Here is a 144,179-nt window from a genome sequence, read left to right on the forward strand (position 1 = left end):
TTGCTTTAATGGCCTTTAAGGTGCTTACATGGAATGTTGGGGGTATCCATTCACCAGTAAAATGAGAAAAGATTCTGCAGGTTTTGAGTAAATGACTCTCAATAGCTTTCTTACAAGAGACACATTTGGATGTAATAGAGCAAACTCCGCTGATGGTGGGCGAGAGCCTATTTTGAATCTTCTGCATGGGCGAAGAAGGCAGGAGTGATCAAATTACTTAAAAAGGGTATCCATATAATCATTTACAAAGTGATCCACAATGAGGAGGAAAGATTTGTCATTGCTCATGTAACACAGGATAGAGAACAATTAGTATTGTGTAATATATATGCTCCTAACTTTTGATAACTGCTTTTAGGCCCGTATATTACAGATATTACACAATTTTGAGAACACACCAGTTCTGATGGGAGGAGTCGTCAATGAGGCCTCTGATCCTTCCCTAGGCAGTTCTCTTGTGAGAAATGTTAACTACCTCAATAGATGCTTCATCTGATTCTGTACCACTTCAACCATCTGCCCAAGATTTAGCAGATATCTTTTTTTAATAAGGTTGTTCAAGTTTGACTGGATCTGTCACACTTGCCTTCCTCCTGTACTGCTTTAGCTCTTGATTTTCACTCAAGCTCTGATCAACCATACCAGATTTGGGATGCTATTTCTTCTTTGCTAATTAAATGCTCTCACTCTCAATGTATTCTTGACATCTTTCCAGTCTCTCGATTGTTGACAACCCCCTCAAACCCTTATACACTGGCTGACATCTGAAGTGAACATGTTGTTGTCTTCAGGCTCATTGCCATTTGATGTGGGCTAAATTGTTCTTACACCAATACCCAAAGGATCTAATCCAGTTATCGCCTTGTGGCAAGTATACCTATCGTTACAAAACTGACTGACATTAGTCAGTTATTTAGAGACTATCTGGATAAATATTCTTATCTACATCATTCATAGTTTGATTCAGATTATTTCACAGCACTGAGACTTTTCTACTTGTACGCACTTAAAATGTAAAGGAGGTGCTGAGTGCTGGCGGTCAGATGATATTACTTACATTCAATATTTCCACGGCATTTGAAGCGGTGGACCAAACTCTTTTGTTATCTAGGCTGGGAGAGATTTGAATTACCAGTGTATAAAATGTTTGTACGTTTGGGTAGCTTGTCAGGTGCCCTTGACCTGGATTGGCCGCTGTCGGGGACAGGATGCTGGGCTCGATGGACCTTTGGTCTTTTCCCAGTATGGCATTACTTATGTACTTATGTATAGTGCTAAACTGGTTTTGGGAATTTCTGTTTAATTGTAGTTATTGTGTGCAACAAAATAAAATACTTTCTAAATTTTGGTTTCCAGGTTGCAGCATTCCCCAGAGTTCATCTTTGTCCTCGGTGCTTTTGAACTTCTTCATGGCCTCATTGGAAATGATCCTGGTGAACTGTTGCTATCATATGCTGATCATTTCTTTTTGTACTTTTAACAGTTTCCTCTAATATTTTAGATTTATCTAGTGTTGTTTCTTTTGGATTAGATGGCATTCAGTTAAAGTTGAATCCAAGTAAAACAAAAAGTTTATGGTTTAGGAATCCAGATATTTAAGTGATTTCTTTGCTAACATTGACCAACAAGGTGTAAGCTGTTGAGGCTGAATCTAGGGTGATAGGGGATCATCCTTGATGCCTCTCTGACTTATGTTCCCCAGATTATCCAGCTCTGGAAGAAGAGCATTTGTAAGATGAGACAATCACGTTTAAAACAATCATTCTTCTATTCAGAAGCATTTGTGCTCTTGGTTCAGATGCTGATACTTCCACACCTGGACTGTTGCAGTGTTCTTTACCTAGAGCTAAACTCAAGATATTTGAGGAAACTCCGACTTATCCATAACACTGCAGTAACATTAATTTTTAGGGAGCATGAGTTTCAGGCTATATGACTAAGCTATATTGACTATTGGTTAACAAACATATTCTTTTTAAGGCAGCCTGTTTATTGTTCCAAATCATTCATGGCTTGACCTTGCAGCTCAACTGATATGGAGGGGCATAATCGAATGTCGCCGGCCATCTCCATGGCCGGCTCTGCAAGTGGGCGGAGCCAACCATATTTTCGAAAAGGATGGCCAGCCATCTCTTTTTTTCGGTAATACGGTTGTGGCCAGCCAAATGTCAGAGATGGCTGGGTTTGAGATGGCCGGCATCGGTTTTTGCCCATAATGAAAACCGAAGCCGGTGATCTCAAATCTGGCCAAATCCAAAGCATTTGGTCATGGGAGGGGCCAGGATTCGTAGTGCACTGGTCCCCCTCACATGCCAGGACACCAACCGGGCACCCTATGGGGCACTTCTAAAAAGTTAAAAAAAAAATTAAAATAGCTCCCAGGTGCATACCTCCCTTACCTTGGGTGCTGAGCCCCCCAACCCCCCCCCAAAACCCACTCCCCACAACTAAACACCATTACCATAGCCCTAAGGGGTGAAGGGAGGCACCTACATGTGGGTACAGTGGGTTTCGGGTGGGTTTTGGAGGGTTCCCATTTTCCACCACAAATGTAACAGGTAGGGGGGGGGTGATGGGCCTGGGTCTGCCTGCCTGAAGTCTACTGCACCCACTAAAACTGCTCCAGAGACCTGTATAATGCTGCAATGGACCTAAGTATGACATTTGAGGCTGGCATAGAGGCTGACAAAAAAAGTTTTTAAAGTTGCTTTTTTGAGGGTGGGAGGGGGGTTAGTGACCACTGGGGGAGTCAGGGGAGGTGATCCCCGATTCCCATTGGTCATCTGGTCAGTTCGGGCACTTTTTTGGGACTTGGACCTGAAAAAAAGGGTCCAAATTCTCGTGAAGACCGGCTTTCTTCTTTCCATTATCGGGCAAAGCCAGCCATCTCAATGCACCCCCCCCCCCCCGTCCCGCCTTCGCTACTGTGCCGACACGCCCCTTGAACTTTTGCTGGCCCCGTGACGGAAAGCAGTTGGAGCCGGCCAAAATCGGCTTTCAATTATGCCAATTTGGCCGGATTCAGGAGATTGCCGGCCATCTCCCGATTTGTGTTGGAAGATGGCTGGCGATCTCTTTCGAAAATAAGCTGGATGGTCTCAAAATCAATGTCTGGTCACTGGCTTTGCTTTAGTGATCAACTAATTTGTTGTTCCTCCTGTCTTTTAAGAAAATACACTTTTCTAAGATAGTCAATACCATTTTTTCTTTTCTGTTTCTGCTGTATTCTTATGGAACTCCTTCCCATTATATATTAGGGTTGACTGAAACTATCTAACATTAAAAAAAAAAATAAAAACTTACTTGTTTGGATGATCTGAAATGTAAATTTATAGCTGGAAATAATATTTTTGTACACTGAGTTGAACCTATTTTAGGGATAACAGTGGTTTAGAAATACTATATTGACACTGACATCTCACCCCTCAGGACGGGAGCTATTGAGAACCTCAGGGGGAGTATCACTGTGATGTGCCTCATTGGGCATGGTGGACATGTGGAGGACCCCAAATCCTTCTGAGGGGGATTATACTCATCTCTATAGGGCACACTCCACTATGTCTACAATTGATTATATAGTACTGTCCCAAGATATTTTCACTGCAGTTGTCAATACATAGGCACTATTGAACTACTGCGCAATGCAGAATTTGCGCAGAATTCCCAGCCTCCACAGAATTTTGTGTAGTTTGCTTCTGCACAGATGCCTTGTTTCTGGCTGTCTCCCTCCCTCCCTGCACACACACCAACTTCAGCATGGTAAGAGGAAGAGCTACCCAGCTGCACACTGGGCTGCTTCCATCTCCTCTGCTGCTTTTGTGCCTGGTGGCTTCTCCTTGCACTGGAATGGTGTTTATGCTGGGGGGGGGGGGGGGGGGAGCAGATGGATGGGGTGACCTGTGCCAAGGGAGGGGGAAGGATGGAGTTTGGAGAGAAGTGGATGTGGCATGCATGCGTCATAGGTGGTGGTGGGGGGTCTGAAGAAAATTGGAAGGAATGTGTGTCACATGGGTGGGGGGGGGGGGCTGAAGAAAGGTGGATAGTGTCATGGGTGGGGGGTTGGAGGAAGGTGCATAGTATCTGACTCCTCAACCCCCCCCCCCCAGCTACCACTGTATCTTTCCCTATGGCCAGCCTTCATCTTGCAGCTCCTACCCCTATGGCACATTCACCCCTTTACTCTGCCCTCAACCCCTCCCATGATACATGAGTCACCCTTACCTCCACCTTTAATCCCCAACTGCACACTCACCTTTTCTCTGACCCCTTCTCATTTTCAGCCATGGCAGCTTGTCAGCTCGCTCTCGCTCTCTCTTCCCCTCCCCCGCTGAGCTCCCCTGGCGAGGAAGTGAACCGTAGCACAGCGAGTTACTTCCTCCTTCTGTGCCAACTTAGACCCAACTGTTCACATAAAGTCAGGTCTAAGCTAGCACAGGGGGAGAAAGTGACCCGCTGTGCAGCGGTTCACTTTCTCCGTTTCTTGCTGCGCAAGCTTAGTGCTAGAGGGGAAGAGAGTGAGCTGAGCCGCTGCTGCCTGTGCCTGCCCTGAATTCTGCCACAATGGGAGGTAGGAGTCGAGGAGAACTGAGCCAGAGCTGCTTGCTCCCTTGTGATAGTCCAGCAAAACCCAGGCGCCGAGCCCGATTTTTCAGTCACCATGGCAACCTTGCGCTTAAGTTTTGTTGAGCCCTGCATTAGTTACATTATACCCCTCATTCTGTAATCTTGTCTGCACAATTTTACACTAAAATAATTGTTAATAAACTGGTTAAATGTATGCAACAATTAATTCATATTGACCAACCTGGTTTCATGATGTGTTTTCAATTAATGCAAACTGCAAAAAATGCAGTCATCGGCCTTCTCCATATCCCTCAATGTGGAGAAGGCCTTTGAGAGAGTTGAATGGAATTATATGTTTACAATACTGGAACGGTTTGGCTTTGGGCCTAAAGTTTGTCATATGATTAAAACTTTATATAGTCAACCCACTTCTAGGTTATATATATCAATAACATTTTAACACCTTGTCTGAAACTACAGAGAAGCATCAGATAAGGATGTCCCTTTCACCATTACTTTTTGATCTGGCTTTGGAGCCCCTGCTCCTAGCTATACATCAAAACGAAAACATTCATGGCAACATATATAAGAAATACTTGGTTCAAATCAGCCTCTTTCTAACCAAGCAATAATCTTTAATGTCTTTGAAAACAATTTAGCATTCAATGAGGATAATATAAGACTAATATCAATACTAACTACTATTACATTACAAAACATCCTCTCTTCATAGAAAAATGCAATAGATTTAAATATGAATTACTGGTGGCATGTACAGATGTGAAGCAAATATAGCCAAGGGACACAATAATGAATCACGCTTCAAACTTATCTGGCACCCTATATGGAAATTTGTGGATAACTGACATTCATTCACTCTTCAATTTAAACCTTTTTTCATACCAATGGTAATATTTAAGACATGAAGATTCCTGATATACTGTCAGTCTGTTGTTTGTTCTGTTATTATAAGAGGGGTAGATGTTAGATACAGCAAAATGATTATAACATCATATATAACATCATATACTTACTGGACATGTAAGTTTAACATTCTTTATCTTTGTACTTTGTAGAACATAATTATAAAATGGCTTTATATTTTGTAAATTGAACTAAAATTAATACAACATTTGAACTTACAAAAAAAAAAAAAATCAAATCTCGCCCTTAAAATGATCTTTATTGTTTTTACCCTGATTTTCAAAGATCTATTTTTTTGAAATATAAACATCATGCAAAGGAAAAATCTTTGAATTATAGGCAGAGTTTGGCTTTTCCAGTCCTTCTTTGTTCCATAGGAAGGATTTTCTATTTGATGGCTACTATTATTTGTAGTAAAATAATAGTTTTGCCTAGCAGGCACTCACTATACTGCATTTTGCTTGTAAGCCCTCAGAAGGAATCAGATAATAGTCAAGCACTGGTGAAGTACTAAGCAGAAGAAACTTAATTTACAAAGCTGTCATAGAAGGGGATCACCAAGTTCTTTAAACGTAGTTGTAACCTCATCTGACAGATGCTGTTAAGTATAGTGGGGTGCAGAAGAATCCAAGACCTTCTGAGTAAGGCTTTGGTTGGTAGAGTTGTGGCATGAAGAGGTCTAGGGAATAAAAATTAAACACTTGTATGTTATTTTGGTGTTGGTTTTGTATTCTTTATGGCTTAGTGGACACCATCAGCATTGAGATTCCTGGGGTCTCATCTAGGACGTAGCATTTCATTTTAGTCTTCTTCAGATACCTTCATAGAATGACTTTCCACATCCTTATCTGGCTGTTCCTAAGAAAATATAAAAGACAAGAGGAAACGTCTGAAAAGAAATACAGATCATGTAGTTGTTTATATGCTTTGTCAGTAGCTAAAGTTTCAGAAAATGAATGGCTGAGATGGATTTCTTTTTTTGTGACTAGTACCTTGATCCATAGGTAGATAAAAATTCATAAACAAATTCTGAGGCATCACAGAAACACAACCTCTTCCAGAAAAACAAACACAGGCAACAAAACAGAGGCTACAATATATGAATCAATACAAGCCCAAAGACATGCAAACATGAATAATCATATGCCACAAACACACCTATCGACAGATAACAAAAAGGTGCATATTTTAAGCATATTTTATAAAGCAACAGGGGAGCCTATGGTGCTCATTTTCAAAACACACAGACTGATAAAGTTACATGAAGGGGCATTTTCGATAGTGCATCTAAGTCAGACTTTGGACATTTTATACTAAATGTCCAAAATCTGAATAGGAAATATACCCATTTTTGAAAAAAAGAAAGTCTTTAGTTTTTTTTTTAAATGCTGTTTCGAACAAGGGTTTATGCTTTGTGTGTTTAAAAAAACGCACAAAATCACGCCATTGAGATGTAAGAGGGAGCCAGCATTTTTAGCAGACGGGTCCCCAGACCCCCCAGGAGAGCAAAGGGGCACTGCTGTGGATGTAACATAAATGCTCCCAGGTACACATCTCACTGTTGCTCCCTTATCTGCTGAGCCCCCCAACACCCCCCCAACACCCTCTACCCCCAAATGAACACCACTAAAATAGCCCTTATGAGTGAAGGGGGCACCTATATGTGAGTACAGTGGGTTTGTGATGAGTTTTGGAGGGCTCACAGTTTTCACTACAAGTGCAACAGGTAGGGGGAGGTATGGTCCTGGGTCCATCTGTTTGCAGTTCACTGCACCCACCACTAGACTACTCCAGGGACCTGCATACTGCTCTAACGGACCTGAGCATTACATCTGAGGCTGGAATAGAGGATGGTAAGTAATATTTTTAATCACTTTCTGTCCAGTGGTCATCTGGTCATTTACGGTACCATTTTTATGCCTTATTCGTTATAAAAATAGGTCTAGCTCAAAACGTCTTAGTTTTAGTCTTGAATGGTTTTGTTTGGTTCCATTATGGCTGAAAAACATCCATCTGTATTTACATATCTAACTGAAAGCACAAGCACTTATGCCGGCTGAATGGCTGGTGTAAATGCTTGTGTCTAATTGTAGGCAGTTAGGCATGCACCCTATAACCCACGCGTGTATAACTGCCTGACATGCCCATGACCTGCCCATACTCCTCCCAGGTCCACACCTTCTTGAAGTTGCACACTCTGGAATTTGAGTGCACAAATTATAGAATAGTGATTAAGGGCAGTTATACATGTAAATTATAACTGCTACCAATTAGCATCAATTAAGTCCAATCATAGCTAATAATTGGCAGTTAAATTAAGCTACTTGTGCAACTAACCTTAATCTATAAATTGTGCACTCAAACTTGCATGCAGTTGGAAATTTTAACATACAAGTTTAGAGAATTAGGGGTCTGTGTGAACCCACATATTTTAGAGAAAATAAATTTATCACTATTCCATACAAAACTAAGGGGCCCTTTTAGTAAGCCACAGTCCAAAGTGGCCTGTGCTAGTTTTGGCGGTGAAATTGGCATGCGCTGGGCCATTTTTTTACAATGGCGGGAAAAAGTCTTTTTTTTTTTAAACACAGGTCAGTAAATGGTTGTGCGGTAATATTAAAATTATTGCACGGCTATTTATCGCCTGAACCCTTACTGCCACCTATTTAGAAGGTGTAAGGACTCACGTGCTACTCGTGCGGTAATTGGGCAGTGCGCGGCAATGTGGCTACGCTGCCGATTACCACCGAGAATGCCCCATGCGGTAGAAACTGCGCTCATCAACTTCCTAATTACTGCCGGGTGCCTGTGCTATCCTGGTGGTAGGGTCGATTTGGCGCATTCTCAGTAGCCCTATCACGGCTTAGTAAAAGGGTGCCTAAGTTCCTGGGAACACTTAAGTACATGTGATCTTGCAGACGTATGTACACAAACACGTGTAAATGGTTGCACAATTTTATAAAAAGCCCTTTACATGCATAAAACGAGCTTTATGTAAGGAAAATCCTTTCTAAAACCATTCCCATAGGGTCAGATTCTATATAAGGCCTAAGCATATTCTATAAGCGGCACCTAGATTTAGGCACGGTATATAGAATACGTTTAGTTGATATCCTAGCGCCTGAACTATTCGCATCCATTTAAACCAAAGGAAATGTGGCATTAATAACGCTGCATAGATTTAGGCGCGGAGGGCTATATTCTATAAATTTTGGAATGCTCACAAAATGCCCATTTCCCAGCCCATAACCATACTCCCTTTTGGCTCCACACATCAGAATTTAGGCACTGTGCATTACAGAATACGCTTAGCGAGTTACGTGTGCAAATTCTAATTATTGCCAATTAGTGCATATTATTGCTTGTTAAGCCAATTAAGTTACGCGCGTTGTTATAGAATATGCTTGGATTTCAGCTCAGAACGCTAGGCACGATATACAGAAACCTGGGGATATGTACCTCAAATACACACTGAAAGATATATGTACTGTAATCCTTTAGGTCTAGAAAGGGTGGTAGCTAGTAGCTAGTGTGATGAGCAAGGTAGACCATTGTGTGTGTGTGTGTGGGGAGGAGATCTTTGGGAAAAGGTGCCCAAAAGCCACACATCTCCCAGAAGACTTGAGGGACTACAACTCCCAGTTTCCTCGTGGTAGTATCACATGAATCCTTTAGGGAGGTTAGCCCTCACTACAAGTCCCAAGATCCCTGGGGCAAGTCAGGGAGGATAATATTGACTACACTTCCCAAGTTCCTGAGGGTGGGTCTCATGACCCATTTAGGCAGGCTAAAACAAAAAAAGGGGTTATAATTTTGCTCTGTTTTTTACATCTATATATATTCATTTGGTTTTAACTCCTATATATGTTTTGAGATGTTCATTTAGTATATACGTACACTGATATATTTATTTTGTATGCAGTATTTATGTATTATTTCTGTCAATATATTTGTTTTTATAGACTCCTGAGGAAGGCGCTACGGCGCCGAAACACGGCTGTGTTGAGTCACCTATTCACAATAAAAATCATTGTTTTAACTAATTTATACATCTGCCCCATTGTTTGAATAGAGCCTATTTTCCCCACCCCTTTTTTTGTCCTGTGGGATCAAGTGCACCTCCACACTCCGTGTGGTTTTTCTCTGACCCATTTAGGCAGGCTATCATAAGGATTATCAGCTGCAGGAGAAGGGAAAAAGGGAGGAACCGATGGAGTGGTTGCCCATAGAAAAGGTTTCAGTGGTTCAAGGGGAGGAAAGAACACTTGAGCCAGAGCCCATGGACATTTGTGCTCTGGCAGAGGTGAAAGGAGAGAAGCCTAAGAACCTGATAACAAACTTGCTTGCATATTTCCTCCAAAGGTGGAGGAAGGATCCCCAGGGAGGAAGCTTTGAAGGTATGGACGCTGGAACCTAACCTTTAGAATGACTGCAAGCATTTGAACTTGTTTCCTTTTGAAGTATATTGGGAACTTGCTACTGCATTCAAGCCTGATCTATGTGGGTGGATACTAGATGTTAAGTTGCTGGTATGTTTAAGGGAGGGGGTCCCCTGGGCCTCAGAACGTTAACTGAGGAGAGGGTACCAAAGGCTTGAGTTTGCTGGAAGTAATTGTGATATATGAACTTTTTCAAATGAATGAATTTTGTTTAAAAGATAGTATTGAACTTTGTGACAGACTGGAGCTATAAGGACTCTGGTGTGGCCAGCGGGTGCAACCGGTGGAAAGGGGGGGGGGCTTTATTTGGTCACCCTTATAAGCAAAATCCCTGAGTGGGCACCTTACATGAACTTAGCTGTTATATGATGTGAACCAGGAGAAGAAGGACCCCATGACAATAGAATTTTATGTTTAACTATTATGAATTCAAATAATTAAAAACAAAGTTATATAGAAAACCCGCAAGGGAATCGTGGACCTGGACTTACAAGTTACTAATTACACTAGAGAGGCATCACAGTGTGACACACACATGCTGCTCATTATCATGAAGACATTCAAAATATAGCTATGAAAAGGGAAGTACTACAATAGGTGATTTTGATATGCCAGGTGTTGAACTGAGGTATCCCTATTGCAGGGTCTTCTAGAAGTGGGGAGAGCCTGGATTTTCTACAGGAGGAACTGTTTCAGCAGTTGATAATGGAACCCATGTGGGATGGGGCCATACTGGACTTATTACTTACCAGTGCTTCTGATGTTATAGTGGGTGATAATTTGACATCCAATGCAGATGGTGTGTTTAAAATTAAGTGGAGGAAGAAAGGGTAATGTACACATATAGGAACAAACAAAAAAAAAAACACCAAGGAGTCCTTTATTAGCAGACCCGACATGGGCCGTGTTCTGGTGTCAATACGCCTGCGTCAGGGGTCAAAGTAAACTGGACTCCTGAGAGATATGAAATAGGTGAAACACTTAAGCCAGCAATCAGTGTTATGAAGTGAATCTACAGCCTGTTAAACAGCGTCCTTGCATAGACGCCAAAATATTAAGACAGGTGTAGGGAGGGTTCATTCAAAAGTGAAGCTTCTAGAGGTCGAAAAAACTAACTTTGTGCAGTTGGGGGATTATTTTAAGGAGTTGTCTGGATGGGAACATCTGGAAGAAGTAGGAAAGCAGTTGACATAACTGAAAGGAGCTGGGAAGGGCAACAAACCTTTTTGTAACAAAAATAAATAAAAGTAAGATTGTATGTGATCATAGGCGCCCCGTATAGGAGGCTTGGGGAGGCTAAGCCTCCCCAGCCCAATCGTGGGCTTCCAATTTCCCTGCTGCCCTCACAAGCGCAGCGGTTTTGTGAGGCAGCTCTGGCTCTCCCTCCTTCCTTCCTTGGTTCCCGCTCTGTGGCTCCCCGAATCGATCGGCAGCCCCCCCCCCGTGCGCGTTTTAACCTTTACTTTCCGATGTGGCAGCGACGTCAATCAAAGAAGAAGAAGGGCACAACAGGCTTCCTCGCTTCCACATAGTGTCCCGCCTTCGCGGAAACAGGAAATGCATCATCACTGATGCTGAAGGCGGGACACTGTGTGAAGAGAGAAGCTGGAAGGGAGGGAGCCTGTTGTGCCCTTCTTCTTCTTTGATTGACGTCGCTGCCACATCGGAAAGTAAAGGTTAAAACGCGCGGGGGGGTGGGGGGTGGCTGCCGATCGATTCGGGGAGCCACAGAGCGGGAACCAAGGAAGGAAGGAGGGAGAGCCAGAGCTGCCTCGCAAAACCGCTGCCACGGAGAGGAGAGCCGTTGGGGAGCTGAGGGAGGCAGGGAGAATCGCTGGATGTGGAGAGAAGGCGAGTTCAAGGGGAGAGAACAGACTGCTGTAGAGGAGGGGAGGGCAGGGTAGAGGAGAATTACTGGACTTGGATGGTTGGAGGGGAGGGCATGGGGAGAGAAGAAATCGCTGGACAGGAGGGCAGGGGAGAGGAGAATTGTTGGACATGGATGGAGGGGATGGCAGGGGAGAAAGGAGAATTGCTGGGCATAGATGGAGGTGACAGGGGAGAGAGCAAATTTTCTGGAGATGGATGGAGGAGAGGGCAGGGGAGAATGGAGAGTTCCTGGACATGGATGGATGGATGGAGCGGAGGGCAAGGGAGAGAGGAGAATTGCTGGACATGGATGGATGAATGGGGACAGGGGAGAGAGGAAATTTGCAGGATATGGGTGGATGGAGGAGATGGCAGGGGAGAATGGAGAGGTCCTGGACATGGATGAAGGGGAGGGCAGGGGAGAGAGGAGAATTGCTGGACAACATGGATGTGGATGGAGGAGGCAGGGGTGAAAGGAAATTTGTTGGACATGGATGGATGGATGGAGGGGAAGGAAGTCAGGAAGGAGATGCACATGGATGGAGGTGAGGGAAGATAGGAGAAATGCTGGACATAGATGGAGGGCAGGGAAGAGAGGAGAAATCTTGGACAAGGATGGAGGGAAGGAAAGATAGATAAAGGAAGGAGATGCACACGGATAGAGTGGAAGGAAGAGAGGAGAAATGCTAGACATGGATGGAGGGGAGAGAAGACAGAGGAAGTAGATGCACATGGATGGAGGGGAGGGGAGTGAGGAGAAATGCTTTATATGGATGGAGGGAAAATTGCTGAATTTAAGGGCTGGATTGGAACACTTTGAGGGCAGATGTTGAAACTGGAGAAAGGATAGGGTCAGGGCTACAGATGGTAGACAGGACGCATAAGGACACAGAAGGATGGTGGACATGGTGAGAGAAAAAAATATCAGATGGAAAGAAGACACTGGGACCAAAGCTAATAGAAAAACTAAATTCTCAGACAGCAAAGGTAGAAAACATTTTTTATTCAGAATTTATTAATTGGAATATGTCAGCTTTTGGAAATGTACATCTGTGATATTTTGCATGTAAGTTTCAATTTTTCTAGTATTGCTGCATGCTGAGTCTGACTTCTTGAGGTAACTTTCCAGTTCAGTATTTTGCCTTCATATCTGTTGTGTCGTGTGTTTTTCATGTGTGATCAAGATGCAGTATTCTGCTAGCATGTAGTATTTGCAGCCCTTTTTTGTTTTGTTTTTGTTTCACTAGGTTGTGTACTGGTGTTTTAGAGCCCATGTAATTATAGTCCTGCCTTTCCACACATAAAGGTTGTAGCTCGTCCTGTCCTTGGAATTAGTGCTGTTATGGTTTGGTAAGGCTATGAGTGTGTTTTTGCACAAGTGTGTGTATAGTGTTTTGCAGTGGAGAGATTGTGTGTTGGGCTTACTGAGGTGGCACCAAAACATCAGAAAGGGTGTACAGCGTAAATCATGACACACTACCTCTTGAAGGATCTACATATGGTCGTTAATAAAAGGAGCTCATTGTGAACACTATCCACCCTAAAAGGGTGTTTTGTGGCTCTAAATGAGAATTGTGATATGATCCCTTGTATCATATTGTTGACGGTCTGCATTTTCCCTATGGGTGGTATATTGGTGTATTAGGGTCTGCCCAGTGTAATATTTATGGTACAGTAAGGTTCTGAGTGTGTTTTTGCACAAAGTTGTGCATAGTGTTTTGCAGTTGAGCAATTGTGGTTAGTATATGCTTTGAGCAACCACTTTATTCTTTGACATCTAATATCTAAATGTAATAAAAGGTATTAACTGTGACTATTTTATTTTTACTTATTTTTTTTCTGTGTTGTCAGACAATTATGGAGGTAAGCTCTGCCCCTGGCCCCACTAACAAACAGTTGGGCCACCGACCGCCTATGTATGTGATGATCTTAAGATGGCCAAACAGGTAGAAAAGTCAACAATGAAAGCTAGAAGGATATTTGGTTGCATAGGGGGAGGAATGGCCAGTAAGAAAAAGGAGGTGATGATGCCCCTGTATAAGACTCTGGTGACACCCCATTTAGAATACTGTGTACAATTCTGGAGACCACACTTTCAAAAAGATATAAACAGGATGAAGTCAGTCCAGAGGGTGGCTACTAAAATGGTCAGTCATCTTCATCATATGGAGACAGACTTAAAGATCTTAATATGAATATTTTGGAAGAAATGTGGGAGGGGGATATATGATAGAAGCGTTTAAATACCTCCATGGCATAAATGCACAGGAAATGGGTCTCTTTCAATTGAAAGGAAGCTCTGGAACTAGGGGGCATAGGATGAAAGTGAAAGAGGATACACTCCGAAGTAACCTGAAGAAATACTTCTTCACGGAAAGGGTGGTGAATTTGTGGAACAGCCTCCCAGTGGCGGTATTGAAGACAAACTGTATCTGAATTCAAGAAAGCTTTGGACAAGTACATAGGATCTCTAAGAAACAGGAAGGGATAGTAGATGGCATGGATGGGCAGACTGGATAGGCCATATGGTCTTCATCTGCTTTAACTTTTCTATATTTCTATGCCTTAAAAACTTTATTGTATGCAAATTGATTTAATAAATGTTAACCCACCAATTAACAAGTATGCAATCGATTTGCATATGTTAAAAAATTCTACTGCACATTTAAAAATTGTTAAAACAGATGTGTGAAATGAATACAAAACAACACTTAAATATCAGACAGAAAAGCCAAACAACTGAAAAGCTTTTGAGCTGTGCATTCCTAGTCCTAGCATTATCCCTTCATTGTGCACAATAATGGTCTGATCTGACTGTGAGACTAGCCATCTTGTGTGGGCTTCCAGAATGATCTAGAAGGGAAGTGAGTAGCAGCAGGTGAGAGCATGCTTGGCTTCCTGCAAATCTGGTTTTCTTTACTCCCTCAAGGGTGAGGATTTTCTCCTGAGTTAAAAGCATTTTTACTTTACTTCTGTAGCCTATGCTGAAGAATTCACTACAAAGAGAAAACGTCATATAAAATTAATAGGACGGTAACCAAAGAAATCCCAATTTTTCTGAGTCCTGGTAGCTTCAGAGTATGTGCTCAGCGAAATAGACTGTATTTAATTTGCTTATAATCTCTTTGTGTTTCCATTGTTCTATTGTTTTTCTAGAACTTTCATGCTTTAGATTGATCTTAATTCCAGAATCTCTGTTTAAGCAGGGTCATTTTAAGGAATGGGACACTGGAGCCTTGACTGAGGGCCCTGCATCTGTAAAAGATAATAGATTATTCCACTCCCCCCCACCCCACCCCGATCTCAAAAGAATTAGAGGGGGCCATCAAAGGTTTTGGCTCTATGGCCCCATTAAACATTAGAATGGCAGTGAACCTGAGGTCTTGGGAAAGTTGTTAATATGTGTCAGGAGAAGTTTGCTTTGGTGAGATGACTGATAATAGTTTGTCATGCCTACTGGGTTCTGACTCCCCCGAACTTAAAATACCCTTAATCCCACAGTACTTCATCTCTGAAGATTAACTCACTGAGCAATCAAAACTAAGACAGATTTTGTGCTTTGGACTTTACCTTGTGATTCATTTAAGTCGAGGTGTAATTTCTGCTTGAAGAATTGATACTACAAGCGACGGCTGGCTTTGCTGGTTTTTCATTTGCTTTACCAGTAAATAAACCCTTTGCTACCCTCTTTTATGCATTTTGGGTATTTCAAGAGCACAGACAGCGAGGTTGCTCTGAGACGCGTTTATTAATTTGATCATCCACATGTGTTCTAAGCCTGTATCTGGTATCTAGTCAAAGAGAAGCCCCCAGTACTTCCTTAACTGCTCTGGGGGGAACCACCTGCTGTATAAACACACACAAACTGCATGACATATAGAGACATGCATGAGTATACACTCTACAGATATAAATGTACAGTGCGTGCCATATATCCAGCTATAGAGAAATAGCATATGCACAAGACAGACACACATAACACAGAGACACGTAGCCAAGCTCTAAGATTCACAGAAACACAAGAATGGAAAAACTCCCAGATAAAGAGACAGCGACACACTACAGGGAGAAATTACAAAGTCCCTTGTGACTATTCTTTTCTAGGAAGCCAGCATTACAGTTAAACACCAACTCACAGTTATGACTCCGTCAAAGGGAGAATTCTGCGGTTTTTTTGGTTTTTTTTTTCTTGTTCTGTTTTAGGAGGAAGATTTCAGTGGAAAGCACAATATGACAATAAATTAAAACAAGTGAGAGAGAAAGTCTGACAGCTACAGCAAGGGTACTGTCTCCCATTAATCATCCAATATCTTTGGTTCTCGGCAACATAAAAGACATGGTTAAGGAAACAAGGTTCTACCACAGGAAATAGCTGATAGGAACTGGAGAGATGAAGAGCCATGCACAAAAGCCGTTAAAAAAGGACCCCCTTCCCCCTCCCCCCCACCTGCCCTGGTAAAAGTTGGATCACTAATATGTGTCCTCGCTTCAATTTTATGATTTTTATAAAGAAACAAAAGTGTATACTGTAAGATTTTACTTTTTAGAGATTCCCTTTAGCCCTCTACCCATTCACTCCATGCATCAGTGTTGTGCTGGGTGGTATAACTGCAATAGGGCTCAGCTATTTCTAGACAGGTCTCTGTAGGCTGGCCATCTTTTTTTTTAGGTCATTGTGAACAATAGCACAGGATTTTCTATGTGAGTTTTTTTTGGGTTTTTTTTAAATTTAATACAACAACAAAAGCCAATGAACTAGGAGGCTGAAACAGCAGGATGGACTGTTCTGCTCCTCAGACCTTGCATACAGGGAGGGTCAGCTCAGTTTATTTATATATTTATTTATGAGGAATTATTTAACACCTTTTTAAAGAAATTCAACCAAGGCGGTTTACATGGGCAATAAGCAAGTTATTTTTAAAGCAGCAGTTTTTATATAGCAAGAATGCACTATGCAGAGCCCAGAAATGCACAGAAGGATGTAGGGAAGAATATGTGAGATCCACCTTGGACCATCAAGCTGACTGATAACCTTTTTGTAACAATACACTATGGTGCTGGTGCAAATAGAATTGTGATCTTACAGCTCCATGAGGACACTAGTAGTCATCAGGATGCAAGCCAATTTTAAAGGAAAACTCTCTTGCAGATTTTTAAAAAGGGAAAATATATGGGAGTTTTCCTTTCAAACTCTAAAATTTGCCCCCTCCCCGAATAAAACACACATGCCGCGGCTCACTCCCAACCCCCCTCTACTGTTAAAAAAAAGAGCCTTGTGGTCTAGTGGACCCTCGGCCTCCCTAAGGCCTTAAAAAAACACCCTATCCACCCCAACACAAGGCCTCTCTGGCACCTCTTCCTATAAGGATGCCCACCAGCTCCTGCTACAGACACTGCCATTAGCAAAATGACGGTGCCGCACCCAGTGAATCCTGGGAAGCACTGGTTAGGGCCTGTGTATCATATAAGGGAGTTTCTCTTTTATACAGTAGACAGGCCCTGCCCAGTGCTTCCAAGGATGCACCAAGCAGGGTGGTGCACTGCCATTTTGTCAATGGCGGCGCCCGGAAGCAGGCATCACTCCTGCTTCTTTCCAGGTACAGGGGCTGGGATGAGCCTTGGGTTGGGGAGTTTTTTGGGGCTTGGGGTCCATTAGTCATCAGGCTCTTTTTTTAACAGTAGAAGGGGGTTGGGAGTGAGCCGCAGCATGTGTGTGTCATGTTTGTTTTTTTAAATGTCAACTTTCCTGTCAATGCCTGAGGCTCAGGCATTGACAGGAAAGTTGACATCCTATGCTACGCTGCAGATTACTGCCGCAATTTTAATGTGGCAGTAATTTGCATGCTCATTAGTTTCAGCATGCTGCAGCTACTGTTTTGCACCAGGTTTGCAGTACAGTAAGGACTCTACCCTGTGTGTTCAGAAAGTAAAACCTTGTGATAAAAGTTGCCTTGCTCCAGTCCAGGAATGCCTTACCTGAGATGTTTTCTTCTGTACCATGAGCTTAGGCTGTTATGGAAACACAGACATACATATTCACACAAATATATACACTCAAATCAATCTTATTTAAAGATAAAACATTCCAAAATAGACATAATAAGGTGTTTTTTTGCTGAAAATTTAAAGCCACAATACTATTACCATTCCTCCAAATACTAACCACCACCTCTTTGATCTTACACCTAGATCTTCTTTCTTAATGGCACAAAATACACTACTTAGCATTTTTGTATGTTTTTTATAAAATTAAATGTAATTTCATGAGGGTAAAATTCAAATGACTGCATAGTTGCAAATTATGGGGGTACTTACCCTCTAATTCTATAAGTATGCATCTGCACTTATGCATCCCTAGTACATATACATCCCTTTCAAACAAGACATCAAAGAAATCTACAACGAAATCAATCAAAGTCTACACATCATGAACACATGGGCAGATGCATTTCATCTGAAATTAAATGCAGAAAAAACTCAATGTCTGATACTCACCTCCCAATACAACACGAATGAATTTACCGCTATAAACACACCAAAATTAAACCTTCCAATCTCAGAAACGCTAAAAATCCTTGGAGTCACCATCGACCGCCACTTAACACTCGAAACTCATGCAAACAATACAACCAAAAAGATGTTCTTCTGCATGTGGAAACTGAAAAGAATAAGACCATTCTTCCCAAGATCCGTCTTTCGCTGCCTAGTGCAATCCCTCGTACTAAGCCATCTGGATTACTGCAACTCACTATACGCAGGTTGCAAAGAGCAAATACTGAGGAAACTTCAAACAGCCCAGAATACAGCAGTCAGACTCATCTTCGGAAAACCAAAATATGAAAGTGCAAAACCCTTACGAGAGAAGCTACACTGGCTTCCACTCAAGGAACGCATTACTTTTAAAGTATGCACATTAATCCACAAAATCATTCACGGCGAAGCTCTAGCCTACATGTCTGAGTTAATAGACTTACCACCCAGAAACGCCAAAAGATCATCCGAACTTTCCTCAACCTCCACTTCCCTAATTGCAAGGGCGTAAAATACAAGACGCTACACGCGTCAACCTTTTCTCACGTGGGCACGCAGTTCTGGAACGCACTGCCGCGCAACCTGAAAACGATCTACGAGCAAACCTCCTTCCGCAAATTATTGATGACCCATCTTTTTGAAAAAATTTACGGAAAGAACCAAAACACATAAAGTCCACACTCACTATTCACTAATGCATCAATACATCCACTTCTGAACTCTCATCCCCCGTAATCTCACCTCACTCATACCTTTACTCACAGAAATATGTATACCATACATAATGCCCTTTTAGCGATTCGCAGTCTCCTTCCAATGTTTCAAGGTTTTGTTCCATTGTTATATTCCTTAACAATACTTTGATTGTCTCGCATAACTCTTCACAATGTAATCCATAACCAAGTTGTAACAAATTGTATTTCCATCATTCATATCGTATTGTAAGCCACACTGAGCCCGCAAAAAGGTGGGAAAATGTGGGATACAAATGCAATAAATAAATAAATAAAAATATACAGAACACTAGCACTTTCATGAGGAGTGGCCTAGTGGTTAGGGTGGTGGACTTTGGTCCTGGGGAACTGAGTTCGATTCCCACTTCAGGCACAGGCAGCTCCTTGTGACTCTGGGCAAGTCACTTAACCCTCCATTGCCCCCATGTAAGCCACATTGAGCCTGCCATGAGTGGGAAAGTGCGGGGTACAAATGTAAAAAAAAAAATATATATATACTTATGTACGTCCTAGAAGGGTGTCTAAGCGTGTGTAAGTAGCATAGTGCATAAATGCAAGGGGGAGTGGAAGGCGGGGGGGAGGACTGCTGCTGCTGCTGGATCTAGGGCTGAGGATGGAAGAGAGAGGATGAACGGCCAGGGGTATTCTTTCCACTCTGTTGTCTGTTGTACCTGTCTGGTGCTCTTGGTGCTACTGAGTGCCACTTATCCTACCTGGAGAAGAACCACTGAACATCAGGGCCACAGATTGTAAGCGTTCCGGAGACAGGAAAATACCTACTGCAAGAATGTAATTCACTTTCAGCTTCTACTGCTAAATCCCTTTCTCCTTCCCCTTCCTCTTCCCCTCTATGCTCTTCCTACACATATGGCTTCCACTTCCCTGCCTCCCTAGCTAGCAACACTGACAAATTTTGAAAGCTAAGCAAGCAGTAAGTACTTCTTTCTCTATTTTTGCCCCTTTCAGTCACATTATTGCTCCTCTGAGAAAATAAGATGTTTCTCTCATAAACTTGCAAAGAGCACAGTTTTTTCACTTTGTAACTGATATGCTTGTACTATGTTCTCTCTAGCAAGTTTGGTTTTTGTCTGCTTCTAAACTTCAGAAAAAGTTTTTCTTTACAGAATTACTGGAGCAAACTGCCAAGAAATTCTCGCTTTCTATTGAAAGCTTTGCAGAAATGGCTGTGTCTTGCAACCCAGCTGTGACATGATTGGCGGAAGTGCCTTGTGCTTCTGGCTTATCACCCACACCATCTCATTCCCCCCTTCCCAGAGTGGCACCAGTGCGTCTGGGCACATCCATGCCCATAGGTGGTCGGTGGCCCAACTGTTTGGGGAGGCTAAAGGGGGCGGGGTTAGGGGTGGAGCCAGGGGCGGAGCTTATATACATAATTGTCTGATAACACAGAGAAAAAATAAATAAATAAAAATAAAATAATCACAATTAATACCTTTTATTAAATTTAGATTTTAGATATGTATCATATGTCAAAGAATAAAGTGGTTGCTCAAAGCATATTCTAAGCACAATCGTTCAACTGCAAAACACTATGCACAACTTTGTGCAAAAACACACTCAGAACCTTACTGTACCATAAATATTACACTGGGCAGAACCTAATACACCAATATACCACCCATACGGAAAATGCAGACCATCAACAAAAAGAAACAAGGGATCATATCATCACAATTCTCATGTAGAGCCACAAAACACCCTAATTCATGTTTAATGTGGGATAAAATGCCATAAATAAGTAAATAAATATAAACTTTTAATGTTGAGCACCTGATTCTCAAAGTGGACATATTCCAAACACTATAATGAAAATAAAATGATCTTTTCTACCTTTTTGTCTGGTGAGTTTTTCTGATCATGCTGGCCTAGTATGATTCTGCTGCTATCTGTCCTCAGTGCAGGTCAGGAAGTCATCCTCATTAAATATCTCCCTGGCAACCCAGGACACCTCCAGCCAACCCCCCCTCCCCCGCTCTCCCAGCAGTAAGGTAAACAAACCATAAACCAATTTCTACAACTGGACAAGGCTAGAGGGCTTTCACTGCAGCTCCTGCTGTGAGGATGGAGGTAAATCAACAATTTGAACCCCTCAGAGCACAGCAGGGGAGGCTTAGCCTGTCCAAGCCTCTTATACCGAGCGCCTATGTCCATGCCTATGATGAGAACGACTGAGACAAACAATGGTTCATGCAAACCGTAGTTTTATGCACTTGGTTAGCTGGTGGCACAGCTAATCGAAAATGCTACATTCATTGCAATTTACCATTAGTCAAAAAATGAAAGCACGTCCTTAACTGTCATTATATACATCCTTAGCTGTGCAGTATACTGTTATCCAAATACTTTGTATGTTGACACCTTGTTGCTAAAAGTTGGCTGGATGGGGGTCATGTGGTGCACTGAGCTGAGGAACAGCATTTTCTCTCAGCTCCCCAATCCATCCTTAAACTACCATCCCCAGAAGCTAGCATCATGGTGTTTTGCCTTCCTATCTGAGCTAGAACCTGTTGGTTTCTGCTGTATGGACACATTTCTAAATAAAAAAACACAGGATACATCAGCAAAACTGGGGAAATGAGATAAAGAAAGCTGCAGCCTTTGGGTCCTATGGAGTCTAAGATGGCGGCCAGTGAGTCAGACCCCAGTGAAGTGAATGGCATTTTGCTTTCCCAAATAAAAACCACTGTATTGGAAGCGCTTGACACAAGGCTGATCCCAATTACTGAGTAGATGGGTAGACGTGAATCGTTTGTTTACTCTTTCCAAAAATACTAGGACTAGGGGGCATGCGATGAAGCAACAAAGTAGTAAATTTTAAAACGAATCAGTGAAAATTTTTCTTTACTCAATGTGTAATTAAACTGGAATTCGTTGCCAGAGAATGTGGTAAAGGCGGTTAGCTTATCAGGGTTTAAAAAAGGTTTGGATGGCTTCCTAAAGGAAAAGTCCATAGACCATTATTAAAATGACTTGGGGAAAATCCACTGCTATTTCTGGGATAAGCAGCATAAAATGTATTGAACTTTTTGGGATCTCCAGGTATTTGTGACCTGGATTGGCCACTGTTGGAAACAGGATGCTGGGCTTGATGGACCTTTGGTCTGTCCCAGTGTGGCAATACTTATGTACTTATGGCTTGCTCAGTCGGTCTCTGGTTTTAATGGACGAGTGACTGAAGTGGAGACTCGGGTTGCTAAAGTGGAGGATGCAGTGAATATGGTCCAAGGAAAGCTGAAGCGGTTGCGTAAACTGGTCACAAGTGAGGGAAGCAACTGCTTGCCCTGGGCTTGGTAGCATGGAATGTTGCTACTAATTGGATTTCTGCCAGGTACTTGAGACCTGGATTGACCACTATTGGAAGCAGGATACTGGGTTAGATGGACCATTGGTCTGACCCAGTTGGCTATTCTTAAGTTCTTAAGCTATGAATCTAAACTTGATGTCCTCGAGAACAGATCCTGAAGAAACAACCTTCTGTTTGTGGGCCTACCTGAATCTGTGAAAGATGAATAACTCCTTGGTTTCCTTGAAAAATGGCTTGCAACAGAACTGTTCCAAGATACTGATTTTGGGCCCCATCGGCTTGGAATGTGCTGGCTGTCGGCAGCTGACTGAGAGTTGTGATTGTCTCTATCCTGAATTTTGCCCATGAGGATTGTATCCTGCGGTGATACAGGCAACAGAAAGATCTCAAATATGGGAACCACTGGATCTTAATACTTCAAGACTATTCTATGCCAGTTGTGGAAAAAAGAAGAGCTTTTAACCCTGTTTGCAAGTTCTTGGTGGAAGCAACTCCGTTTTATGTTTTACACTGTAGTATCCTGCATGTTTAAGAGTGGTTCACAAAGGAGGATCCAAGACGGCGCCGGAATAGGAGGACGTGTTGCTAGTCCCTCCAGACTCATGTAATAAAATAAATAAAAATAAAAGTGGGGTCCGACCACACTTACCTCCCTGAGAGCTGGGTGATGGTGGATGCAGTGGTGAGGGATCGGGAGATGTGGAGTTGAAAAAGCTGGCAGCGGGGAGCGGTGAGGTTCGAGACAGAGGTACTGCGCCAGCAAGTGGCGGGAGCAGTGAGCACGAAAGTGTGCAGCGGCAGGCGCAGACAGGTGGGCGCGGCGAACTCCAAACGGCAAGAACAGAGAGTCGGCGAGGGGGAAGCCAGCCGCAGCGGAGATCAAGAGGAGAAATGTGAGGTGCTTGCGGAGGGCAGTGGCAGGTGCGGGCGACTGACTGGGGCCCGGTGGTGTTGTTTGCTCACTAAGGGGAGAAAGTGAAACACAGTCTGGGCCGCAGAGCAGAGGGAAGAGAAGAATCGCCGTTTCTGTGCAGTGAGAGGCCAAGGCACTACAGGGAGAGGAGTTTTGGAGTGCTCAGGGCAGTGAGCTGCTCCTTAAAGGACAACAGTGAAAATAATTCCACCTGTTGTAGAGTTCAGTTGTGGGGTTGAGCGGAGTGAGCATATCCCATAGAAGTAAGTGGCATCCTGAGCTGTGTATTGCAGGGGAAGGGTCCCTGAGGGATGCCACCAAAGAAGGGACTGGAGCGTTTCTGTTTTTCAACAGAACATGGGAGAAAAACCCCAGTGATGTCGAAGGGGACTGAGTGGAGCGAAGGAAAGATAGTGCAAGTTCAGCTGCGGCCGAGGAGGAACATGCTGTGGAGAGCCCAGAGCCTGGCGAAGCCGTGAAAAGGGAAATGGTGACTTGGTTTCAAGAACTGAAGGCTGACTTGGCAGGGATTAGCCTGGATATACAAAATGCCCTCAGAGAAATTAGGGTTGACATTCGCAATTTGGGAATGCGGGTTGGTGAGATGGAGGAAGAGATGGAAAATTACAAGCAGGATTTGGGGAAACTGCATAAAGTGGTGAATGAGGAGAAACGGGAATTGCAACAACTCAGGGAGCAGGTGGAGGACCTGGAGAATAGGTCATGCCGCAATAACCTGCGGTTTAAGGGAGTTCCTGAGTTGGAGGGGTTCGGCAATTGTACAGCAGTATTTCAAGAACTGTGTGGGTTCATTTTGAAATCTGAAGGTAGAAGTCAATTGCTGGACTTTCGTATCCAGAGAGCACATAGAGTGGCTGGCCTGCAGCGGGAACCTCGTCAGAGAGACATTGTGGTATGTTTTGCGGATTTCCCCTTGAAGGAGAGAATTTTGGCCAAAGCCAAGCAGCAAAAAGCGATTGTTTGGAAAAATTGTAAAATTTAAGTATTTCAGGATTTGGCCTGGTCTGCATTGAAAAAGTGTCTCTCCTTCCAAGAAGCCACAAAATTTATGAGATCAAAAGGGATTAGGTATAAGTGGCTCTTCCCGTTTGGGATGTGGTTAACAGTGGATGCCAAATCGCGTAAAAGTTCAGACTCCAGATGAGGCATGGTCAGCATTGTGCTCTCTGGGGTGCAGAGATGTCCCAGCTCAAACGGAGAGACGGGAGATTGCTGGTGAGCCTAGAACAAATTCGGCATGGCAGAAAGTGGGGAATCGAGGGAAGACTTCTGACTCCTTTGCTGTTACTTGCTTCTCTTTTCTTCATTGATTTTGATTGTTAGCTGCATTGATGTATGTTTTTTGCAGACTGATGTAAACCACATTGAGCCTGCCCATGGGTGGGAAAATAAATAAAAAATAAATAATTGGATCATCATTGGTGTGCAGCCCTATGGTGTGCCTTTTGGGCTTACACAAGAGGGAAACTTGGGAGGAGCAGAAATGGCTGCACTGGGGGTTGGCGGCAGCGAAGTGCCTCATCACACAGTATTGGAAGAGGGTGGATTCCCCGACATTGAGTGATTGGAAATGTAAATTGGGTCAGTTAATGCAAATGGAGAGATTAACGGTCTACTGCAGGGAGGGGGCAAGGAGATATGAAGGAAGATGGGCTCGCTTACAATAGCGATTGACAAGTATTTGTACAGCGCTGCATATGCCTTGTAGCACTATAGAAATGATAAATAGTAGTAGTAGTATTTAAGTTAATGAAGTTGTATAGGAGGGGGTTTGGGAGGGAGAGAGAGTACCAAAGAATCATGGGGTGATTTCATGCTGAGTAGGGGTGAGGGTTGGTTAGAGTGAATGGGTGGGGGATATATTTTAGGGGTATAAGGTTGAGTTGGGCGGTGGTTGGTGTCTTTGTTATGATTTTGTTATTAGTTATTTGTTGCAGTGGGTGCAGTGGGGAGTTGGTTTCAGAAGTAGTAGAATAATAGTTTAATACATATGGCCCCTGCGTGGGTAAATGTGAGCGAGATGTGCTCTTGTTATGGAGTAGTTATGCAAAATAAAAATATTTTAAAGTGAAAAAAAAAGAGTGGTTCACAAAGGGCAAGCGACTGTGTCTGATTCCCCGGAGTAGGTAGAGGAGTGTGGTAGCCGTGTTAGTCCACTCTTAAGGTTATCAATAGAAATCAAACAAAATAAAACATGGAAAAGAAAATAAGATGATACCTTTTTTATTGGACATAACTTAATACATTTCTTGATTAGCTTTCGAAGGTTGCCCTTCTTCGTCAGATCGGAAATAAGCAAATGTGCTAGCTGACAGTGTATAAAAGTGAAAACATTCAAGCATTACTATGACAGTCTGACAGGGTGGGAGGATGGGGGTAGGTCAGAGGTATGCATGTGGACATCAAAGCATATCATTGATATTCTAACAGGATGGGTGTGGGTAGGTGAGGGGTGGGGTGATCAACAGAGACATACAGCTTTATAGTTTATAATGGGCTAGGAACCCCAGGTCCTTGTTAAGTCCTTTCTGTTGGGTGTTAAAATATTCAATCATTCTGACTTCAAAGGTCTTATGTTCTTGTATGGTTTTAAAGTTACCTTTCAGTATTCTCACTGTGAAATCACTGGTACAGTGTCCTGGTTCTGTGAAGTGCTGTCCCACCGGGGTGGGGGCCCTAATGGCTGTATTGTTCATGTGATGTCTATGCAAATTGAATCTTGTCTTAAGCATCTGGCCTGTTTCTCCAATATAGCATCCTTCCTTACATTTTTTACACTGAATGATGTATACCACATTGGAAGGGCAACCTTCGAAAGCTAATCAAGAAATGTATTAAGTTATGTCCAATAAAAAAGGTATCATCTTATTTTCTTTTCCATGTTTTATTTTGTTTGATTTCTATTGATAACCCGGAGTAGGTGAAATCTGCATTGCAGGCTTGGTTTGCAGTAGAGCCTAAGAATTCTGCACAAGAATTCTGACACAAATCGTTAAGGAGTGTCAACAAACCAGGGTTAATGTTCCAGTCTGGCTAGTGAGTTTGTACTGATAGATTTCATCATATTGGATATAGTGCTATGGCCTACAAAAAGGCATGAAGTGATTAATAATGCATATGCCTGTCACATTAGCTCTATAAGACAGCAATTTAACTGATGGGTATAAATGCATTTAAAAAGCTGGATGTTCTACATTTGAAAAGTCTTGAAGGTGTGAGAGGAGCTTCAGCACTTTTGACTGTCTCTACCGGGGAGGCTACCCTACCACTTGCTTCTTTGTCATCTGACGTTTGGGATTGCTTTAATACTATGTATGGTTTAGAGGCTCAACTATCCATTCCTTTGAAATATTACCAGACTATGACTTTGCATGACTGACTCAGAAATGGTCTGGGGAGTTGGCAGTGGACCTTCAGGATCAGCAATTAAAGACTTGCCTCAAGCATGTGCATAGTTTTACTGAAAATGCCACCTTGTGGGAGCTACAATATAAATTTCTATTTCTTCTATATATTTCTCCCCACCGAGCAACTTTGAGGGAGGATGATACCTGTCCTAGGTGCTCGGCTGAGGGTGTCCCACCTGGGTCATTGAAATCAGTGCTGCAGGTCCAATAATGCATCAGAATGAGGTTCACAGAAATCCAGGACTGATCAAAAAGTCTCACTCCTGGAACGGGTAACTTGGCAGCTCTGGATCCTATTGTCACAACCCCTCATGGAGTTGAAACATCTATGCAAAAAAGGAAACAAGGACACTGGATGAGAAGAGTTGTGGACAAAGATGTGCAGCAAGGAAAATGTCCTAAATAGCTTGGAACAAAGGCCTGGGAGTGTCTTTTGGCCCAGAAGCAAAAGGTTGTCCTACTCTGTATTTAAAACTGATGGACCTAAAAAAGAATAGTGCTGAAATCTTTCGAGGGGTATAACGAATGTGGCTGGATCACATTTAACAATAAATGTAGCTGCTGTTTTGAAGCATCATCTGTGTTTCTTGAGAGAGTTTTATGGTGATGTATTTTTGTGGCTGGTAACATAAGGCAGCATAGAAACATAGTAAATGACAGAGGATAAGACCAGGGAAAAGGAACCTGGACTACTGAGCCCCTTGCAATTTATGGGACTGCCAAGTGGGAAGGAAGGTGGAAAGAAGCAACCTTCAGATACACTTGTCATAGTAGGAAATGCCACTAATGTTTGAGGTCCTGAAGAACAGCGAAGCACTGCAGGAGCATGGGATCCTCAAATTTATTTACTTATAACACTACAGCATCCTGAAGTGGGACATGTTAAGTTACTATGTCGGACTTTGAAACAAAACGATTGCTGAACACTTTGGGCCCTAGTAAATCTCTGGAATTAATTATTCACAGATCTATGATGCTTGATAATATTTTGCTTTTCACTTGAACTCTTAACAACTGCGTGATTTACCTGTACTAACATCTCCGGCCATTCTTCCCTCCTTCCAGGAAGAGAACAGTTCTCTTTTTAGCTGGCACCTGCAAGTCTCTCCCTTCCACACAGGCTGACCAGGCTTTGAAACGGTCAAAACCCAGCTCTTCCCTTTCCTGCATGTTCCTGTCAGTTTAACCACATGGCTAGCTATGCCAGCAGATGGCTCACCACAGCTACAATTGTGCAGCTGGTGGGGGCCTCCACCGTTAGCATCTTCCTCTGAAATCAGATGGCTGTGTGTAGAAACCAAGGATCGACAAGAGAATACGAAAGGATCTGAGGGATCTGCTCTCATTACACATACTACTCAGATTTCTACACAGCATGAAGTAGAGGAGTGTGGTAGCCGTGTTAGTCCACTCTTAATGTTATCAATAGAAATCAAACAAAATAAAACATGGAAAAGAAAATAAGATGATACCTTTTTTATTGGACATAACTTAATACATTTCTTGATTAGCTTTCGAAGAAGGGCAACCTTCGAAAGCTAATCAAGAAATGTATTAAGTTATGTCCAATAAAAAAGGTATCATCTTATTTTCTTTTCCATGTTTTATTTTGTTTGATTTCTATTGATACACAGCATGAAGAAATTATTCCTAAGCTGTGGGAAATGTGGGAAATACTATATACTTAGAGAAGGAATGTGCCATGTTTGTATCCATCCAAGTGATAGTGGTGAATAAATGCTTGCAGCTCCTCAGTTCCAGCAGCAACCTCTGTATGAACTGGCAGAAAGAGGATCATCTTCCTCTCATGCAACATGATGCAGTACTTACTCAGAAACAGATTACAGTTCATGCAGTTCAGTCTGCAAACACAAGAGGTAATTCTATAACTTGGGGTCTTGACATAGGTGCCCCAATGGTGTGTGCTGGGCACACCTAAGCTTTTTGTCGTCCCCCTTCTCCTCCACTGCTAACTCCAGGTTTCGTTCCTTTTCTCTTGTGGCACCTTATGCCTGGAATAAACTTCCTGAGCCTGTACGTCTAGCTCCATCTCTACCTGTTTTCAAATCTATGCTGAAAACCCACCTTTTCACTGCTGCTTTTGGCTCCTAGCCACTACTCATTTGCCTCCCCCCTTGTTCCTTCTCACCCAGTACTTCCCTCGCCCTTAATTGTCTTGTCTGTCTGTATTATTTTAGATTGTAAGCTCTATTTAGCAGGGACTGTCTCTCTGTGTCAGATGTTCAGCGCTGCGTGCGTCTGGTAGTGCTATACAAATGCTAATAATAATAATATAGAATACTAGTGTAAAGCTGTTGTGATGTGTCAAAATTTCAGCATGCCCAATTACACCAGGACAATGTCTGGCACAAGTTGGAGCATCTCAGGGCACCATGCAATGCGTGTAACTGATAGTAGGTGTGTGCGTCACTTGGCAACACGCCCATGGCCTGCCCATTCTCCATCTCTGTGTACGCTCCTTTGCAGTTATGTGCTATAGCATTTAGGCTCTACCTGATAGAATAGTGCCTAGCGCACATATGTAACATAGTAACATAACATAGTAGATGACGGCAGAAAAAGACCTGCACGGTCCATCCAGTCTGCCCAACAAGATAAACTCATATGTGCTACTTTTTGTGTATACCTTACCTTGATTTGTACCTGTCTTTTTCAGGGCACAGACCATATAAGTCTGCCCAGCACTATCCCCACCTCCCAACCACCAGTCCCGCCTCCCACCACCGGCTCTGGCACAGACAGTATAAGTCTGCCCAGCACCATCCCCACCTCCCGCCACCGGCGCCTGTTTATAGAATTGCCCTGACAGACCTTTCATAGAAACATAGAAAAATGTAGGCAGATAGAGCCTATACGGCCTATCCAGTTTGTCCGTCCATGCCATCTACTCTCCCTATCACTCCCTTAAGAGATCTTATGTACTTGTCCTGGGACTGTCTTTCTTCTATGTTTGTGCAGCGCTGCGTACGCCTTGTAGCGCTATAGAAATGCTAAATAGTAGTAGTAGTAGTAGTAATTCAGATACTGTTTTCGTCTCCACCACTTCCACCAGGAGATCGTTCCACAAATTCACCACCCTTTCCGTGAAGTATTTCCTCAGGTTACTTCTGCGTCTATCCCCTTTCACCTTCATCCTGTGCACCCTCGTTCTAAAGTTTACTTTCAACTAAAAGAGACTTGTCTCCTGTGCATTTATGACACATAGGTATTTAAATGTCTCTATCATATCTCCCCTCTCCTGCCTTACTTCCAAAGTATACATATTGAGATCTAGTCTGTCCCCATACCCTTTATGATGAAGACCATTGACCATTTTAGTAGCCGCCCTCTGAACCGACTCCATCCTGTTTATATATTTTTGAAACTGAATCACACACAATATTCTAAATGAGGTCTCACCAGAGTCTTATTCAGGGGCATCATCACCTCCTCCTTCCTACTGGCTGTTCCTCTTCCTGTGCACCCAAGCATCCTTCTAGCTTTTGCCATTGCCTTTCCTACCTGTTTGGCCACCTTAAGATCATCATATACAATCACACCCAAGTCCTGCTCCTCTTTTGTACCCAAAAGTTCTTCACGCCCCTAAACTGTACCATTTCCTCGGGTTTTTGCAGCCCAAATTCTTGACCCTACATTTTTTAGCATTAAATCAAAGCTGCCAAATTCCAGACCATTCCTCTAGTTTTGCTAAGTCCTTCCTGCAGAATTTGATTATTGCCATGGAATTTCTTTCTTGCTACATATATTTGTTTTGTAACATTTTTATATTCAACTAAGGGTGATAAACAGGGGAGGATCAAGGCATAGGCAAACTGAGCACATGCTCAGGGCCCAAATGTTCAGAAGGTACCATCTCAGACATTGATATTCAAAGCTTCCAAGACAAGTTTGTGCCCTGGTAAATCAGCTGCTGGAAGAAAGAAGAGTGGGGGAGGGGAAAGGACCAGAGCCACCACTGCTTACACTGGAGCCTGTGCAGGAAGCCACACAGTAGAGCCACTGATCGCATGGCTTCTACCATGAACTTTACGCAAAAAAACAGATGGAAAGTATGGGCACATGCTTGGACCAGGTGGGTCATTGTGAGGCGATGGCTTCAGAGGCATAGCGGGTGGTGGCGGATTTTCAAGGGGAGCATCGACTTGTATAACTCGAGGACCTGGAGAACCACACGCGCTAAAATAACATCCAGGTCCTGAAGCTCCTGAGTATAAGGATTTGATTCACATTGTCCAGCAACTATATTGCTGGCAGAGGGTTCGTTTGTTTATCTGGGAGCTCTCTTGTCTGTAAACACCAATTGACTATATAAACTCTACTTCCATAGGTTAATGACACAATCTAAAGCACAGCTGAGAATTTGGTGGGACCTTCCTCTCTCTCTTTCAGGTAGGATAGCCTTAATTCAAATGATAATTTTCCCCATATTGTGCTATACTATGCAAACTCTCCCTCTAGCATTTGTAGGCCAGAATTTTATGTCTTTGCGGAGGGATTTGGGGCATTTTTGCTAGAAGAGGGGAAAACCTCAGCTCCGATATAACATTTGGTTGGCAATTGGTTGTGTGGAGGCCTGGGTATCCCAGATTTCAGACTTTATAACTGGGCCTACTTGATGAGACATTAGGTGATTGGCTTAGGGGAACAGAAGTGTTTACTTCCTATCAGACGTCGAAGAAATATTTTGCACCTTTACATCTAAACTTTTTGCTCCATGCACCTTTGGCGGATTTGCCTCCTTGGGTTAAGCATAGGGTTGTATCAGCTCCTCTCCAGAGACTTTGGTTGGCTATCACATCACTCGTAGGCCAAGATCCTCATAGCTCCCTTTTTTTACCCCTTTGTGGGAATTTTTTATTTTTTTTATTTTTTTTATTTGCATTTATAATTTTATACAAGACAACTTGCTTTAGTAACACGAAAGAAAAAAACATCATTTACATTGGATAAAATTCCAATAAGTAAAAAGAAAAAAATGTAAGAACATAGTACGTAATACTTCTTAGACCACAATATTATAGAAGGGGAAGGAGAAACAGAATCAGAGGAGATATCTAAATAATATGTCTTTTTAAAAGTAAATAGGCCTGTCCAGAAATTCCATATTCTCTATATCTTAATCAGTTATTCCTTCATTAACAATTTACCATCTAGTTAACTATTCGTTTTGCAATCAAAAAATTTTTTAATTGGTCAGGATCAAAAAATATATATTTGTTTCCTAAATATTTAACACAACACTTACAAGGATAAGCAAGCAAAAATTTAGCTCCAATATTTTTAACTTCTTCTCTAAAAGTTAGAAATTTTTTCCTCCTATCCTGTGTTGTTTTTACCACGTCAGGGAATATCCATATCTTTTGACCACAAAAGGGTTTAGTAGAATTTTTGAAATATAATCTCATTAAAGCATTCAAGTCCTGTTCAAATATGAAGGATACAATTAAAGTTCTTCTTATTTCAATCTCCGACAAAGATTCCTCCAATAAAGCAGATAGATCTTGTATCCCATCAGAAGGTAACTTCGGTAAATTCTCTGATATCATATTTGTCGTTTTCGAAGGCGGTAAATAGTAAACTTTATTTAAAGGAGGAATTGCTTCCTGAGGGTATCTAAGTATTTCAGTAAGATATTTCTTTAGAAAATCCAACGGGGTTATCCCCGTTGCTACAGGAAAATTTAACACCCTCAGATTTAATCGGCGGTTATGATTTTCTATCTGCTCAATTCTCCTCGAAACCATTAATTTATCCTTTATAAGAGTTTCTGTTGTCGTTTTTATATTTACCACCTCTGTTTGTAACTGTGTTACTTTTAAGTCAGTTTCCTGTTTCAAAGTTTCCAATGATGATGCAATAATTTCTACTTTACTTACTAAAGAAGAAGTATCTTGTGCTGTTTTAGCTAGTGTTGTTGACATTTCTTGTATTAGTTCCCAGATGGATTGTAGTGACGCCAGCTTGGGAGACGCCATAGCCGTCTCTTGAGTCTTATCTCCTGCCGCTTCTTGTTGGGGAGAACCACCGTCAGGGTTACCCGGTTCTCCGCCTTCCGGTTGCCGAGTATCTCCAATTCCTCCGCGAAGCGCAGCAGGACAAGATGGCGGATTAAAACTTGGCGGTGATAAAGATGTTTCGTGCCCCAGTAGATCTGCTGCTCCTCCAGCCGAGCTAACAGCAGGGCTCCCGCCGGTATATAATGGAGTGCTTGTCGCATATCTGAGGATCGTCTGTTGAGTCGGGGTAGGTATTTGAGTTGGCGGTGGAAAACTGCTTACCGACCCCTTCCTCTTTGTATGCGGCATTTGGTAACCCCTTTGTGGGAATTTGTGCATTTTAGTCCTGGCCAGGATAATGTAGTATTTTTGAGGTGCAATCATGTGGGGCTGCAATTGCTAGAACATTGTGTACAGGACACTGGACAACTTTGTTCATTGGAGCAGCTGAGGTAAAAACTGGGAAACTATTCAGGTGATCAGTATGCATATTCCCAATTAGGCTACTGTTTTGCTTCTCTCAACCTTCAGTTGTGATCGACTGCTGTTAATGGTTAAATTGACAGCGCTTTTTAATATCCAGATTGAAGACTCTCCATCTATTTCTACCTTGCACAAGACTCTTCAGATGTGGGGACCCCTAAAAGTTACTCCCTGTTCCAGGGCAGAGGGAGCAGGGAACCAACGGAACCGACTCTCCCCCTCCAGCGGCGTGCACACGGCAGGCAAGAATGTACTTGGGGGGGGGGGGGGTTGGGTGATGCGCCGAGGTGGGGGGGTGTGATGTGCCGGGGGGGCTCCTGATCGCCGCGGCCTGGCTGCTGCCGCCCACCCTACTCTTTCCCAGGCTGTACAGAGCACCGAGCCGGCTGGACACGGGACGTCATGCGCCCCACCCACTCCCAGGACAGCCCCACCCCCCAGCGGTGTGGCCACAATGGCTACGGTGATGTCAGCCTGAGCTACGGAGCCTAGCAGACCAACTCCGAAGAAGCCATGGACACAGGAAGCAAGACGCATAGAATGTTGGAGGTGAGAATTATTATATAGGATAAGTAGTGGTCATCTTTGGGATTCTGGAATCTTGTTACTCTTTGGGATTCTGGAATCTTGCTATTCTTTGGGATTCTCCACAGAATGTTGCTACTCTTTTTGTCCTTATCCCTTATTTGTCCTAATTAGATTGTAAGCTGTGTTCAGCAGGGACTGTCTCTTCATGTTCAAGTGTACAGCACTACATACGTCTAGTAGCACTATAGAAATGGTAAGCAGTAGTAGCAGCATAATAGGTTATTATTTTTCTGGACTTTTTCTTAAGCAAACTGTGGCTGAGAACACTGGAAAACTATTTGCATGGTAAATGTCCACAAATGAAAACACTGTCAGACTTTATCAGCTTTATGCAGTGGCATACCTAGAGTACACCCGGGGCCAACCTTTTTTAAACCCCCCCGCCCCAATGAAAAAATTATTAATAGCAATAATCATGAAATTAGATAAATGGTCAGAAAAGAAACACACAGTGAACATTTTCTTTTATTGAACTTGCATATGTAATCATCGTGCCAGACCTTTCCATCTAGAGTCTGCCCCTTTCCATCCAGCTGCGCAGATCTGCTCTCTCCCTTCCATCTAGCGTGTGCCCCCTCTCTCTCTGCCCCATTCCATCCAGCATCTGCAGCCTCTCTCTGCTCCTTTCCATCCAGTGTCTGCCCCTCTATCTGCCCCTGGCCCTTTTCTTCCAGCATCTGCCCCCTCTCTCTGCTTCTTTCCATCCAGCTGTGCGTGCGTCTACCCTTTCTCTCCCTTACATCCAGCTCCCTTTCTCTTTCTCTCTCTCTCTTCATCCAGTGTCTGCCCCTGACCCTTTTCATCCAGCCGTGCGTGCATCTGTCCTTTCTCTCCCTTCCATCAGGGCCATCCGGCCCTAAGTCTGTACCTTCCATCCATCCAGCATGCCCTCTTTCTCTCCCAAGAAAGCAAAGGGGCAGACGGTCTGCAAACTCGAAGACGGAAAATCAGCAAGCAGATCGTGATGAAAAAAATGTAATTTATTAATAGATAAAAATTATATACAATACAGCCCGACACAGGCCGTGTTTCGCCCAGCAGGGCTGTTTCAGGGGCTACACAATGATCCTCTACTGTCAAAATATGGTAGATTTGATGAAACCAAATGTACTGAAGACCGCAGTTGTGAATCTTCTAGAATATATGTTGAAAAAAACAGCTCAACCAAATAAACCAGAAAAGTTTGCTTGGTTGAGCTGTTTTTTTTCAACATATATACTAGAAGATTCACAAGTGTGGTCTTCAGAACATTTGGTTTCATCAAATCTACCATATTTTGACAGTAGAGGATCATTGTGTAGCCCCTGAAACAGCCCTGCTGGGCGAAACACGGCCTGTGTCGGGCTGTATTGTATATAATTTTTAATATATCTATTAATAAATTACATTTTTTCATCACTATCTGCTTCGTTGATTTTCCCACTTTCTCTCCCATCCAATGTTCTTGGCCCCCCCCCCTCAGTCCTTTCACATTTTGTAACCCCCCCACCCCATGGCTCCAACCAAACTAGTAGCAGCAGCAAGCAAATGCAATAATATGTGTAAAAAAAAGTGCCTAAGCAGCACAGTGACAATTTAAATAAATAAATATTAACATCGCACCGCGAGGCCTAATCTGCTAGTCCTGGAATGCAAGTTGAACGAATTAGAAGGTTCAAAGGGGAGGGGGTCGGCACAAACCTTGGGGCAGAGACAGGTTGACAATGCGACGATGGGCGATCCAATATATATCCACACCAAAAGATCCACTGTTTGATGCTGCATGCCACTAACGCTACCAGTGGCCCGGCAGAGGTGGAGTGCGGCCTGGAAGTGAAAGACACGCGAGGAGACGTCACTCAGCCTCTACCTGATTTCTGGGGGTCAGCTTCTGAGCTGGCCTCTGCCTATCCTTTCTGGGGTAGTTCTGTCTTTGGGAAGATCTGTTTCGGTTTCCTATCTCTGGACGCCGTCATCTGGGTTGGATCAATGGCGGCAGCCATCTTGGATGGCTCAAGAGTCATAGCCATCTTGGATAGCTCAAGGGGTACAGCCATCTTGGATAGATCATATGATAGGAAGCCATCTTGGAGTAACGAGGACAGGAAGGAAGCCCTTATTTGGTCCTTAGAGATCTCCTGTGGGAACAGCCTCCATTGTTACTCAGAGTTGCTGCAGCTGCACCTCAGGTGTGGATGGGCTTTATTAATCAACTAGAGACTGCAGTCAGTTGCCTTTGCATTGCGTCTTAGGCCCTGGTATGTGGGTGCTGGTGCACTTCTGCCTGAGAGACTTTGTCTGGACCTGATTCTGCTTTTGCTGGTTTCCTGTCTTTTGAACCTTTGCCTGGACCTGGTCTTTGCTTTGTTTGCCGCCTGCCTATTGAATCACGACCACAGATGTGACAATTCAGTACCTTCTGCAGGCTTTAGGCCAATTTTCATTAATGAAAAATGTTTGGTTTATTTTAGCAGACTGCATAACGCATTATTTCAATATATGATTATAAAACGTCAACATTATCGAATGGTGTACATTGCAAGCATAAAAATGGTTTCTCTACCATGATAACTTTATTGTAAAGTCTAACCTGGAACATATATTTAGTTTTGCTGGTGAAATGGGTTACAGTTACCTCTAGCAATGCACAGGTTTGAAGCCTAAATAGGAGACAGTACGAGTACGCAGTAACGTACCTAGGGTAGTTGACACCCAGGGCCGATCATTTTTAACGCCCCCCTCCAAAATCCAGTACTAGGCATACTGAGAATACAAAACACTCAGGACCCATACAGCAATTCTACCATACCATAAGCAGTAATTTCTTCGAGTCACAGAAGGGTGTACCTAGGAAAAGGAAGCACCTTAAACATTGCAGTGAGCATTAGAACATCAATTCACCTATTGTAAAACTAAACCAACCAGAATAGCACAGATTGTCAATCCTGCATAGTCAGTGCCAACAGAAAGCCATGTCTTTTTCACAGACACAGATACACCCTAATCCACTATAGAATAAGTAACCACAAACTAAAAATAGAAATATTTAAACAGAAAAATTAAACTGAACCCCCAAGAAGCCAGATTCTGCATACAATGCAACACTACAGAAACAGTGATAGTGATGTATGTCCCCTAGTACTGTGCAAAATGTAAAGACAGCAGATGAAAATTAAAAAAAAAACCTAACAAATACCAATCACCACTTTACAAATTAACAAACAGTAATAAAACAAATAGAGAAAATAAGATAACACTATTTTATTGGACTAATACATTTAGCTTTCAGAGGCCAAAACCTCCTTCCTCAGGTCAATACAGTATAGTGCTGTTACAGTATCCTATCCTGACCTGAGGAAGGGGGTTTTGGTCTCCGAAAGTTAGTCAAAATGTATTAAAATTAGTCCAATAAAAACATTACCTTATTTCCATTTTCTGTTTATAAACATTTATTAATACAGCTGCAATACTACTTTATCCTAAAGCAAAAAAAAAAGAAGAAATATTTAGTTTGTTGTCTCTGGTTTCTGCTTTACTCATCTTCTCTTCACTCTCTCCCTTATCCCACCTACTCTCCTTTTCAGCCCCCAGTTGGTCCTCTTCATCCACCTGCCCTACATTACAAACCCCCTTTTCAGCCCCCGAGTTCCAGTCCTAGCTTCTATTTTAGCTGTTAGTTCGAGCCACAGCTCCCTCGACAGCCCCCTTCTCATTTCTGCCACCCAGCACCCTGCATTTTTTAAATCTTTGAATCAACAGCACAGCGCCAGCTTGCAGCATCTGTGAAAGAAGCAGGTTGCCTCGGGCCTTCTCTCACTCTGTGTCCCGCCCTCGCAGAAATAGGAAGTTACATCAGAGGAGGGCGGAATGCAGTGAAGGAAAGCCCGAGGCAACCTGCTTCTTTCACAGATGCTGTGCTGCCGATTCAAAGATTAGATTCTAAAAGTGCAGGGCGCCGGGCGGCAGAAATGAGAAGGGGGCTGTCTAAGGAGCTGAGGAAGGGCAGATAGCGACTGGGAACTGTGGTAGCCTGGAGCTGCAGGAGCAGAGCACCCCCTTTTTATTTGCACCCAGGTGGACCGCCCCCACTGCCCTGCCCTTGGTACGCCACTGTGAGTATGCCTTCTTTAACTTCTTACCTCAACACGGTAGCTGTGGCAAGGGTAAAAGAAGGTTTTGTCCGTTACCCACTTCAGAAGATAAGAGTTTTTGTCTGCTACTCACCCACTTTCGAGGTCTCCCTCTTGGTCTTTTTTCAGCAGAGGGCGGTACCTTTCAAAAGAAAACATATTTGTTCTGTCCATGGTCCTGGACCCTGTACTAGCATCAACGGTAGCTTTCAGACGCATGCACTAAGCTTCTCTGATAATTTTTCTGATCAGCAGATCCTGCTTGACTTTGTCCATGAATGAACCCAGAACTGTGGAAACAGTTCAGGATGCTCTTTACAATACTGAGTGGAGTGGAAGGGGTAGACGTGAATTGCTTGTTTACTCTTTCCAAAAATACTAGGACTAGGGGGCACGCAATTAAGCTACAGTGTAGTAAATTTAAAACAAATCGGAGAAAATATTTCTTCACTCAGGCGTATTCTATAAACTCTGCTTAGAATTATGTGTGGTATAGAGAATACGTGTAGTGGCCACGACTGTAGGTGCATCCTGGGGTAAATACTGGTACCTAATTTACACACGGAGCAGGTGTATTCTATAAACATGCGCATAGCTTTTGGAACGTCGATGACACACCTCTTTTTGGATGTGTGGATTAGAATTTAGGTGCAGTGTACTACAGAATACGCAAAGCAAGTTATGTGCGTAAATTCTAATTACTGCCAATTATTGTTCAGCACTGTTATCAATGCTGATTGGCTTAAGTTACACGCATTGTTACAGAATACAGTTAGATTTTGGCGTGGAATGCTAAGTACAATATATAGAATCCAGGGGTCAATGTGTAATTAAACTTTGGAATTCATTGCCAGAGAATGTGGTAAAAGTAGTTAGTTTAGCTAGGGCTGCCGAGAGAGGGTAAGGGGAAAGATTCCCCTGTGGCCGGATTCCAAGGAGGGAGACCCAGCGCTTTTCCCTCCCTTCCAACCTCCTAGTCCTCTACTTAACTGGAGTCATTGAATGGCAGGCAGCAGCAATCGAGAGACATTGCTCTGCTGGCCATGGTCCATCTTCCTACTGTGTCCCACCTATGGGGAATCAGGAAGTTACTTCACAGGAAGCAGGTCGCGGCAAGAAGGAGGACTCCAGGCAAGTAGAGGACTGGGGGGGGGGGGGGGTGGAGGAGGGAAGCTGTGGTGGTGGTGGGCCTCTCTCTATGACCCTGAACTTAGCAGGTTTGGACAATGTCCTAAAAGTCCATAACCCATTATTAAATGGACTTGGGGATAATCCACTGCTTATTTCTAGGATTAGCAGCATAAAATGTACTGTACAGTTTGGGGATCTTGCCAGGTACTTGCGACCTGCATTGGCCACTGTTGGCAACAGGATACTGGGCTTGAAGGACCTTTGGTCTGTCCCAGTATTACAATGCTTATGTTCTTGTGTTCTCTCAGTCTGAGGGATATAGAAAGAACACATGCTGTGGATTTCCAAGACTAGTTTGCTGCTTTCAGTTTTCATTGTGCCAGCCTGTTTGTCCTAGTTGACTGATCCCATGCTAACCCTCTCAGTGCATTGTTCCCAATATACATTTTCCCTGCATCTTTTGTAAGACATATCCATTCCTTCTATTTTATGTCCATATGCAACGAGAACTCCCCTCATAGTTACCTGCATCCACAATACCATACAGCAGGGGCCACAGTTAGTATCTACTGACCATCTATGCACATTCCACTAGTTAGGAAGAAAGCTGTCAAATGACACCTTAACTCTTACCTTTAATATGTCTTTGGAATCTTTGATTTTGCTTCCCTTGGGTCTGCCTCTGGGTCTCTTTTGAGTTTGAGGAGGGGGTCCAGTAGGCTCCTGTTTAGTGTAAACAATAAAAATATGCAGTTACTAAATTAGTCCCCTGTGTTTGGCACCCAGCTTATTCCAGTTGTTTGTCCTCTGCTATACTGATGAGATGGAAGAGCTGGTTAGTGGTACTGGAAGCTTCTCTGGAAGCCCAATTAGTGTAGGGGTTTCCTCCAGGAGATCAGAGGAGAAGCTACAGTCCCTGCACCCTAGAGATCTATATATTGTCAGCAGCGTAACTGAAAGACTATCACAGGTTCTCCCGTAGGGTGTGTGGGAGGAGGAGGAGGAGGCTGGGGTCACTCACAGCAGGGTCTGCAATCACACGCCAGCTTGCAGACCATATGGGGTTTTTAAATTTATGCTGTTGCTGATTCTCCGATCTATGAGGTGAGGTGGGAGAAATTTTGTGGGCCCTGGTCAAGATCAAAGAGCAGGGCAAGGAAGACTGTAAGTAAACGTCATTCGAGGAGTTCTTTTTAAATCATTCAGTGGGGTATCAAATTATACGCCTCCTCAGTCCTCTTTCTTCTTGTCCCCTTGTTTTATTTTTTTATTGTATTTAAAAATTGTTAGCTCACTCAGTCTATCATTCTCAGTGGATTGCAGCTCTCTGGCGCAGTTCCTTAGTTTCACTCACTCCATCCTTACCAAATCCCAGTCCCCTTCCTCACTTTTGACTTTTCTACCACTCAATTCCCAAGTTCCTATTTGCCCTTTTCAATCCTCAACTTGCTGTTCTCATGCTACTACTACTACTACTATTTAGCATTTCTATAGCGCTACAAGGCGTACACAGTGCTGCACAAACATAGAAGAAAGACAGTGCCTGCTCAAAGAGCTTACAATCTAATAGACAAAAAATAAATAAAGTAAGCAAATCAAATCAATTAATGTGAACGGGAAGGAAGAGAGGAGGGTAGGTGGAGGCGAGTGGTTACAAGTGGTTACGAGTCAAAAGCAATGTTAAAGAGGTGGGATTTCAGTCTAGATTTAAAGGTGGCCAAGGATGGGGCAAGACGTAGGGGCTCAGGAAGTTTATTCCAGGCGTAGGGTGCAGCGAGACAGAAGGCGCGAAGTCTGGAGTTGGCAGTAGTGGAGAAGGGAACAGATAAGAAAGATTTATCCATGGAGCGGAGTGCACAGGAAGGGGTGTAGGGAAGGATGAGTGTGGAGAGATACTGGGGAGCAGCAGAGTGAGTACATTTATAGGTTAGTAGAAGAAGTTTGAACAGGATGCGAAAACGGATAGGGAGCCAGTGAAGGGTCTTGAGGAGAGGGGTAGTATGAGTAAAGCGACCCTGGCGGAAGACGAGACGGGCAGCAGAGTTTTGAACCGACTGGAGAGGGGAGAGGTGACTAAGTGGGAGGCCAGCAAGAAACAGATTGCAGTAGTCTAAACGAGAGGTGACAAGGGTGTGGATGAGGGTTTTGGTAGAGTGCTCGGAAAGAAAGGGGCGGATTTTACGGATGTTGTAGAAAGAAACGACAGGTCTTGGCAATCTGCTGGATATGAGCAGAGAAGGAGATAGAAGAGTCAAAGATGACCCCAAGGTTTCGAGCTGAGGAGACAGGGAGAATGAGAGAGCCATCAACAGAAATAGAAAACGGGGGGAGCGTGGAGATGGGTTTGGGGGGGGGGGGGAAATGAGAAGCTCGGTTTTGGTCATATTTAATTTCAGGTGGCGTTGAGACATCCAGACAGCAATGTCAGACAAGCACGCTGAAACTTTGGTTTGGATGCAAGGTGAGATATCAGGGGTAGAAAGGTAGATTTGCCCCTACCCAAGTTCCTTTCTTCCTCTTTCATCCCCCAATCAGTCCCTCAGTCTAGGTTCTCCTCCTCTCCTGACCCTTCCCTCCTTCCCTGGGGTTTCTCTCTCTCTCCTCCAACCCTTATTCAATGCTGCAGTCCCCATTCTTCCATCCTCACTTGGGACTTCTCCCCCACCAGCAGGACAACCGCATTACTAACCTGGCTTTCTCCGAATCCCTTCTGCCCTCCCTGTTTTGAGCAATCCTCAGTTTAAACTCTCCCTTCTCTGAATGATTCTCAGAGAGCCGGAACCCTGTAGTGCAAACCCTTGCATTGTTTTCAAGTCTCATAAGGGAATCTGAGTACTATGCAGCTCACAATCTCTGAGAGCCACACAGTCTCAACAGAAGAAACTGGCTGTTGTGAGGCAATGGAGCTGGTGATAGCAGCAAGGTAAGAGGGGAAGATGATCTGGCAGAAGGCCTCTAGAAACACTGATGGTTCCTGCCTTGAGACGGCCATGCATTTGATAGCTGACCAGTGAGGGCATTCATTAACACTCACCTGTTGCTGCTTCCTGGGTCTCCCCCTCCCTCTCTTTTCGGTTTGAGTCAGTGTAGAAGGTTCTGGGGAAGCTGGGCTCTCCATTACTCCTGCCTCTTTGTTGCTGTTCTACTGTCTTCTCTCCAGCGTCCTCACTCTTCCAGATGATGGTGCTAGAGTCAGTAGAACACCTCTATTCCTAGCTGCTACCCTTTCTTCTGCCTGAAACACATAAATAAATTATAACCAGGCTCAGATTTTTAGCTTAGCTTCCTACAGAGAAACAAACTGGTGCTTTAAGTTCATTCTTTCTGAGTGTCTCCCCTTATCCCCCAATATCTAACTGTATGTCCTCCACTTCCAATTTCTTTCATATCTGTGCTACAGACAATAGAGTAACCAATGACCCCTCGTACAATTTTCATTGTAACCACTCGCCTCCACCTACCCTCCTCTCCTCCTTCCTGTACACATTAATTGATTTGATTTGCTTACTTTATTTCTTGTCTATTAGATTGTAAGCTCTTTGAGCAGGGACTGTCTTTCTTCTATGTTTGTGCAGCGCTGCGTACGCCTTGTAGCGCTATAGAAATGCTAAATAGTAGTAGTACAATTTTCATATGTCCTTCATGTCTCTGGCACTTAGGTGATTTAAAAGAGTTACACACTATCTGCATCTGTAAAAATTGATTCATACCTGTAAATTGGGATCTGTAAGTACTGATTTTAGCACAGGCACCTCTGTTCACTTTAAGCTGAGCAGGAGACCTGCAACTGCACTGGTGCCAGTGGAGATGCTGCTTCAATATTGTGTTTTCACAGCATGCTTGTCCCTCATTACTGAAAATGTGATTGTGAAACAGCACATCCCACTGGCAGGCCTGTGGCTGTAGGACTCCTGATCAGCTTAGAGAGAACATATATGCGGCAGCTTACAGACATTTGAAGGAGGCATGTTCTAGGTGAGATCTGGGCAGCCCCTGAAATTATATGTGTATTCTGTGTTTATCAACTGTAAAACACATATATGCTGGAAAAGTTTCTTATTGACATTTACACCTGCTTTGAGTCGCAGATAAATCTGCAAACCTCTTGTTTCGACCTGGGGTTTGGAAAAGAGCTTGAGGGGTGAATTGTGCTTAACCCTCTGGTTTTCAAAACCAGCTCCAGCTGTAAAATATTTGAGTTTTGGAGGACAGCTTCTTACTCATTTCCCCAAGGACAAGCTGATATGGTGCGGGAGGTAATGGTGCTGGGGTCGCTTGATAACAGTGATCATAATATGATCAGATTTGATATTAGCTTTGAAGTAAGTATACATAGGAAATCAAATACGTTAGTGTTTAACTTTAAAAAAGGAAACTATGATAAAATGAGAAGAATGGTGGGAAAAACACTTAAGAGGAGCGGCTGCGAGGGTCAAAAATTTACATCAGGCATGGATGCTGCTCAAAAACACCATCCTGGAAGCCCAGGTCAAATATATTCCACGTATTAAAAAAGAAGGACGGAAGACCAAACGAAAGCCGGCATGGTTAAAAAGTGAGGTGAAGGAAGCTATCAGAGCTAAAAGAAAATCCTTCAGAAAATGGAAGAAGGAACTGACTGAAAATAATAAGAAACAGCATAAGGAATGCCAAGTCAAATGCAAAGCGCTGATAAGGAAAGCTAAGAGGAACTTCGAAAAAAAATTGCGCTGGAGGCCAAAACACATTGTAAAATTTTTTTTAGGTATATTAAAAGCAGGAAGCCGGCAAAAGAATTGGTTGGACCGCTAGATGACCAAGGGGTAAAAGGGGCAATCAGGGAAGACAAAGCCATAGCGGAGAGTTTAAATGAATTCTTTGCTTCAGTCTTCACCGAGGAAGATTTGGGAGAAATACTGGTGCCAGAAATGGTATTCGAAGCTGACGAGTCCGAGAAACTGAATGAATTCTCTATAAACCTGGAGGATGTAATGGGGCAGTTCTACAAATTGAAGAGAAACAAATCTCCTGGACCAGATGGTATTCATCCCAGAGTACTGATAGAATTGAAAAATTAACTTGTGGAGCTATTGTTAGTAATATGTAATTTATCCTTAAAATCAAGCGTGTTACCAGAAGATTGGAGGGTGGCCAATGTAATGCTGATTTTTTTTTTAAAGGTTCCAGAGGAGATCCGTGAAATTATAGACCGGTGAGCCTAACGTCGGTGCTGGGCAAAATGGTAGAGACTATTATAAAGAACAAAATTACAGAGCATATTCAAAAGCATGGATTAATGAGACAATGTCAACATGGATTTAGTGAAGAGAAATCTTGCCTCACCAATCTACTACATTTCTTTGAAGGGGTGAACAAACATGTGGATAAAGGTGAGACGGTTGATATTGTGTATCTGGATTTTCAGAAGGCGTTTTGACAAAGTACCTCATGAAAGACTCCAGAGGAAACTGGAGAGTCATGGGATAAGAGGTAGTGTTCTATTGTGGATTAAAAACTGGTTAAAAGATAGAAAGCAGAGAGTAGGGTTAAATGGTCAATATTCTCAATGGAGAAGGGAAGTTACTGGGGTTCCCCAGGAGTTTGTGCTGGGACCAGAGGCGTAGCCAGATTTTGACATCAGGGGGAGCAGACTTTTGTAAAATAGGCGCCAGTGCGAGGCTGAATGGCCGGGAGAGAGGAAAGGGTTAAAATCCTCATAGGCATATGTGTGGTCAGTGACTCTGTTGTTTGGGGAGGCTAAGATGGAGTGAGGTGGGCGTAGAGTGGGCTTAGGGCAGGGCTAGGTAAAATCCTTAGGGTGAAGGCAGCACCTATGTCAGCAGCAAAGGGACAGCGAGGGCACTTTTGAACACAGCAGTGAAGGACCCCTTCACTATGTCTCTGGTGCACCTGCACTAGTCATTTCTCCCTAGTATCTCTATTACTGAAGGTATTTACACTGAATACACTCCAGGGAATTATGTGCCAAAAAACATCCATATACTGTACCACAATAATACTAATTATTAAACAGAATAGTATTTACAGTATTCTGTAAATATATGGTTGGGAGGCGGGGCTGGTGGTTGCGAGGTGAGGATAGAGCTGGGCAGACTTATGCGGTCTGTGCCAGAGCCGGTGGTTGGGAGGCGGGGCTGGTGGTTGGGAGGCGGGGATAGTGCTGGGCAGACTTATACGGTCTGTGCCCTGAAGAGCACAGGTACAAATCAAAGTAGGGTATACACAAAAAGTAGCACATATGAGTTATCCTGTTGGGCAGACTGGATGGACCGTGCAGGTCTTTTTCTGCCATCATCTACTATGTTATATGCAGGTACTTTTAAAACTTGGCTGCCAGTCAGTCCTAGCTCTCTAGTCCAGCATCTTCCTGTTGGCCGTGTGAACAGTGATGTTCAGCAGCACTGTAACAGAAATCCTGTGGTTACTGGCAACCATAAGATGATTTGGCTATCACATTTTTGATAAGTTGCCAAATGGCCACCAGGTTTACTGCAGAGTTACAAAACATGTTTGGAATAGGCATTATCTATACTAGATGAATCTAATAGAGAAGTGAGCTGAGAACCAGAGAAGCCAGGGTTCAAATTCCACTGCTGCTCCATTATCTCCTGTATAAACTTAGATGTAAGCCTCCAGAGGCAAGAAAATACCTGTTGTAGCTAAATGTAACTCACTTCCAGCTCAACATACATGTAGAAAATCTACCATAGAACAGTAGCACCGAGTCCTATGATTTAAACAACAAGAACCCTATGTAAGAACAGGCAGCACAACAAACAATACACAGGGCGCTAGAATACCAATACACCTACCACTGGTACAACAGAACAAGTGGGACTGCTACAGAATTCTACACAGAAACCATTTGCCAACAGAATACTACACCTCGGTCACACACCAAATACAGAACAAGGGATCACAAATTAGAAATATAAAGACAAAAACTGAACTGGGAAACCGAAGAAGTCAAACTCGGTATGTACCACAACATAGGAAAAATAAAAACAGAAATGCGTTTCCTCTTGTACTGAAAAAAAAATACAAAGACATCCATGATGCACACTTCCCAAAGTTAATGTATTCCACCAAATAAATTCAGATAAAACACTTTTTTTCTACCTTTGTTGCCTGGGTACTTTATTTTTCCAAGCATATTGTTTCCAGTTTCTTCTTTTCTGTTTTCCTGTATGTCTTCTGCTCTATTTCCAGTAAGTGCAGTCCATTTGTCCTTTCTCCACGTTACTCATCGTTTCCTATTCCCTCTCTGATATATTTCCTCTCTCTCTCTCTCTCTTTTGTGTCTCTCCCCTCAAATTTCACCTTCTTGCTCTTCAGTCCTCCACCTATATTTCAACTGTCAGTACCTAACAACTTTCCATGTCCTCCTCTCCCCCCTACATCTCCTGTGTCACTCCAACCCTGGCATCATTCCCTTTCACCTACTCATTAGTACAATTCTTCCCTTTGTACTTACTATCCTCCTCTCACACTCCTCTCCTTGGGTTCCACCATGCCAAGTATCTCCCCCTCCCTCTCCCTTCTTACACCCTTGTAGCCCAGCATCTCTCTGTCCCTCCCCTCTCCTCCACCAATATGGTCCAGCATTTCCCTGTCCCCTCTCCCTTCTCTTCCACCCCTATGGTTCAGCAATTCCCTTTCTCCTCCCCACTTCCTCCCTATGGTCCAGCAACTCCCTATCCCTTTCCCTCCACCCCTATGGTCCACTAACTCCATATCCCCTCTACACCTATGGTCAAGCAACTTTCTGTCCTCTCTCTGCCTCTCCACCTTTATGGTCCAGCAATTCTCTGTCCTCTCTTCCTTTCCCTCCACCCCTATGCTGCAGCAACTCCATGTCCTCTCTCTTTCTCCCCCCCCACTCTTATTGTCCAGCAGCTCCCTGTCCCCCCTCTCTCTCTCTCTCCCTTTCCCACACCTCAAAGTGAAGCTTCAGTGTTCAGCAGGGCAGCAGCTCGGAGTACAGCCTACTCAGGAAATCCAGCCTGGTGCCAAGAGAAGTGGCTACACATATCCCAGTGCCATGCACCCTTCCAGGTTGTGTAAGTGGCAAACTGCACAGTAAAAATAAAAGCCTGCTAAGCATGGTTTAGCCCCTACACAACCCAGGAAGGAGCACCACATCAAGGTTTGTGTACCTGCATCTCTTGTGAGTCTAGCATCTCTTCCCTTCTCTTACTTTCTCCATCCGCCTATGGCCTTCCATCTTCTTCCTCTCTCCCTGGTCCCCTCACCTGTAGTCTGGCATCTCTCCTATCCCCCTACCCCTGCAGATCTAGCACCTGTCCCCTTCCCTCCCTCTTTCTCCCCCCCCCCCCAGCACATCTCCCTTCTCCTCAATGAGTCCAGGACCTTTCCTTCTTCTTCCCTAAGTCCCCCTGGAGTCCAGAACCTCTCCTTCTGCCCTCAGCCCCCCCCCCCCAATGAGTCCAGCAACTCTTCCTCTCATTCCCTCAGCCTCTCCTGAATCCAGCAACTTTCTCTTTATCCCTCAGCCCCTCCCCCCCCCCCCCCCCCCCCCGTGAGTCCAGCACCACTTTCTCTTTATCTCTCAGGTGTCTCCTGAATCTAGCATCACTCTCACTTTTTTTCTAGCCCTCTCTTGAAACCAGCACTGCTCCTTTTTCCCCTCAATCCCTACCCTGAGTTCAGCACCTTCTTCCCTCAACCCCCCCTTCTCACCTTTCCAAGTCCAGCACCTCTTTGTGTATTTGTGTATCTAAAATGTAACCTTCTACAAAACATGAAGTGAAGATGTGATTCCATGAGCCCCAATGAAAGGAGAGTTTTTAATTTTACTTCCATGTAATTTCAATATATTCCATCATCTTTATAACACCTGGCTTCCCAAGGCAGATTATAACAGTTAAGATGAACCCGTCAAGAACTCAATGAAATTTCATCTGTATTGTACAGAACAGTGTAGAAAAATTAGCAAAAAAATACAGAGTTTTTAACTACTGTTTCTACCAGCGACACTCATTTTTTAAAGCTGTTGTAGTGATACTCAATTTTTATTTCATATACTGGGCTAGATAGGCTCACTCACCCTGGCTGTCTTCTATTTTTATCCAACTTCCTTGGCTGATACCATCTTCTGTTCTCTATCTAACCTTCTCCTCCCCTTCCATCCCTCAAACCTGCTTTCTCTAGCAGCCCCTCCCTGCTGCTGTTTCCCTGCAGCAATAACACACTGCCTGAGTCCCTGCTGAGTGCTTCCCTCTGCTATGTCCCACCCTGGCTTACACAGTTGTGTCATAGGGGCGGAGCAGAAGGAAGCATCACACTCCAGCTCACTCAGGCAGCCTGTGATCCCTGCAGGGAAACAGCAGCAAGGTGGGGCTGCTAGAGAAAGCAGGCTTCAGGAACCGAGGGAGAGGGGGAAGAGAAAGCAAAAGTGCTGGTGTTAGTCTGCTAGGCTCGGGCGGAGGGAGGGGGGGTATGTTTGAGGAGAGGAAAGAAGAGGGACGGTCGTTTTGGTACGATGAGAGAGGGGAGAAGTGCAGCAGAGTTATCCATGCTGCTGTGTGGCGGCTCAGCAGCATGCGAGGTAGGCACCGTTTTAGTTTGAAATCTGATTGGGGGAGCAGCTGCTCCCCTTGTGCCCCCACCTAGCTGCGCCACTGGCTGGGACCGCTGCTTTTTCACATATTTATAAATGACCTAAAGATGGGAGTAACTAGTGAGGTAATTAAATTTGCTGACGACACAAAGTTATTCAAAATCGTTAAAATGTGTGAGGACTGTGAAAAATTACAAGAGGAACACAAAACTGGGCATCTAAATGGTAGATGACGTTTAATGTGAGCAAGTGCAAAGTGATGCATGTGGGAAAGAGGAACATAGCTACGTCATGCAAGGTTCCAAGTTAGGAGTCATAGACGAAAGGGATCTAGGTGTTGTCGTTGATGATATGTTGAAACCTTCTGCTCAGTGTGCTGCTGCAGCTAAGAAAGCAAATAGAATGTTAGGTATTAGGAAAGGAATGGAAAACAAAAATGAGGATGTTATAATGCCTTTGTATCGCGCCATTGTGTTCAATTCTGGTCGCCGAATCTCTAAAAAGATGTGGTGGAACTAGAAACGGTGCAGAAAGGGCAACGAAAATGATAAAGGGGATGGGACGACTTTCGTATGAGGAAAGGCTAAAGCGGCTAGGGCTCTTCAGCTTGGAAAAAAGGCGGCTGAGGGGAGATATGATAAAGGTCTGTAAAATGAGTAGAGTGGAACAGGTAGACGTGGAGGGATAAGGCAAGGCACCTCCTCAATCCCCCAGAGGTTGCTGTTCCCCTCCCTCTTCCCTGAAAGTGAAACTGGAAAGGAAAACCAGGCCATATGACAGCTTCAGATACTATGGGCATTCTGAACAGAACAACATACAGATCTCAGTGGCCTAGTGGTTAAGTGCAGTGGCCTGTACACCAAGGTACCAAATCCCATTTTAACTCTTTGTTTTTAATATATTCAAATTGTGTGCCCTTCCAGGAACAGAAACATATCTACTGTACCTAAATATATAAGCCACCTGCAAGCCTGAAGGCTGTTGAAGTGGTGGTCATTCAGGTAGAGTAGGTATGTTGCTGTTCTTGGAGGGCTCACAATTACAAAATAAAAGTTTAAGTTGGAATTGAACCTGTCCCTTGGTTTAAGGTCCACTGCACTAACCACTAGGCTGCCCTGCTCTGCAGGGGTGTCTGTGTGGCCATTCTTCTAAGAATGCTGCCAGACAGACATCCTTGTCCCTGATTTTGTGCATTTCATAGGAGCCAACTTTTCAAAATGATTGGAGGTGCTAAATCTGATAAAAATTACCCCTCCCTGAACACAGGGAGAGAGAGAGGGAGAGCGCTGTTGGCAAAACTCGACGACCTAGAGAACAGGTCACGACGAGGGAACCTACGGTTAGTGGGGCTGCCAGAAACTGTGACTGATAGAGTACTCCCGTCGGTCCTTGAAAAATGGCTGGCGGAAGAGTTTGCATTGTCCGACCACGCGGGAAAGCTCTGCCTAGAGTGGGCCCACCACATAGGTCATAAGATAGGAGGCAGTTTCCACGGACTGTGATAATAAAAGAACATAATTATGTACATAAGGAAGAAATACTTAGAGGATTCTGTCAAAAAAGAAACGAGCTCCACTACGATGGACATCAGATACGAATATTTCAAGATTATTTGGCGGCGCTGCAGGAGAAGCGAAAGAGATTCACCCCGTTATGCCAGAAGCTACATGAAAAACAAAAAACTTTATGTTGATGTACCCTGCAATCTTAAAAGTTAAACACGAGATGGAAATCGTTTGAGGATGTCCAGCAGGCAAAAAAAATATGTGAAAGAGCTGGAGGAAAATGTACAGTCTGGAGAGCAAGCCCCAGAGAACAGATGAGAGGTTACTGGGACATATGAGGTGTTATGTTTGCTAAGAATGTGTTCAGGGGTATGTACTGTGAGACAAAATAATAATTTCGGTATTAGAATGACAGTGAATTTTGGATGGAGCGGGGACCAGGGGGTGCGGGAAGCCCTTTGTACCCATTGTTGTTATAATGGGCTGGGTTTACCGGGGTTGGGTTCAGGGGGGTGGGGCGGGAGGAATGGTTGGAGGGAGGGGGGAGGGAAGTAGTAGAGGGGGGAGGGTAGGGATACAAGGTGAGGAAATAGAGTGGAATGGTGGACAGGGAAGGCAAGGAATTCAGGGGATGGTGGTGTATATGCAGAGAGAATCACAGGCCAACGGGCGGGTTGAACTTGGAACACGAATGAGGACCCCCGGGGGGAGGCTGGGCCCCTTGGGGATGGAAGAATGGATGGAGATAATTCAATATGAAGGGTTAGGCAACAATGGCTAATTTACTGGGGAAGAATATATGACTAATTTCCTGGAATGTAGGTGGTATTACATCTCCTGTTAAGCGGGCAAAGATACTGGGTGCACTGAAGGGACATGGGGCAGGAATTGCCTGCATCCAGGAAACAAGACTATCCTTAGAAGAGAGCCAGAAATTGAAGAGACATTGGGTGAGGGAGGTTCTGTGCTCCCCAGCCTCAGGGAGACGAGGTGGGGTGGCTATTTTACTTAATAAGGCTGTAGCTGTTGGGGCCAAGCTCTTGTTCGCGGATAGAGAAGGCCATTATGTGGGGGTGCGGTTGAATCTGCAGGGACAGACAAGGCTGCTGGTGGCAGTGTATGCCCCACAGACTGGAGTGAAAAAACTTTTTGCAGACCTGTTTGCGCAATGCCAGAAGTTTGGGACAGACCCAATAATAGTGGCTGGGGATATGAACCAGGTCATAGACCCGCAGTTAGATAGGACTGGACGATCTGCGGGCGAGGGGACCCCCAGGCGTGGGGTGCTGGAGGACTTCTGTGGGGGACTGGGTGTCATGGATCCCTGGAGGGTTTTACATGAAGAGGAGCGCGATTTTACGCACACCTCGAGGGCTCACGGGACCCAGTCAAGGCTTGATTATATCTTTGTATCACATAGGCTGTTCTCTCGGGTTGTGGAGGCGACAATTGGCCCTGAGGAGATCTCGGACCACGCTATGATCTGGGTGGATTTTGAACCCCAGCCCTATTACTAGGGGTCTGGGAGTTGGAGATTTCTGGTGTATCTTTACACCTCACCTGAATTTGCCGAATATCTTGCCCAGAAGTGGGAAGATTATGCAATGGCAAACGCACAGCATGTAGAACACCCAGGCCTTTTCTGGTCCACTGCAAAGGCTGTAATTCGTGGAGAGGTGATTGCATATGTCAGCCGGCGGAATCGCCAGATAGCACAGAGGGTGGTGGAGTTGGAGAGGAGGGTGAAGAAATCTAGACAGAGATATGCAGAGAACCCCACTCAGGCCATGTTTGAGTCCCTGATAGCTGCAAGGACAGAGTTAAATAGTCTGCTTCAAGAGAGGTACGCGAGGGCGACGGTGGTGCGTAAATATAATCTGTTTAGGTTTGGGGATAGACCAGGGGGTATGCTGGCACGACTCATTAAAGGAACTCGGAAACCGCATGTGGTAATGAAGCTCCGCAATGCTGCGGGAACACGTACCTCGAGCCCAGAGCATATAGCGAAAATCTTTAGAACGCACTTTGAGGATCTTTACTCAGACGGGAGCACAGAAGTGGATATGGGAAGTCAGATTCGGGAATATTTGAATCAGTCTAATATGCCTCAGTTACAGGTAGGACAGGTAGAATCCTTGGATTCTCCCTTAAGTGCAAAGGAGGTGCTGATGGCAATTCAGGCACTGAAACAACACTCAGCGCCAGGCCCGAATGGGTTTTCGGGGGGAATTCTTCAAGCTACTTAAAGTACAGCTAGTGGGGCCCCTGATGGGATTTTATGAAGAGGCAATTGAGAATGGTCAGTTCCCCAGGTACTCAAATGAAGCACTGATTAGTTTGCTCCCAAAACCAGGTAGAGATCAGACAGACCCAGCAGCGTACAGGCCCATTTCTCTTATAAATGTGGATATCAAGATCTTGTCGCGGGTTCTGGCAGAGAGGCTGGCACTGGTACTGCCTTTAGTAATTGGAAAAGAGCAAGTAGGCTTTGTCCGAGGTCGCCACTCAGTATTCAACGTGAGGAAGTTAGTTGCGGCAATTGTAGAGGCACCTGAGAGGGCACCTGCTGGGTTGGTGATTAGCTTAGACGCAAAGCGTGCCTTCGACAGGGTAGTATGGCCATTTATGCTTGAGGCACTTAAATGGGTTGGGTTGCAGGGGTGGTTTCTACAGGTAGTTATGACGCTATATACAGAACTGCGTGCGAGGCTGCTGGTGAACGGGGTGAGAACTGAAGAATTTCTGATAAGGAAAGGCACGAGGCAGGGTTGTCCCCTGTCTCCCCTGCTTTTTGTTATATAATTGGAGCCATTATTGTGCGTTATTCGGCGTGACCCGTGAATCAGGGGGATGAAGGTGGGTAAGGAAGTGGTGAAGCTCCTGGCCTATGCGGATGATCTGCTGCTCTTGGTAGATGACCTGCAGGCTTCGGTGACTTGTTTGCTGGAGGAGATTAAGGGATACAGGAGTTTATCGGGGTTTAGTTTAAACCTTTCAAAATCTTTAGCACTCCCTATAGTAGCAACCACTAGACTATAATGGTGGGTCCCTTCCCCTTTAGGTGGGTAGAAGGGCAGCTGAAATATCTAGGGGTGGTAATCCCAGTTAATATGTCCACACTATATAGGGAGAATGTAATACCATTGTTAACAGAAACTAAGCGTTTGTTGGAAATTTGGGGCTCTTGTCCTCTCTCCCTGGCAGGGCGTGTCGCCTTATATAATATGACGATAGCACCTAAATGGTTTTATAAGTTCCAGATGCTGCCGTTGCACCTGCGGGGGAGAGAGGAGGGGAAGTTAAAAGTAATATTACAAAAGTTTTTGTGGAGGAACAGGCGACCTCGAATAGCACTAGATGTGTTATATAAACCCAAAGCACATGGGGGAATGGGATTACTTAATGTTCGATATTTAACTATCTCCTGTACCATGAGGTATGTAAGAGACTGGTTAGCAGGGAGCCAACAGTTTACGAATACGCAACTGGAAGCCTCCATGATGCCGGAGGTGCACCTAAGCTATCTAATTCATACTACAAAAAAGAGGCCTGCGGAAAAGTCACCATTAAACTGTTTTGTGCGCTCGGCGAGAGCGATGTGGAGATGGCTATGTCGCAGGCATGGGTTCTCTGCAGCTGCAACTTCCAGATGGAACATCAACAAAGGCATTCGTAAGCTGGAAACAGAAAGGAATACATTACCTTTATCAGCTGCTAGATGAAGAAGAACAGATCAAATCCTTTGGGGATTTACAGAGAAAATATGGACTCTCTGACCTAGATTTCTATGCATATGCCCAGGTGAAACACTACGCCCATGCCCTAGGACCATTTAATCTCAGTGAAGATGTACAGGACATTCTCTCTACGGCGCTCACTTTAGGATCTCAGAATGTAGTGCCATTGCGTTTTCACCATAGAGCTCTCTTGGACTCAACAGAAGACATTGATTATAACAAAAAAGCAAGGGACTGGACACAGGAACTGGGGATCGAATTTATGGCAGAGATGCTGCAGAGCTTTCTGCTTTCCATTCAATACAGATCCCCCTTCATCAGGCAATGGGAGCAGCAGTACAAGTTTGCATTGCGAGCCTATATGGCACCTGTCAGAGCGCGGAGAGCGGGCTTAGGAACGGGATCTTGCCTTAAATATGGAGCAGCACTGGCAACGCTGGGGCATATGTTCTGGCTATGTCCACATATGCATAAGTTTTGGTCACATATCTTAACTGAGATTGGGCTATGCTGGAAATGAAAAGTGGTAGTCAATCCGTTGATCTTATTTGATATTTATACCATGGCAAAACCCATCCCTGCAGGATTTGTGGGGTTCCTTCAGCGGACAACAGGGGTCGGAAAAAAAGTGATTCTGCTTCAATGGAGAGATGCACAAGCACCCACAAGAGAACTGTGGAGGTCAAAAATGACAGAACTTGTAAATTTAGAACTCTGCGGGACTGTTGTTTCCGCATGCAGAGAAAGGGATTTGCCTGCCTTTCGGAGAGTCTGGGAAAGATATTGGAATACGCTTCAACCCCTATCTAAACGACAGATACTGCACAAGTTAAATAGAGCGTGCAAATAATAGGTGTCGCCTTCCACTATATGAGCTGAATGACTTTTGAACTAAAGATATGTACCTTATAGGGGACAAGGGGTGGGGAGGAGAGGGTAGGGGAGAGAGAGCGAGGAGGGGGAAGGGGATGTGGGAGGGTAGAGGTAGGGGTTAGGACTGTAGGGCTATGGATCAAGATGGTTTCCTGCTGATGTAAAGTTGGGGTTAATAGGGGGAAGGGAGAAAATATTTAAAAGATGTTTGCCAAAGTTTATTGCTAGATACGCATGATCTTGGTTTGTAATGTTGTTAAAGGTCCTGGAGATATGCGACTCTGTATTCTATTTCTTAATAAAAATGATTACACATAAAGGATTAAGAAAGTTGCACCTTCCTTGAACAGAGCTTGTGTGCTGTTGAGAATTATTCCAGGAGCCTGTTTCCTAAAGTTGCATAAACATCTAATGGTACCTTTTGTATTTAAATCTGTAGCCCAAAAGGAGCAGGCTGTTTTAACTATGTGTAGACTCCTAGCTCATATACCTGTATGCACAACATTTTCCCTTTGAATTAAATGTTTGTTTTTAAATAAAGCCTAACAGTTTATTTCTGAGTTATCTTAGATGTAGTTATACCCTCTGGGGTATACATTAAAATAATCTCAGAGCATCTCCCCATTGCTGAAGGCAGGTCACTGCAGAGCGTGTGTATAAAGCTTTTAATGCACATCCTTGAACGTGCTGCTACCTACAATGCTGGTCACTTGCTAGTTACTCTTAATTTCAGTGTAATCTGGATGGTTAATATGACTACCACTTTATTTATATATAAGTGAATAGTTTGCATGGAGGAGTAGCTTAGTGCTGCCATAAAAGATGGTTTAACTGCTTTGAAGACCTCAGAAGTCTGTTCATGCTTTCCAAAAATACTAGGACTAGGGGGCATGCGATGAAGCTACAATGTAGTAAATTTAAAACGAATCGGAGAAAATATTTCTTCACTCAACGTGTAATTAAACTCTGGAATTCGTTGCCAGAGAATGTGGTAAAGGCAGTTAGCTTAGCGGAGTTTAAAAAAGGTTTGGACAGCTTCCTAAAGGAAAAGTCTATAGACCGTTATTAAATGGACTTGGGGGAAATCCACTGTTTCTGGGATGAGCAGTATAAAATGTTTTGTACATTTTTGGGATCTTGCCAGGTATTTGTGACCTGGATTGGCCACTGTTGGAAACAGGATGCTGGGCTTGATGGACCTTTGGTCTTTCCCAGTATGGCAATACTTATGTAAATAGATGCAGACCAGTGATCTGAGTGGGATTGGTGGGGGCAATGATCCTTACTGACTGCGGGCCCAGATCACTCAGTCCACCCTTGGTGGGAGATAATCAAAAGACAAAGGTTTTGGCAGCATGATCAGGGTTTAAATCTGTTTGTGGGTGTACAGTCCTGCCACAAGTGACAGCCCCCTTGAGATTCAACTGCTCCTTGATTCAGCCTCCTACAGGAAGTTTCCCCAAATATCTGGCTGGCTCTGGTGCCACATTGTCTGAGCACTGAGCAAAAAGAACAAAAACCAAACAGGTGCAGGAAACACCAGGTCAAAAGAACAGCTAGGGTTGCAGAGAGTTGGAGGCAAATTTCTGCAGCAGGAAATTAGCAGCAGGTGTTCTCATTAGCACAGGGGCTGAAAAGAATTAAAAATGTCACACACATACAACCAAAAAGAGAGTAGGCACTTGCTCCAGTCCTCGAGGCCCACCAATAAGTGATCAAACTGGTAAACAAGGCGATGAGTCCAATCTTTGTCCATTGTAACTTAGGTGGTTAAGTACTAAATATTACATTTAATTGGATAAGGGATAGCTGGCCATACAAGCCCGGTTATTTAATACCGGTGCTCAGAATTGGCCAGCACTGAATATCAGGGAATAATGCCAGTAGCGGCCAAAAAAATAATGACTGCCGTCAGCTGAATATTTACCCCATGGTGTTTATCTATTGTCATTGTGTCTGTCTCTCTGCATCTGTACAGTATTTCTTTTTGTTACATTTGTACCCCACGCTTTCCCACTCATGGCAGGCTCAATGCAGCTTACATATTGTATACAGGTACTTATTTGTACCTGGGGAAATGGAGGGTTAAGTGACTTGCCCAGATTCACAAGGAGCTGCTTGTGCCTGCAGTGGGAATTGAACTCAGTTCTTCAGAACCACAGTCCACCACCCTAACCACTAGGCCACTCCTCCACTTTCATGCATACAAGAAGTCACTTAGTCCTCAGATACAAGCTTAGTTTTGTAAGCCCTCTGTAGACAGAGAAATAGCTACTATGTTTGAAGGTAACTCACCCTCAGCTACCACTGGAAAGGTGTGAGCTAAATAAAAAAAATATTCTTGGAGGTTTAAGTTTAATTGGTATTTGATATAGCACCTTTTCTTCGAGCAGGTCAAATTAGTTCACAGTTTACAATAATAGCACAACAAAGGAAACAGATCTCCAAAATATGATAGGAAAGAGAACACGCTCAAAATGATTCTCAGTCACACAACTTAAACATTATAAAATGACATTACATTTAAAATTGCTATGCTTGTGCTGTATTGCAGGATAAGCAGGCAAAGGGATATTGAAGGTTAACTGAAACAAGCAGCTCTTCAGTAAAGTTTTGAACTGGGAGAGTGAGAGCTTGGATCTAATTTCTGGGGGTAAATTGTTCCACAAACTTGGGTCTAGGAAGTAATACGTTGCTTTCCTCATAGATTCGTTAACAGGCAGAACCAGGTAATTGGAGTCCAAGGTACAGAGAGATGATTGCTACTCCATTGCCCCTGGTACAAAATAAGTATCTAAATGTATGTAAACCGCTTTGAATGTAGTTGCAAAAAACTCAGAAAGGCGGTATATCAAGTCCCATTTCCCTTTCCCTTCCCTCCTTCTATTCCCCAATTATTAATCGCCCTTGCCAGGATAACATTTACTGGGGCTAACAAATTATGTGTGTACAAATGTCTCAGGAGACCTTGAATATCAATGCCACTTCTAAGGCTGATCTGCCCACTGAACCCCAATAGCCAAATTTTTCATCTCTATAAGGGGTCTTTACCCTGTCCTGGTGTTTTGTGGATTTTCCTGCCATTGTTTCATTATTTATTGATTTCACATGTTACAGTCCTATTTTCTCAGAATATTCAGGGCTGGTGAATAGTAACTCCTTTCTGGCAGCCTGGGAAGCAGTAGAGATGAATATTTAGGCTACATTCTACTCACTCTTTCATGTGATCTTTGTCTCTTCTCATCACATCACACTTTTGGGGGCAAACCTGTCTGTGAGGACACTCAGATACTCCTTCATGCATCCCTCATATGGGTTAATTTTCCTACAAACCTCTGACCCCGATCTAACATTTTTTGGTTCTTCTTTGTCCCACACTCAGAGGATTTGGGGTTTTAATGGAGAAGGAAAGACCTACCTAACAAACAATTACGAAAAACTTACACCACAAGAGAAAAAATAGACCCAACTGAATTTTGGCAACAGATCTACACTGACGGATGGACAACAAAGACAGACACAATCCAATTCCTCTCTAATTGGGATAATAGATGCAAACTGACACTAGACAACATTGCCCCAATTCAAACCAGAACCTCGCACAGGAAAAACTCAATACCATGGTTCAATGAAGAACTGAAAAAACTCAAAACACAAGTTAGGAAACTGGAACGTACGTGGAACAAAAAAAAGATGACCCTTCTCTAAACGCGTGGAAACTACTCCGAAGGAAATACAAATATGCCATAAGACAAGCCTACAAGACAATACTACAAAACTGAAGTCGGGCCAAATTACAAAGACACACACAAACTCTTCCAACTCGTGAACAAACTACTAGATACAACCCCAGTCACCAACAACAACAAAGACACTCCAGGAGCCGACGACTTGGCGAGATACTTCAATTGGAAAATCATAAAACTACTACTCAAAATACCAGCCAGCCCAATCGAATATACTACACTCCTAGAATGCCTAGACCCAGAACCCGGAATCCACCCAGCAGACAGGATCTGGACTGAATTCACCATACTACCAGAAGATCTTATCTCACAGACACTTAAAAGATTCGCCAAATCTCACTGTAAATTAGATATATGCCCAAACAACCTCATGAAGTCGGCCCCCCAACAATTTATAATGGACCTAACTAACCATATGAATTTCATGCTACAAAATGGACACTTCCCAAAGGAGAAAGGTAATATTCTACCCAAGGATGCAAAGAAAAATACTAACGAACTAACGAACTATAGACCAGTAGCATCCATTCCCCTATTCACCAAAATAACAGAAGGCATGGTGACCAAACAACTCACAGAGTATCTAAACAAGTTCTCGGTACTGCATGATTCCCAGTCAGGATTTCGATCTAATCACAGCACGGAAACTGTACTAGTCACGCTCATGTCCAAACTCAAACAATTGATAGCAAACGGCAACAACATACTACTGCTACAATTCGACATGTCCGCATTCGACATGGTCGACCATGGTCGACACCTGAATGCAGAGTTCCATAGGGATCCCCCCTCTCACCGACCATATTCAACCTAATGATGACACCCTTGGCTAAGCTATTATCGAATCAGAATCTAAACCCATACATATATGCTGATGATGTAACAATCTTTATCCCATTCAAACACAATCTAAGAGAAATTTCCGACGAAATCAACCAAAGCCTACATATCATGAACTCTTGGGCAGATGCATTTCGACTGAAACTAAATGCCAAAAAAACCCAATGCCTAGTATTTACCTCGCAATACAACAAGAAGGAATTCACCACCATCAACACACCTAATCTAAGTCTACCAGTCTCAGACACCCTAAAAATCCTTGGAGTCACCATTGACCGACACCTAACACTTGAGAACCATGCAAAAAACATAACTAAAAAGATGTTCCACTCAATGTGGAAACTAAAATGAGTCAGACCATTTTTCCCAAGGAATGTCTTCTGATACCTGGTACAATCACTGGTACTTAGTCATCTGGACTATTGTAATTCACTCTACGCCGGTTGTAAAGAACAAATACTCAAAAAACTCCAGACAGCCCAGAACACGGCAGCCAGACTTGTATTCGGCAAACCAAAATACAAAAGCGCAACACCCCTCCGCGAAAAACTACACTGGCTCCCACTCAAAGAACGCATCACGTTCAAACTCTGTACCTTGGTCCATAAAATCATCCATGGGGACTCCCCAGCCTACATGTCGAATCTAATAGAACTACCACCCAGAAATGCAAAAAAATCCTCCCGCACATTCCTCAATCTTCATCCTCCCAAATGCAAAGGCTTGAAATACAAATCAATGCATGCATCAACCTTTTCCTATACAAGCACACAGCTCTGGAACTCGCTGCCACGTAACCTGAAATCGGTCTACGAAGTGACCACTTTCCGCAAACTTCTGAAAACTTATCTCTTCGACAAAATATATCATAAAGAACAACATGCGTAACTCTACTTTCTTCAAGACATCCAGGAATGATCTTTAATGTCTTTTGCTTTCACACCTTCTTGTACCTAATGCCTTTGGCTCTAACACTATCATGTATATCACCATCATGTAACGAAAACTTCTGCTAAAACAAATGTATACTCATTTCTATTCCCAATATTATGTATTTCACCATTATGTACCAAAAACTTGCTGTAAAACCAAATGTACATTCTTTTCTATTTCCAGTATCCATGATGAATTGTAAGCCACATTGAGCCTGCAAACAGGTGGGATAATGTGGGATACAAATGTAATAATAATAATAATAATAATGTTGATTCTGCTCTCTCTCTCTCTCCTGGTGCCTTGGGCACTCGATACCAGTGTTGGTGCCATGTCACCCCTCTCTCGGTACTTAGGGGCTTTCCTATCAATGTTGGTGCTGCTTTGCCCTTCTACCTTTGCCTTGAAGTCTTTATTCCACTTTTTGTTCTACTTTTCCTTCTCTGACAATAGCCTGGCATCCAAGTGCCAGTTTCAGTGCTTTTTGCCCCTCTTTTCTTTCTCTTGATATGTTGGAATGCTGTTACTTCTGTTGCAAATGTCTAACAGCAAACTTTAGGGTCAGAAATTAGGAAGTAACTAGTTGCTATACCCTGTTAAAATGCAAGGGTCCAAAAGAAAAACAGAAACAAAGGTTAACATGTCCTTGCTTGAAAGATGTGCTATCTGCTTGCAACAAAAATCCCATTAACCAACCACAAGAGTCTTCAGGGATAGGTAGCTGGTAAACAGACATGAAAGAGGCTCAGCAGGCAGCCTGGGAAGGAAACTGCATTTGCTGGAGATGTAGTGCAGAAGCCTGGGAAAGGTACTAAGGTAAGAAAGCTAATAATCATCATCATAGTGCTGCAGGAAAGGGGTAAGGTTGAAACACTAGCAGGGCTAACAGCCTCTATAAGAAGGAACTGCCAAGGACAGACAGAGAAAGAGGATGGGCTGAACATCCCTGGGTTACTGATAGTTCTAAAAGGAATAAAAGGCCAGAGGCAGGTACAAGGTAACAAGCAAGGCGCAGTGCCCCAACGGGGATGCGCAATATCCCGAGCGGGGTGAGGCGGGCTCGTTCCCGCCGCCCCTCAGAGGCACCCCGCTGGGAAGGGTGGGGAAAGAGAAGGGGGTTTAAAACCCCTAGGCTGAGCCCGGACGTTGTGCCAAGTTAAGAAAATGCCTTGTGTCTGTTATTCTTCAAATATCACGAATACCAGTAGGCCCGAGGGGTCTCGGCTGCCTATGTTAAGTAGCAGACTAGGAAGAAGTATAGAAGAAAAAAGCCTAGGAAGATTGTACTTGGTAGCCTAGGAGAGGTTTGGCATTGTCCTGGACTAAAAGAAAAGGGGTTTGGAATTGCTCTGGGTTGTAAAAGGAGTTTGAGAACTGCCCTTGGTTGGGAAAAGGGAAGTGTTGTTTGCGGAACTGCTCTTGGCTGTAAAGAGTAACCCTGAGGTAACCCAGCTAGAAGCTTGAGAGTAATAAGTTTGGGACAGGAATAACAGAAGAAGATAATATGTTTAAAGGGAACCTTGTATGTTGTATAAGATATTCCCTACAAGCTTGTAATAAGGAGTAAAGGTCTAATTGACTTTCTATTTGTGCTGGGGAGCCAAGAAATACTTTTGTTGTATTATGTTACTTTTGGGAAGGTGAAGACGACAGCCCTGTTTAAGTGAAAGAAAGTTCTGATACCCAGAATAAATGGTATTTGTTTATTCCAACCTTGTGAAGGCTAGGTGGCTGACTCCTGAGAGGATAAAGAAGTGGGCAAGCTATATTAGAAAGGGAGTACCTCAGGGCCAGCCCTTTCCACTACAAAAAGGTAGACTCCACTGAAGCAGTCCTCGTCTCTGGTTGAAGCATTAGGACCAGGACAAAACCACTAGGGTGCCCCCTAGTGGTGACAATGGATGGCGACCCCTACCATCACTGTGTAGAATTGCTTGTGCCAGTGAATTAAATGGATTTGAATAATCTGAATAAATCTGTGTCAAAAGAGAGAGAAACAGAACTGAAGACAAAACAATCCCAAATTTTTGCTATGCACATTCGCAGTGATTGAAGAGGATTAAGAATAGCTTGAGAAGAAAGAAATTAAGACAGTGGAGGTGAATGGCATATTGAGTAGTTTGCTTGCAAAAGTGAGGAAGGAGATGGGAGAATTAGCAGAGCAGATAAGGCCAGGTGAGGGATTATAGAGGAGAAGCGTAAGCACAGTGGGAATGGCTGCTGTGGAAAGTGACAAGTTGAGGATGTGAAAGATGGAGGGGATGCCTGCAGGAAAAATAAAGCTGGGGAGCTAGATGGGAATGGAACCAATGACAAATCTGGAGGAAAAAAATATGAGCAATATTCTCCTCTCTGATTTCTAAAAACAAGAGAGTGCAGCAGAGGAGTGAAGTGGTGAGGTGAAACAGGTAGAGATGAAATGGTTAAGAATTCAAGATCAGATAAAGATATACAAACTGTGGATAGCTTCAGGCAGGAACCAGGAGTAGGACAGGAATTTTGCCTCACTCTTACATCCTTTAACATCTGCATCTACTGCTTTCAGCCTTAGTGATCAAATATCTACTGTATGCAGACAAGATGGTCATTTTACCCCCTATTCCAGGTGGTCCAAAAAAAGAACCTGAATCTGCTTGAAACCTATTGTTAATTATGGAAAACTACAGGGGAATCTAGAAAAGATAACAATTATAGTTAAAACAGTTCCAACATAAACTGAAAACTTTCCAAAATAGGCAGGAACTAGAGTATATCCCATGTACTATCCACACCATAAGTGTATAGAAAAGTACATGTAAGAGCAGCATGTGCTATTCTAAAAGACAGCACACATGGGCAGAGAATGGGACTTCCACTTACATGCACAACTTAAAGAAAGCAAATAGAATGTTAGGTATTATTAGTAAAGGTATGGAAAACAAAAATGAGGATGTTATAATGCCTTTGTATCACTCCATGGGGTGACAGCACCTCGAATACTGTGTGCAATTCTGGTCACTACATCTCAAAAAAAGATATAGTGGAATTAGAAAAGGTACAGAGAAGGGCGACAAAAATGATAAAGGGGATGGGACGACTTCCCTATGAGGAAAGACTTGGAGAAGAGACGGCTGAGGAGATATGATAGAGGTCTATAAAATAATGAGTGGGGTGGAACGGGTAGATGTGAATCGTTTGTTTACTCTTTCCAAAAATACTAGGACTGTGGGGCACGCAATGAAGCTACAAAGTGTAATTAAACCCTGAAATTCATTGCCAGAGAATGTAGTAAAAGCAGTTAACTTAGCAGGGTTTAAAAAAGGTTTGGATAATTTCCTAAAAGAAAAATCCATAAGCCATTATTAAGATGGACTTGGGGAAAATATGCTACTTATTTCTAGGATAAGCAGCATAAAATCTATTTTACTGTTCTGGGAATTTGCCATGTACTTGTGACCTGAATTGGCGTGATGCGTGCGGCACTTAAGCACCTGCCATTGACCTAATGTAACTGGACACGACCACATGCAGGCGTGCCAAGGTGGATTTACGCTAGTATTCTAAAACAGAACTGGGGTACGCAGATGTCATTATAGAAAATGTGCTCCTCACACAGCACTGGGGACCCTAAACAAGGGTGCCCTATTTTAGAATTGTAAGTGATCTGGGCACTATAAAAAATGGCTATAAATTAATTAGAGGAAAAAGTTTTACAGGCCTTTGATGTAAGAAAGAATCCGCTGTCACTTTCACCCATTCAATAACACCATTAGTACATTGTTGTTATTAAAGCACCAGTCAACCGACTGTCCTAGATAAAACTGAAGTTTGGATAGGGGATAGAACCTTCAATAGAAACCTCACACCTCTTATGTTTCAACGGTTTTTATTGATGATTCAACAGAGTAACATATCCATAAGATTCAACCTATGACTGTTTAAATAACATAACATTCTTATGTACATCAGTCATAAACTGCTATCATCAAAGTTTTGTTACGTTTTTCTCCCCATGCCCTTGCAAAGCCTTTTATATTCCCACAATTTTATTGATGGTTTCACTAAACACATGTATTTGCTTAAGTACCTGACAGGTCTGAACTCTGTCAAACGTATATGCAGTAATCCTATGCTGCTATCATTAAATTTTATTTTGTTACATTCCCCCCCATCCCCCCTTAATCTTTATTGCCTTTAACATTTCCTTGTGCGAATAAAGAAACAGTCTACAACATTGAACTTTAAACTCGACCATGAAATCCAATAGTTACTGCTCATATGTTATTCTTGTTAAATATTGTACCCCCCTCCCACTCATCTCCCTCCCCCCCTTTAACCCCACATCTCTTAATTCTGTACAAATACACTCTGTGTCCACAGATACTCCTCAAACAACGCAAGCAGAGCAGAAGTCGGATGTTTCCCCTAACTACTCGGTAAACAAACAAGAATATTCAAATTCTGCTGCTACCTCAGCAACAGTAACATAAACTTCCTCCGCTATCAGCTACGTTGTGTATCAGTACAAAACCCTGCAAAATAAGCTGTGTGGCATAACACCACAATGCTAATTGCCAGGACTCCAGCAGCATCAACACAGCAAATACAACAGATCCTAGAACAGCCATACTATATATCTGTCATTGGAAGGGTAAAACAGATTCCTAGACACGCGAATAATATCTTACGTCCATCATACGTGCAAAACCAAGACAGACAGATGTCTACCAAATATCAGATAAAGGATCACAAACCAAATGAGAAATGTGCAGGAAACAACGGAAATGGAACCCCCCCCAGAAGTCAGGCAGTGGAGAAAGAGAAACAGGAATACATCAGATGTTTGCAGTTGACGGACCTCCTGAACCAATAATTTTACTGTCTCCTGACAATAGATGAAACCTATTGTTAATTACGAAAAGCGAGTACTCCTACCCATACCCTTCTCACTGGCTCTGGGCAAGTCACTTAACCCGCCATTGCCTCAGGTAGACATTTAACTCTCTGTTTACTACGACTCACTAGTGGCTGCCGTGTGCTAAAGCCGACACAGGCCATTCACCTGTGGGGCTGCGTCGGCATTGCCGTGCAGCAACCACTAGCACAGCTCTGTAAACGGGGGGGGGGGGGGGGGGGGGGGGCTGTTAGACTGTAAGCCCTCTACAGACAGGGAAATACCCACTGTACCAATGTAACTTGTCTTCAACCACCACTGGATCGCTGTGAGCTATGAGGACAATAGTAAAAGTGATTTAACCAGCCAGAAATGGCTCCTGGCCAGCTAAATCACTTGTTTGAACTAACTGCTCATTGTCAGCAGTGCATAACCAGTTAGTACCGCTAAAATGCCTGGTTACAGCTATTTTGGAGGTATTCCGGAGTCAGAGTCAGCTCTCAAGTGAACAAGGTAACTGCGTAAATAGGACCTCATAAAAGTCTTTATGCTGTTCACCGTAGCTGGTTAAGTTGCTGAATATTGCACCTAGGGACCCCTTTACTAAGTTGCAGTGAAAGGGGCCCTGCGTTAGGGCCCCTTTTACCACAGCGGGTGAAAATAGCCAAAAATGAAACGGCCATGCGGCAAGTTCCCACTCAGCACACCCCCATTTCAGGGGGAGCAATTACCGCCACCCATTAAGGTGACGATAAGGGCTCCTGTGCTAACCGCCGGGTAACCCCCCTGCGGAGATTTGTTTTTTCAATATTTCCGCTAGTTCCAGAAATGGCAGGACGGGGGTGGGGGTGGGGGGCGGAAGGTTGCCACGCACCAACCCTTTAGTAAAACAGCCCCTTTGCCAGCTCTGGTGTAGCCGGCTCTGTGAACCCAGAAATTCAATGATGGAGCCCAGACATGGTCCAGCATTGAATTTTCAGCTGTAACAGCAGTGGAGGTCTGCAAAAAACGAAGCACTGCCAGCAGAATATTCACCCCTAAATAAATAAACCATAAAAGTTATTTAACCTTTCAGTGTTGCTCTTCTCTCACGTCTTTGCTTAATCTTACTTCTTTTATCATACACACTCTTTGGCACGCAGACATTTTTCAGCCTTTGTTTCCAGTAGGTGAGAGTACCAGGGGCGTAGCCAGAGTTTGAGGTGGGAGGGGGTCAGAACCCAAAGTGAGGGGGCAAATTTTGGTCCCCCTCCCACCCACCCCCCCTTGCCACCCCCCACCCACCGCCGCTGCTGCTACACATACCTTGGCTGGCGGGGATCCCCCAACGCTCGCCAGCTGAAGCACTGCCACTGCTGCACATGCCTTGGCTGGCGAGGGTCCCCAACCCCCGCCAGCTGAAGCACATTTTCCAGCGCTGGTCTCCGGCACTGCCGCATTTTCTGCCCTGCTCTCTCTTCCCCTTATGTCATCTCCGGCATGCTTGTTTTAATGAACTTGAGCATGTGCACATGCTCAGTTTCACTAAAATGCATGTGCAGGATATGAGGGGAAGAGAGAGCAGGGCAGAAAATGTGGCAGTGCCGGAGACCAGCGCTGGAAAAAATGCTTCAGCTGGTGGGGGTTGGGGACCCCTGCCAGCCAAACCAGGGGCACAGATCCAGTTTTGGGGGGGCCCAGGCCCCCATGGCTCCCCCGTAGCTACACCACTGGAGAGTACATTACTCTGTTTTATGGTGATGATGAAGGTGGAATAGTAATTTCTGTTTCTTTATGGCCTAGTGGTTTCCTTAATCTTTTTTTTGGCTTTCAGCTTGAAAAGAACTGGCCTCCATCAGATTACAAGGCTTGAAGGAGTTGCAGGAAATGAAGATTGTGTGATAGAATGGGTAGAAAATGGGGTTTGAATATAAGTGTGTATGTATGGGAATCTGTATGAGACTGTACGAGGAAAGAGGTGAGAGAGGATGGGAGAGATTAAGGACCAGGGGGTGAGGAGAGAGGAAAAGATGTGAGGGGAAGCAGAGCTGAACAAGTCCCTCCCCTCTATCCAGATCTCTGAACCTCCTCCTTCCCCTTCTGTATCCTTTCAAGATCATAAAATCCCATCTCCTCCTCTTCTCCTTCCTCCAACCTAGTCCTGATCTTCCTTCCTTCTGTCTCACCCTTATGCCCAAGCTTCTCTTTTCCCCTCTTCTTGTCACCCTTTCCCCAGCTCTTCATCCTGCTCCTTATCCACGATCCTCCGTTTCCCTCCATCTCCTCTATCTATGCATTAAGCTCCCCCAAAATAAAATCACATATTCAGACACAATGGACGGTTGGAAAACTACTGTATTTAGTATTAAAAATATACTTGTTTCTTTATATACAAAATAATTGAAATTAATGCAAATGCAGTGCCACAAAATTTTAGCACCTTTGCTGCAGAATCAACCCAGATCTGCCACTGGAAACTGGGGGCTATGCCCGTGTCTTATTATCTATGTACTTTTGTAGTTTATGGAATGTGCCCGGATGGGACACCTTATAAGTAGCAAAATTAATGTAAAATATAATAACTGTGTCAGTTTATTTGGCTTTGGGGAAAGCTGGCTCCTAGTGATGCAGATTTATTTATATTCATTTATTATTCCACATTTTCCTAGGGTAAAGCACAAGATGGATCACATGGAAATTATATGAGATCTGGAGGTGCATTTTCAAAGCACTTATATTTACAAATTTACATAGATGGGCTCAAAATGTCCAGAATCTGAATAGCAAATGTAGTCATTTTTGAAACAGCAAAATGTCTATCTTCATATATATATATATATATATATATATATATATATATATATATATATATATATATGTTTTTGTGCTCTGTGCGTTTATCTTTTTAGTCCATTAAAAAAAAGAAAGAGGCCAAGTGAGAAATGCACAAAATCAAGCCATTGGGATGTAGGAGCAGCCAGTATTCTTAGTAGACTGGCCACACAGATATCCCAGGAGAGCAGTGGGGCACCCTAGGGGGCACTGCACTGGACTTCACATCACATAAAAGCTCCCAGGTACATATTACATCATTGCACCCTTATATTGTATAATGAGCCCCTCTAAAATGCACCAAAAACCTATTGTACCCAACTTTACACCACTTCAACAGCCCTTATGGCTGCAGGTGTCACCTATTTGTGGGTACAGAAGTTTTTGATGCGTTTTGGGGGCTGACACTTTCCACCATAAGTGTACAAGTTAGAGTGGATTATGGCTTGGGTCCCCGTCTCCATCATGCCTTGCACTGACTACTGGGCTACTCCAGGGACCTGCTTGCTGCTCTAATAGGACTGGCTGTAACATCTGAGGCTGTCATAGAGGCTGGTATGTACTGTTTCTTTTACATCTTTGGGGGGTAGGAGGGGGGTCATTCCTTTATTCCTCCAGTGGTCATCTGGTCATTTAGGGCACTTTTTTTTCTAGCTTAGTCTGTTATTAAAACAGGTGTAGCTCAAAATGTCTTAGTTTTTGTCTGGACATTTTCGTTTTGTTCCATTACGGCTGAAAAACGTACAGGTCTTAGGAACGCCCAAATCCTGCCCTTAACATGATGAAAACTCCAATAAAACGCAGGAAAATGGTAGAATGCTATCGGAGTTTTCATCAAAAGGTCTTTTTCAAGACCACCTTGTTCTGTTCTTTTTGGTGGACTTTATTAGTATAAAGGACAAGTACAGCCAGCTGAGTGAAACAACATGACTGGTTTGCTTCCCCAGATCCTGTCAGTCAGCTGAGAGAGAACTCTCAGCCAGGTAGGATGAAGGGAGCCTGTGCTGGGGCTCCCCACTGCTTTTCCTCCTCCTCCAGGCCAGCATCATGAACACATTCAGGGGGTCTTTTACAAAGGTATACTAGCGTTTTTAGTGCTTGGTAAGTTTTAGCGTGTGCTAAATGCTAGAGACACCCATATATTCCTATGGGTGTGTCTAGCGTTTAGTGCGTGCTAATTTTTAGTGGGTGAGCTAAAAGCGCTAGTGCATCTTAGTAAAAGGGCCCCTCAATATATGGTTGTGGAGCCAGTGCTGACCTTATGTGTTTTGGAAATGCTTGCAGTGCCATATTTAAGGAAGAGCAGTGGGGAGCCACAGGGCAGACATGAGCTGATTTGCCTACAGTGTTCAATATCCTTGCACTAATCCTGATTTTAAAACTGTAGTTTGCCATTTGATGTGGGCTTTCTAGGTTTGGATACCTCATTCATCACTGTTGGTCAGGTGTGTTGGGGAGATGGTAAACTGAGACCCTGGGAGAAGAGACGGCTGAGGGGAGACATGATAGAGGTATATAAAATAATGAGTGGAGTGGAACAGGTGGATGTGAAGTGTCTGTTCACACTTTCCAAAAATACTAGGACTAGGGGGCATGCGATGAAACTACAATGTAGTAAATTTAAAACAAATCGGAGAAAAACTTTCTTCACTCAACGCATAATTAAACTCTGGAATTCGTTGCCGGAGAATGTGATGAAGGCGGTTAGCTTGGCAGAGTTTAAACAGGGGTTAGACCGTTTCCTAAAGGACAAGTCCATAAACCACTATTAAATGGACTTGGGAAAAATCCACAATTCCACGAATAACATGTATAGAATGTTTGTACATTTGGGAAGCTTGCTAGGTGCCCTTAGCCTGGATTGGCCGCTGTCGTGGACAGGATGCTGGGCTCGATGGACCCTTGGTCTTTTCCCAGTGTGGCATTACTTATGTACTTATGAAGGCACTGCTGTATTGTCGGAGCCTCTCATACCACAGAGGAGGCTGCCCAGGAACCTCATCATTGGTGGGTATGATGGGGGGGGGGGGGAGGAAGGTAGTGTCGGAGACTGGTAGGGAGAGAAAGGCTAGCAAAAAAGCATGTAAATGATTAGTATGATTGGACAGAGACATATTTTAAGCAATAAGGACCTCCCTAAATGCTCTTTTTGTTTATAATCTTAAAAAAATGTCTGACACACTTAGGATTGTTCAAAATAATGAACCTAAAGTGTCCGATTTTATTTATTTAATTAATCAATAATCTTCTACTACTACTACTACTAACATTTCTAAAGCGCTACTAGGGTTACGCAGCGCTGTACAATTTAAACATAGAAGGACAGTCCCAGCTCAAAGAGCTTACAATCTAAAATCTGGAGGCTGGATTGGATTTGACATACCAAATACACAAGGGCACTACTGTGTGACCCGAGCCCCAATCCCCTGGTTATTGGGCTGTTACACTAACCATTAGGCCAGTCCTTCACTCCAGCAGCAATTGAGATAAGTAACATGAGATTCCCCAGTAATAGGAAGACTACTACTACTGCTCATCATTTCTAAAGCACATAGGTAGCGCTGTACACTTGAACATGAAGAGACAGTCCCTGCTCGACAGAGCTTACAATCTAATTAGGACAAACAAGAGATAAGGGAATATTAAAGTGAGGATGATAAAATAAGGTGAATAAGGGTTAGGAGTTAAAAGCAGCATCAAAAAGGTGGGCTTTTAGCTTAGATTTGAAGATGGCCAGAGATGGAGCTTGACGTACCGGCTCAGGAAGTCTATTCCAGGCATATGGTGCAGCAAGACAACTCAGTGATGGGGGCAGAGACTAATGAAAACAGTGAAAACTAAAGGTGATTTGAAAAAAAGGCAGCAAAAGTCCATTTAGCCAAGTTTCAGCACCTTTTCTTATTCAGCCTCCGCTCTCTGAGAGCTCCCTGGACCAATGTAGAGCAGTTTTAAAGACTCCTCGTTAGAGCTCCTTCGAATATTCCTTTTGGTAGGTTTCAAATGTTGCACATATATAGTTTAGAAGCCAGGACATTCCTTGGAGGAGTTAAACATCATTAGATGCGCTCAGTTTAACTAACAAACATTAAGGCAGACTTTCCCACCGTCTGTTACCGACACAGCCAACAAACTTCCTCCAAGTAAATGTTGAAAACCAGAAAGATAGATGCAAATGTTAAGGGCTTTAGACTGGCCTTTGGTACCACATCAGACTCTCACAGTTTTGCGGAGCTTAAGCACTGCATCGAGAGATCTCACCCAAAGCAAATGACAAGTCCTCGCTCTCTGCCATACACAGCAGTACCAGGCTCACTACACCATCACACATACCAGTAATAACAGCCCCAGTACCCCGTCTGTGCTCATCACCGGCTCTGTCTGTTTTGCTGCCGAAATCCATCCAACCTAAGTTCTGAACCCGGAGTCTTAGCACCTGCTGAGCACAACTTCTTCCACGATTTCGGAAGTAACGAGGCAAACAGAGACGACAGAGCAGTGCAGGGGGTTCCAACGACACAGATCCAAGAAAAGAAGACAGCAGTGAGAAGAACCACATTTCTGCTCTAGGACCTCTACCCAATGCCACCCAAGAGTTTCAAGGCACCGCAAACCAGAATGAACACTTCTTCCAGGCATCGGGTCATTTACACCCCAGTCTCGTACTCTCTGCCGCAAGCACCTGCTCTCCTTAGTGGGGCTCATAAGGGGACAGACAGAAGGTACATCAGACCCAGCATCCTGTTTCCAAGTGGTCAATCCAGGTTACAAGTACCCGGCAAGCTCCCCAAAACAGCTAGCCAAACCTTTTTTTAAACCCCGCTAAGCTAACTGCTTTTACTACATTCTCTGGCTCCTTCAAGGTTTTTTTTTCCAAGTAATTAAATCAGATACAGACACACGCACATGCCCCTGCTTCTAGTACTGTCTCCACGGTCATTTATCAGAAAAGCCAGAAGATACTTGCCATTTCCGACAGTTAAAGACCTATAAAAGCAGCAACTGCTTTTCTGAAAATACTCCCTGGCATCTTCAGTGTTTAAGAACAAAATGAACTCCTTATCGGATCAGATATGGCAGACGGTTCTGCCTGCAATACCTCTATACACTAAGTTCATTAGATTTGATGTATTACCTTGCAGGTCAGGAGGCAGAGAGTGTTGCCTGGAGTGGAGAGCCCGAAGTCTCAGATGCAAGTGTGAGTGCAAGAGAGAGAGGCAGGGAAGGTAGAGCGGCAGCCGTTTCTCCTGCTGCACTGTCTAATTTCAGGACCTTGAGAAAGGATAGCGGACTTCCCGCAGCTCCCAGTTACTGATAATGAAAGCAAACTTCTGAAAACACTGCTCCCCCTATGCTGACTATGGTAAGCGAAACTATGGTTTCATTCGGCTTCAGATTCAACAGCAGTATGCAAAAAAAAAAAAAAAAAAAAAATTACAAGAAATTCGCCCCACAACTGAAAAAGCCCAAAGAAATTGCGTGAACTAGAAAATGCGAAATGACTGGTTTTGGAATGAGAAACCAGGCTTTTCATCAAATCTTGAGATTTGACTGTTTTCAAAAGCCATGAAATTATTAGCCTGAAATTACATATGAGAGTAAGTTTGAAAATGATCTGTTGACATGCAGCACATAATATTACATATAACACCAGGTCTGTGTTATAAAGAGAGAGAATGACCAAATTTAAGCTTCTAGTAGGACTTTGGATGTGAAAAATGCTTTTGTGTCATTCAAATAAGCCTTCTCCGCACTGTTGCTGGATAACCCAGCAGAAATCTTAAAACAGTCATGTTATTTTTGACAGGGTAGCCTGTGCTCCAACACATGGCATCCGATTGGTCCGCCTTGGACAAGTCATTTAATCTTACAAAGTAAGCTCTCCAGGGTCAGAGAAATGGCCCCCTTACCCGAAATCCCTTACAAAACACATTTTGACACAGGGACCTGCCTTTCTTCACTAGACCACTAGCAAAGGGGCAGTAGCACCTTCTATTCAACATTGGTGGTTTTTAGCTTCTACCTAGGAGCATCGGTTTGCACTGTACCTTCGGAGGTGCTGTTTACTCTCCTGAACTACGCAGCCACCCTAAGGTGCTCTAGTCCATCATGACAAAAGCAGTCATGTTGTATAAACCGATTGTAGATGGCAACTGAGATCAATGTTTCCTCTAAGGAGTGGCCTGATGTGTGCAAAATGTTTTCGTGTGAGCAACAAGTTTTAAAAAGCAACAATTTTTCAGCGCCCCAGAGAATATTATAAAGAACAAAATTACAGAGCATATTCAAAAGCATGGATTAATGAGACAAAGCCAACATGGATTTAGTGAAGGGAAATCTTGCCTCACCAATCTACTACATTTCTTTGAAGGGGTGAACAAACATGTGGATAAAGGGGAGCCAGTTGATATTGTGTATCTGTATTTTCAAAAGGTATTTGACAAAGTACCTCAGGAAAGACTCCTGAGGAAATTAGAAAGTCATGGGATAGAAGGTAGTGTCCTACTATGGATTAAAAACTGGTTAAAAGATAGAAAACAGAGAGTAGGGTTAAGTGGTCAGTATTCTCAATGGAGAAGGGTAGTTAGTGGGCTTTCCGCAGGGGTCTGTGCTGGGATTGCTGCTTTTTAACATATTTATAAATGACCTAGAGATGGGAGTAACTAGTGAGGTAATTAAATTTGCTGACAATACAAAGTTATTCAAAGTAGTTAAATCGCAGGAGGATTGTGAAAAATTACAAGAGGACCTTATGAGACTAGGCGTCTAAATGGCAGATGACGTTTAATGTGAACAAGTGCAAAGTGATGCATGTGGGAAAGAAGAACTCAAATTATAGTTGCGTCATGTAAGGTTCCACATTAGGAGTCACCGACCGGGAAAAGGATCTAGGTTTCATCATTGTTGGATTCAGGAAAATGAATAAGCAGCATAAAATTAAATGTAATGTTTTGGGATCTTGCCAGGTACTTGTGACCTGGATTGGCCACTGTTGGAAACAGGATGCTGGACTTGATGGACCTTCGTTCTGTCTCAGTATCGCAGTACTTATGTACTTATAAGCAATAGTCAATCATAGCAGTAAAAATACTCAAATAACAATACAAAGTATGGCATAGTATACTACTTACAATGTCAACACGATATGTAATTTAGGGGGCAATTCTATAAATAGGGTGCCAAATAAGCATGTAAGGGGCCAGAATACGAGTATATAAGGTTCTGGAAGCCAAATTTAGGCTTAGGTAGAAAGCTCAAATCCAGATCCTCTAGGGTAGCATTTTCTGAAATGCTACCTGTTCCATGCGCAAGGCCCAAGAGACAGGCAGAGCTCCAGAATCTCAATGCGTGGATGAGACGATGGTGCAGGGAGGAGGGTTTTAGATTTGTTAGGAACTGGGCAACATTCTGGGGAAGGGGGAGCCTATTCCGAAAGGATGGGCTCCACCTTAACCAGGGTGGGACCAGGCTGCTGGCATCAGCATTTAAAAAGGAGATAGAGCAGCTTTTAAACTAGAAATGGGGGGGAAGGCCAACAGTCGCTCAAAAGCGCATGGTTCGGGATAAGGTATCTTGCAAGGATACCTCACAAACAGGGAACATAGTAACATAGTAACATAGTAGATGACGGCAGAAAAAGACCTGCATGGTCCATCCAGTCTGCCCAACAAGATAAACTCATATGTGCTACTTTTTGTGTATACCTTACCTTGATTTGTACCTGTCCTTTTCAGGGCACAGACCGTGTAAGTCTGCCCAACACTATCCCCGCCTCCCAACCACCAGCCCCTCCACCCACCACCGGCTCTGGCACAGACCGTACAAGTCTGCCCAGCACTATCCCTGCCTCCCGCCACCGGCTCTGCCACCCAATCTCGGCTAAGCTCCTTAGGATCCATTACTTCTGAACAGGATTCCTTTATGTTTGTCCCACGCGTGTTTGAATTTTGTTACCGTAATGTGTGCAAGTAGCACAACATTTGAATCCTGTCTTTTGCTTAGACATAGCAAATAAAATATCTGCTAAATTAAATTCGCGAATTTTGACTGAAAATAAAGTAAACTCGGGCTGTTCCGTCTCCTCGGACAAAAATAGAAGATAGGGTTTCTGGATAGTGAGGTTGCACAACAGACCATGGTAGGCCAGGTGCCCTTAAATACAACTAAAGATCAGACAAAAGATGGCAAATCAATAGTGTCAAGTACTAAGCATCATGCAAATAGGAACAACAAACATACTCTGAAATGTCTATATGCAAATGCTAGGAGTCTAAGAAATAAGATGGGAGAGTTGGAATATATTGCACTAAATGAAAAATTGGATATAATAGGAATTACTGAGACCTGGTGGAAGGAGGATAACCAGTGGGGCACTGTCATACCGGGGTACAAAGTATATCGTAGTGATAGGATGGACCGGACTGGTGGAGGGGTAGTATTGTATATTAACGAGAGCCTTGACTCAGATAGATTACAAATTCAGCAGGACACAAATCACACCTTTGAATCATTGTGGGTTGAAATTCTACTACTACTACTACTACTTAACATTTCTAGAGCGCTACTAGGGTTACGCAGCGCTGTACAAATTAACAATTAAGGACGGTCCCTGCTCGGAAGAGCTTACAATCTAATGGACGAAATGTCAAGTTGGGGTAGATAAGTTTCCTGAGAAGTGGTGTAGTGATTAGGAGCCGAAGGCGACATTGAAGAGGTGGGCTTTGAGCATTGATTTGAAGATGGGTAGGGAGGGGGCACGGCGTATGGGCTCAGGGAGTGAGTTCCAGGCATGGGGTGAGGCGAGATAGAAGGGACGGAGCCTGGAGTTGGAGGTGGTGGAGAAGGGTACTGAAAGGAGGGATTTGTCTTGAGAGCGGAGGTTACGGGTAGGGACGTAAGGGGAGATGAGGGTAGAGAGGTACGGAGGGGCCGCAGATCGAGTGCATTTGTAGGTGAGTAAGAGAAGCTTGAACTGTATGCGGTATCTGATTGGGAGCCAGTGAAGTGACTTGAGGAGAGGGGTGATATGAGTATATTGGTTAAGGCGGAAGATAAGACGTGCGGCAGAGTTCTGGATGGACTGAAGGGGGAGTAGATGGCTACGTGGGAGGCCGGTCAGGAGTAGGTTGCAGTAGTCAAGGCAAGAGGTAATGAGAGAGTGGATGATAGTTCGGGTGGTGTGCTCGGAGAGGAAGGGGCGAATTTTGCTGATGTTATAGAGGAAGAAGCGACAGGTCTTGGCTGGATGTGCGCAGAAAAGGAGAGGGAGGAGTCGAAGATGACACCGAGGTTGCGGGCAGATGAGACGGGGACGATGAGGGTGTTCTCAACTGAGATAGAGAGTGAAGGGAGAGGGGAAGTGGGTTTGGGTGGGAAGACAATAAGTTCAGTCTTAGACATATTCAGTTTCAGGTGGCGGTTGGACATCCAGGCAGCAATGTCGGATAAGCAGGCCGAGACTTTGGCCTGGGTATCCGCAGTGATTTCTGGTGTGGAGAGATAAAGCTGGGTGTCGTCGGCATAAAGATGATAGTGGAAACCATGAGAAGAAATCAGGGAGCCTAAGGAAGAGGTGTAGATTGAAAAAAGAAGGGGCCCAAGGACAGATCCCTGAGGAACTCCAACAGAGAGCGGGATAGGGGAGGAGGATGAACCATGAGAGTGTACTCTGAAGGTACGATGGGAGAGATAAGAGGAGAACCAGGAGAGGACAGAGCCCTGGAACCCAAGGGAGGACAGTGTGTCAAGAAGTAGGTTGTGATTGACAGTGTCAAAAGCGGCGGAGAGGTCGAGGAGGATGAGGATGGAGTAGTGACCTTTGGATTTGGTGAGGAATAGGTCATTGCAGACTTTAGATAGTGCCGTTTCTGTTGAGTGTAGGGGGCGAAAGCCGGATTGGAGCGGATCGAGGATGGCATGAGAGGAGAGAAAATCAATACAGCGGTTGTGAACGGCGCGTTCAAGTATCTTGCAGAGGAAGGGTAGGAGGGAAATGGGGCGGTAGTTGGAGGGACAGGTAGGGTCAAGTGATGGTTTTTTGAGGAGTGGAGTGACCACAGCATGCTTGAAGGTGTCCGGGACAGATGCAGTGGAGAGAGAGAGGTTAAGTATATGACAGATGGTGGGGGTGATGGTAGGAGTGATGGTGTTGAGTAGGTTAGTGGGGATGGGGTCAGAGGAACAAGTGGTGGCTTTCGAGGAGGAGAGGAGATGGTCGATTTCCTCTTCGGTGATAGCAGGAAAGGAGGAGAAGGAGGCCTGGGTAGGTTGGATGAGAGAGTGAGATATAGGCTGAAGAGGAGGAGAGGGAGTAGTGGTGAATTCGAGGTTGATCTTCTGGACCTTGTCACGGAAGTAGTGGGCCAGAGATTGAGGAGAGAGTGAAGGGGTGGGGGGTGGGAGCAGAGGGCACTTTGAGGAGGGAGTTGAGGGTGGCGAATAGACGACGAGGGTTAGAGCTAAGGGAATTGGTCAATTGGATATAATAGTCCTGTTTAGCGAGGAATAGGGAGGATTGGAAGGAGGATAGCATGAATTTGAAGTGAATGAAGTCAGTAAGGGTGCGAGATTTCCTCCAGAGGCGTTCAGCCGAACGGGCGCAGGAGCGAAGGTATCGGGTGCAAGGGGTCAGCCAGGGCTGGGGATTGGTACGTCTTGTGGGCCGGGAGGTGGACGGTGCAAGGGTGTCTAGAGCAGAGGAAAGAGTGGCATTGTAAGTAGAGACAGCTTTGTCAATGGATGTGGAGGACAAGATGGAAAGGAGGAGATCAGAGATAGTAGAGGATAAGGTGGAGGGGTCAACAGCCTGGAGATTTCTGGACGTAGTAGTTAGTGTTGGGCGAGAGTGAGGGGGAGGGTGCTGAAGTGTGAATGTGATAAGGTGGTGGTCGGAGAGAGGAAGAGGAGAGACGCAGAAAGTGGAGGGTGAGCAAGTAGAAGAGAGGACGAGATCAAGACAGTGGCCAGATTTGTGAGTAGGGGTGGTGGGGCTCAGTTGGAGGTTGAAGGAGGAGGTAAGAGTGAGGAACTGAGCAACATATGAATCGGAAGGGTTATCAGTGTGGATGTTGAAGTCACCGAGAATGAGGGATGGGGATGAGGGCTCAAGAAAGACGGAGAGCCAGGCATCGAAGTCAGTAAGGAAGGATGGGAGGGATTTATCAGGGGGGCGGTAAATGACTGCAACTCTGAGTGGCAGTGGGTGGAATAGACGGATGGAGTGAACTTCAAAGGATGAGAAGCTGTGAGACTGAGGTAGGTGGAGAGGTTGGAAGCTGCAGGCGGGCGAAAGTAGTAGTCCGACGCCGCCACCTTTTATAAATTCCATGTATAAAAGGGAAAAGGACGGTGATAGGAGTGTACTACCGTCCGCCTCGCCAGGATGAGCAGGTAGACGCAGAAATGATAAAAGAAATTAGAGATGCAAACAAAATGGGCAATGTGATAATAATGGGTGACTTCAATTATCCAAATATAGACTGGGTAAATGTAACATTGGGACATGCTAGAGAGGTACAATTCCTTGATGAAATCAAGGACAGCTTTATGGAGCAGCTGATGCAGGAGCCGACGAGAGAAGGAAAAATTCTAGACTTGGTCCTTAGTGGAGCGCATGACCTGGTGAGGGACGTTATGGTACTGGGGCCGCTCGATAACAGTGATCATAATATGATCAGTTTTGATATCAACCTTGAAGTAACTATACACAGGAAGTCAAATACGTTAGCATTTAACTTTAAAAAAGGAGACTATGATAAAATGAGAAGAACGGTTAAAAAAACTTAGGGGGGCAACTGAGAGGGTAAAAACTGTACAACAGGCATGGACACTGTTCAAAAATACCATCCTGGAGGCCCAGGCCAAACATATTCCGTGAATTAGAAAAGAAAGACGGAAGTCCAAAAGACAGCCGGCATGGTTGAAAAGTGAGGTGAAGGAAGCTATTAGGGCTAAAAGAAACACCTTCAGAAAATGGAAGAAGAAACCGTCTGAAAATAACAAGAAGCAGCATAAGGAGTGGCAAAGCAAATGCAAGGCGCAGATAAAGAAGGCCAAGAGGGATAATGAAAAAAAGATAGCATTAGAGGTAAAAAAACATAGCAAAATTTTTTTTTCGGTAAATTAAAAGCAGGAAGCCTACAAAAGAATCGGTTGGGCCGCTGGATGACCAAGGGGTAAAAGGAGCGATCAAGAAAGATAAAGACATAGTGGAGAGATTGAATGAATTCTTTGCTTCACCGAGGAAGATTTGGGTGGGATACTGGTGTCGCAAATGGTATTTCAAGCGGATGAGTCGGACAAACTTACTGACTTCACCGTAAACCTGAAGGATGTAATGGGGCAGTTCAGCAAACTGAAGAGTAGCAAATCTCCTGGACCAGATGGTATTAATCCTAGAGTACTGATAGAACTGAAAAATGAGCTTGCGGAGCTACTGTTAGTGATATGCAATTTATCCTTAAAATTGAGTGTGGTACCGGAAGATTGGAGGGTGGCCAATGTAATGCCGATTTTTTAAAAAGGTTCCAGGGGAGATCTGGGAAATTATAGACCGGTGAGTCTGACGTCGGTGCCGGGGAAAATGTTAGAGGCTATTATCAAAAACAAAATTACAGAGCACATCCAAGGACATGGATTACTGAGACCAAGTCAGCACGGCTTTTGTGTGGGGAAATCTTGCCTGACCAATTTACTTCAATTCTTTGAAGGAGTAAACAAATATGTGGACAAAGGGGAGCCGGTTGATATTGTGTATCTGAATTTTCAAAAGGCGTTTGACAAGGTACCTCATGAAAGGCTACAGAGGAAATTGGAGGGTCATGGGATAGGAGGAAATGTCCTATTGTGGATTAAAAACTGGTTGAAGGATAGGAAACAGAGAGTGGGGTTAAATGGGCAGTATTCACAATAGAGAAGGGTAGTTAGTGGGGTTCCTCAGGGGTCTGTGCTAGGACCGTTGCTTTTTAATATATTTATAAATGATTTAGAGTTGGGAGTAACTAGTGAGGTAATTAAATTTGCTGATGACACAAAGTTATTCAAAGTCGTTAACTCGTGACAGGATTGTGAAAAATTACAGAAGGACCTTACAAGACTGTGAGACTGGGCGGCTAAATGGCAGATTACGTTTAATGTGAGCAAGTGCAAGGTGATGCATGTGGGAAAAAAGAACTCGAATTATAGCTACGTCATGCAAGGTTCCACGTTAGGAGTTACAGACCAAGAAAGGGATCCGGGTGTCGTCGTCGATAATACACTGAAACCTTCTGCTCAGTGTGCTGCTGCGGCTAGGAAAGCGAATAGAATGTTGGGTATTATTAGGAAAGGTATGGAAAACAGGTGTGAGGATGTTATAATGCCGTTGTATCGCTCCATGGTGTGACTGCACCTTGAGTATTGTGTTGAATTCTGGTCGCTGCATCTCAAGAAAGATATAGTAGAACTGGAAAAGGTGCAGCGAAGGGCGACTAAAATGATAGCGGGGATGGGACGACTTCCCTATGAAGAAAGACTAAGGAGGCTAGGGCTTTTCAGCTTGCAGAAGAGATGGCTGAGAGGAGACATGACGCTTTCCAAAAATACTAGGCTAGGGGGCATGCGATGAAACTACAGTGTAGAAAATTTAAAACAAATCGGAGAAAAATTTCTTCACCCAACGCATAATTAAACTCTGGAATTCGTTGTCGGAGAACGTGGTGAAGGCGGTTAGCTTGGCAGAGTTTAAAAGGGGTTTAGACGGTTTCCTAAAGGACAAGTCCATAAACCACTACTAAATGGACTTGGGAAAAATCCACAATTCCAGGAATAACATGAATAGAATGTTTGTACGTTTGGGAAGCTTGCCATTTGCCCTTGGCATGGATTGGCTGCTGTCGTGGACAGGATGCTGGGCTCAATGGACCCTTGGTCTTTTCCCAGTGTGGCATTACTTATGTACTTATGTATATGTACATATACATGCATACTGTATACGTGCTTAAATGCCAAAATTCCAACTACATCTTTTTCAATTAAAAATTGTCTAATTGTGATGGTGCATAGTTTGAAGGTGGGCACATGGGGGTATGTATATTAACAGCAGCTCTTTAGCTGGCTTAAATGCTAACCTGTAAATTGTATACATGTGTCTAACCTGTTAAACCACTCCTGTATCATGGAAGGGCCTCAAGGGCCATAACCAATTTGGGATTTAAAGATTTCCATAATAAATATGTACGAGATAGATTTGCATCTTCTACTTCGATTATATGCAAATAGATCTCATGCATATTTATTGTGGAACTGTTGAAAATCCAACTGGGTTGTGGCCGTGAAGTCTGTTGTTGCTCATCCCTATGCTAAGAAAACCACATGGGGAGCCTCATTGTATAGTCCCTGGGATACATCTGGATCTGGATTTTACCTGTTATATTAGTATTTTATAAGGGAAAACATCCACCAGTATATGTTACGTGGAGGGGCATTTTCGAAAGAAACGTCTAAATCAGAATTTGGACGTTTTACAAAGACGTCCAAATTCCGAACCGGGAGGAAGGTAATTTTCGAAAAAGATGGACATCCATCTTTTGTGTTTGAAAATACCACGGATGTCCTGTGATTTGGACGTTTTGCAATTTGGATGCGTTTGATTTTTGGCCATTTAAAAAAAAAAAAAAAAAAAAAAATGCCCAAGTGTAAAACGCCCAAAATCAAGCCATTGGGACGAAGGAGGAGCCAGCATTTTTAGTAGACTGGTACCCCTGACATCCCAGGACAGCAATTGGGCACCCTAGGGGGCACTGCAGTGAACTTCATAAAATGCTCCCAGGTACACATCTCACCATTGCTCCCTTACCTTGTGTGCTGAACCCCTCCAAAACCCACTACCCCCAACTCTACACCACTATCCATAGCCCTTATGGGTGAAGATGGCACATATATGTGGTTACAGTGGGTTTCTGGTGAGTTTTGGAGGGCTCACAGTTTCCTCCAAAAGTGTAACAGGTAGTGGGGGTATGGGCCTGGGTCCACCTGTCTGAAGTGCACTGCATCTACTACTAAACTACTCCAGGGACCTGCATGTTGCTGTCATGGACCTGAGTATGACATCTGAGGCTGGCAAGTAATGTTCTTCAACACACTTTTTGGGGGTGGGTGGGAGGGGGTTAGTGACCACTGGGGGAGTAAGGGGAGGTCATCCCTGATTCCCTCCAGTGGTCATCTGGTCATTTGGGTCACCTTTTTGTGCCTTATTCGTAATAAAAACAGGTCTAGCTCAAAACGTCTAAGTTTTAGTGCTGGACATTTTTTGCTTTGTTCCATTATGGCTGAAAGATGTCCAAGTCTTAGGCATGCCCAAGTCCCACCTTGAACACACCCCCTTGAAATTTGGATGACCTTCTGACGGACTTCGGAGAAAGACGTCCAAAATGAGGTTTCGATTATACCGATTTGGATGTTTCTGTGAGATGGATGTCCAAATTCCGACATGTCACTTTTTGGACATCTATCTCTTTCGAAAATGAGCCTGATAGTTACATAGTAGATGACGGTAGATAAACGGCAATCTGCCCAACAAGATAAACTCATAGCCATATGTATACTGGATTTGCCATCTAAGCACTACTGAGTTTGCTTGGTTCCAATCTCTTTCCATACATGATTCCTTTGTGTTTATCCCACACATTTCTGAATTCTGTTACTGTTTTCGAGACCACTACCTCTTCTGGGAGGGAATTCTAGGCATCCATCACCCTCTCTGTGAAAAAGTACTTCCTGACATTAGTCAGTCCCCCTGCAACCTAAATTATTGTCCTTTAGCTCTAATGCCTTCCCATCTCTGGAAAAGGTTTGCTTGTAGATTAATACCTTTCAAATATTTGAATGTCTGTATCATATCATCCCTATTTCTCCTTTCCTCCAGTGTGTACATCTTCAGGTCATCAAATCTCTCCTCATATGTCTTGTGGCACAACCTCCATACCATTTTCACCACTTCAGTCTTTTTATATCCTTTGCAAAATATGGCTTGCAAAACTGAACACAATACTCTTAAGTGGGGCCTTATCAACGACTTGTACTTGCACATCACTTTCTTCTGCTGGTTATACCCCTTTTAATGCAACCTAGGCATCCTTGTGGCTGTGGCTACTGCCTTGTCCCATTGTTTTGTCACCTTGAGATCCTCAGACACCATCATCCCAAGGTCTCTCTCCTGAGCTGTTCTCATCAATTTCTCAACTCCTATCTCGTACATCTCTTTTGCATTTCTGCACCCCAAGTGCATAATTCTTCACTTCTTCACATTACATTTTAACAGACAGACCTTTGACCATTCTTCTAATTTTTGAAGGTCTGTTCTCATGGTTCCTACTCCCTCTAGGGTATCTACTCTATTGGTTACCTTTGTGTCATCTGCAAAAAGGCAAACTTTGTCTTCTAACTCTTCAGCAATGTCTCTCACAAACATATTAAACAGAACTGACCCCAGTACTAACCCCTAAGGCACTCCACTACTCACCATCCTGTCCTCCAAGCTAATTCTATTTATGTTTAAATCTTTTTATTGACAAAATTGTCAAGAAATATATATGTCCAATATTGCCATCAGATAACAACGAAAAGGCTAATACAGCAAATAACTACCCAGCATCCTTTTGTCATCAATGGTTTCCTCTTTTACACCCCCCTGTAATGTCTAAACATCCAACCGTCCAATCTCACAACTGCTGAATCAACAAGCAAACGTTATCATTAGTCCATTATACCAGTAAAAACCCCGCCCCCCCCCCTTTACCTTCCTTGCTAATTCTATTTATAACCACCCTCTGTTGCCTGTCAGCCAACCAGTTTCCAATCCAGTTCACTACTGTGGATCCTAAGCTCAGCCCTATCAGTTTATTCACGAGTCTTCTGTAAGAACTGTATCAAAGGTTTTGCTGAAATCCAAGTAGATTACATCTAGCGCATGTCCTTTTTCCAGTTCTTTGGCCACCCGGTTGAAGAAATCAGATTTGTTTGGCATGATTTTCCTTTGGTAAATCTATGTTGCCTCTGATTCTGCAATCCATTGGATTCTTGAAATTTATTATCTTTTCCTTCAGCAGCAACTCCATTGTTTTTCATACCACTGACATGAGGCTTACTGGCCTGTAGTTTCCCACTACTTCTCTGTCCCCCCTTTTGTGATGAGGGACCACATCTGCTCATCTCCAATTCCATGGAACTTCGCCTGTCTCAAAAGGTCTATTAAATAAATCCGTAATAGATCCTGCCAGGATTTCTCTGAGCTCCTTCAGTATTCTGGGATGTATCCCATCCAGCCTCATAGCTTTGTCCGCTTTCAGATTTTCAAGTTGTTTATAAATGCTTTCTTTCATGAATGGTGCAATATCCACTCCATTCTCAGATATACCCTCAGCAGCTGATTACGATCCTTCTCCAGGATTTTTCTCCATGAACACCGAAGACAAGTATCTGTTTAGCACATTCGATTTATCCTCATCGCTCTCCATTTAGCTTCTCAGCATCTTTCAGTCTTACAATTGCATTCCTAGCTTTTCTCCTTCCCCAATATATCTGAAAAAGGTCTTGTCACCTTTCTTTACATGTTTAGCCATTTTTTTCTTCCACCTGCGCTTTTGTTAGCTGTATTTCCCTCTTCGCTTCTTTGAGTTTAAGCCGATAACCTCTTCCATGATCCTCTTCTGTATTTCTTGAACGCAGCCTCTTTTGACCTTATTTTTTTGACCATTTGTTTGGAGAACCATATTGGCTTCCTGTTTCTCTTGTTTTTGTTTATTTTCTTTGTATAAAGATCTGTTGCAATATTTATAGCAGCTTTCAGTTTGGAATACTGCCCTTCCACTTGTCCTATGCCTACCCACGCCATCAGCTCCTTCTTCAGGTATTCCCCCATTTTACCAATAGCAGCATATCTGAAATCTAGTATTTTGAGTTTTGTGTGTTTGCACTCTGCTTTTTGCTCTTATATCAAACCATATTGTGTGATGATCACTACTGTCTAGGTGGGCACCTATGAGGAAAGGCTGAGAAGGTTAGGGCTCTTCAGCTTGGAGAAAAGGCGGATGAAGAGTGATATGATAGAAGTCTACAAGATGAGCGGGGTAGAGCGGACAGATGTGAAGCGTTTGTTTACACTTTCAAACAACAATAGAACCAGGGGACACAAAATGAAGCTAGAATATGGTAGATTTAAAACAAATAGGTTTTCTTTACTCAGCGTGTAGTTGGACTCTGAAACTCGTTGCCGGAAAATGTAGTGACAGCAGCTGGCCTTACGGAGTTTAAAGGGGGTTTGGACAGATTCCTAAGGGAAAAGACCATTGAACCTTATTAAAAAAAAAAAAGAAAAAAAAATATATATTTTTTAAATTTAAATGGGTTTTGCCGGGTTCTTGAAGCCTGGATTGGCCGCTGTTGGAGACAGGATGCTGGGCTTGATGGACCCTTGGTCTTTTCCCAGTATGGCGGTGCTTATGCTTATGTGACATTGGAAACACTTCCTCTGTTTGTGAGCACTAGATCCAGCATCACCCCTTCCCTCATGGGTTCTGTTCCGCTTTGTCTGAGCAAAGCATTTTGAGAGGCATCCACGATCTTTCTGCTTCTTTCTGATTCGGCAGATGGGACATTCCAATTAGAGAGTTGCATAGGGACAGAAATTTCACCCATCCCCAATGGAATCTACAGAGATGCCAAGCTACCCAGTTCCAAGCTGGAGATTTGGGGATCGTCCTGGATTTCTGACCACCCCATCCTGGTGCATTATGGGGCTGGCAGCACTGATTTAAATGGGTAGGATCAGGAACTACATATCCCACTCTGCCTTGGGATATAACCAGGATTGGCCAAAAATCTCCAGCCTGGCACTAGGTAACTTGCCCATCCCCCCAGTTAATCTCCTCCATCCCCACCCGTACCCGCAGGAGTTGACACTATTATTTACTTGCCCACAGCCCTCTGTTTCCTCTCAACCCCAATAGCCTGCTATGTTTTTTATTTTGTATTTTTATAGTGTTCACTATTCAACCAATGTGTGTTCCAAGCCTCAGTCTGGTGTTCCAGCTGCCTCTCTTGGCATTCCAAGCCTCATTCTGGTGCTCCAGCTGCCTCTCTGGGCATTCCAAGCCTCATTCTGGTGTTCCAACTGCCTCACTCGTTGCAGTCCAAGATTCATGCTGGAGTCACCAGAGATTTTGACTACACTCCCGCAGGAATCCCAATGCAACTTCTTCCATCCCTTCAGGAATCTCATGGTAACTTCTTCCATCCCAGTGGGAATCCTGCTGCAACTTCTTGCATATCTGCGGGAATCCCCATTCCCGTGCAATTCTCTAATTCCAATCCATATCAGGTAAATTGAAATTTCCCAGCAATAGCAGCTCCCCTTTCATGCCAAGCTTATAGATATCGTTGATCCGATCCATGTCCAGCTTCTCCATTTGTACTGGAGGTCTGTAGATTGGAGGATGGAAAATGTAAGGCCAATTTTTAAAAAGAGTTCCAGGGTTGATCCTGGAAATTACAGACTGGTAAACCTGACTTCAGTGCCAGGCAAAATAGTGGAATCTTTTATAAAGAATAAAATGACTGAACATAGAAACAAACATGGTTTAATAGGACAAATATAGCATGGATTCAGCCAAGGGAAGTCTTACCTCACCAATTTGCTTAATTTCTTTGAAGGTGAACATATGGATAAAGGTGAGCTGGTTGATGTAGTGTATTTAGGTTTTCAGAAAGCTTTTGATAAAGTTCCTCATGAGAGACTCCTGAGAAAATTAAAAAGCCATGGGATAGGAGGCAATGTTTTGTTGTGGATTCCCCCACCTCTTGAATTCCCTTACCTCTTAGTTGTTCTGTCTGTGTGCCTGTCCTATTTGGATTGTGAGCTCTTTGAGCAGGGGCTGTCTTTTTTCATGTATGGTGTACAGCGCTGCGTATGCCTTGTAGCGCTATAGAAATTATAAGTAGTAGTAGTAGGAATTGGATGTTGGTCAGAAAACAGAGGGTAGGGTTAAATGGTAATTTCTCTCAATGGAGGAGGGTGAACAGTGGAGTGCTGCAGGGATCTGTACTGGGACCAGTGCTATTGAACATATTTGTACATGATCTGGAAATTGGAACAACAGGTGAGGAGATTAAGGAGGTCTTTTACCAAGCGGCAGTAGGGCTACCACATGGGTAGCGTGCGGCAAAACAACACTACTGCCAGGCGTGCCCAGGTGCCAGCGGTAGCTCTGAGTTTGCCATGCGCCATTTCCAGATCTAGAAAATACATTTATTTTCTAGTGTGAGGAGGGGGCCTGGAGTAGGCATTCCTGGTGGTAATCGAGCAGCGCAGGCACATTGCCCCTCGCTGCCTGATTAGCACCGAAGTGGGCGTGAGCCCTTAATGCCTTCTAAATAGGTGTCAGTAAGGGCTCAGGCAGTAAATGACCGCACATGGTTTTTGATATTAGCACACGGCCATTAACAACTCCAATACAAAAAATGCCTTTATCCTGCTGCAGTAAAAAATGGCTTTGGTGCGCAGCAATTGCACATGCCAACACTACCATGGGCCACTTTTTACTGCCACTTGCAGATGACACAAAGCTATTAGAAGTTGTTAAAGCAGACTGTGAAAAATCGCATGAAGACTTTAGGAAATTGGAACACTGGGTATCCAAATAGCAGATGAAATTTATGTTTAAACAATTTGTATTAAAGTTGTAATGAATACATCCACAACAGTGAACATCGACAAACAACTAAATGAAACAAAAATTCACCTCCCCTCCCCCCACCCCACATCAATTGCGCTGTATGCCTCCTCAATGGATGAGCCATAGAGGCCTGTACTCTTATAGCCCCTGATGCTCTCAAAGAAGCAGAGCTATATCAACAGTGATGACCCCCCCCCCCCCCCCCCCCCCCAGTACAGCGTAGGTCATCACCTCTTTGAACAAGCCATGACAATGCAGGAACCATCCAGAATTACAATGTATTCAAAACCAGGCTATGCCCTCTAGCTAACAGTGTTTGCAAATATCCATCCCAAATCTATAAAAACAATTTATTACATTTATGAGATCCCCTAACCTTTCCAGCCTCCCATATCATATTGATGAATTTGATTACTCCAAGACCAGAAGTTAGGGGGCTCAGAGATATTCCATGATTACAAGATAAATTTTTTGGCGATTAAGCACAACTTATGCAATAAAAGAGTGTCCTCGTTATCCTTCCCTCTACATGGCCTTGACTTATCTAATAAAAGTTGTTCTGGTAATCCCTGAACCACATAATCCAAGACAGAAGATAAGTAACGTGTGATAGATCTCCAAAATACCTGAATCTTAGGGCATGTCTAAAATGAATGATATAATGTGTTCTCCACCCCAAGACGTTTAACACATCATTATGTGTTAAATGTCTTGGGGTGGAGAACACATTATATCATTCTTCATTAAGAATCTATAACCCCCCCACCCGATTTATAAAACTGGACCTACGTAAAGTAGGCTCTATGCAAGACTGTATAATAGCATTCAGGAAGGCCTTTGTTTGTTGTTAGCTCAGAGATGCCTTTAATATTATTCAGCATTTCCCAATCTCCCAAGCTATGTCCGACATCAACCTCCCACCTCTGGTTAAGTCCCTTCATATCTTTCACTAGCTCTGATTGTAGTAGTGTGAGGTGTAAGCCGGAAATAGATACAGATCGGTCCAAAACTATAATAAAAAAGGCGCACAGCTTATTGCCCAATCAGAAGACCAGTCTGCTCCAGGGAACAGACATAAAGGGGCATAATCGAACGGAAACGTCTATCTCCATGGGCGTTTATCTCCGAGAACGGGTCCGTGAAGGGGAGGACCGAACCCTATTTTCGAAAAACATGGACGTTTATCTTTTTTTGAGCTGGGCGTTTTTGTTTTTCAGCGATAATGGAAACCGAAAGCGCCCAGCTCAAAACGAATAACTCCAAGACATTTATTCGTGGGAGGGGCCAGGATTCGTAGTGCACTGGTCCCCCTCACATGCCAGGACACCAACCGGGCACCCTAGGGGGCACTTTTACAAAAAAAAAAAAAAAGGTAAAACAGCTCCCAGGTGCATAGCACCCTTCCCTTGGGTGTTGAGCCCCCCAAATCCCCCTCAAAACCCACTGCCCACAAGTCTACACCATTACTATAGCCCTAAGGGGTGAAGGGGGGCACCTACATGTGGGTACAGTGGGTTTGGGGGGGCGGTTTGGAGGGCTCCCATTTACCAGCACAAGTGTAACAGGTGGGGGGGGGGGATGGGCCTGGGTCCACCTGCCTGAAGTCCACTGCACCCCCTAATAACTGCTCCAGTGACCTGCATACTGCTGCCAGGGAGGTGGGTATGACATTTGAGGGTGAAAATAAAAAGTTGTGAAACGGCATATTTTGTGGTGGGAGGGGGTTTGTGACCACTGGGGGAGTCAGGGGAGGTCATCCCTGATTCCCTCCAGTGGTCATCTGGTCATTTAGGGCACTTTTTGGGGCCTTATTCGTGGAAAAACAGGGTCCAGGAAAAGTGCCCTAAATTCTTGCTACAAACGCATATTTTTTTTCCATTATCGGCGAAAGGCGCCCATCTCTGATCGGCCGATAACCACGCCCCAGTTCCGCCTTCACCACGCCTTCGACATGCCCCCATCAACTTTGTCCGCATCCGCGACGGAGTGCAGTTGAAAACGTCCAAATTCGGCTTTTGATTATACCGCTTTATTCGTTTTTGTGAGATAAACGTCTATCTCCCGATTTGGGTCACAATATAGGCGTTTTTCTATTTCGATTATAAGCAGGATAGTGGTTCAACTGGGCATAAGCAAATCAGTTCCCCCATTTTGTCACTATACAATCAAAGAACGTCCTCCCTAGTAATACATTGTTCAAGCACCGTCAACCCTGCTGCCTCCCAGGCCTTAAAAGTAGAATTGTTCATACCTGGGAAAAGCGAAAATACATAGTAAAAATCTTTTTAGATACATTAAAAGCAGGAAGCTGGCTAAAGAATCAGTTGGGCCGCTGGACGAAAATGGTATTAAAGGGGCGATCAGGGATGACTGAGCCATAGCGGAGAAATTAAATTAATTCTTTGCTTTGGTCTTCACCGAGGAGGATTTGGGAGGGACACTGGTGCCGGAAAGCATATTTGAAGCAGACGAGTCGGAGAAACTAAACGATTTCTCTGTAAACTTGGAGGATGTAATGGGCCAGTTCTGCAAACTGAAGAGTAGTAAATCACCGGGACCTGATGGTATTCATCCCAGAGTATTAACAGAACTGAAAAATGAACTTGTAGAGCTACTGTTAGTAATATGCAATCTATTCCTAAAATCGAGTGTGGTACCGGAAGACTGGAGGGTAGCCAATGTTATGCCGATTTTTAAAAAAGGTTCCAGAGGAGATCTGGGAAATTATAGACCGGTGAGTCTGACGTCGGTACCAGGCAAAATGGTAGAGGCTATTATCAAGAATAAAATTACAAAGCACGTACAAAAACATGGGCTGATGAGACAAAGTCAGCACGGATTTAGTGAAAGGAAGTCTTGTCTCACCAATCTACTGCATTTTTTTGAGGGGGTGAACAAACATGTGGACAGTGGGGAGCTGGTGGATATTGTGTATCTGGATTTTCAAAAGGCGTTTGACAAAGTGCCTCATGAAAGACTCCTGAGGAAACTGGAGAGTCATGGGATCGGAGATAGGGTATTACTGTGGATTAAGAGCTGGTTGAAAGATAGGAAGCAAAGAGTAGGGTTGAATGGTCAGTATTCTCAGTGGAGAAGGGTAGTTAGTGGGGTCCCGCGGGGGTCTGTGTTGGGACTGCTGCTTTTTAACATATTTATAAATGACCTAGAGATGGGAGTAACTAGTGAGGTAATTACATTCGCAGATGACACAAAATTATTCAGGGTCGTCAAGTCGCAGGAGGAGTGTGAAAGATTACAGGAGGACCTCGTGAGACTGGGGGATTGGGCGTGCAAGTGGCAGATGAAGTTCAGTGTTGACAAGTGCAAAGTGATGCATGTGGGTAAGAGGAACCCAAATTACAGCTATGTCATGCAAGGTTCCACGTTAAGAGTTACGGACCTAGAAAGGGATCTGGGAGTAATCTACTACTACTCAACATTTCTAAAGCGCTACCAGACTTATGCAGCGCTGTACAGTCAAACATGAAGAGAGACAGTCCCTGCTCAAAGGAGCTTACAATCTAAAGTAATCGTTGATAAGACGTTAAAAACATCTGCCCAGTGTGCTGCGGCGGCTAAGAGAGCGCACAGAATGTTGAGTATTATTAGGAAAGAGATGGAAAACAAACATGAGGATGTTATAATGCCGTTGTATCGCTCCATGGTGCGACCGCACCTCGAGTATTGTGTCCAATTCTGGTTGGCGCATCTCAAAAAAGATATAAAGGAATTAGAAAAGGTGCAGAGAAGGGTGACGAAAATGATAAAGGGAATGGAACGACTTCCCTAAGAGGAAAGGCTGAGAAGGTTAGGGCTCTTCAGCTTGGAGAAAAGGCGGCTGAGGGGTGATATGATAGAAGTCTACAAGATAATGAGCGGAGTAGAGCGGACAGATGTGAAGCAATTGTTTACACTTTCAAACAACAACAAAACCAGGGGACACAAGATGAAGCTAGAATATGGTAGATTTAAAACAAGTAGGAGAAAGTTTTTCTTTACTCAGCGTGTAGTTAGACTCTGGAACTCGTTGCCGGAGAATGTAGTGATAGCAGCTGGCCTTACGGAATTTAAAGGGGGTTTGGACAGATTCCCGAGGGAAAAGTCCATTGAACATTATTTTTTTTTTTTTGGGGGGGGGGGGGGCGGGGGTTGCTGGGTTCTTGAAGCCTGGATTGGCCGCTGTTGGAGACAGGATGCTGGGCTTGATGGATCCTTGGTCTTTCCCAATATTGCGGTGCTTATGTATAATTCTCCAAACATCCCAACAACAAAAATAAATGATACTATGTTTCAATCCCTGAGGAAGAAGGGATCTTGAGGCCTGCAATAAGGAAAAACAAATTATATGGGGCATAATATACCCATTCCAAAGTTAAAGGTGTAAACCTTTGACTTCCAAATAACCAATCTCTAAGATGTTGTAGCAAACAAACTTGATTATAGATTTGTGTATTAGTGATGCCCAGACCCCCTTACTTCCAATTACCAATCAGAAAATTCCATTTTAATTTGGGTTTACGTTTAGCCCAACAAAACTGTGATAACAGCCTATTCAAATGTCTAAGGTCCTTTTGCAACAGTCTGCAAGACATATAGCCATTTTGGGAAAATGATCGTACGAATAAGGCTAATCCTGCCCACCAGAGTCGGGGGTAAATCCCTCCAGCCTTACAATCACTTTACTGTATCATCTAGTAGTTTGGCTATATTGAGGCCATATAGTTCAGAGAATGTGGATGATAGTTGAACTCCCACGTATTTAAAAGAATGTCATGCCCACTGCAAGGGAAATGGCCCCTCCCATGTCTGTTGAACTGCCTCTGACGATGCTAATGCCGATTTCATTAAATTAATCCAAAATCCTGTATAATCCCCATATTCTGTGATGGTTTCCAATAAAGATGCTAAGGATTTCTGGGGGTTAAGGTGTAATATAATGTCTTCTGCAAAAGTAGCTATTTTAAAGCAGTGATCCCCCCACCTGCATACCCTGTATGTCTGGGTTACCAAGAATATTCATAATCAACAGATCCAAGGTCAGCACGAAAAGCAGGAGTAAGAGAGGGCACCCCTGCCTCCTCCTCCTATTTATAGCAAAGTGTTGAGATTTGATACCATTAATTAATATCCCGGCTAGACATGATGTGTATAAGGCTCAGATCAGAGTCAAAAAAGCAACTCTAATACCATACGAATCTAGAGTGACAAAAAAAAAAAATACCAATTCACTCTGTCAAATGATTTTTCTGATTCAAAATTGATAAGGATGGAGGCCTGCCCTGTTCTACCCCCATATTTTAAATAAGTTATGATTCTCTGCAAATTTTTCGCAATAGTCCATTCCCAGACAAATCCCCTTGCAAGTCATGAATAACCGAAGCCAAACTTCATGCTAAGCAGTTAGCCATGACTTTGGCCAATAGTTGTATTTCGAAGTTCAACAGTGAAATGGGTCGATAAGATTTGGGGGACTTTGGGTCCCTACCCGTTTTCGGTAAAACTATAATCTTTGCAACATTCAGATATTGCAGGAGGGATCCTGTGAGCATTATACTGTTGAACATCTCAGTCATTGGGGCTATAATCCCCTTTCCCATCAGTTTACAAAGTCACCCTAAAACCATCAGGGCCTTTAAAAAGACTTTAAAATGCTGAGATTCTGAATTCGTAGAGTCGAGCTGTTTGACAGAATTTTGCACTGATCCATCAGTGCGATTCTACGGATTCAGAATCTCAGCATTTTAAAAACTTTTTAAAGACTCACTTGATCTTCAAACTCCAAGTCATCTCTATGACCATCAACGTTGTTTGTGAGACTCCTGAGGCAGGCACTTGCTAAAACACGGTGCCATGTCAAGTTATTTTTATGAAATAAATTTGAGTTTGGTATATCCTCATCGTCCACGTGTTTTTTTCCGGAAATGTTCTGTTGACTACACTACTCCTTCTGTCTTGATTACTTTTCGTAGTGTTCAATGTTCCTCCACTTTGCGGTTGATCTTCACGCATTCTAGAACCAAAATAGATGGAATTCTATAGTACTCATAGTACCAGTGCTCTTCTACTGTTAATGGACTATTTCAGAAGGAGAATGAACAGAAGAAATTATACTGTCATCATTCTTCCAGGTTCTTCTGATTTTTTGACATTATGAATCATGACATCCTACTGGAAATTCTATGGGTTCTTCATGTCAAAGGCATAATGCTGAAATGGTTTATTTCTTTTTTGAGTAATCAGCCCCAAAAGGTGGTTGGCAGGGAGTAGGTGCTTTGGAATCTGCAATATGGGGTTCCCCAGGGTTCAGCATTTACACCCATACTGCTTAATATCTATGGAGGAGTAGCCTAGTGGTTAAAGCAGTGGACTTTGATCCTGGGGGACTGGGTTAAATTTCCACTTCAGCTCTTTATGACTCTGGGCAAAGTCACTTAACCCTTCATTGCGCCTGGTATAAATAAGGCGATCCTGGAGAGTGGCGACCCTGCCCCGAGCCAGGCTCAGTCTCTCGGTGGCCCTGCTAGGGATTATTGAATGAAATATTGTCTTTCAAGCTTTCTGCAGTGTACTCTGAATTTTGTTTTCTTTTAATTTTTAGCTCATGCTTTTGTCAGTAGGTCAATGTGTGTCTTCCCTCAATCTCAGCCTGCTGCCGTAGCCATGTTTTTAATAGCTCGACAAATACACTTTTCTTTTACCCCCTGCTGCAAATACAATTCCACGGTGGTAATAGAAGCAAAGCAATTTGTGATGAGGCAAGGTTAGGAAAGCCCACCAGAAGGAGAGGCAATAGGAAAATTGAACCACTTTGTAAGCAGAAACAGAAAAGAGAGGTCCAAGGCCTGGAGCATACTCCAGGAGTGGGCGTCAGAAAGAATCTCTTAGAGAAAGGGTTGCTATTCCTATAAATGCTCACTAGAGGGCAGTAGGGATGAGGCCCAGTTTCCCTGGGTGAAAAGACAGTATGTGATCCCCCCCACCCCTCTGGGCATGGAGAGCAGAGTTCCTCTCAGCCCAGCTGGAACCAGAAGCAACTAGTGACTTCCTGAGGAATCAATGGACGACACTGAGGAGGAGAAAGAGATACCAGTAGATTGTAAGCTCTTTGAGCAGGGACTGTCCTTTATGTTAAATTGTACAGCGCTGCGTAACCCTAGTAGCGCTTTAGAAATGTTAAATAGTAGTAGTAGTAGAATTTGCTAGAAAGAGCGGTGAAATGGAGTGGGAAGCCACTGACCAAAACCAGAATCAAGCTGCGTAGAGGGAGGTGAGCTGCTGGCCCTTCTCAAGGTCAGGGCTAGTTGCTGAGGCCTGAGAGTATTTTTTGAACTGTTGAACTTTATAAGCTAAGTATACCTGGGAGAAATCCTTGCTGAGGAACTGCTAAAATTCATAAGCTGGAATATACCTCAAGGGAATTGTTACCAGGATTGCAAAGGACGCTAATAACATTTCTTTACATGTTTGGACCCTTTTTGCTTATTGTTTAGGACCCTTTAGTAGGATCTGAAAGTGGAAGATTTGTGGTAAAAATAAAGACCACAAAACCTGGGCCGGCTCATTTTTCTACCCGGACTTGAACTGTGTAAAAACCCAAGCTTGCAGGGGAAAGTCTATGTTTGGAGGGTGGAAAAAGACTCCCACACCCTGGGGTGACTACAAATGGTAAGCAAGAACTCAGTAAACTACTGTGAGAGCAACATTGGTGCAGTTTCTTGGCTGTTATGAAGAGAGAGTTAATTTTTATTCCACAAATCTTTCTTTTATCAGGCATATTGGCATGCTGAGATCCATGAGTGAAGGGTAAGGCCGTGATGCCACTAAAGAGGAAAAACATCGTGAGCTGATTATATCCGATGACTTCATGTGATAAGCTGTGGCAAGAGAAAGAGAAATGCTAGAATGTATGGGAAAAGATATCTGTATAGGTCATCATGAAATCTTATCTGGGGTACTGTGTCCAGTTCTGGAGGCCATATTTCCAAAAGGATAGAGCAGTGGCGTAGCCAAGGGTGGGCTTGGGTGGGCCCAGGCCCACCCACTTTGAGCTCAGGCCCACCAGTAGCAGCACACCTATGATGTGGCCGGCAGAGATTCCCAAGCTGAAAACTCCCAACAACTGTCCCTCCTGCATACCTTATAAATAGCAGATCTTCGCCTGCAGGAAGCAGCGACTGATACATACTGCTTACACCGGCCCCACAGACTTCCCTCTGACGTATTCCCGCCTATGCGGAAACAGGAATCTGCATCAGTGGGAAGGATGTGGGGCCTACATGAGTATTGTGTATTAGTTGCTCCTCACTGCCGGTGAAAATCTGAAATTTAAAAGATGTGCAGGAGAGGAGGGATATTTGAGAGACCATATGGCATGCAGGTGAGAGGAGAGACCAAATCACCTATGGGATGGGGTGGGGTTCTTCTGCCCACCCATCTTGGGCCCAGGCCCACCCAAAATTGGGTGTCTGGCTACACCCCTGGGATAGAGACAGATTATCAGCAATTCTGAAAGTTAGTAAAATGAGGCAGAACCTAATTGACATGATATAAAAACCTAAATAAATAATACAGTAGTAGGAGAGCTGCTGCTGCATTCTGGTGACTTTCCTCTTTGGAAGAGGCCTAGACTGTTCAGGGTCATGTCTTTGCCAGCTCTTCAGCTGAATATATAGGCCCCAATTTGTCCAGCAAATTTTTGACCTGTCTCAAATCTCCCCATAGTTTCTAAGCTATGTGAAAAAATGTTATTTGATGGCTTCTTAACCACTGTGAATAGCATTCTATTCTTCATAAGAACATAAGAGTAGCCATACTGGGTCAGATCAATGGTCCATCTAGCCCAGTATTCTGCCTCCAGCAGTGGCCAATCCAGATCAGAAGTACCTGGCAGAAACCCAAATCGTGGCAACATTTCATGCTACAAATCCCAAGGGAAGCAGTTGCTTACCCGTGTCTGTCTCAATAGCAGACTATGGCCTTTTCCTCCAGGAATTTGTCCAAACATTTTTTAAACCCAGATACACTAACCTCTGTTACCACATCCTCCGGCAAAGAGTTCCAGAGCTTAACTATTCGTTGAGTGAAAAAATATTTCCTCCTATTTGTTTTAAAAGTATTTCCATGTAACTTCCGCGAGTGTCCCCTAGTCTTTGTACTTTTGGAACAAGTAAAAAAATTGATTTACTTCTACTCGTTCGACACCATATAGACCTCAATCATATCTCCCCTCATCTGTCTCTTTTCCAAGCTGAAGAGTCCTAACCTCTTTAGCCTTTGCTCTTACGAGAGGAGTTCCATCCCCTTTATCATTTTGGTCACCCTTCTTTGAACCTTTCCCTGTATCTTTTTTGAGATATGGCGACCAGAAATGAACACAATACTTGAGGTGCAGTCGCACCATGGAGTGATACAGAGGCATTATAGCATTTTCGTTCTTATTCATCATCCCTTTCCTAATAATTCCTAGCATCCTGTTTGCTTTTTTGGCTGCTGCCTCACACTGAGCAGAAGACTTCAGCGTATTATCTACAACTAGTAACAAAGACCTGTTTCTGACACAAATGAAATGGGCGCTAGCAAGGTTTTCCTCGGACTGTGTATGTTTGAGAGAGTGTGTGTGAGAGTGACTGTGTGAGAGAGACAGAGTGAATGTGCGAGTGTGTGTGTGACAGAGAGAGAGTGAGTCTGGGTGCGAGTGCGTATGTGAGACACAGTGAGTGTGAGAGAGTGTGTTTCACACAGATTCACTGTGTGTGAGAGCGTATATGTGAGAGAGAGAGAGTGTGTGTGAGACAGAGTGTGAGAGAGTATGTGTGCGATACACAGACTCTGTGTGAGACCGAGAGAGTGTGTGAGAGTGACTGTGTGACACATAGAGAGTGAATGTGATACAGTGTGAGACATAGTGTGTGAGAGACAGTGTGTGAGAGAGAGAGAGAGAGAGAGAGAGAGAGAGAGAGAATGTGTGTGTGACAGAGATACCTCCCCCCTACCTCTGTAGTCTCAGGACCCCCCCTCCCTCTCTGGTATGAGGACCCCCTCCCTCTCTGGTATGAGGACCCCCTCCCCCTCCTCCCCTCCCCACCCTCTCAGGTCTCAGGATCCCCTCCCCCTGCCCTCCTCCCTCAGGTCTCAGGACCCCCTCCTCTCTTCTCTGGTCTCAGGATCCCCTCCCCCACCCAGCCACCCAGTAACCTTCTGTTACTTTATAGGGGAGTCTGTTTTTATGGTGGCATAGGTGCGTGCAGGACCTTGTTTTTCTCTTGCTGGTGTGTGGAGAGGGTGGTTGCGATGTTTGAGGGTTGTTGCGGCAGAGTGGAAGGGCGTCGTGGAAGTTGTTTTTGCGGCGTGGTTCTTGATCATTTTGTCGTTATTTATTCTCTGTTGCTTTTCGCTCTCGTGTCTTGTCACTCATTAACCGGGAGGGCGGCTAATTCGTGAGGCAGGCAGGCTTGAGCCACAGCGGTAAGTCGGGAGGGCGGCTGTTGACCTTTTTTTTTTGTGGGTTCTGATGTTGACTTCATAATGGCTACGGTGACGTCAGCCTGTGCTATGGAGCCTAGCAAACCAACTCCGAAGAAGTCACGAACACAGGCAGCCAGACCTATAGAACGTTGGCGGTGAGAATTATTATATAGGATGACACCTAGATCTTTTATTTTTTGAGTGCTGACCCCCAAGGTGGACCCTAGCATCAGGTAACTATGATTTGAATTATTCTTTCCAATGTGCATCACTTTGCATTTGTCCACATTAAATTTCATCTGCCATTTTGGATGCCCAGTCTTCCAATTTCGTAAGGTCTTCCTGCAATATGTCACAGTCTGCACATGTTTTAACAACCTTGAATAGTTTTGTGTCATCTGCAAATTGAATCACCTCACTTGTCGTTCTGATTTCCATATCATTTATAAATATGTTAAATAGCACTGGTCCCAGTACTGATCCCTTCAGCACTCCACCCTCCTCCATTGAGAGAAATGACCATTTAATCCTACACTCTGTTTTCTGTCCAATAACCAATTCCTAATCCATACCAGAACCTTGCCTCCTGTCCCATGACTCTTTAATTTTCTCAGGATTCTCTCATGAGGAACTTCATCAAAAACTTTCTGAAAATCTAGATACACTACATCAACTGGCTCACCTTTATCCACATGTTTATTCATACCTCACTTCACAGTACTGAAATGATTGTCACCACCCTCCTGAGGGAGCTCCATTCCATCCTAGATCATGACCAGATTTCTTTAGTGGTATCTTTAGATCTCTCAGCGGCCTGTGACCTAGTAAACCACTCACTCCTCCTGTCTCATCTTTCTGATATGGGTCTCTCCATTCATTCACGGTTAAGACCCCTACTTCACTTCCTATTGAGCATGCTCTGTTTTTCGGTGTTCCTCAAAATTCAGTCTTGTCCCCTTTGCTCTTCAATATCTATTTGTCTACTAGCTACTCTAATCCAGGATCATAATATTTGATTCTTTTTGTATGCAGATGATATCCTACTGGTCTATCCTACTTCCCATTTATCTCTAGTGGTCTCAGTCCTGTTTGGACGATTTGGCTTACTGGTTATCTAGCCATCATCTCACTCTAAATCCACCAAGATTGACAAGTCATGGATTACTTCATCTCACTCTAGCTGTAACTCCTGTCCTTTTCAAGACACCTATCTCGCCAGTGAACACGTCCAGCTACCTTGGTATTTTGATTAATTCTAAACTATAATTTGAACCTCAGATTTATCATAATATTAAGTTAGGCTTTTTCACCATGTGGAGATTTCAATCAGTTTGCACTTATCTCGACACTTCCTCCATGCACTTTAATCCACGCATTTTTGATGTCCCGGCTGGACTAATTGCAATAGTAATTATTGCAGAATCTCTAAATCTTCTCTCAACCATCTACAGACCTTTCAAAATGTATTTATTTTTTATTTTTATTTGTTACATTTGTATCCCACATTTTCCCACTTATTTGTAGGCTCAATGTGGCTTACATAGTACCGGAGAGGCCTTTGCAGGCTCCAGTGTGAACAAATACAGGGTGATGTTGTGGTAAGATCAAGTTTATGTGGCATAGCCACATTAGGGAATCAGAGAATGGAAGAGTTGTGTTATTGTCACGCTCCCTCGTCGCAGAGCGCCAGCCATCTTGGCTGGTCCGGCACTCAGGCTTTGCTGCTCGTGCTACTGTATCTGGGGGGCGGGGGGGGGGGGGCTATAGTGCCGGGAGCTCCTCTCGGGCGGGCCTGTCCGGGTGGGTGGTTGGCGGCGTGGCTTGCCTTCCCTAGGAATGCCAGACTCTTTGCCTCGCCTCCTGCTCCACTGGATTGGAGCCCTGCGGTCAGGCCCCTCCTCCCCGATGGACTGGCCAATGGGAGACTTCTCTTGCCAGCTGATTCTTGTCTCCCTGATGGTGGGGGCTATTTTAGGAGCAGCTTTACTCCACATCTTTGCTTCGGCTTCTACTTTGGTAGGTTTTGCTTTGCACTTTGGTGTGTTTCTCTAGTACCCTTGTTGCTGACTACCTTGTTCCTGACTACTGCCTGAACCCGGATACTCTCTGCTTGTTGCCTGACCTGACTATTGCCTGAACCCAGATTACTCTCTGCTTGCTGCCTGACCTGACTACTGCCTGAACCCGGATTACTCTCTGCTTGCTGCCTGACCTGACTACTGCCTGAACCCGGATTACTCTCTGCTTGCAGCCTGACCTGACTACTGCCTGAATCCAGATTAATCTCTGCTTGCTGCCTGACCTGACTACTGCCTGAACCCGGATTACTCTCTGCTTGCAGCCTGACCTGACTACTGCCTGAATCCAGATTACTCTGTGCTTGCTGCCTGACCTGACTACTGCCTGAACCCGGATTACTCTCTGCTTGCTGCCTGACCTTTACACTGCCTGAATCCAGATTACTCTCTGCTCATTGTCTGATCTGACCACTGCCTGTACCCGAACTACTCCCTGGTGGCTGCCTGTCTCTGCTCACTGCTTGAACCCAGAGTTCTCTCTGCCTGCTGCCCGCAGCCGTCTGACCCCTGCCTGCATCCTGAAGTCCTGTCGGCTGCCTGCACCTGGGGGCTCAACCCTCGGGGAATGGCGGTCATCACAGGTGAAGCCTCGGGGTTGCTCGGCTGCCCTACAGAGCGCAGGTTCAAGTCTTCGTTTCTGTGCTCCGCCTGGGCACAAGGACTCATGAACACGACAGTAATGTCCATTACATGCTTTAGTTTGGTTGTGTTGTAGAGATTAGGCATTTAAGTTGGATCGGTAGGGTATGCCTTTTTAAACAGGTTGGTTTTTAGTGATTTCCAGAAGTTTAGGTGGTCGTACGTCGTTTTCAAGGCTTTTAGTAATGTGTTCCACAGTTGTGTGCTTATGTAGGAAAAACTGGATGCGTAAGTTGTTTTGCATTTAAGTCCTTTGCAGCTTGGGTAGTACAGATTTAGATAAGATCGTGTTGATTCGGATGTTTTACCAAATATAAGCCTAGCTGCCATGTTTTGAGCGGTCTGAAGTTTCTTTAAGGTTTGTTCTTTACATCCCGCATAAATTCCATTGCAGTAATCTAAGTGGCTTAGTACCATTGATTGTATCAGGTTGCAAAATGTTTCCCTCGGGAAGAATTACTTCACGCATGAGTTTCCCCATTCAGTGGAATGTTTTCTTTGTTGTGGATGCCACTTGACTGTCTAGTGTTAAGTTACAGTCCATTGTAACGCTGAGGATTTTCAAGCTGTCTGAGATAGGAAGATATAGCAGTCAGACGTCTAGTCAATGCCTGTAGATATGATTTGATCATACCTCTCTGTTTTTAATTAAATTACTTTGGTTATCCAGCCAATACCATTCAGTTTTCAAAATACTCTATCTTACTCATAAAGCTTTTAACCTAGGTCCCCCCCCCCCCTTAACCATCCCCTACACTCCTAACTGTAACTTCCAGTCATTAGATGCTAATTGCTGCCACCTCGCAAGGCCAAATATGAGGCCACTCGTTCCTCAGCTATTTTCTTGCCTCTAAGCTGTGGAACAATCTCTCCCCACAAATTCGATCTGAACTGGTCTTCTCTAAATTCAAGTTGCTTTGGAGGACTCTTTTTTTTTTTGCATGGCTCTAGGTATTGAACTTGGTGATTCCTGACTTTGTTGTTTTAGCCGACAGACTCCTCGGATCCACCTCCTTTTCCTGTATGAATGTGTGAATTTCCTGTGTACAAATGGCGTTCTTTTATATTATTTTATTTAGCATATTAGCGTTTATTGTTAATCACTGTGACCAGATGTGAATATGAAATACCGAATAAACTATAAGTTTTTGAGTCTTTCTTGTCCAGCCTGGATGAACTTCTCCCCCTCTCAGCCAAAAGACCAAAAAATACTCCATATCCTCCTGTAAAATCTTACGGCCCAATTTTCTGTATTATTTTTGATCATGGCGAAGAGATTTGTTTTGCTTATTACATGCATTCCTGCCGTCTCCATACAACATCTATATTTCAATACATGTATTCCTACATGTTTCCACTATTTATGTGTGCAAATAATTGTCTGTGATTTTTCCCCACAGTGAAACTAATAATCTGCTTGCTCCCCCCCCCCCCCCCAATTGTCTCTCACTGTTACCTGGACACAATTACGTAGTTAGCCACTGATGAGTCAGATTGCAGCTAGTATTACTTGCTATGCTGGATGAGGTTTTATGCCATTTCCTCAGAGTCTGTGTCAGGCGAGAGTCTTGAATCTCTGGCCCAAGACTTCTGGCTTATGGTTCAGTGTTCTGGAAAAAAATATATAAGAATATAGGAATCTACAGACTTCACAAAAATCACCTCAAGCGGTACAGAAGTGATGAAAGCATTTCCTACAAAGGATCCTGCAGTGGCTTGATGCTGATAAAAACTGAAGTGGTTTCAGTCTTGGTGCAGTGCTGTCTGGATTGATATCTGGGTTTTCTTTCACAGATATGTGATTTGAGATCCTCTATGCTTATTCAGCTACGTCTTGAATTTTGCTACTGATTTTGTCTCTTCTTCCTTGGAAGGTTGCTCCATGCAAGAAATATTTTCAGATGTTACTGTAGAATCTTCCCTCTTGGAGGCTCATAGAATAATCTCATGCTTCATGTTTATTAGTTATACCATAAAACATCTACATAACATAAGAATCGCCATACTGGGTCAGGCCAAATGCCCATCTATCCTAGTATCTTGCTTCTAATAAGTATCTGGCAGAAAGATTTCCATGTTGCCTACTCCCAGGGATAAGCAGTGACTTTCCTTGGGTCTGTCTTAATAATCCTATATAATAAAATGCACCTCCAACATTCTGAAGCTGACTGCATGGCTGAGGCATTCATGCTCTCTGTATCCATCTCCTGAATTGACATCACGTACTTCCGGGTTCGTCACAAGCAGAAGTGACCAACCACACGAGGTTTCTCGGCTTCAGAATGTTGGAGGTGCATTCTATTAAATAGGATTGGTCAGTTCCTTGAAGCACAGCCAGAGCTCAGCGTCCTGCACAGTAACGCTCAGACACCAGAGAGAGAGAGGGGGGGGGGGGGGGCCTGACACCAGAGAGGGGGGGGGGAGGTATCTCTGTCAGGCACTCTCTCTCTCTCTCTCTCACAGTCAATGTCTTTCTCTCTCTCACACTGTATCACATTCACTCTCGGTGTCACACAGTCACTCACACACTCTCTTGGTTTCATACACTCAGTCTCACAGAGAGTCTGTGTCTCACACACACTCTCTCTCGCACACACTGTATCTGTATGAAACACACTCTCTCTCTCTCACACTGTGTCTCACACACAGTCACTCTCACATACACTCTCTTAAACATACACACTCCGAGGAAAACCTTGCTAGCGCCCGTTTCATTTGTGTCAGAAATGGGCCTTTATTACTAGTGATTTACATAATAGGAAAAAAATAAGGGGGGGGGGGGGGAGAAACATAGTATTATATGATGGGGTGATGGGCATTTTTTTTTTTTTAGCCACTGCTGGCATCATTCCCAGATAGTTGGTCATATCCGGGCATCCGGGCACCAGCGGCCGGCTTTGTCTTAATAGTGGTTAAGTATGATATTGAAAACTTTACCGCCTAAATGACACTGACTTTTATGCAGTCCGATTTGGCTGTTAAGTACTGAATATCGGCCCTTAACCGCATAAGTGCTAACTCCACCCCTGGACTGCCAACAAAATAGCCGGCTTGCACATTTGTGGTCTGCAGCGGCCTCACCGGTTAAGAGTTGCTGAATATCACAAGCGATTTAACCAGCCAGGAGCCATTTCTGCAGGGCCTGCACAACCCGGTAAGGGCGGTAAGCACGGCAGAGGGGTGCCTACCTCCGGAGGGTGCCACAAGCTAGGCTTGCTGCTGCCTGCGGCTCACAGTTCCAGCCACAGTCTCCCGGTCCCCACCTTCAACAGCCCCCTTTTTATTCTTACCGCCCCATGTTTAAATCTTGTACCTCAAAGTCAAAGCGGCAGCAGCAGACAGTGAAAGAAGCAGGCTCGCCTCGAGCCTTCCCTTTTCTCTGTGTCCTGCCTTCCTCTGATGTAACTTCCTGTTTCTGCGAGGGGCGGGAAGGGAAAGCTCGAGGCAAGCCAGCTTCTTTCACTGTCTGCTGCTGCCGTTTTGACGTTGAGGTACAAGATTTGAACGTTGGGTGGCAGGAGAAGAGGGTGGGCAGATGGGGGGTTGGAACTGGAACTAGCAGCAGCTGAGAAGGAGGCTAAGGCTGGAACTCAAGGGCTGAAAAGGGGGGCAAGTGGGAGCTGGGGCAAATCGCTGGACCATGGATGGGAGGAGAGGGCAGAGGAGAATCACTGGACATGGATGGAAGAAGGGGAGAGAGGAGGATTGCTGGACATGGATGGAGGGAAGGGTAGGGGAGAGAGGAGAATCGTGCTAGACATGGATGGAGAGGAGAGAGGAGACTTGCTGGAGATGGAGGGCAGGGGAGAATTGCTGGATATGGATGCATGCAGGGGAGAGAGGAGAGTTGCCGGACATGGATGGCAGGGCAGGGGAGAAAGGAGAATTACTGGAGATGGATGGATGCAGAGGAGAGAGGAGAATTGCTGGACATGGATGAATAGAGGGGAGGGCAGGGGAGAAAGGCTGGACATGTATGGGAGGGGAAGGCAGGAGAGAGAGAATAGCTGGACATGGATGGGAGAGGAGGGCAGAGGAGAATTGCAGGGGAAGGCATGGGAGAGAGGAGATTCGCTGGACATGGATGGGAGGGGAGGGCAGATGAGAATTGCTGGACATGAAGGGGAGGGGAGAGAGGAGACTTGATGGAGGGGAGAGCAGGGGAGAATTGCTGGACATAGATGGATGCAGGGGAAGGCAGGGGAGAGAGGAGAGTTGCTAGACATGGATGGATGCAGAGGAGGGCAGGGGAGAGAGGACAGTTGCTGGACATGGATGAATGCAGGAAGGGCAGGGGAGAGAGGAGAATTGCTGGACATGGATGAATGGAGGGGAGGGCAGGGGAGAAAGGCTGGACACGGATGGATGGAGGGGAGGGCAGGGGAGAAAGGAGAATTGCTGGACATGGATGGAGGAGAGGGAAGACAGAGGAAGGAGAAGCACATGGATGGAGGGGAAGGGAGAGAGGAGAAATGCTGGACATGGATTGAGAGGCGGGAAGACAGAGGAAGGAGATGCACATGGGTGGAGATGAGGGAAAGGAAAGAGAGGAGAAAAACTGCACATGGATAGAGAAAATAGGCAAAAGCAGTATCCACTCTACAACTCCTCCAGTCAAGTCCGCGGAGGACCCAACTTTTACTTATGGATGTAAGGCAAGACATGAAGAAGGAAAGTAAAGACATAAATGGCAAGGAAGCCTTGGAAACGGAGTTAAGAGAACAGATAGAGAGCATTAGAATCAGAGACTGGATCCAACATGATCAGAAAAACAGTCACCTGACAACAAAGGTTTTTTTTTCTAATTTGGTTTGTGTCATTTTGGGTACACTAGAGCTGTAACAGTTTACAGAAATTATTTATAATAAAAAAAAATCCCAAGTTATTTTTCTTCTCCTATACTGGTGTAATATTTTCAATGATGCCTGTTTATATGTGCCGTGGCTGGTAAAAGGGGTGTGGCTACTGTGGGTGTGGTTACTATAGGGGCAGAGCCATAGTGATCCCACCACTCTTAAGGTTACCCATAATGAGTACTTGTACTTTTTTCCCTACAAAAATAGCACCGGGGGCAGGTGTATGGTAGTGGAGGAGTTTGTGTTGCTCTCAGAGGGGAGGGGTTGGGAGGAGAAAGGAGAGAGAGGAGATGCTGGATGGGAGGGGACGCAGACTAATAGGCTGCAGGGGGGCGCCAGAAACCCTAGTACCGGCCCTGCAGTTTTGGCCAGTTAAATTGCTATGAATATGGACCCCATGCTTCTTAAATGCATGCAGGGAACATCAAGCAGCCAAAGGGAAAAACAGGAGGTCTGGGATTATAATATATCCGATCTGGAACCTAGGGATTGGACAGGAATCATGATGTCATGTTGCTTCTGGCATTCTTTCCTCTAAGAAAAGGTTTTCTTTTGGTGCTTTTATAGGGTGCGTACCTTTAAGGTATTTGAATGTTTCTGTCATATCCCTGTCTCTCTTCCACTCTGGAGCATCTCTCATCTGATAAGGATTTTGGGGCAAACCCAGCACCATTTGTAAGGGTACAACTAAGGACAGGAGAACATAATTCTATAAAAGTTGCTAATGCTCATTGTACTGCAAGAACATAACTCTTACTATATGTTGGAAGCCCGCCAGCCTCGTGGTTCCTGTTCTTTTTTTTTTTTTCTTCTTGCAGTTCCTGTTCTTAAACCTGAATGTACGTTTTTTTGTTTTTTTTCAAATATAGTAACTATTTATATATAGACATCTATGTACAGCAGTGAGTGCCAAAATGGTGCATCAAACAGGTTTTAAAATATGTTAAAAGAGAAAATCTTTACAAAATATTAAGTGCATAAAAACTCTTTCAAAGAGCAAAAAAGCTCCCTGAAAATGCAAGAGCTAAAATAGGATGAGAATAAAGGTAAACAATTCATACAGGAAACCACGTGCTCTCTGTTTTGAAGTGACAGACGTTGTTTATGTTCTGGAACAACATGTTTACTGTAGTCTATCCCTTCACTACCTGCCCTCAGATCCTTCCACTTCTGGTTCTTCTTTCACCTCCTCTCCCTCCTCCCCACTAAGATGCACTGAAGAAAACACACTGATGAAACAGTGTCACCAGAAATCCTGCAGAACAAAGAGGTAGAAAGAAAGACTTCTTTCCAAATTAAAAAAAAAAACCTTTCCAGTATGTCCTAAACATCTAAAGAAAATCTACAAACAACATCCCAATACATTGTCCCCACTCCTGTATCCCGATCAGCTATTGAACCTTTTCTCCTTCTATTATGCCCCAAACTATCCTAAAGAGGGAAAGGATGACACCTTTCCTCAGCTGAAACTGGACATATTTTGCAGCATTGATTTTGGAGAACAAGTGATGGAAGGACTTGGGCTGATACTGTGGCTCAGGAAGATGTAGGAATGTTAAATGGGATTGAATTCATTTAGCAAAAAAGACCTGACTGTTGGGGTTTCCTGAATAATTCCTGTCCAAAAAGGAGATATTTGAGGACTATTTCTTTATTTGAAGAGGTAATAGCTATCTGGGTCAGTCAGAAAAATTGTATTTGGAGAGTAAAGGAGGAGCACTGCCATGTACTCTTTATGACTAGGCTGATGGAGGAGTAGCCTAGTGGTTAGAGCAGTGGACGTGGGTTCAATTCCCAGTTCAGCTCCTTGTGACTCTGGGCAAGTTACTTAACCATCCACTGCCGAGGTACAAAATAAATGCCCATATGTAATATGATTATAACCACAGAAAGGCAGTAGATCAAATCCCATCCCCTTTACCTTCATATGGGATATATTTCCCTCTCTATGGCTTATATTTTAGGTTATCTTTATTCCATCTTAGAGGGATACTCGGTCTAGGCAGGCTACTTCATTTCCATCATTTTCTAGGCAAGCAAAACTGGCAATGAAAATCAAGTCAGCAGGCCCGTATTAACTTCTTTCCTTTTTCTCTTTCTTTTTATTGTGGAAAAAAGAATTTAAAACTTTGGCGAAATACTCACTTTTGTCTCCTGTTTGTTACAGATTGTAAAGAGAGAGCACTGTAATCTCTACTGCACATCATGGTGTTTATCTGTTTTAAAGTGGCTTTTCCAGAAATTTCCTCCAGTCATCTGAACAGTGGGTAAAAAGACTGAAAAAAGATATGGCCAGGCGGTAAGATGCTGTGGCCGGCAATGATTAACACAGGCTGCCTCTGCTGCATCCCACCTACGAGGAAACAGGAAGCTACATCAGGAGGTGGAATCCAGCAGATGTCCTGGGTCCAGCCAGAGCAGGCAGTCTTGTCTTCTTAACTGCAAGTAAAAATATTCAAATTGTGTCTGTCATCTCAGGAACAGCACACTCTCTCCTTCCACTGCTAGACACAGTTTGTTTAAATCAGACAGTTTTTCATTTCTGTGGTGACTTTACAGGATGTGGAGACCATTAGTTCTGAGCATTTTTAGTTTTGCTAACGTGGCCCTCGTCCCAGAGCCTACTTTCAAATAGGGCCGAATAGTTTGTGAACTAACACAAAACCTTGCAAAAAGACATCCAAAACCTATACAGAAAACATCACACCATAGCAGCCCTAATCCACCTATGGAAAGATGGTGCTATAAATATTATATTGGGCCCTAGAACACCAATATACCTGCTACTGGGAAACTGGAACAAGCTGGACTGTTTCAGATTCTTATACACCACATGCTAGCAGAATCCTTCATCTCATTTACATATGTAGAATATGGACAGACCCTCCCTGATACAAAATAGGGGACCCCAAAAACCATGCAGACAAAAACTGAAATGAAGATACCTTCCTCTCCGCCCAAGAAATCCAGACTGTATAAGCAGGGAGATATAGGTAAAAGAGAAACAGAAATATATTTTCCCCTGTACTTTGCAAAATAAAACTAGATAAAATGCACATTTCACAAAGCAGACACATCTCAGTCCTTAAAAAGTATTAAATTTATTTTCTTTTCTACCTTTATTGTCTGGGAATTTTATTTTCTATTTAGGCTAGTCCTAGTCTTTCCCCCCCCCCCCCCCCCCCCCCCACACACTTTCCATGTGTCAGTCTTCTCCTAAATTCTTTTCCAGGTTGGCCTTTCCATTTCTTTTCTCCTTTCTTGTCTTCTTCCTTCTCTACATCTGTCTGACACTGATCTTTCATTTTATATTTCCAGCCCCCTCCCCCCCAACACACACATTTTTCTCTTCTCTTCATTTATATCTGCCCATTTGATTTTACTCTCATTCTCCCTTCTAGTCCTTAGTCTCCTTCTCACTTCTGATCTACCTACTGGCTTTTCTTATCTCCTTCTCATTCCCTCTCCAGCACTCCCATTGCTCCCTCCATCTCTCTCCTTCCTCAGTCTCCTATCCCCTCCCCCATTTCCATCTTCTGTATTCACCCTCTTAACTACCTTCTACCCTCTACTCTCTCTTCTGCCCTCACCAGCACCAGCTTAATCTCTGTCTCTTCTTCCTTCCCTTGCCTCCAGGCCATTCTTCTCTTTCACCATCTTTCTAATCCCATTTCCATCCTCACTCAACCTGTCAGAGACCCGTCCCTCCCATACCTCTCCCCAGTACCCCCATCCCTTTTCATTGCTTCTTATCCTCTACAGTCTTCCAGGTCATTCACATTTATGTCTCAATCTTTCCCCAAACTTCATCCCCTTTTCTTGGCCCTCTTCTCTTACCCCTCATTTCACATCCTTAGTCATTCTTTCAGCTCATCAACATATCCCCATAACTACCAACTGTGAAGTTCTCAATATCCCCTCAAAATTCCCATTCCATCTTTTCTATATATAATTCCCTGCTCTGCTCACCAATACTCTCTCATTCAATCACCAAGTCCCAGTCATCTTCTGATCTGTCACCCTTCTGCTCTGTTTTCCCTCTCCCCCTGCTTCCTAGTCACATTCATCTTCTGTTCTGCTCTTCCCACCCTCAGTCCCATCTTTAGCTTTGTTCCCCTCCTCCCCCAGTGCCATCCATCTTCTACTCTGTACACCCCCCCACCACGTGCCATTCATCTTCTGCTGTTTCTAAGATCTCCTGTCCAGTTGACATGTTTTCTCACTCCATGTCCTACCATCATTCCCTCTGTGTCCCTATCTTTCCTGTAAAGCATCTCCTTTGTGTCTCTGTCCCTGTCCACCTTCCCATGTTCAGCAGCTGCCCTTTGTTCCCCATCCTTCCCCCCTGTGTCCAGCATCAACCTTCATTTTCCTGTCCTCTCTGTGTACAGCGTCTTCCTTTCTCTTGAACCCTACCCCATCCCAGGACCAGCATCTCTGTCTCTCTCCATGGGTCCTGCATCAATCCCCCTCATCTGAGCTTTCTTTTTCTTCCACTCCCTCTCCAGTGTGGTCCCCTTCCCCCTCTATGGTCTGCCATCTCTGTCCCCAGTGGCGTAGGAAGGGGGGGCGGTGGGGCGGTCTGCCCGGGTGCACACTGCTGGGGGGGTGTTGTCTTCGCTTGTTCACTGCTCTCTCTGCCCCGGAACAGGTTACTTCCTGTTCCGGGGCAGAGAGAGCAGGGGAACCAATGGAGCCGACGCAGCTCCCAGCGACTGCACTCGGGGCGAAGCAGTCCTCCCGCCCACCCCCCCTTGGTAAGACTGCGCTCGGGGGGGGAGGAGTTGCGTGCTCCGGTGGGGTGTGCGCCGTGCTGCACCCGGGGGGGAGGGGGGGCGCAGCGGCGAACCGCCTCGGGTGTCAGCTGCCCTCACTACCCTCTCCCCCTTCTCTTCATTCTGGCATTTCTCATCCTTCTTTCCCTTACTCACGGTCTGGCATCTCTTTTAGTGTTCCTCTCCCCCCCCCCCCCCCCGTGTCTTGTATCTCTTTTGCCCTTCCTTCCTCCTCCTCGGTGGTACTCCAATGTTTCTATGGCTGCCAGCAGTATCTTCAAGTAAAACAACCTGCCTCTGGCTGGCCCTGGATGTGTTCTCTCTACTGTGTCCCACCTCCTCTGACATGACTTGTGTTCGCATAGGTGGGATACAAGAGGACCACCGAGGAGGAGAAAGGAAGGATAAGATATCGGACTGCACAGGACGGGAGATAGAGGGGAAAATGTGTGACATTGTAGTGATGCCTTTGGTGCATAGACACTATTTTCTTTGAAATCCATTTGGGGGAGTGACTTCTCCCCTTATGCACCCACTAGCTATGCCTCTGGCTGAGTCATGTCCAAGCACCGACATGGGGGTGGCCTGCTTCTTTTACTCTTCTGTTCAAATGATGCTCTGCACTGCCAAGCCCCTTTCTATCTCTGAGGTCCTTATCCTTCGCCTCTCTTTTCCCTCTTCTCATCTTTATGTCGCTATTCTCTATCATCCTTCTACTCTGGTCAATGAGCTCTCCATTTTTGTTTCAGAATGCTCCACTCTTTTTTTCACCCCTCTTCCTCCTCCTCAGTGATTTCAATCTCCTTCCTTCTGATCTCTGTTCCTCTTTTCTCTCTCTGACCTCTAGCCTAGGTCTCACACAACACATCTTTTCCCATGCACAAACCCAGCAACGCTCTAGACTTCATCTTTACTTCTGTCCCCTCTCACCTTCCCCTCTTGTTCCATCCTCTCATCCTCTATCCCACGGTCTGATCATCTTCTCCTTACTTTTCACCTTCCGTCGCCTTCTCGCCCAGTTCCTCTGGCACCCCTCCTATTCTCTTTCGGGTCCTTAATAAAACTGCCATCTCTTGCATTTTGGTATTTGTAACACACCCTCTCCCCCTCTTTGCCTTTCGACCATTGTGTCTCCTGGTTTGATCAAACACTAACCTCCCTCCTTGACCATTATGCCCCCCCTTTCCACTAAACCTCCTCTCATTCCATGCTGCCCCCTGGTTCTCCCTGTCCCTTCACCTCGTTTGCTCTCATCTCTGCTCTGCTGAATGCAGATGATTCAAATCGTGCTCAACACCCTCACTTATCACACCTACCACTTCAATTTCCCCACCCCTAGCTGGCTGTTCGTCTGTCCATTTAGATTGTAAGCTCTGTTGAGCAGGGACTGTCTTTTCATGTTAATTTGTACAGCGCTGTGTAAGTCTAGTAGCGCTATAGAAATGTTTAATAGTAGTAGTAGTAGTAGTAGTAGTGCTCACTGGAAGACTGTGCCTTTTTTCAGTCTAGCTACAAAGAATATTGTTCTGCCATCTGTCTCGCTAAAAGTGACTTCTGTGGTACACAGATTTCCTTCTCACTCAATCACCCCGCTCCCTCTCCTCTTTTGTGTCCTCAATTCTATCACCTCTACCTCCACTGTATCCCCCGATTACGAACCTTCTATTCTTCCCTTTGACACCCTTGCAGCCTCGTGGCAGACTAAAACTGCCTCCCTTCATACTGCTTTCCCGTCTTCTTCTTTTCCACCCTTCTCTTGGACTCTACCCCCCTTCTTGCCTACCCTCTATGCCCCTCATGTTCCCATCTCCCCCTGTCCATCTTCATTCTGGTCTTCCTTTAACCTTCCCATTGCTTTTTCTATATCCAAGACCTTAGCCTCCCTCAATCCCTCCCCTTCCTCCTCTGAGTCTTGGCCTGCCTTTCTGGTCAAATGCCTACCTCATGACCTCATTTCTTATCTGCTTCCTCCTCTCCTCATCTCTTGTTGATGGTATAGTACCTTCAGCAAGGGAAGCATGCACTTGTTCGACCTCTTCTTAAATACCATCTTGAACCTATCCTTGTCCTCTAGCTTTTGCCCCATCTCTAATGTCCCTTTCCTCTCCAAGTTTGTCCTTTCTCAACTAGTTCAGCACTAATCATAGCACAGATACACTACTGTTGACCTTGTGTGACTTCATCCGTATCGCGCTTGATTACTGCTGCTCTGTTTTCCTGGTCCTTCTCGATTTATCCTCTGCCTTTAATCTTATAGTTCATGCAGTCCTTCTTTGCCATATTTCTCTATTGGAATCTCGGGCACTGTACTTCCTTGGTTTTCAAGCTATCTCACCGGTTGCTCCTACCAGCTCTGCTTTGATTGCTTCTCCAACTCCTCTCTTCTATTTCTCTCTGGGTCCCTCAAGGTTTCATTTTTGCCCCACCCTTTTTAACATCTTTCTTGCACCATTTCTCACTCTCTTTCAAGACCATGAATGCACTGCTTTTCAGCTATGAAACTGTTATCCAAATCTTCTGTAAGGTCTCCAATGCCTCCTCTATCACCCGTCTCAATACCTGTCTGTTCTTGGCTCCAAACTAACCTTAACATAAGAACATAAGAGTAGCCATACTGGGTCAGACCAATGGCCCACCTAGCCCGTTATCCTGTTTCCAAACAATAGCCAAGCCAGGTCACAAGTACCTGACAGCCAATTAGTAGCAACATTCCATGCTACCAATCTCGGGGCAAGCAGTTGCTTCCCCATGTTTGTCTCAATAGCAAAATATTGACTTTTCCTCCAGGAGCTTGTCGAAACCTTTTCTTAAACCCAGATATGCTAACCGCTGTTACCCACATCCTCCAGCAAAGAGTTCCAGAGCTTAACTATCCATTGAGTGAAAAAATATTTCCTCCTATTTGTTTTAAAAGTATTGCCATGTAACTTCCTTGAGTGTCCCCTGGTCTTTGTACTTTTAGAACAAGCAAAAAAAATCAATTTACTTCTACTTGTTCTACACCACTAAGGATTTTGTAGATGTCAATCATATCTCTCCTCATCCATCTCTTTTCCAAGCTGAAGAGCCCTAACCTCTTTAGTCTTTCCTCATATGAAAGGAGTTCCATCCCCTTTATCATTTTGGTCACTCTTCTTTGAACCTTTTCTAATTCCACTATCTCTTTTTTTGTGATACAGTGACCAGAACTGAAGGCATACTCAAAGTGCAATTCCTCCACGAAGCAAAAACAGAAGTATTATAGTATTTTTGGTCTTATTATCCCTTTCCTAATATTCCTAGCACCCTGTTTGCTTTTTTGGCTACCACCACACACTGAACAGAAGATTTCAGCTTATCTACAATGACACCTAGATCTTTTTCTTGAGTGCTGACCCCCAAGGTGGATCCTGGCATCAGTAACTATGATTCAGATTATTCTTTCCAATGTGCATCACTTTGCATTTGTCCACAATAAATTTTATCTGCCATTTGGATGCCCAGTTTTCCAATTTCCTAAGGTCTTCCTGCAATATTTCACAGTCCAAACATGTTTTAACATCATTAAATGTGAGTCCATTCTCTTTCTTTCCTCCCATAGTACCTCGCTTTCCGGCTCCCTCTCTGATTCCCTCTCTGAATGGACACTCACTTCCTTTCAAGGACTCTATCAAGATTTTTGGCATCACCTTTGATACCTTTCTCAGTGTTTTGCTCCTCATTGTTTGCGCTCCACTTTATTTGCTCTGTATGCCCCCTCCTTTCTGCTGCCCTCCTATGTCTACTCATCCTCACACTTATTTCACCTTAACTACTACAACACTCTTTATGCCAGTCTCCCTGTATACTCTCTGAACGGTCTACTGCTTGTTTGGTCCACTGCAGTTAAACTTTTACATAACGCTTACTGCCTTGATCATGTCACTTCTCTCCTTCTTTCTGAACACTGGCTTCCTGTCACTGCTCATATCAAATTTAAAATTCTCCTACTTGTCTACAAATCCAGATATCCTTCAGCACCATCCTATCTTAACAACCTCCTCACCTGGGCCCTGACCAATAAACTGAAACTGAATGTGCAAAAAACCAAGGTCCTGTGGTTCTGAAATCAGGGAGTTGAGGTCCCATCATCAATATCTTTGTCCAATGGTCAAAGCTTTACAGTCTAATCTGAAACCAGAGTATTAGGGGTCTTGCTTGATTGCTCACTCACCTTCTCTTCCCACATTAATCAGCTATGGAAGAAAACACTTTTCAAAATGAGACAGCTATGTCTAGTCTGACCATTTTTCGACCAAAAACCCTTTGCACTACTAGTCCAAATGTTAGTCTTATCTCATTCGGATTACTGTAATGTTCTATTTCTTGGTATTAAGTGTCAATATCAGAAAAAACTTCAAATCATACAGAGCACAGCTGCTAGACTAATATACAGATTGAATAGATATACTAGTGTTTCAACTCATCTAAACAAACTGCACTGGCTTCCCATAGCAGAAAGACTCAGGTTCAAAGCTGCTTGTTTAGTTTTTCAAATCTTACAGGGCTTCACCTCTGAACTGCTCACTAAGACCACTTTGCTACGTTTGGTCCAGTCTAACAGACTGAAATGCCAAGATTATCCCAGATGGCAAAATTGCTCCAATGGAAGGGCCTGGGGGTGAGTTAAGGGGAGCAAGGAGCAGTTAACAAAGGTCATTATTTTTACCACGGGGGGGGGGGGGGGGGGGGGGGGGGCTCCCAATGTAGGATGCTTGGTGGAAATGGTGGATATGACGGAGAATTTGTAGCTTATAGCACAATCGTATATGTATTTGCCACTTGACTGCAAGGGAAATTTTTTTTGTTTTTGAAGTGTGAATGCATTTGATGAGTGGAAGCCCAAAGGCTGGGTGTCCGGATCTGATATGTACTGAAAACAAGGTGACTGCATCATTGGGGTGCAGGCATTTATCTTTCCTGGGAGTTAAGTTTCTCTAAAGGTGTGATATTTCTAAATGTACTATAATTACTTTGCGCTCCTTCTTTGAGATCCCTCTTATATCAACATTGCTAATTCAGATGGAGTAAATTGTCCTTGATGAAGGGGACTGAGGGGGGTGGGGCTTGAGAATGTAAGAACCCTGGGGCAAATGGGGGAAATGTACATAGAGTATATTTGTGTATGTAATAGCTTTTTCTTAGATGATTTTTTTTCTCATATGCTGCTTTGCTGCCTAGGACCTGTTATCAGAGCTGTTTTGGTTTGATTGGGGGCTGTGCTGCCTGTGTTCTGAAAAAAAAAGAACTTTCTCTATATCTCACCTGAAACAAATGTTAAGGAAAAAAAAGCTGTTCTTTCATTCACTGACTGTACTTTCTAAGCCTATCTCTTTCTATTAACTCCTTTCTAAGCCTCTCTTTCCTAAACTAATCTAAAATAGCTAGTTTTGATTCTGTGCTGGTAGTCCTTCAACTGTGTGATATTTCTGTGCTGGTGATTCCTAAGTTGTCTTAAAAGTGTTTCCTACAACTGTTTTTCTATGTAATCCAATTAACTGCATTAACAGATAGGCTCTTGCAGGCACTACAGGATCCAGATTAGTCTTCCCACCCCTGGGACAGCTCTACATTTATAGCAAGTAGTGTAATTAGGGTAATAAGCTATGAGTGCTCTTACATTACCAGTCATTACCATTTAAGGAGGAAACACTACAAGGATCATACAATACCCTATATGAACTAAAAGACTCTTTATATCAGACTAACATTCTTAATACTGTAGCAACTCCTACAAGATTGAAAAACTTGAAAACACTAAGATGGAGTCAGCAGTCCAGCAGCGAGAGGGGTGCTACCCAGTCTTTTGCACCGAGTGCCACATGTATGAGTATCTCCCGGTTGGTGTGATGTCATATCTGTGTGCTCGATGCAAAGAGCTCCTAGACCTCAAAGAGCGTGTTCGTTCTCTCGAGGCTAGAGTAGCAGACTTGGTAGAAATGAGGGAGATAGAGAAATACATAGACGAGACCTACAGGGATGTTGTAGAGAAGCTCCACCTCCAGTCAGGTAGCCTCTGTGTTGCCTTGGAGGAGGGAGGTCTCCCAGAAGGTGAAGTAGGAAGTACTCCTGTAGCCAGGACCTGCACACCAGGGGATTTACTATCCTCTTCCACTGAGGATATGTCTCCAGTTACTGCCCGGAAGAGAAAGGATAAGACAGCTGTTGTAGTTGGTGATTCGATCATTAGACATATAGATGGCTGGTGGACGGGAAGATCGCCTGGTGACTTGCCTGCCTGGTGCGAAGGTGGCAGACCTCATGCGTCACCTAGACGGGATTTTAGATAGTGCTGGGGAGGAGCCGGCTATCTTGGTACATGCAGGTACCAATGATGTAGGAAAATGTGGGAGAGAGGTTCTGGAAGTCAAATTTAGGCTCTTAGGAAGAAAGCTCAAATCCAGATCCTCTAGGGTGGCGTTTTCTGAAATACTACCCGTTCCACGTGCAGGGCCCAAGAGACAGGCAGAGCTCTGGAGTCTTAATGCGTGGATGAGACAATGGTTCAAGGAGGAGGGTTTAGTTTTGTGAGAAACTGGGCAACATTCTGGGGAAGGGGGACCTATTCCGAAAGATGGGCTCCACCTTAACCGGGATGGGACGGGCTGCTGGCATCATCCATTTAAAAAGGAGAGAGGCATGGATGTTTCAAGATGGCGGCACGTTGACTTCGCGGTTAACTCTCTCTTGTGAGCCATGCAAAAAAAAAATATTATTCCTCAAATCAAAATGCCTCACACAAAATGAAAAAGTATGGTCAGAGCCGTGGCCTCATCGGCAGAACCTCCTCACCCTTGCAACGAACCATTGAAAGTTTTACCATGAGGACGCCAGACCAGAATGCCGGGAGGAGCCCTGCTGTCTCTTTGGGAGGAGACCTTCAGGACTTAGGGCTACCTTATCGCCCCCGGTTCTCAATCCCCATCTCCGGTTCTCAATCCACTGCCTCCACCCGTAGGACCTCTCTCCAGCTGGAGATTCCTCTGTCAGAAGTCGATGTATGGAGGAACTCTGGAATGAGGCACTGAGGAGAACCTACGCCTCTTAAATGTTCCTAAATTTACGGGGACTTCTCCTCTTGATGCTTTTAAAAATAGTTGATAGAAGTTTTGAAATATTCCCCTGAACTTATTCCTCCAGTTAATCGTATATACTATATTTCAAATAAGAAATAAAACAGATATAGATCTAGATATGGAGTCACAGACAAAAAGAAAAAAGGATCAAGAAAAACTGAATTTGACTGATATTTAGAATCATCTATTTCAGAAATTTCCCTTGAATCCACTTCCTTCCAGTACTTAGGTATTCAATTACCTTTTAAGAGATCTATGCTTTATAAGGCAAACTTACCATTATTATTAGAACATACCAGAATGAGCTTAGCTAAGTGGATGCATTTCCCTTTGTCGATCCATGGAAGAATTCAACTCTTTAATATGGTTTTATTTCCTAAATGGCTATATACTCTCCAATTGTTACCTCTCAGAGTGCTGAAATGGGAACTCATTGCATAAGCTTTATCTCATTTTTGTTGGGCAGGCTGGAAGCCGAAAATGTCTTTTAAGCATCTAATTGGATCCCTGAAATATGGGGATTGGACCTTCCAGATCTACGACTATACAACTATGCTTGTTTACTTCGCCATCTTGGGGATTGGGTGCTCAGGGAGCGGAGTTATATGCCCCGGGACTACAAAGCGGCACATTATTCCCCGTGGCATGTTAACTCGCTTTTACATTGTGCATCGGGGGAGTTACCGCCTGGTCTACGTTGAAGTGTGCTCGTCTGCTCGATGAGACAGGTGTGGCGTTATCTGGTGCCACTTCTGGAAAGACAGAGGTTTCTGATCAGCCTCCATTAGAGGAAATTTACGGTTTTTTCCCGGGTCAGGATGTTGCTAGTTTTCAACGTTGGGCGATGAAGGGGGTTACTTTGGTACAACATGTTTTAGATGAAAGGGGTAGGATGCTTTCTTGGGGTCTTCTACAGTTAAGAGGGGCTGTTGACCCTAAAGATTTTTTGGCTTATTGCCAATTACAACATTACATTTGCTCTTTGGATATGGCCGCTTTATCTCCCTCTTTGGTTAGTATTTTGCAGAACTTCTTTGATAAACTTAGAGATGGAGGTTTGATGGTTTCCGCCCTCCATAGGGCCTTGCAACTGGCCATCCCAACGAGGTCATTTGAGGATCTTACTCATAGATGGAGTCAGGACTTTGGGGTACCTGCGGCCTTTCTTGATTTTCATAAATTGATTAAGCGGATTCCGGAGGTCTCGGTGAGTGTAGAAATTCGGGAATCTCAGTTTCATACATTATATAGGGCTTACTTTACACAAGAACAAATGTCAAGGCGGGGGGCATAGAAACCCCAGTATGTCAAAAATGTTGACAAGATAATTAATTTTTTTCATGCTGCACGACGATAAGCAATTCTGGAGAGAAGTCTCAAATTATCTGGGGAGATTACTAGATTGTGAGTTACCGTTTTCCCCAGCAGGATGGCGACTCGATAAGTATGAGTCTTATTACTTCTCAAAGCAGGAGCTATGCGCAAGCGGGTCATTTTGAGCACTTGGGTTGGGAGGTGGCCCCTTCTTTTGGGCTTGGAGGAACCGCATACACGCATTGATGCTTTTGGAAAAAAGGCATGCTAGGTGCTCCCCCAAGCATTTGAAATTATTTTTAGCTGTGTGGGATGTGTATATTCAGTCCCTTCCGCACAGGGCCAGGAGCTTGATCTGAATTCTTCCTGAGGGTCTATCCCTTTTCTCTGTTCTTCTGGTGAACTGCTGGAACATCTCTGTCTTATCTTGTTTTGATGGATATTGGTCTGGTTGCAGGCCTTGAGCCACATGCGCCTCGTGTCTGGTTTTAGATTTGGGCCCCCCCTTGTGTTTTTTTTGGGGGGGGGGAGGGTCTAGGGGAAGGGGAATTGATGTAAAATATAGAAAGCTGGATGATGGATTTCTTTCAATAATGTTTTGAATATATCGTACGCACGGTGTTATATTGTTTGTGCATATAATGACTAGTGTGGTACTGTGTAATGCATCATCAATAAAATTGTTGAACCATAACAAACTGAAATGACAACTGATGCTAGCATCACCATTTCAAAAGACAATTTGAAATCAGAAGATTTTCAGCTCTCTATTTCTCGTACTTGGCGTCAAAATATGGAACTCTTTTTTCCTATTCCCATCAGAACAGAAAACAACTACCTCAACTTCAGGAAGAGGCTAAAAAGGGGGGAAGGGAAATGGGACTTGATATACCACCTTTCTGAGGTTTTTGCAACTACATTCAAAGCGGTTTACATATATTCAGTTACTTATTTTGTACCAGGGGCAATGGAGGGTTAAGTGACTTGCCCAGAGTCACAAGGAGCTGCAGTGGGAATTGAACTCAGTTCCCCAGGACCAAAGTCCACTGCTCTAACCACTAGGCTACTCCTCCACTTCTCTCTCCTCTCTCTTCCCAAAGACTGCTTCATAATAATCCATCATGATTTCTACTTTCTGCCCTTCCCCCTCCCCCTGTGTACCCCTTGAAAGATAACTGTTGTTGAACACTTCTCTGGTGCCGCAAATTCTTTCAGCATGGTTCTCGCTGGTTTGGGAGGGGAGGGGATCCTCCTAAGCCTTGAGCTGGAAGTTGCACTCTCCACGGAAGATAGGGCTAGGATGCTCCGGCTTGAATTGGAGAGTTTGCCTGCAGTGCCGGGGAGGAGGCTGGCAGCATTACCTTCATGGTAATACCGTCCTGTGGACAGACTTGGAAGCCATGCAGGGAGGATTGGTCCCCTTGGTGACGGAGTCTGGTGCTGTTGAAAGTAGGAGCATTGTAACGGTTTCTATGGGGGTAAGTCCTGCTGAAATTTTATCGCTGGTTCAAGAACTTGCTAAGGTAAGCAGGGTACCCCACGTTTGTGAAGCTGTAATAAGATATGTATTTTGTTTAATTAGATTTTAAATTATGTGAAATTAATTTAATATATTTGTTGGGGAATTGCACTAACCTGCAGTATACAATGTTTAAGAAAGTGTTATGACTAGATTCTTATTCTTAGGAACAGATCAAGTTTATTTACACTACTTTACAAGTGATGCAATAATTTTAGCTCTCCGTTTAGGGATCTTATACAAGGGAAATGTGACACAAGATAAATATTGTTAAAAGGCAGGATTATTAATTATGCTGGATTATTAACTCACTTTGATCGAGGCTCAGATGTATTCTTTCTGCTGCTGTTTGGAGTGGTGGACTTGTCTATGTAGTTTCATGGTGATCGTTGCTGGAATAGGAGTCTTCTGGTTGCAGATTTGATAGTAATGGAACCTGGAGGAAGTTTTATCCTACTTTGTGAGCCCAGCAATGGTTCAGAGGAGCAGGGTTGAGTGAAGGTCAAGAGAGGGTCCCAGAGAGAGAGAGAGCAGATAGATTCCAGTTTTTATAATTCTGTTGGGCCTAAGAGTTGATTATGTGGGTGTATTAACCCCAATCAAAACTCAAGAATAGTTGAAAATTGGTTCTTAGAGATGGAGGCATGGTAGCAGGGCACATGATTCCTGGCTGACCATGTGCTATGGTATGCACCCCAGAATGTACATGACCAAGATTAAGAAAGTCATTGTCTGGGAGTTCAGGTAGATGGTCTTTCTTTTGCTATATCTAGTCTCTTTGACTGTGGTTAATATACAAATCCTGTTCTTAGAGAATGGTGGTAATCAGTGGTGTGCTGGTAAATTTTTAACAACAGGCTCTCTCCCGGTCCCACCTCAGCGCCCCCCCCCCCCCCATCCACCACTGCGCCCCCCCCCCCCGTCCACCTCTGCGCCCACCCAAAAAAAATTGCAGAACTGGCTATAGCGGGGGAGGGGGGCAATGCATTATTCTCTCCATGGAAAAAAATTAAGTGATCCCAGGTTCCAATCTAATTCATGTTTATGTGGGATAAAATGCCATAAATAAGTAAATAAATATAACTTTTAATGTTGAGCACCTGATTCTCAAAGTGAACATATTCCAAACACTATATGAAAAATAAATGATTTTTTTTCTACCTTTGTTGTCTTGTGACTGTTTTCTGATCATGCTGGCCCAGTATCCGATTCTGCTGCTATCTGTCCTCTTAACTCCGTTCCAGGCTTCCTTTCCATTTATTTCTTTCCTCCTTTCTTCTTCATTTCTGGTCCTCAGCTTCTGCCTATTTCTTCATCCATGTGCAGTTTTTTCTCCTCTCTTCCTTTTCCCTCATCTCATCTCCTTCCTCACTCTTCTCTCCCCTCCATCCATGTCCAGCATTTCTCTCTCCTCCATCCTCTCCCCTGCCCTGCATGCACCCATGTCCAGCAGTGACCCTCCTCTCCCCTGCCCTGCATGCACCCAGATGTCCAGCAGTGACCCTTCTCTCCCCTGCATGCACCCATGTCCAGCAGTGATCCTCCTCTCCCCTGCCCTGCATTGCACCCATACCCAGCGACCCTCCTCTGCCCTGCCCTGCATGCACCCATGTCCAGCAGTGTGCCCTCCTCTCCCCTGCCCTGCATGCACCCATGTCCAGCGACCCCTCCATCCACCCATGCCCAGCAGCGACTCTCTTTTCCCCCCCTGCCACCCCCTCCCGAGTTGTTTTGTGAATCCTTCTCCTCCCTCCCTCCCAATCTGGTCCCTCACTGCCCGCTTTTTTTTAAATTCTTCGCTTCCAGCGCCGAGTTGCTGACTGTCCTGAGTCCTCCCTTGCTGATTCGCGCTTCAAAATGGCCGCCGAGACTTCAGATATATAAAAGTGTTTTGCAAAAAATTTGAATATAACTTGCTTAGAATCAGAAAGCAGATCTGGCCTCTATCCTCCTACTTCAGACCATGAAAGTCTGAAACAATACACTGTTAAATGGACAACCAGTGTGTAACAAAAGCAGGCTGGGTGAATACAGGAGAGTTAATTTCCACCAGTGGTGTGCTGGAGCCGGCTCGCACCGGCTCGCAAGAGCCGGTTGTTAAATTTTCTTCCGGCTTGCGAGCCGGTTGTTGAAAATAGCGAGCCGGCTCTGGCTCTCCGCCCTCCCTCCTCCCTCCCTCTGGATCCGCCTCACCGCCCACTTGTTTTTAAATTCTTCGCTTCCAGCGCCGAGTTGCTGACTGTCCCTGAGTCCCTCCCGTGCCGATCGTGCTTCAAAATGGCCGCCGAGACTTCAGCGGAAGTCTCGCGAGGCGCCTCGGGAAGTCTCGGCGGCCATTTTAAAGCTTTTGTTACACACTGGTTGTCCATTTAACAGTGTATTGTTTCAGACTTTCATGGTCTGAAGTAGGAGGATGGAGGCCAGATCTGCTTTCTGATTCTAAGCAAGTTATATTCAAAGTTTTTGCAAAACACTTTTATATATCTTTATCCAGCAAATAATAACTCTGAAAATTCATCATATCATACTACAAAGCCAGCTCATTGAACCTTGGATTTGGTGTGGATTTGTACTAGTGTCATTGGACACCTGTTTCCACCTGGTAAAAGTTTGATTGAAAACTTTTGGTGGTTTACAGCCTTAGCAGAAAAAGAGTTTGGTGAACTATAATCACAATGTAGCAGTAGTAGAACAGAAAGTGGAGAAATTGATATCTGTACAAAATGGTTTGGTCCAAGACAAGATGAATATCTATTTGGAATTGTCCTTAACTTACCCAAGTGACCCTTAGAACAACCAATTGACCTCTTAAGAACATCATCAGGAGATTTTGCAGTTTAAATCAGAAATGTTTCCATCTATGATTAAGGTGCATTATTTATCTGTTGGAGGTCCAACTCAGGGAAGGAGAAGATTATCAGCTTCTGGTGAAGTGTCCTTAGTACCTTAGACATATCTTTTATATTGGGAAACTTTTAAAGAAGAATCAAACAGAGCACTCATTATTTCTTTTATAGTTCCCTCAGATAGGGATTCATGTTCCTGAGACTCTTCTTTTGTCAGAGACATGCTTTGTTTCTAGGTCAAACAATTTGGATTTTTCCTGATCTCTGCAAAAGTTCTCAGGAGCAGTGAAAGAACTTTATTACTCTGGGTGCTAATTTTCTTTTACAATTTCCTTGTAATGATTAATTAGATTTCAGGATAGATAGTACGCCTTCTTTGACCCTGTTTGACTTCGTTAACTTTCTGGATATCCTCAAAGTTCTACTGTAATATTGTTGGCTGTTACTTTGTATAATACTGGCCCTTATTTCTTTGTTTAAGTGGTGTCGCCTTCTTATTACATTGTAGTTTTCTTCATTTGTATTTCTCCCATATGTTTCTAGTTCATTGTGGACCTGAATTTGGTGTTACATTAGTAGGAGTAGGTTAACTCCCTTTTTTTGTTATAATTAAGTAATTTCTCTTTTCTATTTAAGATATAATTCTTGATGTTTAACTGTTTTAACACTTATAAATAAATAAATTAGAAGCTGATGCTTATGTTCTTAAGGATTAGAGGGTGAGAGAAATATTGCCGGGCACTCGGCAATAGAGATGGTGGGGGCAGTCTAGTGAAGTGGAATCGCGGCTGAGTCGTAGTAGCCACGCCACCGGGCACTCCATTACAGCTAATCGGACCTGCCCTAGAGGAGGCTGCTGCCTTAATCGTACTGGTGTTCCTGAGGCTGACTCACGTGGCGCTAACCGCCAACGCCATCGGTGGAGAAGCACACTTATCCGAAGGAGGCTGCATTGCCCGCATCCCTATCCCAGCCTGTGCCCGCTGCTCAGCCTACTTCATCTGTTCCAGCCTGTGTCCTCTGCTCACCTGCATCTTCTGTTCCAGCCTACATCCTGTTCCAGCCTGTGTCCTCTGCTCAACCTGCATCATCGGTCTGGCCTGCATCGCTGTTCCAGCCTGCGTCCTCTGCTCAACCTGCATCATCTGTTCCAGCCTGCTTTATCTGCTGCAGCCTGCATCCCTGTTCCAGCCCGCGTCCCTATCCCAGCCTGCATTCTCTGCTCAGCCTGCATCATCTGTTCCAGCCTGCGTCCTTTGCTCAGCCTGCATCATCTGTTCCAGCCTGCATCATTTGCTCCAGCCTGCCTCCCTATTCCTGCCTGCGTCCTCTGCTAACCCTGCATCATCTGTTGCCAGCCTGCGTCCTCTGTCCCAACCTCCATCATCTGCATCATCTGCATCTAGCCTGCAGCCTTTGCTCCAGTCCTCCATCATCTGCTCCTGCCTGCATCCTCTGTTCCAGCCTGCATCATCCTCTGTTCCAGCCTGCATCCTTTGGGTCCAGCCTGTATCTTCTGCTCTAGCCTGCATCCTCTCCTCCAGCCTGCATCATCTGCTCATCTGCCCTGCTGCCCCTTGCCGCACCTTTTCATGACTGTTGCCTAGCACTTGGGACTGCCTGAGTCACTACATATGGCTCCATTTCTCATTCTCCTCCTAGTACTGTCCCTTCCCAATCTACTCCTATGCACCAATCTCCTCCTCTACCCGAAGCCCCTGTACACTACAATTACACATTGCCCTCTTGTTGATTTTATTACCTCACCATCTCTCTTGTCCTCTTCCTCCCTCCTTGCTTTTTGCCTTCAACATTTCATCCCTTCCATTGTACCTTCCCCTTTCTATCTGAGTTCATCTTGCCTTCGTCGCCTTAATCGCCACTCCTCTCCCACTCTCCTCCACACTCTCTTACTCCTTCTTCTTCTGTCTGCTGGAGACATCAATCCCAATCCTGGTGCCCCTCACTAACCCTCATCCTATTTATGTAGGTCGCACCGTGACCTTTCCAATCTTATCTCTAGTCCTCTCCTCCCTCCTTTTTCTCTGCCCTTTTCTTGCGCCTTATGGAATGCCCGCTCCATCTGCAACAAACTTTCTTATATCCATGACCTTTTTATCTCTCATAGCCTCCATCTGCTCGGCATAACTGAGACTTGGCTCTGCCCTGAAGACTCTGCTTCAGTCGCAGCCCTCTGCCATGGTGGTTATCTCTTCTCCCATACTCCTCGCCCTATTGGCTGCGGGTGGTGGTGTTGGTCTACTACTCTCGCGCTCTTCCAAATTTCAATCTCTTCTGCCACCTCAGTCTCTCTGTTTCTCTTCCTTTGAAGTCCACTCCTTCCGCCTATTCACTCCTTTGCCTCTTCGAATAGCAGTTATTTATCGTACCCCCTGATAAATCACTTTCATCCTTTCTCAGCGACTTTGACGCTTGGCTTTCCTTCTTCATAATCCTTCCTCCCCCTCCCTCATCCTTGGCGACTTTAACATTCATGTCAATGATCCCTCCAACTCTTACGTCTCCAGTTCCTCACCTTAACATCCTCCTTCAATCTTAAACTATGCTCCACTTCCCCTACCCACCAAATGGTCACTGTCTTGATCTTATCTTCTATAACTGCTCTCCCTCCAATTCCTTTACTTCAAATCTTCCCCTCTCTGACCATCATGTAATAACCTTCACTCTTAACTTCCTCCTGCCCAATCGCATCCAATCTTAACCAATTTATCTAGGAATCTCCAGGCCATTGACCCTACTACCCTATCCTCCAATGTCTCAAACCTCTTCTCTACCACTACACCATCCAAATCTGTCAATGATGCCGTCTCTTCCTACAATACTATTCTATCCTCTGCCTTAGACACTCTTGCACCTCTCATGCCCTGTCCTATAAGATGTACCAACCCCAGCCCTGGCTAACCCCTAAAATCTGCTACCTACGTTCCTGTACCCGTTCCACCGAACGCTTTCTGGCTGAAATCTCATGCCCTTACTGACTTCTCACATTTCAAGTTCATGTTGACCTCCTTCCAGTCTGCTCTCTTGCTTGCCAAACAAGATTACTACATCCAGCTGACTAATTCTCTCGGCTGAAACCTCGACTTCTATTCGCCACACTAAACTCTCTCCTCCAAATGCCTCCACCCCCAACTCCCCCCTCACTATCTCCCCAGACCCTAGATGAGTTCTTCTACGACAAGGTTCAGAACATTAATCTTGAATTCTCTACCAACCACCCCGCCCTCCTTCCCCTTGTCCCTCCCCTTGTCCGTTCCCCTATTTCCTCAACCCCTCCGTCCTTTTCCTCCTTTCCTGAGGTCACTGATGAAAAAACATCACATCTTCTTTCCTCCTCAAAACGAACTACCTGTTCCTCTGATCCCATTCCTACCCACCTTCTTAACACCATCTCTCCTACTGTCACCCCTTTTATCTGTCATATCCTCAATCTCTCTCTTTCCACTGCGACTGTTCCTGATGCCTTCAAACATGCTGTGCTCACACCGCTCCTGAAGAAGCCTTCGCTTGACCGTACCTGTCCTTCCAACTATCGACCCATCTCCCTCCTCCCCTTCCTTTCCAAGTTACTTGAATGCGCCGTTCACCGCCACTGTCTTGACTTTCTCTCATCTCATTCTGTTCTTGACCCACTCCAATCTGGCTTTCGCCCTCTTCATTCAACTGAAACTGCACTTGCAAAAGTTTCCAATGACCTGTTCCTGGCCAAATCCAAAGGTCTCTATTCTATCCTCATCCTTCTTGATCTATCCGCCGCTTTTGACACTGTTGATCACAGCCTACTTCTTGATACGCTGTCTTCATTTGGATTCCAGGGCTCTGTTCTTTCCTGGTTCTCCTCCTACCTCTCGCTTCGCATCTTTAGTGTACACTCTGGTGGATCCTCTTCCACTTCTATCCCTCTACCAATCGGTGTACCTCAGGGTTCTGTTCTCGGTCCTCTCCTGTTCTCCATCTACACTTCTTCCCTTGGCTCTCTGATATCTTCCCATGACTTTCAATTCCATCTCTATGTTGATGACTCCCAAATTTACCTCTCTACCCCTGAAATCTCAACCAGCATCCAGACCAAGGTTTCAGCCTGCCTATCTGATATCGCCTGGATGTCTCAATGTCATCTAATACTTAACATGGCCAAAACCGAGCTTTTCATCTTTCCCCCTAAACCTACCTCTCCTCTCTCCCCTTTCTCTATTTCTGTGGATGGCACTCTCATTCTCCCTGTCTCATCAGCTCGTAACCTTGGGGTCATCTTTGACTCCTCTCTCTCCTTCTCTGCTCATATTCAGCAGATTGCCAAAACCTGTCGTTTCTTTCTCTATAACATTAGCAAAATCCATCCCTTCATCTCTGAGCACTCTTTATCACCTCTCATCTTGATTATTGCAACCTGCTTCTCACCGGCCTTCCTCTTAGCCATCTCTCTCCTCTTCAATCAGTCCAAAACTCTGCTGTGCGACTCATCTTCCACCAAAGTCGCTATGCTCACATTAGGCCCCTCCTTAAGTCACTTCACTGGCTCCCTATCCGTTTCCGTATTCAGTTCAAGCTTCTCTTATTGACCTATAAGTGTATTCACTCTGCCGCTCCCCAGTACCTCTCCACTCTCGTCTCTCCCTCGGGTACTCCGTTCTGTAGATAAATCTTTCGTATCCGTCCCCTTCTCCTCTACTGCTAATTCTAGACTCCATTCCTTTTGTCTTGCTGCACCTCACGCCTGGAATAGACTTCCCGAGCCTGTACATCTAGCCCCGTCCTTAGCCGTTTTCAAGTTCAAACTTAAAGGCCACCTCTTTACCACTGCTTTTGACCCCTAACCACTACTCACTTGCTCTGTCCTTTATCCTCACCTATTTATTCCCTTACCCTTAATCGTTCTGTCTGTTTACCTGTCTTATCTAGACTGTAAGCTCTTTGAGCAGGGACTGTCTTTTTGTGTATGATGTACAGTGCTGCGTATGCCTTGGAGTGCTGTAGAAATTATAAATAGTAGTAGTAGAGAGAAAGGGAGAACGAGGGTAAAATCAAATGGGTAGATAGACATAGAGAAGAGAAAAGTGACAAGAAAAAGTAAAAAGAAAGACCAGTGCCAGACAGATGTAGAGAAGAAAAGGATGAAGGCAAGAGGAGAGAAAAAATAGAAAGGCAAACCTGGAAAATAACTTAGGAGAAGACTGACACAAGCAGACTGCAAAAGAAACTGGGACCAGCCCAATTTGAAAAATAAAATGCCCAGACAGAAAGGAAAATATTATAAAAAAAAAGGAAAGTAATACTTTAAGGTTTGAATATGTATGTCCGCATTTCTATTGTAGTATTTTGCAGAGTCCAGGAGAAAATGCAATTTTGTTTGTCTTTTACCTGTAATGCACTGTATATAGGGTCTGGATTTGTCTGAATGTTTTTTTGTGGTCCCCTGTTTTGTATTTAGGTGAGAGTCTGCCCATGTTCTGCATGTGTAACTGAGGTGAAGAATTTGTGTAATCCTGTCCCTTGCCCCTGGGGAGGGGAAAACACTTCAGCCATAGAGGCTGGAATAAGAGAGACAATCAGACTTAGATATAGGCGCAACCAGTAAAAATCTTTATTGGTATCTCACTAAGCCAATACAAAATAATTGTTCTCTCTGGAGCAGGTTGTCACCTAGTAGCCAGACGCACAGACTGAATAACAAAACTGCTCAGCACAAGTTTTCTCAGTTATCATATATATACTGTTGTAAGTTTTTGTTTCTCCTAAATCATGTGATTTCTCCTAAACAAACTTGTGATCATACATGGATTTTCCTGTAATATTCTCTTATTTTTTATATGTATACATAAATGGCAATTTCCTACATTGTATCATTCTCTCCTCTCAGTAAAGCGTGCTCCCAGCGTGGAAAACCAGCTAACAAATAAGTAGTATGAAACACCTGGTGTCCTTGATTACACAGATTCTGCTAACGTGTCGTGTCTGTGTAGGAATCTCTAACAGTACAGCTTGTTCTAGTTTCTCAGTAGTAGGTATACTGGTGCTCTAGGGTCCAGTGTTATAATTTCCAGCACTATCTTTTCATAAGTTGGTTAGGGCTGTTAAGATTGGGAAGTTTGCTATATAGGTTTTGAATGTCTTTTTTGCAGGGTGTTGTGTTATTTTTCAAAGTGGCTGTTCCTGTTTGAAAGCAGGCCCTTGGCCAGGGGCGTAGCCAGACTTTGGCGGGAGGGGGATCCAGGGCCCGAGGTGAGGGGGCACATTTTAGCCCCCCCCCAGCGCTGCCGACTCCCCCCCTGCCGCCATGGCTGACACCCCCCGCCGCCGCCAGCACCACCATGAACAACTTTGACCCCCCCCCTGCCATTGACACTCGACCCCCCCGCCCGCTCCCGCCGTCGCCTACCTTTGCCGGCGGCAGACCCCAACCCCCGCCAGCTGAATTCTTCCTTCATTTGGTTTCCGAGTCTGACGTCGACTCGGAAACCTAACGAAGGAAGAAACCTTCAGCTGGTAGGGGTTGGGGTCCCCCGCCAGCAAAGGTAGCAGACGGCGATGGTGGGATGGCAGTGGGAGGGGGGATTGAGAGGGTCGTCGGCAGGGGGGTCCAGGGCCAAATGTACAGGGGCCCAGGCCCCCATGGCCCCACAGTAGCTACGCCCCTGCCCTTGGCACACAAAATAAAAATGCTCAAGACTAGTGGGCTCCACATTCTAGAGTGGTGGGTCTCAACCTAGTCCTTACAGCAAACCCAGACTATTGGATTTTCAGGATATCCGCAATATCATTTATATGAATATCCTGAAAACCTGACTGGTGGGTGTGCCCTGAGGACTGGGTTGAGAAGCAGTGCTGTAGAAGTTAGCACACAAACCTAAACCCATGTGGCAGTGGAAGGAGCATGTGCTGTTCCTGAGGTGATAATGACAATTTCAATATTGTTTCTATGGCTAGTTGTAAGAGGTTACCTCTCTTGTTGGGGAATAGGAAGTTTGTGATAAAGAACTGGAGTGCAGGGTTTATACAGAGATTTTGTCCAGTCCTGTAGACAATTCAAACTACACCCCTACACAAAATAATTTGTTGGATGATGCTATTATAATGGTTGTTTTTTTACCTGGCAGTTGAAACTAGCTGGAGGGGGTAGGTTTCTTAATACATACAAGGCCCCTGATGTCTTATATTGCTGATGTAAAATAGGGAGTGGGAAGGGGTGTGTGATAGTTAGCGGGCATGATGTGTCTTCATGCCCACTAACTATCACACACTTACCCCCCTCTATAATTAGCTTGTCTGCCTATTGCCATCCCAAATATTTCTATGTAGAGATGCTACTCCATTGAGCCCATGTTGATTTTGTGAGAGGTAATTTTGGTTGTGGAGGGCCACCTGCCCCCTTTCTCATTTGATTCACCCAGGGAACTATATTTTTGACACAGCTAGTGAAGTGGACATTGGATTCTGTTATAGTTACTGAAATCCATAAAAGTGAAGAGATTCTGAGAGTCAACATAAAGGACTAGGATTAGGATTTATTGCACAGATGTAGAGCCCTGAAGCCAGTCTTTGCCCACAAAAGAAGGCAAGGTGAGGTCTTGAGGTCTCCTCTTTCATTCCTGTAGCCCTTGGAACTGCCAGATCACACAGTCACTGAGAGACCCACTAAATTATTATTATTATTGACAGCCCTGTTCACAGTCATTTGTTTCAGGAGGCTGGAGGAAAATTGATTTCATCATACCTTTTCATTTTGGGTGGAGTTACCAAGGCAACAAAAACTATTGTTTGACTTTTGAACCTGAAGGGTGATTACTACTACTACTACTACTACTATTTAGCATTTCTATAGCGCTACAAGGCATACGCAGCGCTGCACAAACATAGAAGAAAGACAGTCCCTGCTCAAAGAGCTTACAATCTAATAGACAAAAAATAAATAAAGTAAGCAAATCAAATCAATTAATGTGAACGGGAAGGAAGAGAGGAGGGTAGGTGGAGGCGAGTGGTTACAAGTCAAAAGCAATGTTAAAGAGGTGGGCTTTCAGTCTAGATTAAAGGTGGCCAAGGATGGGGCAAGACGTAGGGGCTCAGGAAGTTTATTCCAGGCGTAGGGTACAGCGAGACAGAAGGCGCGAAGTCTGGAGTTGGCAGTAGTGGAGAAGGGAACAGATAAGAAGGATTTATCCATGGAGCGGAGTGCACGGGAAGGGGTGTAGGGAAGGACGAGTGTGGAGAGATACTGGGGAGCAGCAGAGTGAATACATTTATAGGTTAGTAGAAGAAGTTTGAACAGGATGCGGAAAACGGATAGGGAGCCAGTGAAGGGTCTTGAGGAGAGGGGTGGTATGAGTAAAGCGACCCTGGCGGAAGATGAGACGGGCAGCAGAGTTTTGAACCGACTGGAGAGGGGAGAGGTGACTAAGTGGGAGGCCAGCAAGAAGCAGATTGCAGTAGTCTAACACGAGAGGTGACAAGGGTGTGGATGAGGGTTTTGGTAGAGTGCTCGGAAAGAAAGGGGCGGATTTTACGGATGTTGTAAAGAAAGAAACGACAGGTCTTGGCGGTCTGCTGGATATGAGCAGAGAAGGAGAAGAGAAGAGTCAAAGATGACCCCAAGGTTCGAGCTGAGGAGACAGGGAGAATGAGAGAGCCATCAACAGAAATAGAAAACGGGGGGAGCGGGGAGGTGGGTTTGGGGGGGGAAATGAGAAGCTCGGTTTTGGTCATATTTAATTTCAGGTGGCGTTGCGACATCCAGGCAGCAATGTCAGACAAGCACGCTGAAACTTTGGTTTGGATGCAAGGTGAGATATCAGGGGTAGAAAGGTAGATTTGGGAGTCATCAGCATAGAGATGGTAGGAAAAGCCATGGGATGAGATTAATGAACCAAGAGAAGAAGTGTAGATAGAAAAGAGGGGGGACCAAGAACAGAACCCTGAGGTACGCCGACAGGCAGAGGGATAGAAGTAGAAGAGGATCCACCAGAGTGAACACTAAAGGTGCGGAGGGAGAGGTAGGAAGAGAACGAGGAAAGGCCAGAGCCCGGGAATCCAAGTGAGGACAGGGTATCGAGAAGTATGCTGTGATCAACAGTGTCAAAAGCAGCGGAAAGATCAAGAAGAATGAGGATGGAATATTGACCTCTGGATTTAGCCAGTAATAGGTCATTGGAGACTTTAGTAAGCGCAGTTTCGGTTGAGTGGAGAGGGCGAAAACCAGATTGTAATGGGTCAAGAATAGCATGTGAGGAGAGAAAATCAAGGCAGCGGCGGTGAACAGCACGCTCAAGTAATTTGGAGAGAAAAGGAAGGAGGGAGATGGGTCGGTAATTAGAGGGACAAGTAGGGTCAAGTGAAGGCTTCTTAAGGAGAGGTGTGACCACAGCATGTTTAAAGGCAGCAGGGACGGTCGCAGTAGAAAGTGAGAGGTTGAGAATGTGACAGATAAAAGGAATAAGAGTAGGAGAGATGGCATTAAGAAGGTGGGTGGGAATGGGATCAGAGGAACAGGTGGTACATTTTGAGGACGAAAGGATAAGTGTAGTTTCCTCAATAGTAACTTCAGGAAAGGAAGAAAGGGGAATGAGGGGAAGGAGAGAGAGGGGAACGGACTAGTGGAGGGAGAGCTGGTGAGGTAGAGAAAGCAAGGTTTATCTTTTGAACCTTGTTGTGAAAGAATTCAGCAAGGGTCTGAGGAGATAATGAAGGGGGAGTTGTCCACGCTGGGAAAATAGCTGTTGTAGGTTTTTATCCAATTTTTTGTTCTTTCATAGTTTGGTTTGTATGTATTTGATTGGGAGATGCTAAGGGCAAGGTTTAACTGGAGGCAATAAAAATGATTTACATAAAGAAAATGTAGGGATGTGACAGCCCACTAGAGGGAGCTCCCATTATACTGGCTCCACGTTTAGTATACTACTACTACTATAAATCATTTCTATAGCGCTACCAGTCGTACGCAGCGCTTCACAATTTAACATGAAGAAAAGAAAGTCTCTGCTCAAAAGAGCTTACAATCTAAATCAGGACAGACAGGACAAATAATGGATAAGGGTAGGACAGACAGATAGGACATATGGGGAAAGGGGACTATTGAAGAGAGGAAGACAAGATAAAGGTTACGAACAGGTGACAAGTTAGGAATTAAAAGCAGCATCAAACAGGTAGGCCTTTTGCCCGGATTTGAAGGCGGCCAGGGATGGAGCTTGACGTAATGGCTCAGAGAGTCTATGCCAGGCATAAGATGCGGCAAGATAAAAGGAACGGAGTCTGGAGTTAGCGATGGAGGAGAAGGGTACAATTAGGAGAGATTTGCCTAGTGAACGGAGTTCCTGGGAAGGAGTGTAGGGAGAGATAAGGGTGGAGAGGTAGTGAGGGGCAGCAGAGTGAATGCACTTATAGGTTAATAAGAGGAGCTTGAACTGTATAAGGAAACGGATAGGGAGCCAGTGAAGTGACTTCAGAAGAGGGCTGATATGGGCATAGTGACTTTGGTGAAATATTAATCGTGCAGCAGCATTTTGAACAGATTGAAGAGGAGAGAGATGGCTGAGTGGAAGACCAGTGAGAAGCAAGTTGCAGTAGTCCAGGCGAGAGGTGATGAGAGTGTGGATGAGGGTTCTGGTAGCGTGCTCAAAAAGGAGAGGGCGAATTTTGGTGGTGATATAGAGGAAGAATCGACAGGTTTTAGCAATCTGTTGAATATGTGCAGAGAAAGAGAGGGAGGAGTCAAAGGTGACCCAAGGTTACGAGCAGTGAGACAGGAAGAATGAGCGTGTTGTCGACAGAAATAGAGAGTGGGGGAAGGGGAGAGGTTAGCTTAGGTGGAAAGATAAGGAGCTCAGTTTTGGAGATATTGAGCTTCAGGTGGCGGCGAGACATCCAGGCAGCAATATCAGATAGGCAGGCAGATATCTTGGCCTGAATTTCTGCCAAGATTTCTAGTGTGGAGAGGTATATCTGGGAGTCATCAGCCTAAAGGTGATATTGAAAACCGTGGGCTGAGATCAGAGCACCAAGGGAGGAAGTGTAGATGGAGAAAAGGAAGGGTCCTAGGACAGATCCTTGAGGTACACCCACTGAGAGCGGGATAGAGGAAGAGGAGGATCCACCAGAGTAAACACTAAAAGTACGCTGAGAGAGATAAGAAGAAAACCAGGAAAGAGCAGAGTTCTGAAATCCAAGTGAGGACAGCGTGCCAAGGAGTAGGCTGTGATCAACAGTGTCAAAAGCAGCAGAAAGATCAAGAAGGATGAGGATAGAGTAGGGCCCTTTGGATTTAGCCAGGAATAGATCATTGGAGACTTTAGCAAGTGCAGTTTTCAGTTGAATGAAGGGGGCGAAAGCCAGATTGGAGAGGATCAAGAATAGTTTGAGAAGAAAGAAAGTCGAGGCAGCGACGGAGGACAGCACGTTCTAGTATCTTGGATAGTCAATGAACCCCCTAGAAAAGGGTTTTGACATGCTGTCCTTGCACACCAACAGTTCTCCATGCACTGTAGTTTACATAGTAAGTGACGGCAGATAAAGACCTGTACGGCCCATCCAGTCTTCTCAACAAGATAAACTCATTTTACATGGTATGTGATATTTATACCTGAGTTTGATTTGTCCTTGCCATTCTCAGGGCACAGACCATAGAAGTCTGCCCAGCACTGTTCTTGTACTAAAAGCACTGAAGCTAACGTTGAAGCCCCTTAAAATTTACACTCACGATCAGAGCCGTAGACCGTAGAAGTCTGCCCAGCACTGGCTTCGCTTCCCAATTACCAGCATCGCCACCCAATCTCCGCAAAGTTTCCGTGGATCCATTCCTTCTAAACAGATTTGATCATCCACTTGCAGTTATATTTGTGCAGCGCTTCTGTAAGTTCCAACTGGAGGAGTCAATGTCAGACAGAATATGCAAATAAAAACAGAGCCTACTCTTTACGTATACGATCCTGTCATCTGGGCCGCATTGACTGCATTTCTGCTTCTCTTGAAGACTATCTCCCCCTTGGAACACTGCTGCTGTCCCTGCCTATGTATGACCTTGCTCTGCCCACCAGTGACATCACCGGTTGGCATTGTAACTCTTATATGCAAAGAGTGAACATCAGAAGCTCATTGCACCAGAGATGGGAACACCTCCTCAGTCGTGCTGACAAAGGAGAGCAACAACGGAGTGCTCTTTCATGCAGACGGCAGAGGACAAGGAGAAACCTGTTTGTTTTTAGATAGGTTAGGTCAAGCTATCCCTGTTTTCTTTGGACGTGGAACATTTACATAGAAAATACAAACAAATCATATTTATATGTAAATGTTTTGTGCGTTTCTATTATAGACCCCTGACACAGGTATCTTGCCTAAACACGGCCCATGTCGGACCTTTTAATAAATTTTGTTCCTTACACTAGCTCTTGGGGCTCACTGTGCTGTTTTCTTGCTGCACTCTTGATGTTTTGGCAGCCTTTGATAATGTTAGCCATCAAATTCTGACTGAGAGACTAGAGAACTTTGAGATATCAGGAAGCGTTTCTGTCAAATTAGAACTCATTCAGATGTGTCTTCCTGGATGATTCTTGAAGCTGGAGTTCCACAGGGATTGTCCCTCTCAGCCTTACTCTTTAATTTGTATGTGACACCAATTTGTAGATTGTTACCCTGTGTGGGTCTACATTACAAACTTCATGCTGATGACCTTCAGGTTTTTTTTTCTAGTTGGCTTCCAGTTGAAATGCAAATAGAATTGAAAATCTTAATCTTGATTTTCAAGGTCTTGAAAAATGAAGCTCCATTTGCCTTCTCTAGCACCCTGAAATTCTATAAACCAGTAAGGGCTTTAAGATCTGCAAATAAATATTTGCTTGAGGTCCCAAGTTTTCATGTAATTATTCTCCTTGGTCACTGATCATCCACATTTCAAGTAACTGGCCCTAAATTCGGAACTCCATAAAATAGATTAACTTATATCATTTAGAAAACAACTTAAGACATATTTGTTTCAGAAAACTTTCTCTTGATTTTGTCAATTTCTGGTATATGTAGTTTATTGCTTCAGTGATAATATTGGGAACTAGTTCTCATATCATTGTTTTATTGCATTCTTGTGAATTTTGATTGTGTATGTTTACAATTGTGATCCGGCAGGAAAACAGAAGAACAGTAACCCTTGTAGACACTCAGATGAATCAGTCACAACAAGGGTAACAAAAGATAGGGCAGCAGACGATGTACAAATTAACGCCTTTATTGTGACATCCAGGACTTGACACGAGTCGTGTTTCGGTTCTGAAGGTCCTTCCTCAAATTTGTGCTCCAGAGAGTCCAAGCGCTTTATGCATTTGTTTGTGATAAAGCAGCAAGATATCGAATATCACCAGTATTACATTAAGCTCGGCCTAATACCAGCACACATCCACACAAAGACTCCTGAGGAAGACCTTTGCGGGCCAAAACACGACGTGTCGAGTCCTGGATGTCATAATAAAGAAGTTAGCATAGGCGCCCTGTATAAGAGGCTTGGGGAGGCTAAGCCTCACCAGCCCAACCGCTGCCCACACCCCGCGAGCTGCAGAATTCCCCATCTGCCCTCAGCTGCCATTTCCTGCCTTCTTCCAGCCCCACCGATCCCCCGACCCCCGCCCCCCCCGTCACCGTCGTCAATCATCTGACGTCTGCCCGATGGCCCTCGTTCCCATCCTGTCCTTGCCCTACCTTAAAACTGTGTAATTCTCCTCAAGTGGGCGGTGCCGGCAATGCAAACAGCAGCAGGCTCCAGCCTTTCTTCGCATGGCTCCGCCCTTGCGGAAACACGTCAGGAGAGGGCAGAGCCATGCGAGGGAAGGCTGGAGCCTGCTGCTGCTTGCAATGCCGGCGCCGCCCGCTCGAGGAGAATTACACTATTTTAAGGTAGGGCGAGGGCAGGACGGGAATGAGGGCTATCGGGCAGACGTCAGATGATTGATGACGGGGACGGGGGGAGCGGGGGTTGGGGGATCGGTGGGGGGGGGCTGGAAGAAGGCAGGAAATGGCTGGCAGAAGGGAGATGGTTTACATGGGCTGCTGGATGGAGGGGAGGGCAGCGGGGAGAGGAGGGTTGCTGGACATGGGTGGATGGAGGGGAGAGGAGGGTTGCTGGTGCTGGACATGGGTGAATGAAGGGGAGGGGAGAGGAGGGTTGATGGACATGGGTGGATGGAGGGGAGAGGAGGGTTGCTGGTGCTGGACATGGGTGAATGGAGGGGAGGGGAGAGGAGGGTTGATGGACATGGGTGGATGGAGGGGACAGGAGGGTTGCTGGACATGGTGGATGGAGGGGAGGGCAGGGGGAGAGGAGGGTTGCTGGACATGGGTGGATGGAGGGGAGGGGCGAGGAGAGTTGCTGGACATGGGTGGATGGAGGGGAGGGGAGGGGAGAGGAGGGTTGCTGGACATGAGTGGATGGAGGGGAGGGAAGAGTGAGGAAGGAGATGAGACGAGGGAAAAGGAAGAGAGAAAAACAGCACATGGAGGAAGAAAATAGGCAGAAGCTGAGGACCAGAAATGAAGAAGAAAGGAGGAAAGGAAAGAAATAAATGGAAAGGAAGCCCTGGAAACGGAGTTAAGAGGACAGATAGCAGCAGAATCGGATACTGGACCAGCATGATCAGAAAAATAAAGTCACCAGACAACAAAGGTAGAAAAAAATCATTTTATTTTCATTACTAGTAAAAAAGGCCCGTTTCTGACACAAATGAAACGGGCGCTAGCAAGGTTTTCCTCGGAGTGTGTATGTTTGGGAGAGTGTATGTGAGAGTGACTGTTTGAGAGTCAGAGTGAAAGTGTGAGTCCAATCCATGCTCCTCTGTCACCTGGCCCCTTCATTCATCCCTATCCAGCAATTCCGCTCTCTCCCTGAGGCCTGCCCTGCAATCCATATGTATCCATGGCCATCTGTCCCCCTCCATTCATCCCTATCCAGCAATTCCCCTCTCCCGGAGTCCTGCCCTTCCAATCCATGCCCATCCATGCTCCTTTGTCACCTGGCCCCTCCATTCATCCCTATCCAGCAATTCCCCTCTCCCGGAGTCCTGCCCTTCCAATCCATGCCCATCCATGCTCCTTTGTCACCTGGCCCCTCCATTCATCCCTATCCAGCAATTCCCCTCTCTCCCTGAGTCCTGCCCTCCCAATCCATGCCCATCCATGCTCCTCTGTCCCCTGCCCCCTCCATTCATCCCTTTCCAGCAATTGCCCTCTCTCCCTGAGCCCTCTCCTCCCAATCCATGGCCATCCATGCTCCTCTGTCCCCTGCCGCCTCCATTCATCCTTTTCCAGCAAGTCCCCTGTCTCCCTTTCATGACCCCCCCTCGCATCCATGCTCCTCTCTCTCCCATGTGCCAGCCTGGGCCGCCCTCTTCCCCCCCCCCCCCCTTCGCATCCATGCTGTCGTTTCTCCCCTGCCCTCCCGCTCCCATTGTTGTACTTTACTGGCCACCCTCTTCTCTCCCCCCAACATGCGTGTTTTTTTTTTTCTTGTTTTTAAATTTACCTCCGTGGCGGTTCCAGCAGCGAAGCGTCAGGGAAGGAGGCGGTGCTCCCGACGTCTAGGTTTCCCTTCGCTGTGTTCCGCTCTGAACCTGAGAACCTGACAGTCCTTATGGTATGCCTTCTTGAATAAGTTGGTTTTCAGTAGTTTATGGAAGATTGTCAGGTCGTGCATTGTTTTTATGGCCTTTGGTAGTGCATTCCACAATTGCGTGCTTATGTAGGAGAAGCTTGATGCATACGTGAATTTATATTTAAGTCCTCTGCAATTGGGGTAGTGAAATTTCATGAATGTGCGTGCTGATCTTTTTGTGTTCCTGGTTGGCAAGTCTATGAGATCTGACATATAGGTCGGGGCTTCACCATGAACGATTTTGTGGACCAGGATGTAAACTTTGAATGCGATTCGTTCTTTTAGTGGGAGCCAGTGTAGTTTTTCTCTTAAAGGTTTGGCACTTTCATATTTCGTTTTTCCAAATATGAGTCTGGCTGCTGTATTTTGTGCAGTTTGAAGTTTCTTGATGATGTGTTCCTTGCATCCAGCGTAGATGGCATTGCAGTAATCTAGGTGGCTTAGTACCAGTGATTGTACCAGGCTGCGGAATATTTCCTTTGGGAAGAAAGGTTTTATTCTTTTAAGTTTCCACATTGAGTGGAACATTTTCTTTGCCATGTTTTTTGTGTGGCTTTCGAGTGTGAGATTTCGGTCAATTGTGACTCCGAGAATTTTCAGACTGAAATAGGGAGAGTGTAGTCTGGGGTGATTATGGTAGTGAGTTTGTTCGTGTTATATTGTGAGGAGAGAATGAGACATTGAGTCAATACAGTAAAACCAGATCAGGCAGATGTGCACACAGCACACCGACAAACCTCAGGGCCTTAGGCGATGCAAAGGCAAAGCAAAGAATTTCCAATTAGCTAATAAGCCCAGCAGCAGCTGAGGCTCAGCTGCAGCAATCACCAGGCAACTACGGGTGCTGTGTAGGTTAAACCAAAGCAAGCAAGTCTGGCAGCCCGGAAGATCTGGACCGGACTGGGCTGAAATCTGGAATGGATGACAATAACCAGACAGTCCATTGCAGCCACCAGGTCTGGCCACCAGGTGGTGAGAGGAAGGAGAGCACAAAACATGGACACAACCGTGACACCATGGGGATGATGTTTTTGAATTTGAAGTCACTTGGTATGTTCTTGTGGTTAGGAAGCCATTGATCCATCTAAGTACGTTTCCTCCTATTTGGTGACTGACCATGTCGAACGCGCTAGACATGTCAAATTGTAGGAGAAGTACGTTATTGCTGGTCACAATTGTTTGAATTTGGTTAGGAGAGTGATTAATACTGTTTCTGTGCTGTGGTTGGATCGGAATCCTGATTGGGATTGTGTAGTATTGAAAATTTGTTTAAGTATTCGGTAAGTTGTTTGGTTACCATGCTTTCCATTATTTTGACTGCAAGAGGAATGGATGCTACTGGGCGGTAGTTGGTTGTGTGTTTTCTTTAAATCTTTGGGTATAGGGGTAAGTAGTATTTTTCCTTTGTACTTGGGGAAGAGTCCATGTTGTAACATGTAGTTCAAATGTGACGTGAGGTCTGTTATGAAGCGTTGGGGTGCGGATTTTATTACGTTGTTGGGACAAGTATCCAGTTTGCAGTGGGATTTGGCAAATTTGTTGATTGCTTGGGTGACGGTTTCTTCGGTTAGAAGGTCAAAGTTTGTCCAGGTGCGGTCTGCTGGATATTCCTCCGTGAATTGGGTCCAGGCAATCAATGAATTTTTCATGATCAGTGGTATTGAGTGGTATCGTGGATCGTAATTTTATGATTTTCCTCATTAAAATATTTGGCAAGGCTATCTGCTGATGGGGTGTCTGTGTTGGTAGTGGTAACCGATGTGGTGTCTATTAATTTGTTCACGAGCTGGTAGAGTTTATGTGCGTCTTTGTAGTCTGGTTCGATTTTGGTTTTGTAGTATGCTCTTTTTGGTTTGTCTTATTGTATATTTGTATTTTCTTTGCGTTTGTTTCCAAGCGTTAAGTGTGTGTTCATTTTTCATTTTTTGCCATGCGCGTTCGAGTCTCCTGACTTGTGTTTTTAGTTTTTTCAGTTCTTCGTTGAACCAAGGTATTGAGCTGTGTCTTCATGTGGTTCTTGTTTGTAGTGGTGCAATTTCGTCTAATATGCTCCTGCATCTGTCATCTCAGTTGCACCATTGAGGGAGAGTACCAGGCACATGTTACAGGCTTTGAAGTCGTTGCCATTGTTTTTCAAAGATATCACAAAAACAGGAGTCTGTCTGTGCTACCGTTCATTTTTGTAGATCTGTTGCCAGAATGTAATAGGATCAATTTGGCCTCTGGTGGTGTAGGTTGTGCATTCTTGCTTGAAGTGCGTGTCTTTTTTCCGCCATTGTAGGGCTAGGTTTAATTTATGGTGGTCTGACCATGGTATGTCTGTCCATTTTGTATCTGTTAGTATAAGGTTTGAGTCTGAGGATAGTTTGTATGTAATGAGGTCAATTGTGTGTCCTTTAGCATGTGTAGCTTGCATATTAGGCAGGTTAAGGTCCCATAGTTGTAGGAAGTCTTTGCAATCACATGCATTGGTTGTGTTAGGGTCTTCCAGGTGTAGATTTATGTCCCCTATTATAAGTAAATTGGAGTTGGATACACATGTATTCAATATAAAATCCATGAAGTTTGATTGGCATTCTTGCCAATTTACTGGTGGTCTATAAAACAGGACCACATTTAGATGGTCGAGCAGGCTAGTACGGTGGATTCTAACTGAGGCAATTTCAAGTTTGGTGTTATAGACTCAGCAGTTGTTGTTACGGTGAAATGGGATCTATAGATTAGTGCTATACCACCTCCTCTTTTTTCTTTCCTTGTCCAGTGTGTAATTTTGTAGCCTGGGGGGCATAGTTCTAAGATTATGGATCCAGGGTTCGCTGATGAGTGCTAGGTCAAGGTTGTCTGCCGTGATCCAGTCAGTTATTGTTGTTGTTTTATTAACTACTGATCTGGCGTTTATGTATCCCACCTGAATTGTTTGGTAGGGGTCTTAATGTTCGTGGCTGTAATGATTTTCTTAAGTTGTCTGTTCTCTTGTTGTGTAGGTTTATTATGACCTTTCTTTCCTTTGTAGTAGGTTTGTCCCCGTGGGGTAGTTCTTTCATTGTTTTGGTTATTGTTATTCTGGTGAGGTGTGTTATACCTGGATAATCTAAAGAGGTTAAGTATTGTGGGTATGTTGTTGGTGTTTGTGAGGGGGGTGGTTAGTGTTTGGTGAATTAGGGATAGTGTGTAGGTTAGTAGGATTAGTTTAGTGATAATCATTTGTTGTTTCTCTTTGGGATTCTCTATGAGGTGGGAGTGGTTTTTTTTTTAAGAGGAGTTTTCTAGGGTTTTTTAAGAGGAGTTTTCTAGGGTCAGTGAGGGGTGAGCCTAAAGTTATTATCTTCAACTCATGTTTTTCGTCTGTTTCGGTGACCTCACTGGCCTTGTCTCCAGAGGGTCAGTAGATTGGTGAATGGGGAGGTGGGCCTGTCATGTGGCCTTGCCGCCGCTGACTTCACTGTCCCGTGAGGTCGTGTTGACTGTCCTTCTCTGTCCGTTGCAGGCTGCCGGTGGTTGTGCAGTCAAGCATTCGTGCTCCTTGCGTCTCAGCAGCCCCATCAGTTTTGGCTTCTCTCTCATCCCGTTGGCATAAGTATGGTGGGTTGGTGGATGGGGGTGAAACCAGCATCCAGTCGCGTGGTTCCTCGCCGATGGAGGATCAGATTACATGAGCTGATGCTATTTGAGCAACGGGCGGTAAGAGGTTCTCCCAAAAGGAGGAGAAACCTTTTGGACATTTGGGGCCCATACATTCAATCGCTACATACTCAGGGTAGAAGTATGGTAGTTAATTCCCTTTGATATTGGATAGGGTAGGTTTTAGACGGCATGTAGATAATGGGTCTGGATGGCACCTCCACAGGGGATTGGAAGTTAAGGAGGGGGGAGATCTTGGGAGATTGAGTTGAGTTGCTTTTTCGGTGTGAGGGGGAAGAGAGGCGGGGGGAGGGGAGTTTATGGTGATCTTGTGGACTTATGTAACAGAGGGGGGGGAGCTCGTGTTATTTATTGTTATTATTGAGGCCTATTGAAGGTGGGAGAAGGGGGGGAGAACATTTGAATTTTGTTACCAGTTAGCTTCTTGGAACATCAGTTTCATTTTATACATGGGGGGAATGAGAAATGTTACAATATTTGAATTAAGTATGAGTAGTGTAAGGGGGGAGAAAATGTAAAAATGTATGATGGTATATTTGCTATCCTGCTACTTACCGGTCTGTTTGGTTTTGTATTGGTATATTGAGAATGTTGACTGTTAAGTTGACTGTACCATCAATAAAAATGTTGAAATATAAAATGAATCGGAGACTGGTTTTTCTTTGAACACACAGAAGTCAGTGGCTTTGCCGATTCAAGCACAGATCTGTGATTCCTGGGAGGGCATGTTTCCGCTTTCTTGGGCGCAGGGATCATTGAAATATCTGGGAGTTTGGATACCCACCAATTTGGCTTGCATATACGAGTTGAATGTTGCACCATTGAGGGAGAGTACCAGGCACATGTTACAGGCTTGGAAGTCGTTGCCATTGTCTTTCAAAGATATCACGAAAACAGGGAAGATAGGGTATCCTGATAGTGAGGTTGCAAAAGAGACCGTAGTAGATCAGGTGTCCTTAAATAAAAATAAAAATCAGACAAAAGATTGCAAATTAATACTGTCAAGTACTGAGTATGATGTAAATAGGAACAACAAACATAGTTTGAAATGTCTATATGCGAATGCCAGGAGCCTAAGAAATAAGGTGGGAGAGTTAGAATATATTGCACTAAATGAAAAATTAGATATAATAGTCATCTCTGAGACCTAGTGGAAGGAGGATAACCAGTGGGACACTGTCATAACGGGGTACAAATTATATCGTAGTGATAGGGTGGATAGAATTGGTGGAGGGGTAGCATTGTATATTAACGAGAGCCTTGAATTAAATAGATTGAAAATTCTGCAGGAAACAAAACATGTCTTGGAAACAAAACACGTCTTGGAATCGCTGTGGATTGAAATTCCATGTGTAAAGGGGAAAAGGATAGTGATAGAAGTGTACTACCATCCGGCTCAGGATGAACAGACGGATGCAGAAATCTTAAAGGAAATTAGGGACGCAAACAAACTGGGCAACACAATAATAGTGGGTGATTTCAATTACCTCGATATTGACTGGGTAAATGTAACATCAGGACATGCTAGGGGAGGTAAAATTCCTTGATGAAATCAAGGACAGCTATGGAGCAGCTGGTACAGGAGCCGACGAGAGAAGGAAAAATTCTAGACCTAGTCCTTAGTGGAGCGCATGATCTGGTGCGGGAGGTAATGGTG

At 44.3% G+C, this 144,179-nt stretch overlaps 1 protein-coding gene across 2 annotated transcripts; it reads right to left on the reverse strand.

Moving 5' to 3' along the window:
- Positions 1–5,174: 5,174 nt before the first annotated feature.
- LOC115472218 (high mobility group protein HMGI-C-like) lies at positions 5,175–72,240 on the reverse strand. 2 transcript variants are annotated; one of them, XM_030206407.1, is made up of 6 exons: positions 72,085–72,240; positions 42,089–42,289; positions 39,688–39,777; positions 38,018–38,065; positions 17,772–17,804; positions 5,175–6,345 (listed from the first exon to the last, which is right to left on the reverse strand). In XM_030206407.1, exons 2-6 carry the CDS (start codon positions 42,170–42,172, stop codon positions 6,289–6,291), a joined length of 312 nt encoding a protein of 103 aa, XP_030062267.1. In that variant the 5' UTR covers positions 42,173–42,289; positions 72,085–72,240; the 3' UTR covers positions 5,175–6,288. The 2 variants fall into 2 exon arrangements, with proteins under 2 accessions (XP_030062267.1, XP_030062268.1); XM_030206408.1 differs by lacking the exon at positions 17,772–17,804 and having other exon boundaries at positions 72,085–72,239.
- Between the last annotated feature and the right edge of the window lie 71,939 nt (positions 72,241–144,179).

This window comes from Microcaecilia unicolor, chromosome 6 (genome assembly GCF_901765095.1).
Source record: "Microcaecilia unicolor chromosome 6, aMicUni1.1, whole genome shotgun sequence".
Taxonomy (NCBI): domain Eukaryota; kingdom Metazoa; phylum Chordata; class Amphibia; order Gymnophiona; family Siphonopidae; genus Microcaecilia; species Microcaecilia unicolor.

Excerpts from the sequence above, each read along its gene's own strand:
- LOC115472218 (XM_030206407.1), bottom strand. The coding sequence starts at position 42,172 with ATGGAGAGCCCAGCTTCCCCAGAACCTTCTACACTGACTCAAACCGAA. Across the intron at positions 39,778-42,088 it reads GACCCAGGAAGCAGCAACAG|GAGCCTACTGGACCCCCTCC; the intron begins GTGAGTGTTAAT and ends TACACTAAACAG. Across the intron at positions 38,066-39,687 it reads ATTCCAAAGACATATTAAAG|GTACCGCCCTCTGCTGAAAA; the intron begins GTAAGAGTTAAG and ends TTCTTTTGAAAG.